We start from the raw sequence: 144,179 nt of genomic DNA on the forward strand, positions 1-144,179 counted from the left end.
GAATGTGAAGCAGACCACTATTGACAGTACATTTGTTACCTCATTAATCCTAACCGTAACCTATGAAGTAAGGATGATTAAACCTATTTTACATAGGAGGAAACAAGCTCAGAGATTGGTTGCTTTGCTTTAGGCCATGTGTGATTCAAATCCAAGTGTGTCTGTTTCAAGACCTAAAATCTGTTGCCTGTGTTTTCTGTGCTGAATCTTAATTAGGCCCAATTTCATTCCCACTATGAATACCCTACTGTCCAGAAGCTCACAATCAACTACTTGCTGATTATAATATCCATTTAGCAAATATTTACTGAGGGCCTGCTGTATGTCAGGCAACGTGCTTGATGCTGAGGATACAACACAAACATCTCTGGAGACTTTAATCATGTGAGAAAGGACATGTGCTTAAAAATAAATTCATTTCAAATTAAATCATATTATATTATATTAGAAGGTACTAAGTGCTGTGACGGAAATAAGCTAGGGATGAGGGACAGGGGATGCCAGAAGGATACAAAGTTGAATAAGGTAGTCAGAGAAGGTCTCTGGAGAAGTTACCATTTGCAGATATGCAGGAGGTGAGAAAATGAACACTGAGCATATCTAGAAGAGAGATCCAAGCAGTGGGAATAGCAAGGGCAAAGGCCCTGAGGTAGGAGTATAATTAACATGCTTGATCTAGAACAATGAAGGCAGAGTGGTTAGAGATGATGAGCAGAGAAAAGAGATGAGGCTACAGAGAGGAGCAAGACAATGGGCTTCCTTTTATGCGGCAGGGCATCTCTCCTCCACTCCATTCTCTTAGTCCTTCTCTCTTCCATACAGGTGAGTACACTTCCATGCTTCTAAGCTATCCCTGTCTAACTTTTGGCAATACAGTTAATATTTCACCTTTCCACATGTATTTTTTCTTTTATTTTTTTCTGCTCTGGTTCCACTAGCCAGGGGGCATCCTAACCAGTGTGACATTATGGCAGCCTACATACCTTATGACAGCCTACAGTACAAAAATTTCCAAGAGTGTCATCATTGATTTGTCCTCCCCTCAACCACCACCCCCACCCACATACTTACTCTTAGGACTCAACCATCTGATTTGTATTTGTGAAGCGATTGGGTATATAAATTCCTTGGGAAGTCCATGTCTTTGTGAAAAAGATACTTTCCATAATTTTTGTTTGATAAAGCCTGTTCCCTTCCTATCACTGCTTGCTTGCTTGCTTTCTTCCTTTCTTTTTTTTCTCTCCCTCCAAAGAGCAGTGATACGGATGGGGAGGAGCACTACCAAACCAAAACCATGGAAAATTATTCTTGTCTTGAAAAAGCCATGGGATTTCCTCTGGAATTTAAGTACCCGACACCTCTCCCTATCTTCACCCACTTCAGAAACTCAACTTCTTTTTTATTTAACCTAAATTTCAGTAGATTACTATTTTCACAGTCATGATCTGCTAGTCAAACATGGATGTCTGAAATTAGCACATGAAAAAAAGGAAATTTCCTTTGATAGCAAAAGTTGTCCTTGCCCTGCCCATAACCTTCAGAACTCCCAGCTAACTTCCAAATGCCAGTATTTGCATGTCTGTACCTAAGGGCACTGTTTCCCAGAAATCCAAAAGGCACTCAGCTCACCTACCAGGCCCACACAGGGCAGTCGAAGGTTACCAGGGAATTCATTCCCCCAGGAGTAGTCCTTACCTATGACTTTCGGGAGTTGCTATGTAAATATCCCAGCTCCACCGCCCCTCAGTAGAGATAGACTGAAGTGTAGGTTTTGTAGCATTTCCCTGCAGAATTAAGCACCATTGACTCACTGTAATAGAGGGCTTTATACCTTATCTTTCACAGGTCTCTTTCTTTCCTGGTATCTTTCACAGGTCTCTTTCTTTCCTGGTATCAATTCCTCACTATATTTCCTATAGCTTCCAGATTAATTACTTGCATCAGAATCCTCATCTCAGGTTTTGGTCTGAAAGAATCCAAACTAAGCCAACCCACCATTAATATTCAGATTATATGTCATATGTTATTTAAATGAAGATACTTTTCATTTGTTGGGGGAGTTAATTACTAATACTTTTCATCATCAAAGCTATTTGTGCCCCAAACAAATACTGAAGCCTAGCCATAAAAATAAAAATGAGAAAGAATAAACTGCTGATGTTTGAATCTAAGTATGTACATCTATGTAGGACATGCTGGTCAGAATATATATAATTTAGAGTGCGTGCTTTTAAAAAAACACCGGAAAGTAGAATAATTTTTAGTAAAAACTGGTATTTACACCAGAGGTACAGATATAGTGAAAAGAAGGGGCACATGTACCCCAATGTTCATAGCAGCCATGTCCACAGTAGCCAAACTGTGGAAGGAGCCAAGATGCCCTTCAACAGACGAATAATGATGAGCACTGGGTGTTATATGCAACTAATGAATTGCTGAACACTACATCAAACACTAATGGTGTACTCTATGCTGGCTAACTGAACATAATAATAATAAAAAAGAATGACCAAATAAGTAAATAATAAATACGTTGATTAAGTTGGGGGAAAAAAAAGAAAAGCTGAATGATCAGAGTAGAAAGACAAAGCTATGTAGAGCAAAATATTGAAGAGAGAATGATTTGGAATAGATAAACCTGGGTGCCTTGCCTGAACCCACAACTTTCCAGATGGGTCATTCCATGCTACTCAGAGAAATAACACAGCTTCATCCAATGATTAAATCAGACAATGTGTGACAAGTGCTTGTTACAAGTCTTGGTGTGTAGTAAGTGCTTCATAAATTTAGATTTCCTGAAAAGGCAGGCAGGTGCTGCCCAGGCAGACACACATTCCTGAATCATTTCCCCAGCCATATCACAACCACAACTTTCCCGATATCACCGAAATAGCTAACAATGCTTCCTGGGTCTAATCTGTGATTGCTCTGGCACCGGGTGTGTGTCTATAAAGAGACGACTCATATTACTTCTGGTATACTGAAGTGCCTGAGCTAGGATGAAACATTTTATTATTCCAGAAGTAATTTACAGCCATATTCCTCTGGTTCCTTCACTCCTTCCCTACTCTGAATTCCATATTTGATCTTTGGAACTGGCCAACATGGGTAGGCATTGGTGCTGGGGCTGAAGGACAGGTCTTCCATCTGGGCTTAAAAGGGAAACTAGCAACTAGTCTTTAGGGCCTACATTCTCCAGCAGTTGACTCTAATCCTACTGTGTAGTACTGCTTCATGGGTGAACCCATGTATGGCTTCTACTTTAATCGTTCTACCCGCTGTCTCATTTCTAAGTAATTTGTTCCCCTTAGTTTAATTCTATAAACAACTAAGTTTCTAGCATTTGGAAGAGAAAAAAAATTCAAAAGGGACTGATGCATTTAAAATCTACCAGGATTATGTGATGATTGAGGTCATTTAATACAATGAAAGTTTTCATCTGGCTTTAGCTTTGAACTTGAGAATGTCAGATACCAAAACTATAAGCTGCTGAGGAACAGGCTGGATGAGAAAACATTCTACTTATTTCTGAGATACTTTCTGTAAGTATTAAACTTCAGACACTGAAATTATGTAGAGCCTTCGTGTTGGAAATTATAATTAGAAAGTATCATGATAAGAGCCTTTGCTGAGTTATTTATACATTTGTGTTTTTTGGAACTTACCATTATTGGCTCTGGCATTCTCTGTGGAGATGGCTGGGCTCAGCTTTCTTTTTGCATGGCTGTCAGGGGCGTGAGGGTGCACGCTCACTACACAAATTCTGCAAGCTGAGGTGCCCCTGTTCTCATCCCTTCATCCCTCGCTCCATATAATGAATTCTTCCTTCCTCAAGAGGGCCCAGGATAACAAGTCCGGCTTGCTTGTTTATTACCTGCACTGTCCCAAAAATCCTCTTCTTCTTTTTTTTTTTTCCTCCCACCGCTAACCCCTAGCCCCGGAAAATCCTTTCTAAAATGCATTTTGTTCTTAGGCATTTACAAGTAAATACATCCTCCCCTATGACCCCCAAGCAGAATTCTTCCTGAGTACCTTAGACTCTGTGAGTGTATGAGTTTGTTAGGACAGCCATAATAAAATATCACAGACTGGGTGGCTTAAACAAAACAAAACAAAACAAAACAAACAAACAAACAAAATATATAAACAAACAAACTATATATATATAAACTATATATATAAATATATATGTATTTATATATATAAATACATATATATAAATATATATTTATAAATGTATTTATATATATAAATATATATTTATATAGAAATATATATAAATTATATATATTTATATATAGTTTATATATATATTTATATATATAATATAATATATAATATTATAGTTTATATATATATTTTTATATATATATATATATATATTTTTTTTTTTTTTTTTTCACTGTCCTGGAGGCTAAAAGACCAAAATCAAGTGGCCAGCAGCATTGGTTTTATTCTGGAGCCTCTCTCCTTGCCTCACAAATGGTCACCTTCTCATTGTGCCCTCACACCGTCTGTGTATGAGTGTGCACTATATGTGCACACACACACACAAGTGCCCCTGGTATCTCTTTGTATGTCCTAATCTGTTCTTCTTATAAGGACACTTATAAAATAGAATTAGGGCCCACCCTGAGGATCTCATTTTAAATTAATTACCTCTTCACAGGCCCTATAGTAGTCTTATTCTGAGGTACTAGGGGTAAGGGCTTCAACATATGTTATTTGTCTTTCATTATTTCACTTAGCATAATACCCTCAAGGTCCATCCACATTGCCACAAATGGCAAAATCATCCTTTTTTTATGGCTGAACAATATTTCATTGTGTATATTATATCATATTTTCTTGGTCCGTTCATCTGTTGATTTGTTGATGTTGTTTCTAAATCGTGGCTATTGTAATTCATGCTGCAATGAACATGGGGGTGCATATATCTTTTCAAGTTAGTGTTTTCACTTTCTTTGGATAATTACCCAGAAGTGGAATTGCTGGATCATATGGTGGCTCTATTTTTAGTTTTTTGAGGACCCTCCATACTGTTTTCCATAATGGCTGCTCCAATTTACATCCCTATTGACAGAACACAAGAGTTCCCTTTTTCCATATCTTCACCAATACTTGCTATTTCTTGTGTTCTTAATAATAGCCATTCTAAGTAAAAGGTGTAGGCCATATCTCATTGTGGTTCTAATTTTCATTTCCCTGCTGACTAGTGATGTTGAGTATCTTTTCATGTACCCGTTGGCCATCTGTATGTTTTCTTTGGAAAAATATCTATTCAGATCCTCTGCCCATATTCTAAATTGGATTTTTAAGCTTTTTGTTATTGAGTTGTATGAGTTCTTTATATATTTTGCATATTAACCCCTTATCATATATATGATTTGCAAATGTCTTTTCTGATTTGGTATGTTGCCTTTTCATTTTGGTGATGGTTTCCTTTGCTATGCAGAAGATTTTTAGTTTGATGCAGTCCTACCTGTTTATTGCTTTTGTTTCCTTTTTTTTTTTTTTTTTTTTTTTTTGGTGTCAAATCCAAAAAATCTTCACCAAGATCAATGTCAAGGAGCTCACTGCCTGTATTTTGTTCTAGAAATTTTATGCTTCAGATTTTACATTCATGTCTTTAATCCATTTTCATTTATTTTTGCTTAGGCTTTTCCATATAGCTGCCCAGTTTTCTTAACACTATTTATTGAAGAGACTGTCCTTTCATTATCATACAATCTTGGCTCCTTTGTCTTAAGTAATTGAACATATGTGCATGAGTTTACTTCTGGGCTCTCTATTCTGTTCCATTGACATATGTGTCTATTTTCATGCCAGTACCATACTATTTTGATTCCTATACCTTTGTGATATCATTTGAAATCAGGGAGTGTGATGTCTCCAGCTTTGTTCTTCTTTTTCAAGATTGCTTTGGCTATTCAGGATCTTTTGTGCTTCCATACAAGTTTCAGGATTTTTTTGTTCTATTTCTGTGAAAAATATCATTAGAACTTTGATAGGGATTGCACTGGGTCTAAAGTTTGCTTTAATATTAACTCTTCCAGTCTGTGAGTAGAGAATATTGTTTCCATTTATTTGTGTCTTCCTCAACATCTTTCATCAATGTCTTATTATTTTCAGTGTACAGGTTTTTACTTCCTTGGTTAAATTTATTCCTTCAGTATTTTTTTTTTCCTTCAGTATTTCATTTTATGTTTTGATAAACTTGTAAATGGGATTGTTTACTTAATTTCTCTTTTTGATAGTTCATTAACAGTGACATCATCAGTCTTATTAGTTGCTGCTGCAACTAAAAAAGCTATATTTCTTTGAATATCGGTAGCAAAAAGAGAAGAAAAATTAGTATTATTATTTACTTATATGACTATATTTACTTATTTTTAAGATGGTGGTACTCCTTTCATTTACAAAGCCCCACTTTTTACGGGTACTGCAGCACATAAAGTATGCTGTATCAAAATAAGTATGTAGGTTCTAGCAGGAATAATTTGAATACACTATCTGTGTCAACTACTTCTAGAACTCAGCAAGGGCTACTAGTGGCGAATGGAAGTCTTTTCAGATGTTTACTTTATTTTAGTATTTACTAATAACAAAAAAGAAACTCATTAATTCCCTCTGAACCTGAATTCTCATCTTTGGCTGGTTTCTCTTGTAATTGGCCTGGATGGAAGAATCACACAGGAAACCAGAGCTCATCTAAAAAGTGGAAATCAGTGAATCCTTGTACATTTAACTTTCATTAAAAATACATGAACATATCAGTTTGCCAAATGGGTGACTGGCTAATATGGTCTAAAGTTTGCTTAATGGATTGCATTTTTTTTTTTTAATGTTTAATGTAAAGAGATGTCCCAAATCTTTTTTACTACAGAGTACTTTATACTGAATTTTTTGCATAGATATTAGGTCAGGCTTATCTTTCACTTGATTACTAAGCTATTCATCCAACAACCTTTAAATACTTTCTAAACTCTAAAAATGTTGAGTTTGATTTGGGGATTGCCACAGATATTGGAAGGAGCTTCTGGAAAAAAAAAGTGGGAGAGTCTCAGAAGCTAGAACAAAGCTATAAGTTTTTGTTTGTTTTTAATGTAGGGTTTACCTTATTTATTTCAGAGAGAGAGAGAGAACACTAGCAGGGAAAGGGGGAGAGGGAGAGGGAGATGGAGGAGGTAAGGGAGAAGCAGATTCCTTGCTGAGCAGGGAGGAGACATGAGGCGAATCCCAGGACCCTGGAATCATGACCTGAGCCGAAGGCAGACACGTAACTGAGCCACCCAGGCACCCCTAGAACAATGCTAGAAGTTTTAAGGATATTGTCCATATATTATTTTAACATGATTTTTTAAAAAAATCACAATTAGAGGAGTGCCTGGGTGGCTCAGTGGTTTAAAGCCCCTGCCTTCTGCTCAGGTCATGATCTCAGGGTCCTGGGATTGAGCCCTGCATCAGGCTCTCTGCTTAGCAGGGAGCCTGCCTCCCCCTCTTTCTCTTGCCTGCCTCTCTGCCTACTTGTGATCTCTCTGTCAAATAAATAAATAAAATCTTTAAAAAAACCACAATTAGAATTTTGAGCACAATTCAACTTAATTTTGTTAAAATGTGAAAATAGGATAATTTGGGCTGAAATAATCTCTCTTTATTTCTCAGATCATAGGAAGAAGTTTCTTTCTACAAGTTATAGCCAATGTCAATTTCTCACTCCAAAAGAAATCAGTGGTAATGATTTCTTGTATGTCCTTACAGATATGTCCTATGTATTAACATATCTATCTTTTTTATGCAAATAGAACCCTAGTCTGCAGAGTACTACAACTTGCTCTATAAGCACTTTATAAAACATCTTTATATTTGTTTGCAAGCTTAGCATTTAGATAAATCCTTTATATGCCAAATGGTTTTCACATTTTGAATTTTGGGAATCAGTACCCAATCATCTTCTATATACCATTATACACCTATTGGAATGGGTAAAAAAAAAAACAAGAAACAAAAACAAACAAACAAACAAAAGAACCAATTGCTGGTGAGGATGCAGAGCTGCAGGAACTCTAAATCATTGCTTAAAAGAATGCAAAATAATATAGCCACTTTGGAAGAAAATTTGGCAGTTTTTTACAAAGCTAAACAAGTCTTACCATATGATACAACAATTGTGTTCCTAGGCATTTACCTAACTAATTTGAAAACTTATAAATTTATATCCACACAAAACACTGCAGGTGAATGTTTATAGAATTTTTATTTGACTTTTAATTGGCCCAATCTCAAATCAATTATGATATCTTTTACTATGTGACTGGATGAATAAACTGGTACATAAGACAAAACTATATGAGCTATCAAGTCATAAGAAGACATGGTTGAATCTTAAATGCATTTTTCTAAAAGAAAGAAGCCAATCTGAAAAGGCTTTATAATCAATGATTCCAACTACTTGACATTTCCAAAAAGGCAAAACTTTTGGTATGACTGGTTTTTGGATACCTTATCTGTATCAGGGGGTTACACTATGCATTTTATATAAATTTTAACTATTTTCCTAGTGTGATATTTACCTTTTGACATACTATTATGATTTATGAAGACCTGACTTATATCACCTTTCCTTCTCTCTCCCACACAGTCAGCCTTCTCAATTTAATTATATCATTAATTTTAGTTTAAAATTGGTTAATCTTATAACTTAGGATAATAACTAGTTCCTTTATTTTTTTGTCCTACAATATGGAGAGAAGCTTGACTTTATTTTATAAGATAAACATTTTATCATGTGTACTATTCCTTTCAGTTCACCTACTGTTTCAATTCCAAAATTATATATATTTATACATTTATATTCTTTTATAATCATGACTAAATTTTAGTTTATAAATGTGTTTAATTTTGTAACTGCATAAATATTATTTCTGAAGAGCTATGAATCACTATGACTTCACTGTGCTTCTTGTATCTTTTCTGACTTTTTGTCTTGATTTTGCATTTTTCTTTTTTCCTTTTTTTTTTTGAGTTTGCTTTTCCTTTGCATGATTTATAAAATGAATCTTTATTTTTTAATTTTTTAAATATATCTTTAAATTTACCCAAGTTTCTGAGAGGGAGTCAACAGCCATGCTATAATCACTTCCTTTTCGGTAGGACACTTAGTCTAAAGGAAAGAAAGCCAATGATCTGGCCTGAGGCCTGTCAACTGGACCTAAATGTAAAAAGGCTAATGACTTTTGTCAGGAGGAAAAGTCTTAATCTGTAGAATGCTCTTTGTAAGATATCCCTGGCCAAAGGATCACCTGTAAATAAATGCAGGTTCCACAGATTTTGAAGCACAGCTCCCTAGAGAATGCTGTGAAAACATATCAACTCTATGGAATATAGAATGGAGATGTTTCATAACCTAAACATTGTCTGTTTTGTGAACAAGCCCACAAGCTTCACCTAGAGACTTAATCTATTATTCTAGGCCAGCTGTGCATCACCAATGTCAAGAGGAGGACCTAGGGACTCATGTAAGTTGTTTTATTCTTTTCTCTACTTGTATGATCAACTGTATCCTCAACATTTTTAGTAAACCTTGACACTGGCTAAGAAATCTGATTTGTGTGAGTCTGATTGACAATCCAGTCCTGTGGTTTAGCTCAATATTCTTGCAGTTAAATCTCCCAAATACTCTTGTTCTATAACTCCCCTCTTTGGTACTGATTTCCTTTCCAGATCTTTCTGTCCTGCTATAAAATGTAATGAATTCATTCAAGTCCTGCCATAAAGAAGCAGGCTAATTCACCAAAATATTAATATCCAAAGTATCAATTCAGTAAATAACCAATTAGCCAAATTTATTAAATTGACTCAACTCACCTTATTTTCAGAAATATTTATAAATATTATGGTTTTAACTGTTTTGAATAAATATTATGTCTACCTATTGAATATTCAAGAATAGTTTATATAATTTCAAGTATACTTAAGTATATTTGATATACAATATTATATTCATTGTAGCTGCTCAACTTAGTCATTTGACAATTCATTACCATTTGACAATACACTTGACAATACTTTACCCCAGGCTTACCACAGTAAGTGTAGTTATGATCACTTATCAAAGTTATTATTTGTTATATTCCAATGCAGTGCTTTTCATCTCTATGATTTCTTTATTTTATAACTGAAAATTTGTAACTCTTGATTCCCTTCACCTATTTTGCCCATCCTACCCTCCTCAGCCCTCTGGAAACCACCAGTCTGTACTTTGTATTTTTGAGTTTTTTCAGGCTTTTTTTTTGCTTCTTTGTTTTGTTATTTTGAGTCCACATATAACTGAAATCATATGGTACTTGTCCTTCTCTAACTTCTTTCACATAGCATAATATCCTCTAGGTCTACCTATGTTGTCACAAATGGCAAGATCTCATTTTTCTATGGTTGAGTATATTTCATTATGTATAATTAACAATATGTAACATAATATATATATGATACATTTTCATTTATGACATAATATATATGTATCATATATATGTATATCTTACTATATATATATTACATATATATACACACACATCCTTATCTATTCATCTATCAATGGATACATAGTTTGCCTTGGTACCTCAACTATTATAAATAAATAATGCTGCAATGAACATAGGGTTGCATATATCTTTTTAAATTAGTGTTTTCATTTTCTTTGGGTAAACACCCAGTAATGAAATTACCGGATCATATGGTATTTCTACTTTTAATTTTTTTTTTATAAACATATATTTTTATCCCCAGGGGTACAGGTCTGTGAATCACCAGGTTTACACACTTCACAGCACTCACCAAAGCACATACCCTCCCTAATGTCCATAATCCCACCCCCTTCTCCCAAACCCCCTCCCCCCAGCAACCCTCAGTTTGTTTTGTGAGATTAAGAGTCACTTATGGTTTGTCTCCCCCCCAATCCCATCTTGTTTCATTTACTCTTCTCCTACCCACTTAAGCCTCCATGTTGCATCACCACTTCCTCATATCAGGGAGATCATATGATAGTTGTCTTTCTCTGCTTGACTTATTTCGCTAAGCATGATAACGCTCTAGTTCCATCCATGTTGTCGCAAATGGCAAGATTTCATTTCTTTTGATGGCTGGGCATAGAATTCCATTGTGTATATATACCACATCTTCTTGATCCATTCATCTGTTGATGGACATCTAGGTTCTTTCCATAGTTTGGCTATTGTGGACATTGCTGCTATAAACATTCGGGTGCATGTGCCCCTTTGGATCACTACATTTGTATCTTTAGGGTAAATACCCAATAGTGCAATTGCTGGGTCATAGGGCAGTTCTATTTTCAACATTTTGAGGAACCTCCATGCTGTTTTCCAGAGAGGTTGCACCAGCTTGCATTCCCACCAACAGTGTAGGAGGGTTCCCCTTTCTCCGCATCCTCGCCAGCATCTGTCATTTCCTGACTTGTTGATTTTAGCCATTCTGACTGGTGTGAGGTGATACCTCATTGTGGTTTTGATTTGTATTTCCCTGATGCCGAGTGATATGGAGCACTTTTTCATGTGTCTGTTGGCCATCTGGATGTCTTCTTTGCAGAAATGTCTGTTCATGTCCTCTGCCCATTTCTTGATTGGATTATTTGTTCTTTGGGTGTTGAGTTTGCTAAGTTCTTTATAGATTCTGGACACTAGTCCTTTATCTGATATGTCGTTTGCAAATATCTTCTCCCATTCTGTCAGTTGTCTTTTGATTTTGTTAACTGTTTCCTTTGCTGTGCAAAAGCTTTTGATCTTGATGAAATCCCAATAGTTCATTTTTGCCCTTGCTTCCCTTGCCTTTTGCATTGTTCCTAGGAAGATGTTGCTGCGGCTGAGGTCGAAGAGGTTGCTGCCTGTGTTCTCCTCAAGGATTTGGATGGATTCCTTTCGCACATTGAGGTCCTTCAGCCATTTTGAGTCTATTTTTGTGTGTGGTGTAAGGAAATGGTCCAATTTCATTTTTCTGCATGTGGCTGTCCAATTTTCCCAGCACCATTTATTGAAGAGGCTGTCTTTTTTCCATTGGACATTCTTTCCTGCTTTGTCGAAGATTAGTTGACCATAGAGTTGAGGGTCTATTTCTGGGCTCTCTATTCTGTTCCATTGATCTATGTGTCTGTTTTTGTGCCAGTACCATGCTGTCTTGATGATGACAGCTTTGTAATAGAGCTTGAAGTCCGGAATTGTGATGCCACCAACGTTGGCTTTCTTTTTCAATATCCCTTTGGCTATTCGAGGTCTTTTCTGGTTCCATATAAATTTTAGAATTAATTGTTCCATTTCTTTGAAAAAGATGGATGGTACTTTGATAGGAATTGCATTAAATGTGTAGATTGCTTTAGGTAGCATAGACATTTTCACAATATTTATTCTTCCAATCCAGGAGCATGGAACATTTTTCCATTTCTTTGTGTCTTCCTCAATTTCTTTCATAAGTACTTTATAGTTTTCTGAGTATAGATTCTGTGTCTCTTTGGTTAGGTTTATTCCTAGGTATCTTATGGTTTTGGATGCAATTGTAAATGGGATTGACTCCTTAATATCTCTTTCTTCTGTCTTGCTGTTGGTGTAGAAAAATGCAACTGATTTCTGTGCATTGATTTTATATCCTGACACTTTACTGAATTCCTGTATAAGTTCTAGCAGTTTTGGAGTGGAGTCTTGGGTTTTCCACATATAGTATCATATCATCTGCGAAGAGTGATAATTTGACTTCTTCTTTGCCGATTTGGATGCCTTTAATTTCCTTTTGTTGTCTGATTGCTGAGGCTAGGACCTCTAGTACTATGTTGAATAGCAGTGGTGATAATGGACATCCCTGCCGTGTTCCTGACCTTAGCGGAAAAGCTTTCAGTTTTTCTCCATTGAGAATGATATTTGCGGTGGGTTTTTCATAGATGGCTTTGATGATATTGAGGTATGTGCCCTCTATCCCTACACTTTGAAGAGTTTTGATCAGGAAGGGATGCTGTACTTTGTCAAATGCTTTTTCAGCATCTATTGAGAGTATCATATGGTTCTTGTTCTTTCTTTTATTGATGTGTTGTATCACATTGACTGATTTGCAGATGTTGAACCAACCTTGCAGCCCTGGAATAAATCCCACTTGGTCGTGGTGAATAATCTTTTTAATGTACTGTTGAATCCTATTGGCTAGTATTTTGTTGAGTATTTTCGCATCTGTGTTCATCAAGGATATCGGTCTATAGCTCTCTTTTTTGGTGGGATCCTTGTCTGGTTTTGGGATCAAGGTGATGCTTCCCTCATAAAATGAGTTTGGAAGTTTTCCTTCCATTTCTATTTTTTGGAACAGTTTCAAGAGAATAGGAATTAGTTCTTCTTTAAATGTTTGGTAGAATTCCCCCGGGAAGCCGTCTGGCCCTGGGAATCTTCATACTGTTTTCCACAGTGGTTGTAGCAGTTTACATTCCCACCAACAGTGCACAGGAGTTCCCATTTCTCCACATCCTTGCCAGCACTTGTTATTCCTTGTTTTTTGATAATAGCCATTCTGACTGGTGTGAGGTGTTATCTCATTGTAGTTGAAAATAAATTTATTATGAAAATGAATATGCCAGAATTTGAAAGCATTAAAGCACTTAATTTTCAGTGATTTAAACATTCCTTAAAATAGTGCTATAATGGGAGTTTGGTTCAAGATGGTGTTAGAGAAGATCTTGAAATCACCTTCTCCATGAAACACATATTACACCTATTTATAGAACAATTCCTCCTGAAAAAGAACTGAGGGCTTACTAGGCAGCTACTGAAAAACTAAAGATAGAGGGGATGGCAAGAAAAGAGCAAGAGAGACAGAGACATAGTAGTAACAAAGGGAAACCTAACTTCCTACACTGTGAATGGCAGTGGGGAAGAATTGTGCTGAGGGAACTGTACTGATCCTGCTGTCCTTGGGGACAAAAAGAAACTCACAGTTAAAAAGAACAACTAGCATATCAAAGAGACAATGCTTGAACTCTGCCCAGTGGTGGAGGAGCTATAAGAAAGTTCTCCAGATCATGGAGAATGAAAAGCACATGATTAGATTCCCATCCCACCTTAAAAGCCTAGCTAGAGAAGGGTCTGGACACTGTAACAGGTGGGTCTGGTTATCTCAGTGAACTTGTAACTTCTGTAAGCCCAGGGTCCATAAGCCACACCAGCTCTGGTCATGCTGAGTCTCAGGAAAAAGGTCATGGTTTTTAAAGGGTGAGGAACTGTGGGGACATTCTTAATCCTATCCCTCCAACCCCCACCTTAAAAGCATAGACCAGAGCAGAATATGGCTCACAGCGAACTTGCAGCCTCAACAAACCCAGAATCCACAAGCCCACACCAGCTTCCCTGTGGTACAGGGCACAGAAAACAAGCTGCAGTTATGTGAATTTTGTTTGTCTGTTTTATTTTTACTTTTTACAATTTTTTTCTTTTAGTTATGTTCTTTTCTTTTTTCTCTTTCTTTTTTTTTCATCTTTTTTCTTCTGTTTTTCTTCTTTTATTATAACCTTTTTTCTCTTATTATTCCTAAGTTTTGTCTCTATTCTTTCTGTAAAAAAGCCAGGATTAAAAGAGTAACTAACAGGTACACCTCCAACCAGCCAGCAAAAGTTACCAAGCACACATAATCTGCATAGGGGACACCATACACAAAACCACTCTTTCAACTTTAGGTGAAGTAGCTGTTTTGCTTCATTCATAGAAAAAAAAAAAAAAAAAAAACATAGAAAGTCAGAAAAGTGGGTAGACAGAGGAATATGCTCCAAAAGAAAGAACAAGAAAAACACTCAGAAAAAGAACTAAAGGAAACAGAGATAAGAAATATGCCTGATAAATAGTTAAAGGTAATTATCATAGAGGTATTCACTGGTCTGGAGAAAAGAATAGAAAAACTCAGTGAGACATGTAAATGTCTCAGTGAGACATGTAAGCCTGAATCATCAGGCTTACACATTTCACAGCACTCACCATAGCACATACCTTCCCCCATGTCCATAACCTAACCACTCTCTCCCTACCCCTCTACCCCCCAGCAACCCTCAGTTTGTTTTGTGAGATTAAGAGTCTCTTATGGTTTGCCTCCCTCCCAATCCCATCTTGTTTCATTTTTTCCTGCCCTATCCCCCACCCCCCCCCCTCAAATTCCTCATATTGGAGAGATCATATGATAATTGTCTTAAAGAGAAATAAATTTTTAAAAATGAAGATAGATTAAGAGATCTCTTCAGCAACATCAAATGAGCAAACATTCATATTGTAGGGATTCCAGAAGAAGAGAGAGAGAGGCGTAAAAAACTTACTTGAAGAAGTAACAACTGAAATCTTCCCTAACCTAGAGAAAGATAAAGACATTCAAGGCCAAGAAGCACAGACTTCCAAATAATATGAACCCAAGGAGTTCCACCCACAGCACCTAATAATTAAAACATCAAAGATTAAAGATAAAGAATCCTAAAAACATCAAGAGAGAAACAAAAAATTACCTACAAGGGAAAACCTTTAAGGCTATCAGATGATGTTTCAGCAGAAACTTTGCAGGCCAGAAGGAAGTGTCATGATATATTCAAAGTGCTGAAAGGGGGGAGAAAAAAATCTGCAACCAAGAATACTCTACCTGGCAAGGTTATCATTCAGATTTAAAGGAGAGATAAAGAGTTACTGAGACAAACAAATATAAAGGAGTTTATCACCACTAAATCAGCCTTAAAAGAGAGTTTTAAAGGGATTTCTTTAAGTGGAAAAGAAATGGTCATAATGAGACATAAGAAAAATATAATGCCATAATTTGTATTTATCTCTTTTTATTGTAAATGTATATCACAGGTATTCAGTTTGGAATTTTTAAAAATTTCTTTTTTTGTTTGCTTGCTTGTTTTTCTACCACGAACTGCAAAGCTTCTTATTCTTGTGATGCAGTGCACACGTACAAGAATTTCTCTGTGATTTCAGGAGTAACATTTGAAGAAAATGCTCAGAGTTCTGCTAAAGACCATAGAAAATAACAACAGCATTTACAAATGTATTCAGTAAATCCTTATATTAGATATATATGAACAGGTAGACAAATGGAGCACAAGAAAGAAGATGCACTATAGTTTGAATAAGTATTTTGCTTGACTTCTCTGCACTCATCAGTGAAACCTGGTGTACAACTAAGAATAAATGTGACATTGATGGAGAGACAGTGTGTATATATTAATGTGCGTGTACATGTCCTTCTTTACTAGCACTTAGCTTCTTTATCTCTTCTTGAAGAAGATCCTATTGTGCTTTCTTCTTATTTCAGAGTCATGAATCATTTAGAATGAAACCTATATTCAAAATTTTAATTTCAGTTACAAGAATATGAACAAAAATCTTCTCTCTAACTAGTAAATTATATATTTAGTTAATTTAAGAAAATCTGTCAAGCTCATTAAAAATTGAAGTTTCTGACTATTTTTGTCATGGAAGACTAAAGACTAGTATAAAGTCATCCCACTTGAGAAATGAATAATTTTTTATTTCATTTTATTTACAATGTAATTTCTGATTCATCAGTACATACCTACATATTTCTTGGTCCATATAATTTCTATAGTTGAAAAATAAGATCCAGACATATAATTTATTTGCAGAATTTTTTACCATGGTGGGTTTTGGTCCTGTAATATTCTAGCACCAATAATGCTTTTCAACAGATTGATCTATGAAATAAATCATAAATATGTATAAAATGCCTCCAAACAAAATAATGCAGTAAATTCATGACAGCTGGCCCTCTGAGTGTTATCAAAACACCAGACTAATGCTATGAGATGTCCAAGGGCAATATAAATCCCATGAAGTAGAAAAATTATGAATTACTATGAATATATATTATCTGCAATACTTCTTTATTTTGAAAATACATTTGAATATTTATGCATTCTAATTTTTTTAGGACTACAAACATGACAAGAATAATTGTTTTTAACTCTGAATGCTTTAAAGGAGACTCTGGTGGAACAACATTTTATCTGCCTTTCTGTCCAGAAAAAGATAATTTATAACATAAATAATTCATGCCATTTTATGGGCATTTTTTAAGTGATTCTTACATATAAGAAATTGTGTATAAGATCTGATTCTTAACTTTAAGGAACTTAGAGGGAGGTAGGAAAATGAATCATGTACACATAAAACACATTAAAATATGACAAATAATGAAACTAATAGATCAAATATATCCCTCTGGAATGTTTGTTTTTTTTTTTAACTTGAAATACAGAAAATAAACTCAACTTGAGTTGAAATATTCAAAATACCATCATTGTAGATTTCCCAAACAATTTAACAAACAAACTTAAGTTTGTTTCAAAACCACTAGATGGGAAGATAGAAAGATTAACCAAAGTAAGCTCCCCAAACAGCAAATTACTTGTCATCACAGATAATCTTCCTTCCCTCTGTCAGGATTATTCCTGGTCAGGATTTGGAAAACTAGAGAAAGAAACCTTTAGGGAGGTAGAAGATCTCAGGCTTCACACACAGATATAGGAAGACCACCAAAATTTGCTGTAAGTCAATATTTGTCTAAACTAGGCTAATGACTTTTTGAAGTACATGAATAATATGCTCACTCTTCTTTGAACATCTCCAATCTAAAGTAATCAGGGTAGTATGGTGGATTGAGAACTGGATTAGGAGGCAAAAGACAAACTTTTTATTGCTTGAATTTGTACTCATGAGTGGTCTATGACACATATATCTTAGTGCTTTGTCAGTTAACCCAGGATTAAAATACCTACCTAGGATGGTAGTATTAATGTTAAGGAAAGATCTGTGACTACAAATGTCTCATACAATGCCCTAAAACAAAATGTATATTCTGTAACTATTAAAAAAATATATAGATCATGTATGGAGAGTCACTGATAGATACATATTCTTGGGGCACCTGGGTGGCTCAGTGGGTTGAGCCTCTGCCTTTGGCTCAGGTCATGATCTCGGGGTCCTGGGATCAAGCCCCGCATCAGGCTCTCTGCTCAGCGGGGAGCCTGCTTTCCCCCTTTCTCTCTACCTGCCTCTTTGCCTACTTGTGACCTCTCTCTCTCTGTCAAATAAATGAAATCTTAAAAAAAAAAAAAAAGAATATATATTCTCTTTACCCAGAAAGTCTACTTCTGGAAATATTTTCTAGGAATCTAATTCTAAAAGCAGAAATGAGTTTATTTATAAGGGTGCTTACTGAATCGCTATTTCTGTTAACCAAAAATTTGGAAACAACTAGAAGCTCCAAAAAGAGAGAAATTATATTGTAAACTCTGATGCATTCACTTGCTATTATTATACAATCTTTAAAAATGACGTTTACAAAATATGTATTATAACATTATAATATTAACTTATTATTATGATATAGCATATTTTTAAAAAGCAGAATCAAAAGCTGGATATATACAATATGGCCATAAATACATAAACCAAATAAAGAGTATGCATTGAAAAAGAAAAAAATAAAACACTGGGTATGAATATCTCAAAGTATTAGCAAGAATGGTTTCTGTGTGATGAGACAGGTCACGAATGATTTTTACTCTTATTCCATATGTCTATATTTTCCAAATGTTCTATTTCAATTATTAGTAACTTTGATAATGAAGAAAGAAGGCTTGTCATTTTAGACATGTGTTTTATCTCCCCAATAAACTGATAAGTTTCTTGAGAGCAAAAATTGTGTAATTTACTCCTTTGAATTATACCATTATGCCAAAACTAAGTGCCCATTAAAACTTTTCCGAGTGGCTAATGACTGATAACTTTTACTTTCTCAATTCAAATACTTTTTAGGACATCAAGAGGGGAAAAAATGTCACTCAATTTGTTTTGTTTCTAAATCACATTCAAAAGATTCCATACAAGCACCAAATTATGAGGCTAAAAACTAGGCTGTTGTAAACTGTTTTGAAAGGGAAATATTAAAAAAGAGTCAGTTTGTTAAAGCTGTGTGAATAATGTAGCATGTGTAAGATTTGGCACCAACTCATACTCTGATAGCACCAGACTCCCAGGAGAAAATCGGTTCTTGTCTTTTCCTCACTTAACGGAAGAAATAGCAAACCCCTTTTTGTGAGGAACTAAAAGATGAGGTGAAAAAAAAGTTGGTTGAGTATTTCTACTGAAAACCCTGTCCAGTACCATGGTGGTACAGTATACATGGTCTCAGAGCCTCCTATACTTGGTCCCATCTGTTAAAATGGCACCATGCCTAACTGCCAGATGGCATATTGGCTTCACAGGGACAGAAGCGCCAAAAAGATGGCTTTAGAAGACATTGTTAATACCACCCCCTTGGGCCTCCTGCCACAGTGACAACTCACCCATGTTGGCGTTCGTCACATCTCACACTGCTTTCATAATTTCTAGAAATAAGTGGTTCTAAACACTTACTAAGTCATTTCCTTGAGCTGCTTCCTGGTTTCTGATCTTACAAAAGTTGAAAAAGAATACCAAAATGGAGGACAGAAAGACTGAGAGTATCCAAACACTTGAAGTTGACAACATGTACAGCTTGTGCCTGAGGGCCATTAGGATCGTATGATGTGTCAAACTTGATTATGTAAGGGTGGAATGTGTAGGCACTGCTTGTGAAGTTTAACCAATCTCAGTGAGAAGATAGCAGCTCTGTTACATGGAAGAACAAGTTTATGCAGTCCACTCATCCTAAAATAAATAAAAAATAAAAAAAATAAAGGCTCTAGTGATTGAAAAAACAAAAATAAACTTTTTCTCAAGGAGTCAGTGAAAGAAAAGAGAATTCCAAAATGCATGTATTGACAGCTTAAATATATCTCAATTCAACTGTTGTGCTAAATGAACAGCAATGAGCTTAGATTCTGTCAAAGGACAATTTTCAAAAACGTAAAGACATGTCTTTTATACGAAAGATGTACAGTTGATTGTTAACTTGTTAATTACATGACTAGTAGGATAGCAAAGCGGGTTTGAAAAACTTTTGAAGAACCAGTTAAATAGATATTTAAAAACATGAACTTCATGTGTAAACCTGGCGATTCACAGACCTGTACCCCTGGGGATAAAAATATATATTTATAAAAAATAAAATATTAAAAAAAATTAAAACAAACAAACATGAACTTCAGTTGTTTAGGTAAGATTCAAAGCTGTTCAATTCCAAAAGGGCAGTAACACCATGACCTTTGGAGTGATCTTTCCTGTGGGGAGAGAAAATATCCAAGTAATATGTTGCTTCAGAGTTATACTCTCCAAAAGAATCAAATAATCCAAGGGAGGATCTGTTAACAAAATGTGTGAGCTTGTCATTGAAAAAATACGCTGTATTCTCTTTTGTCTTATTTATGGGTTCAGGGTAAATTTTCTTAACTCCTATGGCTTCATCAGGATAGAACCTTTCTTGGGAGAAAGGGAATTCTGAAGAACCACAGTAATTTTGACTACAGTAAAGATAGGGTGGATTCCCACTTCTCTGGTTTGTAATTAGTTTATCTTTATAGGCAGGTAATCTCTATGGAACTCTATCCCATGATATCCACAATCACCAAGGAGGTCACTTCTGTGTCATTCTGAATTCTTTTACCCTTGGAATTTTGGTGACTTATTCTTATCTCAAACGTTTAGCTATCTTCATCACACATATTATACCAACCTAGTACATGCATTTTCTTATGTAATTTGTATAGACACAAAATACTTCAACAAAATTAAATAGACATTGGCTAATTGCATTTGGAGCATACATTCTTCTTTTTCTGTTATCTATTCCACTAATGACTCCACTCTAAGATTAAATGGGGTTGAAAGAGATCTTCAGCCCTGTGGCTGTTATACAGGAGGCAGTTCTATATAGTTCGGCGCTCTACATTTTTAAATGTGTGTGTGTGTGCATGCACACACCTATATATACCTATATGTATGCATGTATATACATACATACACAAATATGTATTTAAGCACACATATAGTTATTTAAATATATGTGTGTATGTATGTAGTCTTATACTTATTTAGAGAGCAATTCTGAGATTTTGGCTTTTCATATTTACATGAATTCAATCACTCCATCATTCCCTCAGACACTATTTTCTTCGGTTAACTAATATTCTTTCTGTACTAGATATTGAGCTCGGTGCTAGGGTACATACCTTTGAAAATAAAAGTAGACACCAAGTCTCCCTCATGGAGCCTAAAGTCTTGTGGGAAAGATTTAAAAAACAAATTATCTATCTACCAAAATATGAAAAAGAAATACAGGGTGCTATGAGAATGAAATCAAGGAAAACAGAAAAGTTTTCCCCAAGGTAGTGACGAGAAAGATAAGAAAGGAAGAATAAGTAAGATACATTCAGGAGCTCATGGACCATGTTTAAAATGACACTGGAAATTACTAGACAAGGTTTTTATATTGGAAAGCCAAAGGCTCTCCTGTATTTCATCGTATTCAAGAGGACAGTGATACCCATGTATCTTTGCTCTCTGTTGTGAGCGAAGGAAAACCCAACTCAAACTTGTTTTTAAAAAGGAGAAATTTATTGCCTCATGTAATGAAATAGTGGTTTCAGGTATGACTTGTTCCAGTGTTCAAATAATTTCTCTCTCTTAATTTTTAGGCGTTACCTGTTTGGTATTGGCTCCATTATCTAACCCCCACATGGTTGCAAGACAAAGCAAGGGCAATATTCTTCCAGCTTTGGATCCAGGAGAAATGAGTTATCATCATCATAAGATCTGAGATTCAAATTAGACCAGGACACTTATCAACCCCTGAAATAGTATAATAAGACACCAGAAGAAAAATAATACTTATCCCTACTACACCTCTATAACCTTACTATAAATCTCAATTTTCAAGGCTGTGTATTCTTGGATTGTTTCTTCATATGATAATTCTGTAAAATTTTCTATAGACAAAATAGAAAGAATTCAATTTTTTATTCTAGCATAGCAGATACAATTTTTATTGGTAGATTAGAAATGTATCTTATTGTTATATAACTAATCCTTAATATTATGGTTTTTTAAGGAATTGTCGTCAAATATGTGAAAGACTCATAGGTTAAGCCTATCTCACTTACAGCCAGCAATTGGTCCTTACTGCCAGTTTCAAAATCCCATCCTGATAGCTTTCTGGGGCTGCTCTTTGCATCTCTATTATAACCTGGGATACCTCAAATACAGAGCCAGAGCCGAAGTTTTGAATGTAGTGATTTTAGTTAGAAAGTGATCTTGGAGGACAAGAATAAGGGAAAGGGAGAGTGAAAAAAAAAAAAAGGACAGTAAGCACTTGTACTGGACACCACTGCAAGGGGCCAAGCAGACACTTTGGAAAATGTTATTTGATGAGTCTCTGAACTGTCCTTTGAGAGAAGAAAGGGAAACACATTTACCATTTGGATTCTATTTTTCCTCTGATCAAGGGTGACTGTTCGGCATTAACATCCTGCTGTATGTGTCTGAATGCCAGGTGAATTCCTACATGCATCCCATATTGCTGTGTTGAAGAAGGCCTGGGGCAGGTGTTATGTCAGTACATTATGTAGGTCCAAGAGAGATTTTGCCAGGTCACACCTGTGCAAAGCTGGTCAAAGCAGGTGTAGAACTGGTTGGGGCAGCAATGACTGGAGCCAAAGTAGGTTTGAGAGGATTTGAAGGGAGACACACAAACCCTATTTCCTTTTATGGAAAAAAAACACAAAAACTTAGCCTAGAGTTTGTATAATTACCAATTTTTGGAATTTTAAAAGGTTGACAGTTTATATATATGTTTATATTTAAATACACGTCGTATTCTAAGTATTTTTCATCCATGAAAAGCAATCTTAGAAAAATAAAATGCTCTTTCCCATATCTCTTTGAAGCATATCTCATATTATTACTTCTTGTCACATGTGTAGAAAGTAAAGGCCCTCTTTGATGCTACATATTATCATCTTAAATACATCATTAAGTAATAAACATACAAATAAATACCTTCAGGGGAAAAAACCCTACAAATCCTAAATAGAATTCATCTGGTTATTTCCATGTATATATTTTTACAGGTCTTTCTACAGCAGTATTCCCCTGAAAACCCCAGTTGTCTGAACTGGAAACATTCAAACAATACTCTCAATGCTTCTTTGTTGTGTGTCTCATTTAAGTCTTCTAAAGGTAAAATAAAACAGAATCATCCCCATTGGGCTAGGATTTTTCTTAGACCTAAATGGACAATAAATTCCTAGTTGGAGAAGGTCATTTCCTGTCCTTGACTTATTTCTCAGCTGTTATAATCATTTGTAAAACGGATTAAGAAACACCTTTGACTTTCTCCCATGGCTTTGCGACTCCTTATGTAGCTATTCATCTTTCATACAGAAATCAAATGAACGAATTACTAGCATTTGACAAAAAAGAAATACTTCCATGAGAAAAAGCTGGAAAATAGTTGAAGAGAGCAGCAGACCGTAATCTAGTTAGTAAATAATAATGCAAACTACATAATAGAAGTGAAAAGGAGAACAAAGAGGTTTACCTGATAAGATTTCATAAAATTTTTGGTGCTGAACAGCTGTGAAAGTTCCTTTTCCTATTCATATCAGTTAAAACATTTCCGACTAAGAAAAACATAAAGAAAAAGGAAACTTTCTGTGGAGACTCCAACAGGTATTTGTTATTTGTTGCTGATTTTTTGTTTCACCCTGTGTAAAAGCATTAATGATCTACAACACCAGGGAACCAGGTGTTGTAGTGATGGCTGTACATTCTTGGATTGTTTCACCTAATTTACCTTTGCAAGTTTTTATGTACAAAGTAGGTAGGAAACTGAGCACTTCTTAAAAACTCTATTTTTTTCTACCTCTCCAGGAATATAAATTTATACTTTTTTTTCAAAAAGTATTTTAATTACACAAGTAATTCATGTTAATTTGAAAAATAGGGGAAAACACATGAGAAAAAATACTCTTTGTATATAACCTTAACACCCAGAGAGAGCCACTCAACATTTTGATAGTCTACCAAGTAGCTTTAATGCGTCTATATACACATAAGCGCGCGCGCACACACACACACACACACACACACAGGGAAATCCCCTAATAGATCATACTATAGCTGCTATTCTAGATTTTGCTTATATGCTCCAAAAATCAGTAAACAACCCTACATTTATTATATATCTGTATCTATTTTATGTATATCTATATCTACAGATAGAGGTCAGATATATCTCTATATAGATATATCGATATATCCCTACATATGTGTGTATACTCTTTTCAAATTTATAAGTTAAAAACTATAAGCCCACACTAACATTTCTGCAAAAATGGTGACTTCACATTTTGAAGTAAAAATGATATACTCTCATTTTAAAAATTAATTCCAAGAAACTGAAAAAGAAAAATAAATAAATTCCATGATTTAAAAACAACCACTGTTAACTTTGAAGACCAAACCTAACATTTTCCTTTGGAGTATGTTCAAATAGGAGAGTGGATAAGTGTATATACATAAGTGGTTTTTAATGAGATAAGATAGATATTTTCAATAAATGTATTATCCTTAATTTTCCTAGAATTTAATAGTAAAAAAGAAGCAAGTGGAACTGAAGGAGATGTTCACATTCTGATAATTTTTTTTCACTGTTATAAGTATTGGTTCCTAAAACACCTCTAAAACTTTAGAAAAAAAATGTATATTTATGACAACATTAAATAGCTGCAGTTCCTCACAGTTTTATTTGTTCCAACTTTAACCATTATTTTATCCTGATGAAAATATTAGCACATTTCCACATCCCCCCAATCCCATTCTCTTGTCTCTCCATTGTTGTTATTGCTACAAGATTTGTATTCTGTTCTCTTGCCATACTTTCTAGTTATTGATTCTTAGACATATTTTTAAATAAATTGTGTTCACCAACTGCAGAAGAGATTATAATGGCATCAAACATTTCATTTCTATGCTTCCACTTCTCAGCATCCTTGTAGGGGGTTATTGACTATTTCTGTCCAAGAACTATGACAAAGTGACACATGTCAATCCTGGGCTAAGGCAATGACAAGACTATGTTCAATTTCTGTCTCTTGTCGCATGCCTCAACAACTGAGGAGGCTGCATGTTCCAGATGGTGCAGCTATGAGCTGATGGAATTTCTGTCACCACTACTTCTCTACTGATAATGCTCAGGCTGACCTTAAAAGACATATGGCATGGGGAAAAAGTAACCCTTGTTTGGTTAAACCCCTAACATTTAGATACTATTTATTACTATAGCAAACCTAATTAATATATGAATATATATTAATTATTCAACAATAATGCAATACCAGTCTTTAAACCACATCTTTTTGAGTTTAAGGTACCTCTTGATAAATTGGATTTTTATCATATTTTGATTATTTTTCAAGAGATCTTCACAGTTATCTTATTCCCTGACTCTAGCCATGCTTGAGAATGTCTTCTAGCCTTTATAAAGTTAGTTGAGGTATGAATTTATTGGGTCATGCTTTCTCCCATAAGTTTTAGACATTTTCTATCTTCTGGTTGAGTGTGTGGCTATGTAAGAAGTCGGAGGATGACCTCCATTTCTTCCTTGTGCATTACTTTCTTTTTTGGCTTAGATGCCTACACAACTTTTAAAAAAATCATTAAGCTCAGTAATTTAAAATGAATTCTTTTAGGATGGCAGACTTAGCCTTTAATATTTATTTAAAGATTCCTCTCTGTCCTTATTTCCATAAAGTTTTCTTATACTAGAGCTTGGATTACTTTTTCCTCTCCTATTACTTTTGTTTTCATCTTCAGGACCTCATCTATTACCATGTCTATGGTGTTTTCAGTCATATTTATTCTATTTTTGTTCTTTAAGTATGACTTTAATATCTAGAGTGTTTTTAATTTGTATGCTTCCACTGTATTCCATTCTATCTCACTGTGTTCTTTCATTTCTTTGTTAAGTCCTACCAGTTCATTTTTCATATTTTTCTGTTGTTGTATAGCCTCTTCCCAAAACCTTCTAATCTGCTCTTAAAGTTCTGTTTTAAAAAGTAATCAGAAAATACGATAATTATCTTTCTCTGCTTGTCTTATTTCGCTCAGCATAATACCCTCTAGTCCATCCACATCATTGCAAATGGCAAGATTTCATTTCTTTTGATGGCTGGGCATAGATTTCCATTGTGTGTGTGTGTGTGTGTGTGTGTGTGTGTGTGTACCACATCTTTTTTATCCTTTCATCTGTTGATGGACATCTAGGGTCTTTCCATAGTTTGCTATTGTGGACATTGCTGCTATAAACATTCGGGTTGCACATGCCCCTTCGGATCACTACATTTGTATCTTTAGGGTAAATACCCAGTAGTGCGATTGCTGGGTTGTAGGGTAGCTCTGTTTTCAACTTTTTGAGGAACCTTCATGCTGTTTTCCAGAGTGGCTGCACCAGCTTGCATTCCTACCAACAGTGTAGGAGGGTTCCCCTTTCTCTGCATCCTCGCCAACATCTGTCATTTCCTGACTTGTTAACTGTAGCCATTCTGACTGGTTTGAGGTAGTATCTCATTGTGGTTTTGATTTGTATTTCCCTGATGCCAAGTGATGTGGAACACTTTTACATGTGTCTGTTGGCTATCTGGATGTCTTCTTTGCAGAAATGTCTGTTCATGTCCTCTGCCCAAAATGAGGGTTGCGGGAGGAGGGGCATAGGGAGAAGATGGTTGTGTTATGAACATTGGGGAAGGTATGTGATATGGTGAGTGCTGTGAAGTGTGTAAACCTGGAGATTCACAAACCTGAACCCCTGGGGCTAATAACACATTATATATTAATAAAAAATAAAAAATCATATATATATGTGTATATATATATATATATATATATATATATATATATATAAAGAAGTACACAGCAAGCTATTTAGAGTAAAAAGGAAAAAAATGCAAATGACAGAAATGAGTAAATAATATGATCCCATTTTTGTTAAACACATATAGTTTATGATATATACTTTACATACTATATTTGGAGTATGTATACATACATGTCTATATGGATCTGTCTGCATATGTGTATACATCTGTAAGGATAGATGTAAAACTAATAAATGTGGCCATCTCTGGGAATAAATAGAATTATGGAAAAAAAAGTGATATATCTGTACCTATACAGATATATGTAGATACACACATGGTGGAATACCACTGAGTCATCAAAAAGAAAGAAATCCCGTCATTTGCAGCAAAATGAATGGACTTGAGGGTATTATACTAAGTGAAATATATCAGAGAAAGACAAATACTATGTGATCTCTCTTATATGTGTGCAATCATAAAACAAAACAAAAACCCTCAAAGAAAAGATCAGACTTGTGGTTACTAGAGGTAACCAGAGGGGAGTTGAGGGAAGGTAAGTTGGATGAAGGTGGTGAAAACTGTATACAAAGTTCCAGTACGTTATAAGATAAATAAGCATTAGGGATGTCATGTACAACATGAAGATTATAGCTAATATTGCTGTATAGTACACTTTAAAGTTGCTAAGAGAGTAAATTCTGAGTTCTCATCATAAGGAAAAAAATTTTAAAAAAATCTGTATGAGATGATAGATTTGAGCTAGTTTTTTGTGGCAATCACTTCACAATACACACACACACAAATATATATACATCAAGTCATTATGCTGTACATCTTAAGGTTATACAGTGTTTTGTGTCAAATATATGTCAAATATATCTCAATAAAAGTAAAAGAGAAAAAGGAGTTAGTTTTGATAAAATGAATTGAGAATATTAATAAAGTGTCAGTTTTACTCACTTTTTAAATGTGGAGGCTTCAAAGAAAATGTATTATCCTGTTTAGATTAGTGTTTAATAAACATATTTTAAGGCAAATGTTCCACAGAAATTATTACTATGTTCTTAAAAACACAATCTTTAATCCCTGAAAATTTAGGAAACAAGCAATCATATTGCCTATAATTTATTTGAGGGAAGTGAGAGTTACTTCTTTGCACCCTTCTTTTTCTTTGGGGAATGCCTCTATTCTTGTACTATGTATTTGCATTGCCTTTTACTTATGAATTTCCTTACTTTCAAAAAATATTTACTTCATTTCCTGTGGGTTCCATAAAGATAAAAATGGTTTATCAATGAGGATCCTACTGCAGCTGCTGCTCTCTTACTTTCAGGAAGAAGGAACAGGTTTTTTACAGAGACATCTTTTTCAATGCCAATACTTGAATCCAAATTTTGTCACTTTATTCTATGCTTTTAATTACTGTGGCTACTTCTTTCAGGAAAGCATGAGGCTCTACCAAGACCTTGAAAATATATATCAGTTCTTACCATTCTTACCAGTTTGGGTTTCTGTGGTGTCACTGATCAGATATGGTACAAAATTTATAATTTAGGTTTTGATTACTTTCTTGTTTCATTAAGACTGAGCTACTATTTTTATTTCTATTTGTTGTTTTCTTCTGTTTATTCTGTTCTACTTGTTCTCAGATGAGGAAAATGTTATGGAGGGACAGTTGGTTATTCACCAATCCATTTCTTCTCCTTTCTGGGAGGACAGCTAGGTGAAAATTTACACATTTCCTTGCATTTAAGGATGGTCATGTAACCGAGTTCCAGAAAGTAAGATGTCAGAGAAAATAAGGGTCATCACTTTCCAGGACTGGCCTAGAAAATCTCAGTCATCATCATCATCTTCCATTCTCTTTCCTATTCTGCAGCAATGTGGGAAGCTATGTTTTGAAGACAGTGGAGTTTAAAGATGGAAGGAAATCAACCTATTTCATTCCTTATAGGGAAAACACCCACCCATCAGAAATTCCATTTTGTGTATGTGACTGAGGCACATTTCTACTTTGTTAAACCACCAAAGGATAGGGATTTATGCAGCAGTTAGCATTGCCCTAATAACACAGGACTAGAGTAAAAGTGAAGATGAAAAAGCTCTGCAAAATTATTCTTAAGAACTAGATATCTAGGCCACCTGATTAGTGAAGCTGGTTAAGCATCTGACTCTTGGTTTCAGCTCAGGTCATGATCTCAGGGTCATAAGATTGTGTCGGGTATGGCACTTAGCATGGAGTCTGCTTGAGGTTCTCTCTCTCCCTCTCCCTCTCCCCTCAACTTTCTCTCTCTAAAATAAATAAATAAATCTTTTTTTTTTTTTTTTTTAAAGTAGAACAGGATTTCTGAAGAAGTTGGAGTAGGTAAATCCAAAGCTCACTTCATCCCATGGATACAGATATATAACACCTCATCAGTGTCAAAAACTCAGAAAATGACCCCAAAATTGGCTTTCCACAGCTAAATGTAGAGGCCACATGGATGTGGGTAAGAAGGGCAGAGATGGGTCTGGAACTAAATAGACCTATGGGGCTACCTGCAAGAGGTAGGGATGCCATGGGCACAAAGGGTAGAGAAAGAGACCCTCATACCAAGCAGCCCAGACACAAGGGAATCCACATAAGGAACATGAATCCCCATAACATTTGGCTTTGAAAACCAGAGGGACCAAAGTTCACAATCAGCAGAGTTCATAAACTACAATTTTGAAAATCAGCCTGCTGGGCTCTGAGATAGCCAGGAAGATGATAGGGAACTGCATCCCTACTCATAAAGAGCACAAAAAATAGCCACACACCACCCCCAGAGATACAGCACAGAAGCAGCATTTTGAAAAATTCCTAGAGTATACTAGAGGGAGATTTGTTTACTCATCTCAGAGCATTTGCTGGGGGTGGGGGGCAGGATTTTGGCAGACTTCTCCAGAAACAAGGGAGCTGGTAGATGCCTTTGTCTTCCTGCATACCCCAGCCTAGGCACACAGAAATCTGTAAGAACCAGCACAGTACCAACACTCACTGCCTAGCTTGCTAAGAGGGCATCCTGCCCCTCCCCACCATTCTTCTGTGGTCCTGCCCCCTCCATTATGGCCTTGGCTAGAGCCCATCCAAAGTGATGCCACAAGGGTGACAGTGTTCAAGCAGCCTCAACAGGGGACAGTACCACTCCAAAGTGACTCCTACCTGGGGTAGAGATGAAGATAACCACACACCCCCATCCAATTGTGGTCACAGTAGTGGGCTGGGGTCAGTCATTGGGTCTGACTGCAGGCCCACCCACCAATGAAAGGTTCTAAGGGGACAAAACAGGGAAAGTTCCCTGTAGTTTGGTGCTATCACATCTCTGGCAAATGCTTGCTCTGACCCAACCCAAGCCTAAAGCAATTCCAGATTAGCTCACTAATAACAAAGGGACTAAATCTTGCTCACAACAGGCAAAGAGAGCCATTGCAGATGACTGGACTGAAAGGAAAAGTGCCTCGGCCACGACAGTAGAGGACATAAAACGCATATAACAGACAAACCTGAACTGCCAGTTTCAGGTGAACAGGGGACATTGCACTGCTGGGCACTACAGGACCTCTTCTTCATATGGTTACTACTTTCGAGAACAGGAGTCATAGCTGACTCTCCTATCACATAGAAATTGACACAGAGAGGTAGACAGAGGAATATGTCCCAAATGAAAGAACAGGACAAAATCACAGCAAGAGAACTAAAATGAAATACAGATAATATGCTTAATAGAGAATTTAAAGTAATGGTCATAAAGATACAACTTGAGAAAAGAGTGGAGGATCTCAATAAATGAGACCCTCATTAAGGACAGAAAATAAAAAAGAATGAAGCAGAGATGCAGAACTCAATAACTGAAATTAATAATATACTAGATGAAATAAAGAGTAGATTAGAGAAAGCAGAAGAATGAATCAGCATCCTGGAGGGCACAGTAATGGAAAGCAATAAAGAACAGGAGAAAGAGGAAAAATAATAAATTAAAATAGACTTAGGGAACCCAGCAAACTTCTTAAGAGCAATAATATTTGCATTACAGGGATCCCAGAAAGAGAAGAGAGAGAAAAGAGGCAGAAAATCTGCTTGAAGAAATAGTTGAAAAATTCCTGAATCTAGGTAAGGAAATCAAGAAATCCATATTCAGGATGCATAGGATTCCCAAGGCACAACATCAACCCATGGACATCCATACCAAGACATACAGTAATTTAAATAACAGGAAGTAGTGATAAAGAGGATTTTAAAAGCAGCAACAGAAAAGAAAATTTACATACAAAAGAAACTCCCTAAAGCTATCAGCTGATTTTTCAGGAGAAACAATGCAGGCCAGAAGGGTGTGAAATGATATATTCAAAGTGCTCAAAGAAAATAAAATCCTGCAAGGAAATATACTTGATTTATGGGACAGAGAAACAGAGAAATCACAAGTAGGCAGAGGAGCAGGCAGAAAGAGAAGGGGAAGCAGGCTCCCTACTGAGCAGAAAAAGCAATGTGGGGCTTAATCCCAGGACCCTGAGATCATGACCTGAGCCTAAGGCAGAGGATTAACCCACTGAGCCACCCAGATGCCCCATCTAGCAAAGCTATCATTCAAAAAAGAAGGAGAGATAAGTGTTTCCCAGACAAATATAAGTTAGTGGAATTCACGACCACTAAACCATCCCTACAAGAAATGTATAAGGGGAATCTTTTGAGTGGAAAGAAGACATCACAAACAGGAATATGAAAAGCAGGAAGCACAAAAGCAGTAAAATGAAGAATATCTATAAAAAGTAAAGGAATTCATAAAATAAAAGGATATAAACCTATATCCTATAGACTATACCCTTTAGACTATAACCTAAAATGCGGGTGATGGGGAGAGGAGTATAGAATGGGTTCAAACTTAAGTGACCATCAACGTAATAGACTGCTACAAGCATAAGATCTTGTATATAAACCAAATTGTAGGCACAAATCAAAAATCAGTAATAGACATGCAAAACACCAAGAAGTAAAGAGTCCAAGTTTATCACTAAAGTAAGTCAGCAAAATGTCAAAGAGAACAAGAGAAGAAATGAACGGAGAAGAAGTAGAAAAGTAACCAGAAAACAAGTAACAAAATGGCAGTTAAGTACATACCTTGCAATTATTTTGAATGTATATAGATGAAATGCTCCAATCAAAAGACACAGGGTGATGGAATGGATGAAAAAACAAAATTCATCTATACAATGCCTATCAGAGATTCATTTCAGACCTAAAGACACACAAAGTTTGAAAGAGAAGGGATGGAAAAACATTTGTCATGCAAATGGAAGTAAAAATAAAGCCAGGGTAGCAACACTTACAATGTACAAGACAGATTTTCAGACAAAGACTATAGTAAGAGACAAAGAAGGACACTATATAATCATAAAGGGAACAATCCAATAGTAAGATAAAAAAATTTTAAATATTTATGCATCCAACATGGGAGAACTCAAATATACAAAACAGCTAATAACAAACATAAAGAAAGTAATCAATAGTAATACAATAATAGGTAGGGTATTTTAATGCCCCACTTACATTCATGAATAGATCATCCAAATAGAAAATCAAGGACACAGTGGCCCTGAATGAGCCTTTGGACCAGAGAGATCTAAGAGATATATTCAGAACATTCCAACATCAAACAACAAAATATGCATTCTTTTCAAGTGAACATGATATATTCTCCAGAACAGATAACATATTGGGCCACGAAACAAGTCTCAACAAATTAAAAAAGATGTAAAATATCCTATGCATCTTTTCTAATCATAATGCCATGAAACTAAAAATGAACCACAATATCAGGAAAGAACACAAATACAGGAAGGTTAAATAACATGCTACTAAATAATGAATAAGTCAGCCAAGAAATCAAAGAAGAAATAAAAAAATACACAGAGACAAATGAAAATGAAAACCCAATGGTCCAAAATCTTTGGAATGCAGCAAAAGCTATTCTAAGAAGGAAGTTTATAGCAATACAGGCCTACTTCAAGAAGAAAGAAAATTCTGAAATAAACAACCTAACCGGGCATCTTAAAAAAAAAAAAAGAAAAATAAAGAAAACCCCAAACCAGCATAATGAAGGAAATAATAAAGATTAGAATTAAATGAAATAGAAACTAAAAAAAAAAAAATTAGTACAGATCAATGAAATCAGGAGCTTGTTCTTTGAAAAGATCAACAAAATTGATTAACCTTTAGCCAGACTCATCAGAAAAACAAAGACAGAATGAGAGAGGACTCAGATAGACAAAATTAGAAATGAAAAGAAGAAATAACAACTAACATCACAGAAACACAAAGGGTAAGAAAATATAGAGAAAATTATATGCCAACAAACTGGACAACCTAGAAGAAATGGATCAATTTCTAGAAACATATAACCTGCCAAAACCGAATCCAGAAGAAATAGAAAATTTGAAAAGACTGTTTACCAGCAATGAAATTGAATTACTAATCAAAAACTCTCAACAAACAAAAGTCCAGGACTAGATGGCTTCCCAGGTGAATTCTACCAAACATTTCAAAAAGGGTTAAGACCTATTCTCCCTAAACTATCCAAACAAACAAGCAAACAAACAAACAAAAAAAAAAAAAAAAAAAAAAGAAGAAGAAGAAGAAAAGAGAAGCTTCCAAATTCATTTTAAGGGGCTAGCATTATCCTGACACCAAAACCAGATAAAGATACCCCACACAAAAAAGAGAACAACAGGCCAATATCCCTGATACACAGACACAAAAATATTCAACCAAATACTAGCAAACTGAATCCAGCAACATGTTAAAAAAAAAAAATCATTCAGCACAGTCAAGTGGGATTTATTATTGGGATATAAAGGTGGCTCAATAATCACAAATGAATCAGCATGATACATTAGATTAATAAAAGAAAGAATAAAAACCATGATCATTTCAGTATGATGCAGAAAAAGCATTTGACAAATCACAGCAACCATTCATGATAAAAACTCTCAACGAAATAGGTTTAGAGGAAACATACCTCAACATAATAAGGCCATATATGACAAACCCACAGTGAATATCTTACTCAATGATGAAAACTTGAGGGACTTTCCCCTAAGACCAGGAACAAACAAGGAAATCACTCTCACCGCCTTTATTCAACATAGCACTGGAAGTCCTACCCACAAAAATCGGTCAAGAGAAAGGAGTAAAAGGTATCCAGGTTGGTAATGTGGAAGTAAAATTTCATTATTTGCAGCAGACATGATACTATATAGAGAAAACTCTAAAGACAATACCAAAAACTGCTAGAACTGATGAATTTAGTAAGCTCACGGGATACAAAATCAATACAGAGAAATCTATTGTATTTTTATACATGAATAAGGAAGCCGCAGAAAGAAAAATTAAGAAAAACGGTCCCATTTACAATTGTACCAAAAATAACAATAGCTAGGAATAAACTTCTCCAAGGAGATGAAAGACCTGTACTCTGGGAACTGTAAAACACTGATGAAAGAAACTGAAGACAACACAAACAGATGAAAAGATACTCCATGCTCATGGAGAACGTATACTGCTAAAACGTCCATACTACCAAAAGCAATGCACAGATTCAATCAATGCATTTCCTATTAAAATACCAACAACATTTTTCAAAGAACAAGAATAATTCTAAAATTTGCATAGAATCACAAAAGACCTCAAATACCCCAAGTGATTTTGAAAAAGAATAACAAAACTGAAGGCATCACATTGGGGCGCCTGGGTGGCTCAGTGGGTTAAGCCGCTGCCTTCGGCTCAGGATCGAGTCCCGCATAGGGCTCTCTGCTCAGCAGGGAGCCTGCTTCCTCCTCTCTCTCTCTCTGCCTGCCTCTCTGTCTACTTGTGATCTCTCTCTGTCAAATAAATAAATAAAATCTTAAAAAAAAAAAAAACTGAAGGCATCACAATCCAATTTCAAGATAGACTACAATGCCGTAGCAATCAAAACACCATGGTATGGCACAAAAAGAGACACACAGATCAATAGAACAGAATAGGGAGCCCAGAAATAAACCCATAATTATATTGCCAATTAATCTTTGACAAAGGAAGCAAGTATATGTAATAAGAAAAAGACAGTTTCTTCAACAAATGGTCTTGGGAAAACTGGACAGCTACACATGAAAGAATGAGATGGGACCACTTTCTTACACCTACACAAAAATAACTCAAAATGGATTAAGGACAAGTGTGAGACTGAAACCATAAAAATCCTAGAGGAGAGCACAGGCAGTAATTTCTCTGACATTGGTCATAACAACACTTTTCTATATATGTCCAACAGTAACTATTTGAGCTACATCAAAATAAAAAGCTTCTGAAGAGCAAAGAAAACAATCAACAAAATGAAAAGAAAACCTATAGACTGAGAGAAGATATTTATAAATGACATATATGCTAAAGGGTTAGTGTCCAAAATATATAATGAAGTAATACAATTCAATACCACATAAAGATATAAATACCTTAAATAAATAAATACCTTAACTTAAAAATGGGCAGAAGACATGAACAGACATTTCTCCAAAGACATCCAATAGACACATGAAAAGATGCTTTATGTCACTCATTATCAGGGAAATGCAAATCAAAACCAAAATGAGATATCACCTCACACCTGTTAAAATGTCTTAAATTAAGAATTAAAAAGAAAAAAAGAATACCAGAAACAACAAGTATTGACAAGGGTGGGGAGAAAAAAGGACCCTATTGCACTGTTGGCAGGAACACAAACTGGTACAGTTCCTGGCAAAACAGGATGGAGATCCCTCAAAAAATTAAAAAATAAAACTACTCTATAATCCAGCAATTTGCACTACTAGGTATTTATCCAAAGACTACAAAAACACTAATTTGAAAGATATATGCACCTCTATGTTTACTGCAGCATTATTTACAATAGCCAAATTATGGAAGCATTACAAGTGTCCATCGAGAGATGAATGGACAAAGATGATGGGAGATCTATATATATATAAGTATATATATATATATATATATATATAGAGAGAGAGAGAGAGAGAGAGATGATGGATGTGATAAATATGATGGAATATTACTCAGCCATAAAAAGAATGAAATTTTGTCATTTGTAACAACATGGATGAAGCTAGACGGCATAATGCTAAGCAGAATAAGTCAGAGAAAGACAACTGCCGTATGATTTCACTCTCACATGGAATATAAGAAACAAAAAAAATGAAGAAAAGATACTAAAAAACGGACTTTTAACTACCGAGAACAAACTGATGGCTAACAGAGGGGATGTGTGTGGGAGGGTTGGTGAAATGGCTGAAGGGGATTAAGAGTACAGTTATCACGATAAGCACTGAATAATTTATAGAATTGTTAAATCACTATATGGTACAACTGAAACTAACATAACACTGCATGTTAATCATACCAGAATTAAAGTTAAAGAATATTTTATTATTATTATTTTAAAAGTAATATATTTTAATTATTCTTAAGAACCAGAAAAGGTAAAAAAAAACACAAAAAACAAAAAACAAACAAAACAAAACAAAACAAAAAACAGAAAAGGTGCTTTGTATTGTTTTTGTTTTTTAAAGGAGACAGAGAGAGAAAATGGGGGTGGAGCAGAGGGAGAGGGAGAGAGAAAGAATCTTAAGGAGGTGCCATACCCAGAAGAAAGCCCAATGGCAGGGCTCAATCTCATGACCCCAAGATCATGACCTGAGCTGAAATCAAGAGTTGGATGCCTAACCAACTGACCAACTGAGCCACCCAGGCAACCCAGTAGAGATGTTTTAAAACAATCTAGCTAAAAAATAAATAAATAAAAATAAAATAAAATTAAAAAATTTTTTTAAAAATTAAAAAAATATATATCCCATCTATAAGGAAAAAGAAGATACATGTCAGGAACTACAAACTGAAAAGCACAGAGTTTACATGGGCAGATAATGTAACAGAATAAGAAAAGGCAAAATATATGAAAATATCAATTAGTAAACATGTAACAAAGATCGCTATATTTTAGTTAAACTCTCCTATGCAAGCATGCAAAATAATTCAACCATGCATTTTACTAGAGTATATTATAACTTTTAAAAATTTAAATACATCAAGTGAAAATAGACTTCAAATTATTATTATAACTTCTAGTTATTTTTCTTTCATCATTGTTATTACATTTATTTTTAACTGGAAACTTTACACATTCCTTCTGCACCAAGATATTCATTTAGATCCAATATTCAAGTTATGCAATAAATAATTCATCCTCAAAAATGTTAACTGAGAATGAGATTTACTTTTTTTCTGTTTCATAATGTAAAACATCTGTTTTCAAAGATATATACTTTAAACATGGAAAGAATCCATGAATGGTCCCTTTTATGTTCAGGATAATTACTCCCAAGATATTTCAGAAACCTGGTATTCCAACAGTCTCTGATTTAGTTTTCAGTACTGTCTTGCACTTCAGTTTAACAATTTTCAGTTGTATTTCTTCATTCATACTATGAATATTGATTAAGAAAGAAAGCTAATTAATTTTACCTCATTTTTGTAAGGCCTGCAATTATATAACCTTCTTTGAAATTCAATTTTCTTCTTCATAGTATCAGAAATGTAATTCAGCAAATTATTCTTATTTCTTAAAACTGATTTCAGCATAGAAAAATGGGCCAGAGTTTTCTTTGCCAAATGAATTTCCCAAAGACAAGTATAGTGGGCTAAATTGTGGCTCCAAAGGTAACATGACCTAACCCTTGGAAGCCGTCAAGATCACTTTATTTGGAAAAACTGTCTCTGCAGTTGTGATTAAGTTAAGGACCTTGAGATGGGAAGATTATTTTGGGTTGTCTGGATGGATCCTAAATGCCTTAACATGTACTCTTATAACAGAGAGACAGAAGATTAAAGACACAGAAGAGGAGACATGTGACAACACAGGCAGAGGTTGGTGGGATGTAGTCTCAAACTGAAGCTTGCTGGAGGCCACTAGAAACTGGAAGAGACAAGGAACAGATTCTCCTCTAGAGACTTCTGAGGGAATGTGGCCCTATTGATATCTTGGTTTCAGACTACTAGTACTGATTTTGGAATTCTGACCTCCAGAACTATGACAGAATAAATTTTCTATTGCTTAAGTCACCAAGTTTGTGGTAATTTATTATAGCAGCCACCAGAAACTAATACAACATGCTTTCAGTAGAAACGAATGAGAAAATCAAATCATAAACATCTGTAATTAATATGAATCCCCTTGTAGAGAAATATTCAAAGAACTCTTTGTCAGCTTATTGGGGAGGGTATGTGCTTTTTGAGTGCTGTGAAGTGTGTAAACCTGGTGATTCACAGACCTGTACCCCTGGGGATAAAAATATATGTTTATAAAAAATAAAAAATTTAAATTTAAAAAAAAAACAAAAAGAAAAGTTTGGTCTATTCTTCCATTGAGGAGCCTCCACAGGAATTATTTTTTAAAACATGAACAAATTAATTTTTTTCTAATGGCTTAAAAAATACGCCCCCCCCACACATTATGACCTATATTCAGTGTAGTACAGCAATCTCCATATTGTGCATCCTGTTCAAGGGCAGATTAAACTGTGGGAATGAATTCAGTTACAATGCTAATTACTATGTCCACTGTGTAGCCAATTTTCAAATATTTTAGCCCAAACCCATCCCAATATACAGTGCAATTTTTAACTTGAAGTTCCTTATTCCTACCAGCTATGTAACTTTGGGTGTAAATTTTCAAATGAGTCTAACATCAACTTTAGCCATTTTAGGAATATTCTTTGTAGATAAGCTTATTGATTATGCAAAGACCACATTAAAGTTTTCAACACAAAAAAATAAGTCATTTTTTTAAAAATTCTGCCGATCATAGCTTAATCTCCAAACTTTGTTGGTCAAATTTTTTGTTACGATGGCTTAGATAGCTAAGTGGCATTTTTTTTTTTTATGTTGTCACCGACTATAATAGGAAAAAGGCTAAAAATGTTTCGCATTTTCTTCTTTAATATTTCCTACGATTTCTAAGCCATAGCTTAAATAATCTAAGAAATAATGGTTTAGCTATATTTACAAATGCAAATGTTTGTTCCTGTTTAGAAAACATAATTCTCACTGTATTCAATGGGCTTAGAGAGGAGAAGGGAGTTGAGGGAAATTGGAAGGGGAGGTGAATCATGAGAGACTATGGACTCTGAAAAACAATCTGAGGGGTTTGAAGGGATGGGGGGTGGGAGGTCGGGGTACCAGGTGGTGGGTATTAGAGAGGGCACGGATTGCATGGAGCACTGGGTGTGGTGCAAAAACAATGAATACTGTTAGGCTGAAAATAAATTTAAGAAAAAAAACAAAAAAAAGAATGAACCTGCCATTGTGATAAGTTTTTAATTTGGGGGCAATTTTATCATTCAAAGTGTTCCAGAAATAAACCCTGTGACATGCTGAAATGTTAATACCATTTTAAAAAATATTTTGTACTTTGTTAAGGTTTTAGTTTGCTCATTTTTTAAAGTTTCTACTTAGTTCTCTTTATGGTTTGTTTTATAAATATAATTTGAGTTACTCTTTCAGCACATACAGTTTTTGTTTTCATATGATGCATGAAGGAGTATTCTTCACAACCACAGGAAAATCATAGACTATAATAGTTTCTTTAAACAAGCAACTCTCTCACTGTCTTTTATCCTCCTCTCCTTTCAATAAAAATATGTGTCTAGAATAGGCATAAATATATTTTATTATCTATTTAACACCAGGATGAGAAAAAAAAACAGAAGTATAGTGATAAACTACAACTGAAACTTAGGCTCGGTATTGGGAAGTGGTGGAGTTTATAGCAAACTGGAGAGAAAATGTTCCATCTCAAGGAGAAAATGACAGCTTGTTTTTGCAAGCAGGTTCTGATATGTACTGTTGCCAGACCTTTTAAATCTGGAAATTCAGGATTTCTAACAACTGTCTTAATTTTTACCTGTTGGCAACTTAATTAAAACTCAAGATCTGTGGCTAGGGGTAAAAAGGAAATTGACGAGAGCAGTGGGGGAGAAAGACATGGAATGAGATAAAAATGAGTTAGCCAGGAAAAAATTTCAAGGGCATATAAAATGTAATTCAAAAATTTGAATAACTATTTGGATACCCTAAAAAACAGTACTGTCATGAGAAAATCTAAACTGTGACCAGAAACAATTTTGAAAATATTTCTAGCATCCAAACAAGAAGAAAAGTGAGGGACATGCCTAGAAAAAAAGATGATTGATAATGAAGAACAGAGATTAAGAATTTAAACTAACAGTTATGTTCTCTGAATTTGGAACAACAAAAGGTAATTGAAACTAACTTATAATCAAAGAAAAAATTGAAGAAAACTTCCAACTAGGGTATCATGATAGATTAGTTGTAAAATGTCTCCAATTCTCCATCCTCCTCAAATTTATGTTCTTTGGAACTTCTGTCATCAATATAGGTGGATTCTCTTTTCTCACCCCTGAATATGAGGTGCCCCTATAACTTACTTTGACAAATAAAATGTAATGTAGGTGTCAGGAGGCTTTGTGACCTTCTATTCTCTTTCCTGAGAACCATGTGAACAAGCTTGAGCTAACCTCCTGAAGGATGTTCATTAGAAAAATCATCCTACCTGAGGTCAACTGTCAGTGAACATGCTAGCTGATCTCCATCACCTGAGCAATTCTAAAGAACAGCAGTCAAGCTTAGCTTCTATCATCAGAACCACCCAGCTGACCCACAGATGACTGTACAATCATTAAGTGCTTATTACTTTAAGTCTTTAAGTTTTGGGGTGGCTTGTTAATGCAGCAGTAGCCCTTGGATACAGGTAGTACCAGAATGGACCCATTATGTCGCAGTCACAATAAATAGAACTATATTTATACCTAGATGAAAGCACAGACTATGCAAAAGAAAAAAAAAAACTATAAGCAACCAGGTGGTGGGTGAGGATGAGAATTAAGAAGAAGGAAAAGGGGTGGGGGCAAGAGGTAGAGAGGAGAAAACCTACTGTAAAGGTCACAAATTTAGGCGGCTTTGTATTTTTCTTCTGAAAAACTAAATGCAGAAACAAATTCAAGATTAAAATGTGAAAATAAAAAAAATACATATATGCTACAAAACTACTATACAAAACCAAGTTGTACTTTGAGATGATAGAAAAAATATTTTATATACGCAAAAGTACGAGAATCATTCTCTCAATTTTGGGGGGAAAACTTACTAAAGATATATTTTTGATGTGATAAATTACACATAATTCCATGAATAGTTTTTAAGTGGCTACTATTTTACCGATTAAAAATGTCCCTTCATGTCCCCAAAATAAGAAAATAAATAAAATAATTATTTTTCTTAAATGATTACTCCTGTGCCAAGTACTGTTCGTACTTTATATGCAAAATTACTGTTTACAATATTGTTAAAGATTAAAATTAAATCCCATTTTAATAAGAACATCCAGAATAGAAAAATTGTGGCATAAAACAATTCGTGATCAGCATTGACAATGGCTAAAAAAAACTGATTTACTATCAAATAATTGTTGTAATTTTGGATCCAAACGCAATACCAATGCCAAAAATTGCAGTTAAAGAGAATATGTGGCAAGTAGCATATAATAATGATCTGAAAGTCTATATTATATTAAAAATACTGAGAAATTATGGTGTGGGAGGAATAATGATATGTTAAGTTCCTCATCTTGTAGATTTCTTTTTAATTTGATACAGAAATATTTATTTAAAAACTCATGATTAATTAGGAATATAACATATATTTTTAAATTACTGGATGACTAGCAAAGAAAAAATTTATATGGCAAAAGACAGAAAACAAAATGACAATAAAATACAAACCAAAAACCAAGAAAAGAGATGGCAAAAGTGAAACTAAGCATATCACCTTAGTAAATACAGATGATATTGACTTCTCCATAAAAGTAAAAGATTATAAATTGCTTTAAAAATATTTAATTCATGGGGCCATGGGGGGCTCAGTCTGTTATGTCTATAGCTCAGGTCGGGATCTCAGGGTCCTGGGATCAAGCCCTGAGTCAGGCTCCCTGAAAAGCACAAGCACAGGCTCTGCTTGTTCTGCTCTGCTCCTCTCTCTCTCTCTCTCTCTCTCTTTCTCTCTCTCTGGAATAAATACATAAACTCTTTTAAAGAAATTAATTCATACCTGGGATATATCTTAAAAAAGGAAGTAGAAACTTGAACATAAAAGCAAATAGGAGATTTATTAGGCAAATATTACTATAAATATAGTCTTAACATTAAGTTCAAGGTGAATACTTTTATATGTATAATATAAAAAGGTAATATAACAATTTTTTAAAAAGATTTGTTATTTATGTATTGGACAGAGAGAGAGAGAGACCACAAGTAGGCAGAGCAGCAGGCAGAGAGAGAGGGGGAAGCAGGCTCCCCGCTGAGCAGGGAGCCCGATGCAGAGTTGGATCACATGACCCTGAGATCACGACCCAATGCAAAGGCAGAGCCTTTAAACCACTGAGCCTGGACGCCTGGGTGGCTCAGTTGGTTGGACGACTGCCTTTGGCTCAGGTCATGATCCTAGAGTCCCGGGATCGAATCCCACATTGGGCTCCCAGCTCCATGAGGAGTCTGCTTCTCTCTCTGACCTTCTCCTCGTTCATGCTCTCTCTCACTCTCTCTCAAGTAAATAAATAAAATCTTTAAAAAAAAAAAAAAAAAAAAAAAAAAAACACTGAGCCACCCAGGTGCCCCAAAAAGGTAATATAAAGAAAAACATAAAGTCATAAATATTTATGCAAAACATGTCAGGGAATCTAAATATATGAAGGAAAAACTAAAACTACAAGAGGAATTGATAGCAGCATAATTTTATAAGGAATTTAATGCCTCTTATGCCTGGAAAAAGTACCATAGGGATTTACATTCTGCTAGAAGTAGAGCTATCTGGCAGATGGTATTTAGAAATAATCCAGAGAAAGAACGGAGTTTTCTGAGTATTAAAGACTAATTATTAGAGGAATTTATGGGCAAAGTACTCTTATAGAGTTTACAGAGGCCTTATTAAAAGACAAGGATAGATTCTAAATTATTAGGAATGTTTTAATAAAGAAATGAAAAATTCGGATGGCTTTTGTTTCAATTCATATAGCTACAGTGAAGATTCTAGAGCAGGAAGAAGAGGTTGGAGGGGTCCCAAACCCTACTCAGTATATAAGTAATCAAGAAAACAAAGAAAGCAAGAGGACTATTGAGAAGACTGAAGGAGTAGCTTCCTAGTGGTAGGAACAGTGTTGGTTGATTGGAAACCATGACCAGGTCCCAGCAAGAGTTGGGCAAAAGAAGAGCATTATAGTTGCAAGCGTGTCTCTATCCAGCTAGGCCTACACCAGTGCGTCAGAATCCAAAGTCCCACATTATTCCCATCTATTCAGCTCTGGACAAGAAAGGAATAGCAGCAGCCAAGAGCCATAGGTAACATCAAAATAGTGGCATTACTAGGAGCCATGAATGAGAAATCCTTACTACCTGACTGGCCTCTGAGCAACTCCTCTCCTTGACTATTAAATGCAGCTGCTCTGAGGAGAGTGGGCTGGAATACACAAAAGAGTTCTGGTGGAAGACTGGGCAGCGGGAGAGGACAGGGAATGGTGGCACTCACCGCAGTATTACAGATTTTGAGATGCCCTCCCCCCACATCCAGACCCTTTTTAAAAATACAAAGCAAGACCTAAACTTTTGCCCTTTTTTGTCTCCTTCACCAAAGCAATATTATCACCCAATGCACTTGTGAAGCCTGACAACAGAAGGGAAAAAATAGCCACACTATAAATGGAACGATACAGAAGGAAATTAACTAATGGAATGTACAGAACAGATACTCCAAATGGGATATTGCATACAGGATGTAACAACAAGCAGTTCTGGAGAGGATCCTATTGGATGGAGATATTAGGATGAAATGTATTGTTATTGAGATAGAGAACTCAGTGTATGGGCTGAATAGAAGAACACCGAAAACACTGAAAAATGAGTCATTAGCTGGACAGTCAAGTCGCAGCACTCTTCCAGAGTGCATCAACAAGGGGTAAAATGATAGCAAGCATGAGGAAAATGTCATAAATAATTACATATATATGTATATATGTATACACTTATATATTTATATATATTAATATAAAATAAATGCAAACATTTGAAAAAATAATGAACCAGAATCTCCTAGAATTAAAGAAAGATAGATTAGACCTCTGACTGAACAAATGTATAGTGTGCCAAAAAGGATGAATAAGGAGAAAGGAACATAAATTTTAAAAATTTAAAACCTCAACTAAGCACATTATAGTGAGATTTGAAACATACAAAACAAAAAGAATATTCTGAGGGTTTCTGGAGAGGAAAGGAGAATCACCTAAAACGAACACTAATTTGACTGTTAGACTTTTCAGTAGCAACACTGGATGCATAAAGACAATGGAGTAATATCTTCCTGATGAATCTAATAGGAATTACTTGAATTATTTTTTCATTCTACTTTATTTTTTCAGTACTCTAGCCTCTATTATAATAAAATAGATACTGTATAATAGCTATTGCTATTGCTATTGCAATAGCTTACCTACTGCATCCGCCATGTCATGTGACCCATCAATATAGTCACTACAGGAGGAGGAGTCAAGATGGCGGAGAAGTAGCAAGTGAGACTGCTTCAGCTAGCCAGAGATCAGCTAGATAGCTTATCTAAAGATTGCAAACACCTGCAAATCCATCAGCAGATCGAAGAGAAGAAGAACAGCAATTCTGGAAACAGAAAAACAACCACTTTCTGAAAGGTAGGAGCGGCGGAGAAGTGAATCCAAAGCGACGGGAAGATAGACCCTGGGGGGAGGGGCCGGCTCCCGGCAAGCGGCGGAGCAACCGCGCACAAAATCCGGACTTTTAAAAGTCTGTTCCGCTGAGGGACATCGCTCCAGAGGCTAAACCGGGGCGAAGCCCACGCGGGGTCAGCGTGGCCTCAGGTCCCGCAGGGTCACAGAAGGATCGGGGGTGTCTGAGTGTCGCAGAGCTTGCGGGTATTGGAACGGGAAAGCCGGCTGCAGAGACAGAGCCGACAGTAAGCTCGCAGCTCGGTGTTACCTTGAACCGATCGCAGGCTCGGTGAGCTCGGAGCGCGGCCGGAGGTCAGGCAGACGGGAGTAACTGGGCGCTGTTCTCTGAGGGCGCACTGAAGAGTGGGGCCCTGGGCTCTCGGCTCCTCCGGGCCGGAGACCAGGAGGCCGCCATTTGTGTTCCCGTCCTCCGGAACTCTACGGAAAGCGCTCAGGGAACAAAAGCTCCTGAAAGCAAACCCGAGCGGATTACTCACCCCGGCCCCGGGTAAGGGCGGTGTAATTCCGCCTGGGGCAAAGACACTTGAGAATCACTACAACAGGCCCCTCCCCCAGAAGATCAACAAGAAATCCAGCCGAGACCAAGTTCACCTACCAAGGAGTGCGGTTTCAATACCAAGGAGAGCAGCAGAATTCCAGAGGAGGAGAAAGCCAACCACGGAACTCATGGCTTTTTTCCTGTGATTTTTTTTAGTCTTGCAGTTAATTTAATTTTTTCTTTTTCATTTTTTTTTTTTTTTCTTCTCGCCTTCGGGTAAAAATTTTTTTTTTTTTTAACTGTTACCTTTTTCCTTATTAACGATTTTTTACTAGTTTATCTAATATATATATTTTTTCTTTTTTACATTTTTCTCAGGTGTTTTCTTTTAAAAAAAAAATTTTTTTTTCTTTTCTTTTTTTTTCTTTTCTTTTTTCTTTTTTTTTTCTTTCTTTCTTTTTGAACCTCTTTTTATCCCCTTTCTCCCCACTCACGATTTTGGATCTCTTCTAATTTGGTTAAAGCATATTTTCCTGGGGTTGTTGCCACCCTTTTAGTATTTTACTTGCCCCTTCATTTACTCTTATCTGGCCAAAATGACGAGACGTAAAAATTCAACGCAAAAAAAAGAACAAGAGGCAGTACCGAAGGCTAGGGACCTAATCAATACAGACATCGGTAATATGTCAGATCTAGAGTTCAGAATGACAATTCTCAAGGTTCTAGCCGGGCTCGAAAAAGGCATGGAAGATATTAGAGAAACCCTCTCGAGAGATATAAAAGCCCTTTCTGGAGAAATAAAAGAACTAAAATCTAACCAAGTTGAAATCAAAAAAGCTATTAATGAGGTTCAATCAAAAATGGAGGCTCTCACTGCTAGGATAAATGAGGCAGAAGAAAGAATTAGTGATATAGAAGACCAAATGACAGAGAATAAAGAAGCTGAGCAAAAGAGGGACAAACAGCTACTGGACCACGAGGGGAGAATTCGAGAATTAAGTGACACCATAAGACGAAACAACATTAGAATAATTGGGATTCCAGAAGAAGAAGAAAGAGAGAGGGGAGCGGAAGGTATACTGGAGAGAATTATTGGGGAGAATTTCCCCAATATGGCAAAGGGAACGAGCATCAAAATTCAGGAGGTTCAGAGAACGCCCATCAACATCAATAAGAATAGGCCCACACCCCGTCACCTAATAGTAAAATTTACAAGTCTCAGTGACAAAGAGAAAATCCTGAAAGCAGCTCGGGAAAAGAAGTCTGTAACATACAATGGTAAAAATATTAGATTGGCAGCTGACTTATCCACAGAGACCTGGCAGGCCAGAAAGAGCTGGCATGATATTTTTAGAGCACTAAACGAGAAAAACATGCAGCCCAGAATACTATATCCAGCTAGGCTATCATTGAAAATAGAAGGAGAGATTAAAAGCTTCCAGGACAAACAACAACTGAAAGAATTTGCAAATACCAAACCAGCTCTACAGGAAATCTTGAAAGGGGTCCTCTAAGCAAAGAGAGAGCCTACAAGTGGTAGATCAGAAAGGAACAGAGACCATATACAATAACAGTCACCTTACAGGCAATACAATGGCACTAAATTCATATCTCTCAATAGTTACCCTGAATGTGAATGGGCTAAATGCCCCTGTCAAAAGACACAGGGTATCAGAATGGATAAAAAAACAAAACCCATCTATATGTTGCCTCCAAGAAACTCATTTTAAGCCCGAAGACACCTCCAGATTTAAAGTGAGGGGGTGGAAAAGAATTTACCATGCTAATGGACATCAGAAGAAAGCAGGAGTGGCAATCCTTATATCAGATCAATTAGATTTTAAGCCAAAGACTATAATAAGAGATGAGGAAGGACACTATATCATACTCAAAGGGTCTGTCCAACAAGAAGATTTAACAATTTTAAATATCTATGCCCCCAACGTGGGAGCAGCCAACTATATAAACCAATTAATAACAAAATCAAAGAAACACATCAACAACAATACAATAATAGTAGGGGACTTTAACACTCCCCTCACTGAAATGGACAGGTCATCCAAGCAAAAGATCAGCAAGGAAATAAAGGCCTTAAACAACACACTGGACCAGATGGACATCACAGATATATTCAGAACATTTCATCCCAAAGCAACAGAATACACATTCTTCTCTAGTGCACATGGAACATTCTCCAGAATAGATCACATCCTCGGTCCTAAATCAGGACTCAACCGGTATCAAAAGATTGGGATCATTCCCTGCATATTTTCAGACCACAATGCTCTAAAGCTAGAACTCAACCACAAAAGGAAGTTTGGAAAGAACCCAAATACATGGAGACTAAACAGTATCCTTCTAAAGAATGAATGGGTCAACCGGGAAATTAAAGAAGAATTGAAAAAAATCATGGAAACAAATGATAATGAAAATACAACGGTTCAAAATCTGTGGGACACAATAAAGGCAGTCCTGAGAGGAAAATATATAGCGGTACAAGCCTTTCTCAAGAAACAAGAAAGGTCTCAGGTACACAGCCTAACCCTACACCTAAAGGAGCTGGAGAAAGAACAAGAAAGAAACCCTAAGCCCAGCAGGAGAAGAGAAATCATAAAGATCAGAGCAGAAATCAATGAAATAGAAACCAAAAAAACAATAGAACAAATCAACGAAACTAGGAGCTGGTTCTTTGAAAGAATTAATAAAATTGATAAACCCCTGGCCCAACTTATCAAAAAGAAAAGAGAAAGGACTCAAATAAATAAAATCATGAATGAAAGAGGAGAGATCACAACTAACACCAAAGAAATACAAACTATTATAAGAACATACTATGAGCAACTCTACGGCAATAAATTTGACAATCTGGAAGAAATGGATGCATTCCTAGAAACATATAAACTACCACAACTGAACCAGGAAGAAATAGAAAGCCTGAACAGACCCATAACCAGTAAGGAGATTGAAACAGTCATTAAAAATCTCCAAACAAACAAAAGCCCAGGGCCAGATGGCTTCCCGGGGGAATTCTACCAAACATTCAAAGAAGAACTAATTCCTATTCTCCTGAAACTGTTCCAAAAAATAGAAATGGAAGGAAAACTTCCAAACTCATTTTATGAGGCCAGCATCACCTTGATCCCAAAACCAGACAAGGATCCCAACAAAAAAGAGAGCTATAGACCGATATCCTTGATGAACACAGATGCGAAAATACTCAACAAAATACTAGCCAATAGGATTCAACAGTACATTAAAAAGATTATTCACCACGACCAAGTTGGATTTATTCCAGGGCTGCAAGGTTGGTTCAACATCCGCAAATCAGTCAATGTGATACAACACATCAATAAAAGAAAGAACAAGAACCATATGATACTCTCAATAGATGCTGAAAAAGCATTTGACAAAGTACAGCATCCCTTCCTGATCAAAACTCTTCAAAGTGTAGGGATAGAGGGCACATACCTCAATATCATCAAAGCCATCTATGAAAAACCCACCGCAAATATCATTCTCAATGGAGAAAAACTGAAAGCTTTTCCACTAAGGTCAGGAACACGGCAGGGATGTCCATTATCACCACTGCTATTCAACATAGTACTAGAGGTCCTAGCTTCAGCAATCAGACAACAAAAGGAAATTAAAGGCATCCAAATCGGCAAAGAAGAAGTCAAATTATCACTCTTCGCAGATGATATGATACTATATGTGGAAAACCCAAAAGACTCCACTCCAAAACTGCTAGAACTTATACAGGAATTCAGTAAAGTGTCAGGATATAAAATCAATGCACAGAAATCAGTTGCATTTCTCTACACCAACAGCAAGACAGAAGAAAGAGATATTAAGGAGTCAATCCCATTTACAATTGCATCCAAAACCATAAGATACCTAGGAATAAACCTAACCAAAGAGACACAGAATCTATACTCAGAAAACTATAAAGTACTCATGAAAGAAATTGAGGAAGACACAAAGAAATGGAAAAATGTTCCATGCTCCTGGATTGGAAGAATAAATATTGTGAAAATGTCTATGCTACCTAAAGCAATCTACACATTTAATGCAATTCCTATCAAAGTGCCATCCATCTTTTTCAAAGAAATGGAACAAATAATTCTAAAATTTATATGGAACCAGAAAAGACCTCGAATAGCCAAAGGGATATTGAAAAAGAAAGCCAACGTTGGTGGCATCACAATTCCGGACTTCAAGCTCTATTACAAAGCTGTCATCATCAAGACAGCATGGTACTGGCACAAAAACAGACACATAGATCAATGGAACAGAATAGAGAGCCCAGAAATAGACCCTCAAATCTATGGTCAACTCATCTTCGACAAAGCAGGAAAGAATGTCCAATGGAAAAAAGACAGCCTCTTCAATAAATGGTGCTGGGAAAATTGGACAGCCACATGCAGAAAAATGAAATTGGACCATTTCCTTACACCACACACAAAAATAGACTCAAAATGGATGAAGGACCTCAATGTACGAAAGGAATCCATCAAAATCCTTGAGAACACAGGCAGCAACCTCTTCGACCTCTGCCGCAGCAACATCTTCCTAGGAACAACGCAAAAGGCAAGGGAAGCAAGGGCAAAAATGAACTATTGGGATTTCATCAAGATCAAAAGCTTTTGCACAGCAAAGGAAACAGTTAACAAAATCAAAAGACAACTGACAGAATGGGAGAAGATATTTGCAAACGACATATCAGATAAAGGACTAGTGTCCAGAATCTATAAAGAACTTAGCAAACTCAACACCCAAAGAACAAATAATCCAATCAAGAAATGGGCAGAGGACATGAACAGACATTTCTGCAAAGGAGACATCCAGATGGCCAACAGACACATGAAAAAGTGCTCCATATCACTCGGCATCAGGGAAATACAAATCAAAACCACAATGAGATATCACCTCACACCAGTCAGAATGGCTAAAATCAACAAGTCAGGAAATGACAGATGCTGGCGAGGATGCGGAGAAAGGGGAACCCTCCTACACTGTTGGTGGGAATGCAAGCTGGTGCAGCCACTCTGGAAAACAGCATGGAGGTTCCTCAGAATGTTGAAAATAGAACTGCCCTATGACCCAGCAATTGCACTATTGGGTATTTACCCTAAAGATACAAATGTAGTGATCCAAAGGGGCACATGCACCCGAATGTTTATAGCAGCAATGTCCACAATAGCCAAACTATGGAAAGAACCTAGATGTCCATCCACAGATGAATGGATCAAGAAGATGTGGTATATATACACAATGGAATACTATGCAGCCATCAAAAGAAATGAAATCTTGCCATTTGCGACAACATGGATGGAACTAGAGCGTATCATGCTTAGCGAAATAAGTCAAGCAGAGAAAGACAACTATCATATGATCTCCCTGATATGAGGAAGTGGTGATGCAACATGGAGGCTTAAGTGGGTAGGAGAAGAATAAATGAAACAAGATGGGATTGGGAGGGAGACAAACCATAAGTGACTCTTAATCTCACAAAACAAACTGAGGGTTGCTGGGGGGAGGGGGTTTGGGAGAAGGGGGTGGGATTATGGACATTGGGGAGGGTATGTGCTTTGGTGAGTGCTGTGAAGTGTGTAAACCTGGTGATTCACAGACCTGTACCCCTGGGGAGAAAAATATATGTTTATAAAAAATAAAAAGTTAAAAGTTCAAAAAAAAAAAAAAATATAGTCACTACAAGTAGCTTAAATAGTACTCACTACCTCCAAACTAGACCTCATTACCTTCTCATTAAAACACACCACTTTGGAGAAAATATCAGAAATCCTAACACAGCTTAAGGCCATAACTTAAGCATCTCTGAATACTGGCTGGACATAAGAATCCCTGGGGAGTTTTGTACTGCTGCATGGGCCCTGCCCAGTGGTTCTCCTTGAAAGGTTGGGGGCTGCCCCCAGTTCCCCAAGTGACTCCCAAGCAGGGGGTTCAGAAGTCCTGATCTTGACCTCGTGGACTCTCTAGCCATCCCCCTTCTGGACACCCCTTCATTCTAGTGCTCCTCTTGCACAGATCTTCTGCACCTTGCACATTCCCTACTCTTTCCTGCTCAGGCTTTGCACATGTTGTACCTCCACCCTGGAATGCTCTCATACCCTCTCAGCAGGGTCATGCCTGCTCTGCCTTCAGTTCTAGCTCACACCACTTCTTCAGTGGACCCCTTTCCCAACTTCCCAAGTTTTGTATATGTCATAGAGACTTATAGCAAGAGATAGAGTCTCCTTAATTGCACTTACAGCATTCATTACAGTTTAATGATGTGTATGAGTCTCAAAAAACTCTATTCTATACTGTGAGTTCCATAGGATTAAGGTATATGTCATTATTATGATTTAATATTGTATAGTTTTCAATTGTATTGTATAGTTTTCAATTTATAGTTTTCAATGCAGTGTTGCCTAACATTTGTTGAACAAATGAATGAATAATGACACCTACAAACCTAAAACCAGCAGACATCTTAAATTTACATATGCCTTGGTTGCAGGTCATATATACATTTATTATATTATTTCATGCATATATGATTGTAAAGGTGTGGTAAATCTAGTGGGTAGATAAACTAATGAATGATATAAGGCTGTATTTTGAGTAGTACAAATATCATTTCAATGTTATTAAAAAATTTTACAATTATTTTCCCATGTTTGTTAAAAAAGAACATGTAAACTTTTTCCTTTCCAGAGAAAAGTCATGATTGCAAACCTAGTGATCTGTGAACTCAAAGCCAGAAACATATCTATTACAGAAAGTATTTCCATTTTATTGAGACCCTTAGTTTTTTCCCTACTATGAATCTTTTAAAATTGCTTTGATATAAAGTGTTATTTCAAGATCATTTATAAAGGAGAGAAAAAATGTTAATTCTTTTATAAAAGAAGAATTAAGTGAACAATCTATTCATGAAGTGTTTTCAAGGGTGATAATTAAGAAATAAAGAATACAGGTCATCAAAATGAATCATTAACTTACCTAAATCTGGGGAATTAAAGCAAAACCCCCACAATTTAATCACCATCACACTTTGAAAAACAGAAGCAACTGACAGCTTATTTGAATGGCATCTGTCTTGGATTACAAATGTCATTAATGACAGGGAAAGCACGAGGGTAATAAGCAGAGGACTATTTTGAGCAACTTCGTGAAAAATGGTATTTGATAGAGCACATCCTATCAAAGAAAATTGAGAATAGTGGATCCATAATGTGTATGACACTCAAACCACTGACTTCCAGATATGTAGCAAGTGCTTCCCAGAAAATCTTCATTATACATGAAACTTTTGCAGAGGCAGAACACTTGTGCTGTAAAGAGCGAAAAGTCATGGAGCCAAAGGGCTCATAGAAATCCATATATGCATTTACCCATATAAAAATTGTGCTGAACTTGCTCTTTAATTTGAATTTTTAAATGAAAATGAACCATTATATATATTCATTACTATGGCAGTCTGCTTTTCACTTAATAACGTATTTTTTCCCCAATGATTAATGCCTACTCATGTAATTTTAACACAAATGGGACAATATAAAAATATATATCTTTGTTTGAGCAGTCTTTTCTGTTTTGCCTATGTCCCTTTCCCTCTCTGCTTCTTCCTCTTCAACCAGGGCTACCAAGTATGATTGCACAAATTGCTAACTGCAAACATCAAATCAGATTGAGATCTATGCATTTAGTTATTCATTGCTACATAACAAAATTACCACAAACTTGGAAGCTTAAAATAATACACACTTCTCATCTTTCAGTTTCTGTGGGTCAGGAGTCTATGCATGGCTCAGTTGGACCTGTGCTTAGGATCTGAAAGCCTGAATCAAGGTGTCACTTGGGGCTGCAGTTCTATCTGGAGGCTTGCCTGGAGAATTCTCTGCCCACTGCCCCACCCCCGGACCCGTTGCATAGTTGTTGGCAGCTTTTAATTCCTCACAGCTGTAGGACTGAGACCTTCCATTTTCTATTGGCTGTTGGCCAGAGGCCAACCTCAGCAATTCACCAGCAGTTCCTTTTCTTCCTCATAGCCAATAAGGGTAAAAGAGATTCCAAGAAGATGGGCACTATAGTCTTAAGTGACATAAACACATACATGTAATTACCTTTGTTATATTATATTAGTTAGAAGCAAATCACAGATTCTTCCTACAAATAAGAGGGGCTCAAAAAGGCCGTGAACACTAAGGAAGCATAAATCATTAGGGATCACTTAAAAATCTGTCCACCACAATCTACCAGAATGATGCCCCTGGAATCATACAGTGCATAACCTGTGTAGCCTTTTGCAGCTGTCCAGTCCATCAGTATCTGTATCCTCTCAAGGCCACCAACTAACTCATGTTAAGAACCTGGTATGTACATTTTTTTCACATTTTTGTTAGACATTTGTATATCTTCTTTGGAGAAGTGTCTGTTCATGTCTTCTGCCCACTTTTTGATGTGATTATCTGTTTTGTCTCCTTAGCCACCAGGGAGATTCGAATCAAAACCACATTGAGATACCATCTTACACCAGTTAGAATGGCCAAAATTAACAAGATAGTAAATAACACGTGCTGGAGAGGAGGTGGAGAAAGTGTTCCACCAAACACTGTTGGTGGAAAAGCAAGTTGGTCAGCCACTTTGGAAAACAGAGTGGAGATTCCTTAAGAAATTAAAAATAGAGCTACCCTATGACTCTGCAATTGCATTACTGGGTGTTTACCCCAAAGATACAGACGTAGTGAACAGAAGGGCCATCTGGACCCCAATGTTCATAGTAGCAATGGCCACAGTCACCAAACTGTGCAAAGAGCCAAGATGCCCTTCAACAGCTGAATGGAAAAAGAAGATATGGTCCATATATACAATGAAGTATTATGCCTCCATCAGAAAGGATGAATACCCAACTTTTGTATGAACATGGATGGGACTGGAGGAGATTATGCTGAGTGAATTAAGTCAAGCAAAGAGAGTCAATTATCATATGGTTTCACTTACTTGTAGAGCGTAAGGAATAACACAGAGGTCATTAGGTGACGGGGAGGAGAAATGAGTTGGGGGAAATTGGAGGGGGAGACAAACCATGAGAGATGGTGGACTCTGAGATACTGAGGGTTTTGAAGGAGAGGAGGGTGAAGCGTTGGGAGGGCCTGGTGGTGGGTATTAAGGAGAACACGTACTGCATGGGGCACTGGGTGTGGTGCATAAACAAATATTGGAAGACTGAAAAAATAAAATTAAATTTAAAAAATAAACCTGCTATGTGTCTTTCACCACCTTTTCCATACTTATAAAATCATCTATATGCATGTAATAATAATTTTTGTTATAGTTTATTTTACAAATAGATTATTTTATTCCATCTTTTCTCTATTGCTTTTGTTATTTAGCAATAATTCATGAAAAACACTCTAAGTCAACTAGTATAGGTCTACTACATTTTTCTAATGGCTATACTATATTCCAAAATGTGGATATGTAATAATTTATTTAATCAGTCCACTATTGAACAATACTCCTATTGCTTCAATTTTTTCTTCTCCTCTCTGCATACCCTTTAAGCTTTGGCTTCCTTTGTTTTATATGATCAATTACTACTTCTCCATCAGCTTTCAGTCTTCCACAGATACACTGAAATCTCCATACCACTGATGTATTCTCTCCTGTTCTCTTTGCATTTGAAGGCTTAGGATATTTTTATTTCTCAATCATTTATCATTTTAGTGTATTTAATCCCTCATCTTTAACTGGAAATCCCAGTTGTTTGAAAATAACTTGTTTTCAGACTTCAGGTCTTCATACAGAGATATGAATATCTTCTCTGAGTTTGTGAGGCAATATTGGACCAATCCTTGACTCTAAATTTGTTTTAGTAAATATAAATAAAATCAATGAAGAAAGCCACATTAAATGATTTTTGTAAGTTTGTAGAGCATATGTAGTAATTAAACAAATGAGGAAAAATTAACTTTTCAATCTGGAAATGGTGAACATGAAGTTTTGTTCAAATAAGGGCTAGACACATTCATAATATCAATGAATTTTTAGTAAACATGACTATAAAAAACATTTTGGAACTTCTTTGGTGAAGAAAATTATTATCCATATTCTGCAATATGTTCTTTATCCTAATATTTTAAGGAGCTTTAGTTAGAGTTGGAGGTTGTCAGCCTATTTGAACCTAGGAATGTTTAAAAATCTAGAAGAGATAAATTATATTTCTGTGGTGGAAATGGGGTGAGGGCAGTATTTCTTTACATAAAGAGGTCATATTCTAAGTCATGGAGGTGAGTCAGTGTTAACAGGTGCCAGAATTTTAAAGAAAAAGGAAAGAAAAGGTATGTGTATTATGGGGGTTGGAGGAACACAGGAATGCCTCTTAAGGATCTTGAAAAAAAATTCTGTGAACTGTTTAAAATGACAATGGTTGTAAGAAGAAGAACATGCAGAATAATGAGAATGAAATGAAGGGATTTAGACAATAGACAAATGAGAAAAAAGCATCACTATCAAGATCAGAAGGGAATGAGGTAGAGCTGGTCTAGGGTGGTGAAGAGTTGCTATTCCAGATTTAGGAAGCCAAAGCCCTGCCTCAGCAGATACTAAATCATCCTGTGCCTTGATCTCAGACTTCGCAACCTCTAAAAATGTGAGAAATATATGTTGGTTGTTAAAGCCATCCAGTTTAAGGTAGTTTTTTGTCGTAGCCCAAATAGAGTAAGAAAGTAAGTTAGCTAATAAATACCAATAATCATTTCCCCAGCATCTACTATGGGCAATGATGTATAATCTGCTCAGAGAGAGAGGTCTTACAGAGCATCACTTGAGTCTTTATACTTCCTAGATGCTGCCTTTTGCAACATTACTATGTTTTTTTCTTTATCAAATAAGACAATTTGTTATCAAATAAGATGATTAGTTATATTTTCAAATAAGATAATTAGTTACATTTTAACAAATTCATTAATCTTTTTTAGAAACAAAAGCAATTATTTTTAAAGTCTTGGTAATTTCTTGCTTTGTCCCATAGTAAACAGTAATGTAGATAAGCCATTTTAAAGAAGGCTATGAAAAACTGCTGAATGCATGACTTGTCTTTGCACATTATAGTAACATTTAGAGCAGCTTTCTCTTCTAGGCACCTATAATGAAATTGTCAAGTTAAACATTATAGGACAATGAAATATTCCAAATAATTAAACAAATAAGGCTGGTGTCTTATGTGAGGCTTGAAAAGTGAATGCTAGGTGAAATAGAGTATGTTCTGGGAAGAAACATTCAAACTACACTGAGGACAAGAACATTTAAAAAGAAAAATAAACATTCACGAATGAATATGAATGAATCATTTGTTATACTCAGATCAAAAATTTACATTGAATAAGATATAATAAAATAAGCAAGTGCTATGTATTGGACCTCATTCCTCCTGGTCAAGATTAGTGCAGTCTTAAACTTGATTTCAAGCTTAGGGGTTTTGTTCTTAATCCCCAAAAGATATTGGATGGAGGAAATAGAGGCAATAATATTTCTATACCATGGCATTTCCCTTTTGTGTGTGGGGGGAATAAGTAGAAATCCCTTGAATGTTTCTAAATGAATGAAGAGAAAAAAAATTCACAAAATACTAATGTAAATATATTTACAGTACTTTTTCCTTTTTGTGAATTCAACAGGGGTGACTGACCTTCTTAAGCAAGAGTGGGAGGAAATATCACAATTTCATGAGTTCTTAAACATCTGTGTAAATACCTCTTGGACCTATTCACTTATGACATTTAACAAAGATAACACAATATTCTGATGGATCTTGAAAAAAAAAAGCCTTTATGAAAAGTATCTTAATTTGCAAGTAACTTGATTCCTTGGGCTGGCAGTATATTAATTCACTGAACATAACAAGTGACTACTTTGTATCATAAATGTTCAAGATGTTGAGGACCAAAATGAGGTAAATGCAGGTAAAACCATTATTTATTCACCTATAGAAATTAAAGTCTGAAGTAACCAACTGCTGTGAGAATGTACAGCACAGGAACTTACATGCATAGCTGGAAAAAAAGTACATTGGTAGCTGGTTTAGTACAGTCAGTCCTCATTACTCACAGACTCTGTATTTGTGAATTTGCCTATTTGAAACCCCCAACTAGATACTTGCCATGCTACGTAGTCATTTGTGAACATGCACAGAACAGTGACAAATTTGAACTACGCAATACACACACTCCCAGCTGAGAATTCTGCTTTGTTTCAGCTCTCTCGCTGCAAATAAGTGTCCTTTGTACTGTCTATTTAATGACATGTTTTTCATATTTTTGTGTCCTTTTTGGGTGATTTTGCTTTTTAACATGGCCCTTGAAGATGGTGCTGAAGTGTTGTCTAGTGTTCCTAAGTGCAAAAATGCTGTGACAGGCCTTCTGGAAAAAAAAAAAAAATGTCAAGCAAGCTTGCTTCAGACCTTACCTATGGTGCTGCTGACCAATATTAGTCAATTTTAGTGAATCCATAGTATATGAATCAATAGTATATGTTAAATAAGGTGTCTTTAAACAGAAACACATTAAAAACAGGATTATATTTGGATAGGTAGATGAAAATGTGACCAGAAGTTCACAGGAACCTAACCTTGGATTTGTCCTGGGAGTAATATTTCAGTATTTGCTAATCCAGTGTTTGTAATAACTTCACATAACTAACACAGACAACTAGAATCACAGTAACACGGAATTTACGGCACTTCCTCATTCCTATATACATTGTCACCTCATTGGCAAGGGCAAGGAGTAATTCTGCAACAGAAATAAAGCTTGTCATCTACTGTCATGTTCCTTTATTTATATCAAAACATCATTCTCCAAAAAGTGTGTGCTTCTTGCCATTACTTTCCTCAAAACCAGCACCTTATATTCTTTTTTTAATAAAGATTTTATTTATTTATTTGACAGAGAGAGAGCATAAGTAGGCAGCGGCAGGCAGAGGAATGGTAGAAGCAGGCTCTCCGCTGAGCAGGGAGCCTGATGTGGGGCTCAATCCCAGGACCCTGAGATCTGAGCCGTGATCTGAGCCGAAGGCAGTCGCTTAGCAACTGAGCCACTCAGGTGCTTCAGCACCTTATATTCTTAAAATTCACAGACATTCTGATACTTGGTCTTTGTTTTTTAAAGAAAGGAAGACACCTTTGACTTGAGGTTAGAGAAGAAAAAGGAATCAAAGGAACAAGGGTCTTCACAGACAACAGGACAATCCCCACTCCCAGGACTGCCTTGGGCCCTGTGGCTTAATTCTGATCCACAGAGAAATGCTCCTATTTCTATCTCTTTGGCTTCCTTTCTTCTGTACCTGATGGATGCTCAAACTTTAAGACCCCATAGCACCATTCTCCCTGAGACCATTCCATAACTCTGATTTTCCATATTCAAAAGCAAGGAAAGTTAAATGGGAGAGAGACAGGAAGATTTGTGAATCACCAGTTGGAACCTGCACATTGAAGTGAAAAACCCATTGCCAAATTGAAAACAGTTACATTAGCAGCTAAGGCATACTGACTTTTTCCTATGTGCCTATGTTAAACTATGTTAAACATCTTACGTGGACTATAAACATCTTACGTGGACTATTTTATTTAATTCTCATATTAGCTCTAAAAGGCAGGTGCTCAGATTATGCACAGTGTAGAGGTGAGGAAATTGAGGTTAAGTGAGTGTTCAAGGTCAGAGAAGTAGGAAGTAGTAGGGTTTGGATTTGAATCTGGCCAAATCTAATTTCAGAGTGTTCTCTTAAACCACTCCAGTTCGCTTCCTCCCATGAGATGATAAATTTCTTCCTCAAAACTAAGATTTGAAATTCCCTTAGCAGACACAGTCATCTGAGACTCCATGCCACAGAGCTGAGTGAAGCACAAAGTAGAATTCAACTACTTTCCTGCTTCCTCACATCAGATGGGTATAGACTTTCTTTTTGCGGGGAGGGTGGGTAGGAGGGTGGTTATCTAATTGAAAGAAACTTTTAAAACTATATAAACAGAGACTGGAATTATTTCTCTCATTTTTAGAAATCCATTAAGTAGGTGAAACCAAACCATCTGTCTCCCATGAAAGAAAGGAACTTGGAGATGACTTGATATGCAGGCAATGTGGGTTGGGTAGGGAAAGCCAGAGCCTTTCAAAGAGTGTGTTTGTGGATCATGAGCATGGGACCAGAGAAAGGAGTAAGCCTCCCACTGGTCACTTGTGAAAATCAAAGTTTGCATTTCTATTTTCCTTAGTCCTGACTCCTTTGAGTATCCAGGTGTCCATGCTGGTTACGCTTTAATGGGGATTTACCCTTTCTCCTTATTGAAGCTTTTGTGACAGATTTATACATGGGCATAGCAAGAATTTTCTAACTTATATGAACAGGATGGTCACAGATGGCCACTTACTTGTCATCCTGGATGCTGGCACCAAGAGAGCAGGAGCCTGTCAAAGTGGGTTGCTATACATACATGAGAATAAATAGGTGTGTTGGCTTTATGCAAAGGGATGGTCTATGAAGATTTAAGTAACATGAAATACACTATCAAATATAATAAAAATTACTGTATTGTTTTCAGTTGTTCAGGATATTGCTCTGTAGCATGTATTCCTGTATCCAAGCTCATGTTTTCTCCTAAGGCAGAGTCCTACACATCAATACACATACACATATAAAGGTCCATAGCAGCACATTTACTAAAACCTCTGTATTTGTAGGAACAAATACTTTATTACTAGATTCTTTGTTTAACTATATATTGGCAACAGATGGAACTGCCTCTTCTAGGTAAGATATTATCAAAGTATTTATGAACCATTTTTTTAAAGGGACTCTCACAGATGAGATTAATTGTAGCATGTTTGAAGTTTTGAGAGTAAGGTGAGGAAAAAAAAATAGTGAAACACAAATAGAAACTATAGTTTATTCAGAAGAAAATAGTCAGTAAAAGTGCTTTTTACCTGAGTTCCCCTTTTTGGGGTACCAGAACTTTGGCTCTACTAATCAGGGAGACTGGCCAAATTAGAAAGGATCTAATACAGCATCTCTAGGGAATCTTTAACAAAAGGATTTTCATGGAGATGACCACCTATTTGTTGAGAGTGACTCAAGCCATGTGTTGAACTAAGGGCTATTTGCATTTTACATGGGTCCACAGACATGTGGGCACTGCAGGCAGACTAATACTTTGGTTCAATTTCAGATATTTTTAAAAGCATTTGTTGGATATTTTATTTAGAGTAAAAGCATGAAAGGAGAGTCAAAAAGGAAAAGCACTGATAGTATCTTCTCTGTTTCCTCTGCAATTTAACTCTGCTCTAAATTTCTGTACCACATTTTACAAAACCAGAGAGAAGAACATTTTTTTTTTTTTAGAGCATATGTTATCACATAGCCATGCTCATGGGGTGTCTCACCTATACAAAAATGGTCCAAGGGCCTTATTCAAGAATTCCTGCCACTAATTACAGATGTTTCTCTGGAATACATTTTTAGAAATCTCACTCATGTACAAGCATCCGTTACCTGATCTCCTTCCTTTGTCAGATCTCTGACCACTCTGTCTTACTACTTTCTAACTGCACCACAATCACCATGATGGAAAATACCATTCAATGCATTGTACTGACCTCCACTTGCTTCAGAACATCCACACCCCACGTTACTCTGTTTCCCTTGTTGCAGATTCTCCTTTGTGAAACCTACAGTTCAGCAGTTTTTCATTTTGTGATGGGCTGTTTTCACATTTCAGGTCTCTGGTAATATTTACACAGTACTTAATCTTTGCATTTGTAAGTGCTCAAAACTCACTCTAAGTGTTCTCTTTGGAGGGCTTCATTTCTTTCTGTCATGCTTATACAAAATATGGACTTCCTGAGGTTTTCTTATTGATGTTTGGGAAACTTCTGGTTATTTTACTTGGTCCAACAGACATTTTTCTTACCTAAATTTTCCACCTCTCTACCAGCTATATTCTTTGTCGTTTCATGCAGCTGAGGGAAGGGGTATTTGGAATACCTTTCCTTTCTTTCTTTAGGTAAAGCTTGTTCTGTGCTCCTATGTATCATTAACAACCATCATTATGGCCTACTGATAATTAATAGCACGATGATGTTACTGTGTGATCATGTTATATCCAACACTGTTTTGCTACACAGAACCACATACCTATAAAAGGCTTTCCTCAACCAGCTTCCTGTAAACACAGTGACAAAAAGTTTCAGTTGAAAGAAAGGTCAAACTTTTTTTCTTTTGGATTTCGAGACTGTAATTGCAACAGACACTGTTGAATCAGAGAAACCATGGGTTTTAAAGTTTCTTCATACCAAGTTTTCTTTGCTATGTTCCATGCTCTCAGTAAATTCCCTTGGCTATTAGAGAACTGCATAGGTATCTAATGTTTATGAAAAGCAGCTAAAGGCAACTGACTGACAGCCTAAGCAATAGAAGTGTAACTCTGAATTTGAGGTTTTGGCAGATCATTTGTTGCAAAGTGTAGAGGAGCTTGATTTACCATACTTTAGCTCACAGCCCCCACTACAGAGTTCTGATGGTTCCAGATGCCTGCTAAATCCTGGGAAGGGTATTTGGTAACATTAGCTCATTCCTGAGACTTCTCTTCCTTTTACAGAAGTGCTCAGCAAAGCAACAGGTCATGTAAATTAATGTGTTCTGCAGAAGCCAATGCCACCAGGCTAGGAGCTATTATGGAATGAGAAAGAAAAGAAGAGGGAATCACAGGGACTCACATCATTGTGTTCTGAGTCTTTCCTTTCTTTCTTTAGGTAAAGATCTGTCTTAGATCTGAATGAAGTCTTTAATAATTACAGAAAACTCTTCATTTTGTTTGAATTTCATTAAGAAGGAAATAGTTTAAGCGAAACTGATTCATGTACTTTCAACCAATAAAGAAACCTTCTGCAACAAAACTATTATCCCAAACTTTGTGAACAACCATGGGTTTGCTATATTAAATTAATAGTTTTCTATATAATTTATGTGCTAATTTCAATTTTAATTTCACTGTCAATCCCATCTGTTATTGCTTCAATCCTGAATTAATGAGGCAGGTTAGAGCTAGAAAATGTCAAATCATCTGAGGGTGTCATTCTTTCCTAAGGTCATATAAAATGAAAGAGTACTTTTGTCATAATTCAACAATCCATCCCATTTTATAGAGTCATAACATGTTAGAGCTGGAAGTTTTGTAAAATATCATCAGATCCAGATTTATAGGTAAGAAAACTGAGATCCAAAGAAGCAAAGTGATTCATCCAAGTTTTTGTAGCCATCGTTCCTTGCTCACTGTTTCTAGCTTTACAGAGAAGGTCTAGATGTAACCTGTAAGTAATCAGAATGCTACATCCTCCTACTCTTCAAAGCAGATTTAGGAACTCCCTGTCTTTCAAATACTTCTGCAAGAGTAAAGAAGGACTTGAGTTGCTTCACTACTTCTTCTTCCTTTTTTTAGAGTTTTTATTTAAATTCTGGCTAGTTAATTAACATAGAGTGCCATATTAGTTTCAGGTGTAGAATTTAGTGATTCATCACTTACATACAATACCCGGTGCTCATCACAAAAAGTGCCCTCCTTAATCTCCACACCCATTTAATCCCCCTGTCCGCCTCCCCTCCAGTAACCATCAATTTGTTCTCTATAGTTAAGAATCGATTTCTTGGTTTGCCTCTTCAATTTGTTTTGCTTCTTAAATTCCACATATAGGTGAAATCATATGGTATTCGTCTTCTCTGACTGACTTATTTTGCTTAGCATTATACTCTCTAGATCCATTCATGTTGTTACAAATGGCAAGATTTCATTCTTTTTTTATGCCTGAGTAATATTCCAGTGTGTGTATGTGTATACATATGTCTATGTGTATATATACATATATACACATGTATATACCACATCTACTTTATCCTTTCATCAGTTGATGCACATTTGGGCTCTTTCCATAATTTGGCTATTGTTGATTCTCTGCCTCTTCTTAACACTTACAGGTTCCATTTACTCCGGAATTGTTATGTGTCAGTCATTGTATTAATACTCTTACATGCATTAGCATATTTAAACTCCAAAGAGATAAGAAAAATGAGACTTTGGGGGTTCAGATTTTGGGCAAGTAGCACAGCTATTAAGGTGGAAAGGCAGGGTTCAGAGGCTTGGGGCTGTGCTCATAGCCCCTATGCTTTGTTGCCTCCTCTGGGTTTTGAACATCTCTACTATGCTGACCTACAAGCTTCAGCACTCACCTCTGAGCTCATAGTTCCACCCTTCTCCAGTACCTTTGTTTTATTAAAGGGGTTCCTACCAACAAGCCTCTGAGGCAGAATTTCCTCTAGAGGTCTAATTGGTAAAATTCATTATCTCCCGATTGATTATGAATTCTTGCCTACAAATTTGTCTTGCTCTCCAGCAAAAGTTCTGACTTGGCATTCTTGTTTTTACCTCTCTGCCTTCACAAACTCCACAGCCTGAAGGCTGGCACCTTTCTGCTCTGACCAGGGCCTGGTTGGGAATATTCAGTTATCAATAATTCAACAGGCAAAGGAGGTCTTATAAGAAAGTAGGAATCAAGATGGGCAGGAGTCAGGCCATTAGCACTGAGCAGTTTGGACAGGATTCTCCAGGTGATGGGAAACAACAGCTGAAGATCTGAAAACAGGTGAGTGACGGGCCCAAGTTTTGGGGACTGTTAGAGGCAGAAATACCTCTCTAGAAGTATTAAGAATATTTGGAAGACGAGGAGGAAGAATGGCCTTTCTCTTGCTTTGTCTCTCTGAGTCATTCACACTCTTCAGAGTAGAATTCAAGTTCATTTTCTGGGCTAAAATCCCCTCTACTAGAGAGTCTAAGTGGTCTTTCCCTACTCTCAACTCCCGATTGATTATGAATTCTTGCCTACAAATTTGTCTTGCTCTCCAGCAAAAGTTCTGACTTGGCATTTTTTTTTTTTTCCTCTCCAAGTCCCCAACCCCTAAGAGCATATGTAACTAATTTATAATATGCTGCAATGTGACAATCCTTGCACATTTTACAACCTGTCTTGTAGAAGAGATATTTAAATGTAAAAAAATATTTGTATAATAAAAATTTGTGTAATATAAAGTAGTTTGATGAGTATGTATATATATATATATGTATATATATGTATATTTGATATATACATTCATGTAACCACCACCATAATCAAGATATAGAATATTTCCTTGACCTCAGAAAGTTCTGTCATGCCCCCTTGCAATCAATCTCTCTTCACCCTGGCCAAAAGCAACACTAATTTTATTTCTGAATTTTGTCTCTTTCACAAAGTCAATAGATGGAATCATATAGTATGAGGTCTTTTGCATCTGGATTCTTGATTCATCCTAATTTTTCCGAGATTCATCATGCTATTCTTTCTATAATTCCTTTGTATTACTGAGTAATATTTCATTGTGTAAATAAACCATAGTTTAAAAATCCATTCACCAATTGAGGGACACCTGGCTTCTCTACTGTTATATTTTATTATTATTTGTGACAAATAAAGCTGCCATAAACATTCATATACAGGGCTGTGGGTGGATATGTGTTTTCATTTATTTTAGATAAATATTTAGGAGTGGGATTCCTACACTGTGTGGCATGCAGTGTTTAAGTATTAGAAACCGCCAGGTGTTTTCCAAGCAGTCGCATGCTCCCATAATCTCACCAGCACTTTATAAGCATTCCAGTTACTCCACATCCTTGTCAGCACTTGGTAATATCAACCTGCATAATTTTAACCAATCTAGTAAAATGTGAAGTAATAACCCCCTTTAGTTTTAATTTATATTTATTTAATTCCTAATGATATTAAGAACTTTTCATATGTCTACTGATATTATGTTTTCTGGAAAGCCAAATCTTTTGCACATTTTAATTGCATCATCTTTTTTTTTTTAAGATTTTATTTATTTATTTGAGAGAGAGAATGAAAGAGAGAATGAGAGGGGAGAAGGTCAGAGGCAGAAGCAGACTCCGTACTGAGCTGGGAGCCCAATGCAGGATTCAATCCCAGGACTCTGGAATCATGACCTGAGCCAAAGGCAGTCCCTTTACCAACTGAGCCACCCAGGAGCCCTAATTGTATCATCTTCTTAATATTATTGAGTTGGCCCATACAATATACACATAATATTAAGTGTATATTTGCAAACTTATCTCTCCCAATCTAGTCATTTGCCTTTTCAACTTCCCTAACAATAACTTTCAAAGAGCCTAAGTTTTAATTTTGATAAAGTCCAATTTATCTTTTTTCTTTAGTAGTTCATGTTATTGGTTCTAAAATATGTTTGTCGAATCTAAGGTCACAGAGACTTTCTCCTGGGTTTTCCTCAGGAAATTTTATAGTTTTAGTTCTTACACTGAGGTCTATGATACATTTTTTTTAAAGTAAATTTATTTATTTTCAGCATAACAGTATTCATTATTTTTTTACCACACCCAGTGCTCCATGCAATCCGTGCCCTCTATAATACCCACCACCTGGTACCCCGACCTCCCACCACCCCCAGCCACTTCAAACCTCTCAGATTGTTTTTCAGAGTCCATAGTCTCTCATGGTTCACCTCCCCTTCCAATTTCTCCCAACTCCCTTCTCCTCTCTAACTCCCCATGTCCTACGTGCCATTTGTTATGGTCCACAAATAAGTGAAACCATATGATAACTGACTCTCTCTGCTTGACTTATTTCACTCAGCATAATCTCTTCCAGTCCCGTCCACGTTGCTATAAAAGTTGGGTATTCGTCCTTTCTGATGGAGGCATAATACTCCATAGTGTATATGGACCACATTTTCCTTATCCATTCGTCTGTTGAAGGGCATCTTGGTTCTTTCCATAGTTTGGCGACCATGGCCAGTGCTGCTATAAACATTGGGGTACAGATGGCCCTTCTTTTCACTTCATCTGTATCTTTGGGGTAAATACCCAGGAGTGAAATTGCAGGGTCATAGGGAAGTTCTATTTTTAATTTCTTGAGGAATCTCCGCACTGTTCTCCAAAGAGGCTGCACCAACCTTCATTCCTACCAACAATGTAAGAGGGTTCCCCTTTCTCCACATCCCCTCCAACACATGTTGTTTCCTGTCTTGTTAATTTTGGCCATTCTAACTGGTGTAAGATGATATCTCAATGTGGTTTTAATTTGAATCTCCCTGAGGGCTAGTGATGATGAACATTTTTTCATGTGTCTGATAGCCATTTGTATGTCTTCATTGGAAAAGGGTCTGTTCATATCTTCTGCCCATTTTTTGATAGGATTGCTTGTTTTGTGTGTATTGAGTTTGATACATTTTTAATTGATTTTCATGTATGGTGTCAGGCAAGAGGAGGGATTCATAATTTTAATGTATAAATGTCCTATTAATCCATTACCATGTACTAGAGAGACCATTCTTTTCCTAATTGAATTACCTTGGAATCTCTGTCCCAAATCAGTTGACCACATATTTCTACTCTATTATTAGACCATATGTTTCTTCTCTATTTCTCTACTTGTTATTTGGTTACATTGATCTATATGTCTCTCCTATGCCAATATTCCCTTATGTGTTTTTTATTTAGAGCTTGGATTTTTTGTTTTTGTTTGTTTTTTACTATGTTTCTGTGTAGAAAATAGCTAATATGCCAGGCTTGGCACTGCCCTCCTTATAAAAAACATGTTGCTGGGATGCATGGGTGGCTCAGTCAGTTAAGCATCTGCTTTCTGCTCAGGTCATGATCTCAGGATTCTAGGATCAAGCCCCACATGGTGCTCCATCCACAGGGAGCCTGCTTCTCCTTCTCTTTCTGCCCCTCCCCCTACTTGTATACTCTCTTTCTGTCAAATAAATAGAATCTTAAAAGGAAAAAAAGGCAAAGAAAAGGGAAGAAAAGAAAGAAAAACATGCTGCAAGGCTGGCCCTTGGCTGGCACCTGGGAACTTGGAATTCAGGAGTTTTTCCACTATTCCTTACACAAAGAATGATTCTCCATAACTAAACTTTGTAAACACTAAAGTTATGCTGAACACCTGATTTCCTTCTGAAGTCTGGAATTTTGGTAGGTGCTAGGCAGATGGTCCCTACTTCACTAATCTCCAGGGAAAATCTTGTGCCCTGAGTTTCTAATGAGCTTTTCTGGTAGAGATGTTGTCACAATTCATTACTAGAGGAATTTAGCATGTCCTGGGTGATTTCACAACAGGGAACTCTTAGAAGCTTAATCCTGGTTTCCTCTTGACTTTGTCCTCTATGTCTTTTCCTTTTGCTATTTTTCTGTAGCATTTTCTTCCTGTAATAAACCACTGCTATTATGATTATATACGGTGTTCTGTGAATCTTCCTAACAAAACATTAAATCTGGGAGTGGTTTAGGGACCCTGCCACATTGTCTCTTATCTCCCTGTCTAGATTATGGTTTCTTTCTAGGACAGAGACCAAGTTTAATTCTCTTTAAATCTTCCTATGCTGTCTTATATACAGTAGATATCTAATAGATGCTTATTGTCTGAAATAAAGGACCTAAAGAGATACTAACTAGACAGTTTCATCAGATCCTTACTTACTCAGTAAGGGTGAGTAAGTAAGTAAGCCACCATTGGGTGGCTCAATGGGTTCAAGCCTTTGCCTTCAGCTAAGATCATGATCCCAGAGCTGGAAACGAGCCCCACATTGGGCTCTCTGCTCCACGGGGAGCCTGCTTCCTCCTCTCTCTCTCTGCCTGCCTCTCTGCCTACTTGTGATCTCTGTCTGTCAAATAAATAAATAAAAATCTTAAAAAAAAAAAAGAAAAAAACCTTAAACCTAGAGAAGTATATTTATGAACTTATAGAGGGAACCATTACATATTACTGCTTTGTAATTATCTAGGGAAAAACTTTGCACTTGCTTTGTATGCAGAGTAAATTTTCCCAAGAGTTGAGGAGGGCAAACAGCAGTAAGCTAAGCTTCTACCTTACCTCATGATGGACCCAGTCATAGAGGTGCTGTCCAACAATTTCTGCCTCATGGTTTGGAAATGTGCCCATCTTCCAGGCTGTAAATACATTTTGAAAATAAATGGCACTGATCTTCCCTACGCCCACTCCAAGCTTTTCCCATTTTGCCCAATCAGTTAGCACATGGGCTCACCCAGAGTAATTGCATTTTAAGAAATGGGCTTTCTAAAAGTTAGTGCAAAGATCAGGATAGACATTTTGCCCAGTTTGCAAAACCATAATCCTGATATATACAATTCAAAAATGGAGATGTCCTGTTGAGACAAAGTCAGTTGACTTAGAGAAGACACTTTATTGTTAACCTCACCTTCAGGCTATCTTAATAAAATTTCTGACAGTAACACACAAATAGGGAAAAGGCAAAAGAAAAACATCCTGTGGATTGTATAGTTAATGGAAATGTGTACCAAATCAAGGAATAAACAAGTCATGCTATATTTGGAACTTATCAGATATTATTAATCATTTGTTAAGAATTATGTGTCAGGAAAGTCCAAAATATTCTCTCCTGCACAGTCTCTCCTTCCTTTCTCCTTCTCTACTGGTCTTTACAAAAATTTAAGTTATCTATATCCACTGACATATCCCTGCGGCATGATCTAGAAACCTACATTTATTCTTCACATATCACTATGAACTTCTATCTTCTAAGCAAGGAAGTTTCATTTGTCATAAATAAGCAAACAAATCCCAGAAGATTAGAAGTCAGTGTAGAAATCAAAAAAGCTGTACAAGTTTGCCATACATTTTAAACATAGGGGAAAAATTTCTTTCAAATTTATATATCTCACGAACTAGTAAAATTTTAGAAAACAAATTTGTTTTAATGTAAAGCTTTGTAGCCATAATTAATCCATGATGAGGGAAAAAATAAAGTTTTAAGAATGTATAGAATATACAAAAGAAATTTCTATCTTTTGACCTATCTCAGTTCAACAAATATGGAAAAAACTTCTTAAGAGCAAATATTGATATTAAGATGGAAATAATAAATTTGGCTCACACACTATTTTTAAGTTAAATGCAAGCAAACTGTGTTCCAAATCTGTTGCACCAACTGGTACAGAGTTTAGTTAAAGAATAGTTTTGTGTCTGAGTAGTAGTACTACTCAAGGTTTTCTTGGAAGCAGTGTTTAGCATTTCCTTTATATTCCAAATAACTACAGATGCTATTATTCACATTTAAACTGGCAAATGTTTTCTATCCTGTAGGATTGCATGAAATGCTTGGATTTCTTTCTTTCTTTTTTCTCTTTCTTTACTTTAAAGAAATTTGTGCATCAGAGGAGCATGGCTACACAAAAAGTAATTGGAATTCAGCTAATTCTTTTACTATTTCTAACTAAAAATTGATGAAAGTTTACACAGATATATACAATTGACCCTAGCTACAGAACATTTTTACATAAATGCTGGCAAAGATGGGTTGTATATAAAAGTCATATTTTCATGAAGATAAAATTCCTTTTAGCACATAGCTAATAATCAATAGCCTATAAACATGAATAAAATTGAAACTACATTTTTTAAAGCCATGCTATTTTAAGGCTTCCCTTTATTAAATTCTTTCATGGCACAGATAAGGCATCACCTTGAAAAATTAAATCATCAATAATACTGTCTGCACTAAATAGTTCTCCTAAAACCTACTGAATTTATTCCTTTAGTGTCAGCTTTTCCTTCTCTACAAACTACTCAGCTATAAATCCAGTATATTGAGGACTTCTGAGTTGTAAAATGCTAAGAGTCTTTCTTACTTTTCAAATAAATAAAATGATAATCACCTTAGCTAAGTATTTAAAAATTCAGTATACAGTTCCCAAATCTATGTTTAGAGCCCCCTGCTCTCTCATCTGTAGACCCCATAAATAAGATACACAAGGCCTGGGCAGCATTTCTCAGTATCTTGGATCCCTGAGCTCAGGACTCCCACCAAATTAGGTCAAATGCCACTAGACTCCAGCAAGTCTGTGTACTGCGGCTCTGCTGAGAGGATTAAAATTCCAGCAAGAGGAAGACTGTACTCATTTTAGTTTTAAATATTCTCTTTCCTCCACCCTGTTTTATTTGAATGAGCTGAGTCACACACAACCTTATCATGGACATGAAATTGTTGTTTTTTGGTGGATTATTCTCCACTTTAGGAAGCGCAGAGAAAAAATATGGCAGAAGGGAAGGATAATAGTCTGTTTTTGTTTTTTTTTAATAAATTAATTTATTTATTTTCAGAAAAATAGTATTCATTATTTTTTCACCACACCCAGTGCTCCATGCAATCCATGCCCTCCATAATACCCACCACCTGGTACCCCAACCTCCTACCCCCCGCCACTTGAAACCCCTCAGAGTGTTTTTCATAGTCCATAGCCTCTTATGGTTCACCTCCCCTTCCAATTTCTCCCAACTCCCTTCTCCTCTCTAACACCCCTTGTCCTCCATGCTATTTGCTATGCTCCACAAATAACTGAGACCATATGATAATTGACTCTCTCTGCTTGACTTATTTCACTCAGCATAATCTCTTCCAGTCCCGTCCATGTTGCTGCAAAAGTTGGGTATTCGTCCTTTCTGATGGAGGCATAATACTCCATAGTGTATATGGACCACATCTTCCTTATCCATTTGTCCGTTGAAGGGCATCTTGGTTTTTTCCATAGTTTGGTGACCGTGGCCATTGCTGCTATAAACATTGGGGTACAGATGGTCCTTCTTTTCACTACATCTGTATCTTTGGGGTAAATACCCAGGAGTGCAATTCCAGGGTCATAGGGAAGTTCTATTTTTAATTTCTTGAGGAATCTCCGCACTGTTCTCCAAAGAGGCTGCACCAACTTGCATTCCCACCAACAGTGGAAGAGGGTTCCCTTTTCTCCACATCCTCTCCAACACATGTTGTTTACTGTTTTCTTAATTTTTGCCATTCTAACTGGTGTAAGGTGATATCTCAATGTGGTTTTAATTTGAATCTCCCTGAGGGCTAGTGATGATGAACATTTTTTCATGTGTCTGATAGCCATTTGTATGTCTTGATTGGAGAAGTGCCTGTTCATATCTTCTGCCCATTTTTTGATATATTTGCCTGTTTCGTGTGTCTTGAGAAGTCAAACTCTCTCTCTTCGCAGATACATGATTCTTTATATGGAAAACCCAAAAGATTCCACCCCCAAACTACTAGAACTCATACAGCAATTCAGCAACATGGCAGGATACTAAGTCAATGTGCAGAAATCAGTGGCTTTCTTATACACTAACAATGAAAATACAGAAAGGGAAATTAGAGAATCGATTCCATTTACTATAGCACCAAGAACCATAAGATACCTGGGAATAAACCTAACAAAAGAGGTAAAGGATCTGTACTTGAGGAACTACAGAACACTCATGAAAGAAACTGAAGAAGACACAAAAAGATGGAAGACCATTCCATGCTCTTGGATTAGAAGAATAAACATTGTTAAAATGTCTATACAGCCTAGAGCAATCTATACTTTTAATGCCATTCCGATCAAAATTCCACCGGTATTCTTCAAAGAGCTGGAGCAAATAATCCTAAAATTTGTATGGAATCAGAAGAGACCCCGAATCGCTAAGGAAATGTTGGAAAACAAAAATAAAGCTGGGGGCATCACATTACCTGATTTCAAGCTTTATTACAAACCTGTGATCACCAAGACAGCATGGTACTGGCATAAAAACAGACACATAGACCAGTGGAACAGAGTAGAGAGCCCAGATATGGACCCTCAACTCTATGATCAATTAATCTTCGACAAAACAAGAAAAAATATACAGTGGAAAAAAGTCTCCTCAATAAATGGTGCTGGGTAAACTGGACAGCTATAAGTAGAAGCATGAAACTCGACCATTCTTTTACACCGTACACAAAGATAAACTCAAAATGGATAAAAGACCTCAACGTGAGACAGGAATCCATCAGAATCCTAGAGGAGAACATAGGCAGTAATCTCTTTGATATCAGCCACAGCAACTTCTTTCAAGATATGTCTCCAAAGACAAAGGAAACAAAAGCGAAAAAAAACTTTTGGGACTTCATCAAAATCAAAAGCTTCTGCACAGCAAAGGAAACAGTCAAGAAAACAAAGAGGCAACCCACGGAATGGGAGAAGATATTTGCAAATGGCAGTACAGACAAAAGGTTGATATCCAGGAAGGATAATAGTCTGTTAATGAAGACAGATCGAGAAAGTGTTTCTGTATAATTGAGAAGCAGTTTCTTTGTTGCAGAGTTCAGAGTGGCTCAAAGGAAAGGTGACTGTCTTCCTTCTAGACTAGAGCATCCTGACCAGACTGAGGTATTCAAAAACGAGACTCAGATTATGGTTAATCGTCGATGTTGTGGACTTTAAAAGTCAGTAATGTGAAGTTGTATTTATTAAAATGTTGGGTTATTAGTTGCCTTTTTTTTTGCTTTATTTATCAAAATAAAGATAGTTTTACCTTTTCTGATTATTAAAGTAATTCCATGCTTCTTACAAAAATTTCATTTAAGAAAAAAAACAAAACAAAACAAAAAAATTACCCATAATATTATTACTAAAAAAATAAGCATTAGTAACAGAAGCACTATATTTGTTTCATTTTTTAATGCATGGGCACATGTAGAAAAATTTGGACAGAAGCGTACATATAGCTTTTAAACTAATAATTTTTCATTAAACATAGTAACACAGTATGGCCTTCTTGCTACATCAAATATATATACCATGATTTTCAAATTTGCATGAACATACCATAATTTATTCACTCAATCTCCCAGTGATGTGCATTTATTATTTACAATATTTAAGTAAACAATGCTGCAATAAACATGCTGGTGTAATTTACTTTGCATATTAGTCCTGTTATTTCTTTCGAATTAATTTTTAGGAGTGGGATTCCTGGGTCAAATGTTATGCACATTTTCAAGCTTTTGATAAATATTGCCAAATATTTCAGAAAAGTTTCAACAAATTTTATTCCCATCCATAATATAACTGGGAATGACATTAGTTTTTCTTACTTTTGAAATTCAGGGCTAATTTACTAAGGAAAATTCAAATTTAATTTTTCTTTAATTTGCATTTCTTCGGTTATTATTGAGATTAGCTATCATTTCATGTTATTTCTTCTTTAATTGATTATTTATGTCCTTTACCTATTTTCCCCTTTTGGTTATTCACTCTGCAATTAATTTGATAGAATGCTATTTGTCAGTATTAGTTCTTTGTGTGTCATATATTCAGAACTATCTTTCCCAGTTTGTCCTTTGTCTTTAACCTTAACTTCTTCTTTTCAATACTATTTTTAAGTTGCTTGTAAATCACTTCTGAATGAGGGGATAACTGGCTGGATATGCACAAAGACACTGAATTAGTAAACAGAATAATTTGAATGCAGATCTATTTGCAATGTCCATGCCTTATACTCTATGTTCCCTCAAATTTTGATTGTCCTGAATTTGGCCTACTGGTACATGTTTCCCACAAATACAAAAATAGTAATTAAAAATGTGGCCCTCTTACTATCTAAGGATATTATTCTCCTTCATACTTCTTTGGAGTCCTAGATCTTGATTAAATAATGTAATTTTTCTGCACATTCCACAAGATCAAACCAAATTGGCTGGAGTTGAGCTACTTTCATCATTGTGCAGTGGTAGTCTGTGCACAGCAGTACAGGTCCTCTAAGAACAGCTGGGGGAAGGTACAATTCCCAGCTTCAGGGATCTCTCAATTCAGTTAACGTATCTGTGGATCTACCTATATGCACATAGGTACCTATATGCATATAGTTTTCATTGACACAGAAATTAATTCTCAGAATTTGTCAATTGCTCTCATTCAGCAATTATTTCCATAAAACTTCTATTTTGTGATGATAGTATAAGCTGATATTTACTATATATCAGATGTTCTTTTAAATGTTTTCGTTTGTTACTCATCTAACCTTCACAACTCTAAACTGCAGGGCTATTATGATCCTGCTTTTATAGACAAGGACACTTTGAAGTACAGACATGTTAGGCAACTTGCCCAGGATTGCCGTTTGTAAGTGGACTCAGGTTATAAGGGACTTGGGTTGTCCGTTTACCACTAGTTTGGGCTGTCTCCCAGCACAACGTACCTGCACAGCATGAAGTGCTGATTGTAGAACTGAATACATAGACACATCGGACCTTACTGGGTCCTCCCACTATATGGTGGGAGGGACACACAAATGCCAAGCAAACCCCTATCCCCAAGCTCACTGCAGAGAAATAACCCATACAGCTTGGATTTTAGAAGCTACAGAAGTCAGAAAAATCTCTTCTAGAGAGGAGGTACCAAAGGAAATTATTGGGGAAACATGGGCTATATACTCAAAGTGCAACTTTTTAATGCTGACAACTCAATATACGAAAATAAAATTTACAAGTATAATTTATTTCCAAGTCTTCCAGCCTCCCAGGACTACAATTTCTTTTAATTCCCCAAACAAAATGGTTCAAGTACCTATAACACTTGCTATCAGAAGGCCAGTACTTCAACAATTTTAAAAGAACTTCTGAGGACCTTCTATTTTCCTGACTCATCTCCCACAATTGTTGTCCTTCCACTGGCCTTTCCCAAAAAAACCCTACACAAGTCTACTGGACATCTTTTATTGAGGGCTGAATATAACTTAGGGAAAAGATAGGAAAATAAAAATTAAAGTTTAGACATCATGGCCCTAATATTCCATAGCCACCATAGCCTGGAATTTCCCATGGGCCATCTGTCTTCTTAGGTTCCAACTTCTGCCAAAGTGCAGGTCTTTTTCTTCCCTTACTCAAGATCCCATTCTTTCAATGCTATTGGCCTCAACCAAGTGTCAAGAATAATTATCCAGGGACACCTGGGTGGCTCAGTGGGTTCAAGCCTCTGTCTTTGGCCCAGGGTCCTGGGATCGAGCCCCACATCAAGCTCTCTGCTCAGCAGGGACCCTGCTTCCTCCTCACTCTCTGCCTGGCTTTCTGCCTACTTGTGATCTCTGTCTGTCAAATAAATAAATAAAATCTAAAAGGAAAAAAAAAAGAATAACTACCCATATCTTTAATTTGTAGTAAGAAAGGACTGCTAAAATTGTCATCCTTCCAGTGAGTATTTTCCGTTTATACTGGGTATTTACCCTAAAGATACAAACGTAGTGATCCGAAGGGGCACGTGCACCCAAATGTTTATAGCAGCAATGTCCACAGTAGCAAACTATGGAAAGAACCTAGATGTCCATCAACAGATGAATGGATAAAGAAGATGTACTTTGTGTATATACACAATGGAATGCTATGCAGCCATCAAAAGAAATGAAATCTTGCCATTTGCCACGACATGGATGGAACTAGAGCGTATCATACTTAAGCGAAATAAGTCAAGCAGAGAAAGACAACTATCATATGATCTCCCTGATATGAGGAAGTGGAGATGCAATATGGGGGGTTAAGGGGTAGGAGAAGAATCAATGAAACAAGATGGGATTGGGAGGGAGACAAACCATAAGTGATTCTTAATCTCACAAAACAAACTGAGCGTTGCTGGGGAAGGGGGGTTGGGAGAAGTGGGGTGGGGTTATGGACATTGAGGAGGGTATGTGCTATGGTGAGTGCTGTGAAGTGTGTAAACCTGGCAATTCACAGACTTGTACCCCGGGGGATAAAAATACATTATATGTTTATAAAAAAAAAAATAAAAAAAATTTAAATGGAAAAAAAAGAATACTTTTGAAATACTTCAAACACATTTCAATGTAGTAGAATTTAAAACTGGAACACAAATTGAAAAAAAAAAATTAAGAATGTAGAAGGAGATATTTTCCAGAAAGGAGGAGGAAGAGAAGAGGAGAATAGAATAAAGAAAATGAATGAGTCCTGAATGCCTGGGATTCTTTCCCTGGAATAAAATTGATACATACTAAAAACATTCAGTATTTGTTTGTTTGTTTTACTTTGATTCCCTTAGGAGAGACAGCAATTCTTTGGACAGAAGAGATGGCTGTTTCAGGATGTGATCCTTGGTTAAACGTTTTAGAAACATGTCCATTGCTTAAGTTAGAAGCACATCCATTGTTTGGCAATGGCAAAAACTAAAATATCTTTACATATTTGTTTCAATGGAACATTGGACAATGATTGTAATTTCCCCCCTTAATTCCCTGTATTCATGGTATACAACATTCCTGCATATAACATAAGCATGAGAGGTAAAAGTAAAAAAGAGTCCTGGATTATAAATCAAGAATCCTACATTTGCTCTGGATGTGTCCATAATTAAGAAGGTACAAAATAAAAGAAATAATACTAGATGGTTTCTAAGGTTCTTTTGGCTTGAAAGTCACTTACTACTTGACCAATCTATTTAACAGCTCAAACTATGACCAAGATGTACTGGCAGATCCCCACTTTTAAAACTGGCTTACTCCTTCCTCCAGTTGAGGAATGTTGTCAAGTGAAACCCACCCCAAAATGGCCTGCTGCCAAAGGAAAGTGCCTCTCTCTGGGGTGTCATAATTCTAAAGACTGGCCAATGTGAAGGTATAAACTCTGACCTTACATCAATTGAAGACAATCCTAAAGGTCAAGCTTAGCTCCAAAGCTTGCAGTGGGAAAAGCTGAAGCCTTTCTTTCAATTGTGTCTTAGTTCAACTTCTGCCAAATCCTTTTGTCTCCTCACTTCCTCACAATATCTTCACTGTATCACAGTGTACCAGCATCTTGAGAAGTTCACTGTTGTAGGAGATGCTGTTATACAATTAGGTTCCATGATAGCAACATGGATTATAGCAGGAATTTCTATTATTGCTCCGGAGAATCTTTAACAATTATTGATGCCTGGGTCCCATCCCAGACATTGTGATTTAATCAGTATAGTTTAAAATGAGGCATCAGCAATTTTAAAAGCTTACTAGGTGATTCTAACACGCAGCAGAGTTTGGGAACCATTGGATTATAGGATATTAAATAATAGAGGCCAAGGGCCAGTGCATAACCATCAGAACCAAGATGATTCATAGCAAGCAGCAAGGATAGAGTAGTAGCCAAGAAGGACTGAACCAGAGTTAGGGATATGGTTAGTAGAACAAGGCATTCCTAGGGGCAAGATGCATGCACAGTCAACAAGGGTACTACTTGAAAACTCAAAAGAAATTAACTATTCATAAGTAAGAAACTGAGGGCAGTTAGCCTGATAAAAAGCCATGATTCCTCATCCAGTTTTTGAATATGAACCAGTTTTCAGACCTAGAATACACTGACTGAAGGAGGGGTTAAGGCCTGAAGTAGAAGATACCTGAATCACCATGGCATCCCCAGTCCTTCCTCAAAGGACATATGGCTATTTATTTGGATAAGCATTCACTCAGACATTCCAAAAAAAATTATATTGGAGGCCTGCTGCAAACTCATTTAAGTAGAATTATCCATTACAGCAGCTGTGCTATAAGTGGTATCTAAATGAAAGCAGATTAACACAATCTCAAAAGCATTGGTATTGATCTGAAGAATGTACTATTCCCATCTCTATCAAGAAGGAAGACCAGAAACAGTATGTATTCACAAGATCTGCAATCTTGTCCCAGGCCTATATTAGTTTTTCCATTCTCCATCATAACATAATCTGAAGTGATCTAAATCATCTGGACATTCCACAGACTATCACACTGGTCTATTATATTAATGAAAACATGTTAATTGTATGTAAGAAGTGACCAATATATTAAAGTCTTTGTTAAAACGTTAAGTGCTACAGAAAGCAGAACATAAATCCTACAAAGATTCATGCGCCCAGAATATCAGAAAAGTATTTGAGGTCCAGTGGTCTGATCATGCTAGTATACCCAATCCAACATAAAATGCAAAATATTTCATCTCATTCCTTCCATCATTAAGAAGGAAGCACTGTATCTGGTAGCTCACTTTGATTTCTGAAGGCAGAATATTCCATACTTAAGGATCCTTTCCCTGTTTACTCAGTGACATGGAAGACAGAAACCTTTCAGTGGGATACAGAGCAGGTAAGAGCCCTGTAATTAGTCCAGGCTACAGTGCAAACAAACTGGGACATACAATTCCACAGAACCCAAGACATTAGAGTTATTTATGGTGTAAAAAACACCGTATTTATGACAAGCCCCAGAAGGAGAATCATAAGTTTTCTCCTAGAGCTCCAGACTAAAGTCATGCCATCTACAATACAGAACAGAATTGTACACCATACAAAGAACAGCTCTGGAACATTACCAGACCTAAAATGGAAAAGTGACCGTTTGGCCAGAACTGTTAAGCATGATCTGGGTTCCATCAGACCCAGTAAATTATAGAATCAGATGAGCCCAGCAATAATGCATCATTAAAATGGAAATTATTTATCTGGGATTGACACAGTCATGACTAGAAGATAAAAGTAAATTACAGGAGCAAGATACTTAGACTCCCATGTAATCTGCCTCTGATTCTTTTCCTTCAGCTCACACCTGTGACTGCATAGGGGATTCCTTATGACTAAATGATGGAATAAGCAAAAAAAAAGCTAAGCTTGATTAATAAATGGGTTGTCTCAGTATCTAAGTACACGGCGAGAAAAGACTGCTCAGGGGTAGTTCTGAATGACAGCAGGGAGAGAAAGCCATTTCACTGACATTGTGTAGTGGGAGGATCTGACCATCCACTTAGTCTGGAAAAAGAACTGGCCTCAGAAATGTATGGGCATTTCATGTTTTTTTCACCATCCTGCTTTGAAAGTAGGTAAACAAGTATAGCAGCTACAGCCCAAGAAGAGCTGATGATCAGGGCAGACCACTCAGAAACGACAACTTGGAACAGTCCTACCAGGTAAGACACCTGGGCAGCAGGGGTATTGCCTAAGAATCAACTAAAAAATCTAAAAATAAGCAATAATGTTGAGTGTCAGTTACAGTCCCAAGACCAGCTACTGTGACAAGCACCGTATTTTGTCTCACTAAACTTCTAATATGTCTCACTGAACTTCTAATATGGAGGGACTGTTCTTAAATAGGGAGAAATGATCATGTAATGCAAGTGGATCCCAGCAGCACAGGGATGGACTAAGCAGACACCAAGTTGCCTTGTCCCAATCTCCTCTATAAAGCCCAAGGAACACTGCCCTGGGTGTTAGGGGTGCTGCCGGATGAGGGCTCACAGTTGAATCTCTTCCCCATTTATGCCCCTCACTAAGAGCCTCTTGCAACATTTCAGAACAACTCTGAAGGGATGCCTCAGTCTAGCACTCCCTGAGGGATTAGGCTGAAGCCTCTGTTCAACTACATCACAGTTCAACTCCCTCTGCCTAATCCTATGGCCTTCACTTCCCCATAGGTGCTATTGCTTTGAGTTCTCTCCAATAACATTTCTGCATGCCTAGCTCCATCACAAAGTTGTTTTCTGAAGAATCTAAGAAGGCTATACATTCACTTTAGGGGAGCACAGTACCAAACTGGAAAACAAAATACAGAACAAATTGTTTAACAGAGAAGGGAAGGGAGCCTTTAAACCTTGTTTCAGTCATGGCTCTTATCTAAAGCACTACCCAGATTATGAAACTTCTTCCCTACCATCTCATTTTTCTATAAGGCTTTTCTTCATGTCCTAGGGCTAGAATTACCCCAGGAGTCAACTTTAGACTCAGGTTTCTACAGGCATAAGTGTGCTTCCTTCCTTCTTCTAAGAAACGATTTTTTAAAAAATTACACTGTTGGAGGGAATGCAAGTTGGTGCAGCCACTTTGAAGAACAGTGAAGATTCCTTAAGAAATTAAAAATAGAGCTTCCCTATGACCCTGCAATTGCACTACTGGGTATTTATCCCAAAGTTACGGATGTAGTGAGCAGAGGGCCATCTGTACACCAATGTTCTCGGCAGCAATAGCCATGGTCACCAAACTGTGGAAAGAACAAAGATGCCCTTCAGTGGACAAATGGATAAGGAAGATGTAGTCCATATACACTATGGGGTATTATGCCTCCATCAGAAAGGATGAATACCCAACTTTTATATCAGCATGGATGGGACTAGAAAAGATTATGCTGAGTGAAATAAGCCAAGCTGAGAGAGTCAATTATCTTATAGTTTCGCTTATTTGTGGAGTATAAGGAATAACACGGAGGGCATGGGGAGATGGAAAGGAGAAGGGAGTTGGGGGAAATCGGGAGGGTGAGATGAGCCATGAGAGACTGTGGACTCTGAAAAACAATCTGAGGGTTTGGGAGGGGAGAAGAGTGGGAGGTTGGGTGAGCCTGGTGGTGGGTATTAAGGAGGGCACATACTGCATGGAGCACTGGTTGTGGTGCATAAACAATGAATTCTGGAGCGCTGAAAAGAAATATTAAATAAATTTTTTTTAAAAATCACACCTAGGACAATAAGCCCACCAGCGGTATTCAGTAACAAAAAACTCAGTTTCTTGGAGTTCTAAGTGAGCTGAATTCTATATGTAAAGGACTGTTACACGGAGAGATTCACAGTCAGACTTAAACCACACAGGTTAAAATATCTCCAATGTGGAAAATAAAATATCTCCAGTATGTATTTCAATGGATTTCTCTACTGGATCGCATTAAAGCTTTCTCATTAATATCCTATAATAGCTGAGCTATAGAGTGTCTAAACTTGTATTTGCTCAAGAGTAATTCTGAAAGATTGAGTGTGGAGTAAATATTCCCTTTTGAGGTAGTGAGAGGCACAGTTCAAAGAGGAAGGCGATTGAAAGGAGGATTACTAGAGTGTGAGTATAGTAAGGTGAGGGGATAAAAGGGAATAGTTTAAAAGGCTCTGCTAGTGAGCATGATTTCATGCAACCAAGAGAAAAAGGAGGTTAAATGGATTAAGGTGCAATTCACAGGTTCGATCACACCCTACTGTGAAGCCAGGTATTTCTAACATATAATTACTCTTGAATTCTCTTTTCTGAGAACCAGAGCTTGAGAATGCATGCAAGTGGAAAAGCCATCAATGGGTGGCAACCAGATCACTGGGAACTTAAGTAACGACTGGCTGTTTAAATAACTGCTACTCAGCCCCAGCAATCCAACTGTTTCCAGGAGACTCTATGCTGTCTGGCCCTATGAAATGGGCTCTTTTTTCCAGCCCAAAGACTAAAAGTCAACCAGCCCTCTGAGTTTGACCATCACCCCACTATTTTACCTCTCTCCCCCCACCCTGCCTTTAATCCACGTACATGAGGAAGGAAAGCTCCTTGATCCTTTCCACCTGGAGACCTCCATGCCATGGTGCTAAATGGGAAATGGGGCAGTATTGGATTGGTGCTTGTAAGCCATTTACCAATATTGGTCAATGGAAGATTGCATAAACCAAGTGTTTCCTCGATTAAGGCAGCCTCAACAAACATAGGCTATGACTGATATCCTATACCCATACTGACCTATACTGATAACCAAGTAGTTTCTCACAGAGAGCTTCCACAGAGATTCCATTTAATCAGCCATACAATGTTTCAGCCACTGAGTGAGGTGTGAGGTGCATCAAGAAAGAGAAAGCATAAAACCTGCATTCAAAGGGTTCAGTGTGGTAGAGGAACAGAACAGAAGAGGGAGCAGCATAGGATGGGGCTGGGGTTCTGGATGACGCAGACCAGGTTCAATTTCCTGCTCCACCATTTGCTTGCTATAGAACCTTCATCAAGCTTCTTAACTGTTTGGATCCTCAATTTCCAAAAATCTGTTAAATGGAGATAACAGTCCCCCCAATTTTTAAAGAACTAAATGAAGAGCTTAGGACTGTGCTTGGCACATCAAAAACATCTGACAAATGTCAGATACTTTTTAAAATAATTATTCAGGATGGGGTAGATAGGTACTAACTGAGACTAACAAAGACATTTTAGTCAAATGTGCTAAAATGCCCAATGCCAATGTCATTTGTGTTAGAGTCATGAGATATTGTCATTACTCAGACTCATTCTCCACATTCTAATATCACTTGTGTGTGTGTTGTGTTCCCACTCTTGTCAATGGTTGACATTCCATAAGTCCAAAACAGCAGAGATTAAGGAAAGCATCCACATACCCTGCACCCATCCTGGATAGCAGCAACTCCTGCCTCCCTCTAGGTAAATGGTATGAGTTCAGCAGGCATGGTAGAGTACAAGGTAGATGTCCAATGCATGAGTGGAACAAGTATCCTCACCTTGGCTCAATTTAAATGTTATTCTAATCTGTAAACTAGATTTATATTAAAAGGAAAACAAATAAATATATTAATTATCTAAGAAATAAAAATTTAATTTTAACAGTTACCTTCTTTGTGTACATTCTGTTTTAACTTAAAGTAGTAACAACCTGTTTGGGGTTTATATGGTAGGAGAACTTCTCTCCACACTCTTAAAATAACATTACAAGGCCATTGCTTCATTTACCTACAACCTACCCATATTTGCAAGCCCCAGTTATTTCCAAAGTACCACATGTGAAGAAATTATCAAGTGTATTCATTTTTTTTAAAACTTTGAAGACTGCCAGAGATAACAGAACAATGCAGGAAATACAGTTCTAATATGTTAGCTGTCAATAAGTCGGTGCATATTTTATTAGTTGTTCACAGGATACATGATGCTTATATTAGATAAAAATTTGACAAAGATGCATTGCAACAGAAGAAGCTTAGTTCAATTCAGATAACAAACTCCACCAGGAATCAATTACCATAAAGGATAATTTTCCCCTGGAAACTTCAGATGTGTAGGAGTGTTTTTTTTTTAATTCAGGTCTTGATTTATAATTAAAATTATAACTGTCTTAACAATAATGGGAATGCTTTTCTCTAAGTCTTCAAAGCATTTGCTATGAAATGATATGATTTATCAATTGCTTCAGACATTCAACTAAGATGAATTCCTTGAAAAAGAGCCCCATGTCCAGACCATAACCTTTAAGAGATGAAAGGAATAATCTGAACTTGTAACAGCACCGACCGCTGTGCTCAAAAGTATAAATATTCCTGTCTTTGACTGGCATTTAGCATTATAAAAGAAGAATGATGTCCTCTATTACAGCAAGGAAAGAATCATCAATTCAGTTTACATGAAGATTTTCTAGGTCCTTATGTCAATCATTTCATAAAATTATTGATTAAAGGAAATAGGAAAGTAGGGAAATGGCATAAATAATAGAAAAACACTGAAAACCTGCACACACTCAGTGTTTTGAGCTTATGATGCAGACTCTTAATCTCATAAGATCTCAATTCAAATTTAACCTTCAAATATAAATGTCAGGGAATGTGCCATCATTTACTGAGCATCGGTCAAGGTGAATCAATTACTTCTGCCTACTTAATACACAATTAGACATTCATTATAGAAAATACAAAAACCTAGGACTCAGATTCTAGTTTCTCTTTATTTGAATGTTAAATTTATCTGAATATTAAGAGGAGAACATCTTATAAGTGTGCAACTTGAAGAGGTGTCGTATCATAAAGTGAATAAAGTGGATATACCAGATATAGATCATCAGCACCTAGAAGACTTCTATCTGCCTCCTCTGAGTCAGCAATTTCTCCTCCTTCTCCAAAGGTCATAGGGATAACCCATAGAATAATTTTGCCACTCTGTGAACTTTATGCAAGCTGAATCATAGAGTATAGATGACTCTGTGCCTGGCTTCTATTGTTCAACAATATAGCTTATAAAAAGCATACATACATATCTATAATTCATTTATTTTCATGTTGAAAACTAATCAACTTTATAAATGAAAAAACTTAATTATATTACTATTGCTGGGCATTTGGATTGTTTATAGTTCAGGGATATTACACAAGTAATTTTGCTATGGATATTCTTGTACATGTTTTGACACAAACATGCAAGGATTTCTACAGAAGACATTCCAAAAGTGCTGGTTCGCAGACTATGAACATATTTAACATTCATAAATGATGGTATTTGATGTCAAATGATGAAAAAAAAAAACTTCCCAAGTCGATTTACCAAATTACATTCCCATGAGCAATAATCTAGAATTCTTTACTGCTCCACCTGCTCACCAACACTTGGTAAGATAAACCTGTTTAATGTTTAGACATTCTGGCAGGAATGTAGTTATAAAATTATGGAGGTTTAAATTTGTGTGTCCCAGATGACTAACAAAGTTGGGAGGTTTTACATCTGGTTATTGGGCATTTGGATATCCTGTTTAGGATATTCAAGCTTCTTGCCCTTTTTTATATTGGGTGGTCTATCTTCTTGTTTTGAAGAAATTCTTTATATATATTCTGGAAAACAGCCCTTTTATAGATTATACATATTACAAATATCCTCTCCCTCTCCTTGACTTACCCTCTCACTTTTTTAATCAAATTTTTTTCATAAGTGGAGTTTCCTAATTTTTATAAGCTGACAAAGTATCAATCTTCCCTTGATAGTTATTACCTTGGGTTCCCTTTTTTTTTTTTTTTTAATTCCAACAATGTGAAGATATCATCCTAAATTATCTTTTTTTTTTTTTTGTAAAGATTTTATTTATTTGACAGAGAGAAATCACAAGTAGATGGAGAGGCAGGCAGAGAGAGAGGGAAGCAGGCTCCCTGCCGAGCAGAGAGCCCGATGCGGGACTCGATCCCAGGACCCTGAGATCATGACCTGAGCTAAACCCAAGCGCCCCCTAAATTATCTTTTATAAGATTTTATTGTTTTTACCTTTGTTCATTAGATCTACAATCTAATTAGAACTAACTTTTATCGTGGTTTGACATACGGATGAAATTTAATTTTTTCATATGAATATCCAAATTATATTTATTGAGAATACTTTCCTGTCTTCATTGCTACACAGAGCCGCTTTAATCATGAACCAAGTGTTCATATATGCATGGGTGAATTTTCATTGTCTCAATTCTGTTCTTTTAGGTCTTTATTCTTGCATTAACAGTCCTTTTGCTTAAATATTATAACTTTATAATAAGTCTGAGTAGTTATTTTTAAGCTCTTGTTTCTGGTCCTCTTTTTTTAAGGTTGTCTTTGCTCTTCTTGGTTCTCTGTTTTCCAGATCAATTTTAGAATTAGTTTATCAATGTTCATGAAATGATTACACTTGAATTTTCATTTGCATTTTGCTAAATTTATAGATAGATTTGAGACAGAATTATCTATATAGAATGTCATTATATGGCTTTGTTTATTTAGGTCATCTTTAGTTTTTTTCCAATAATGTTTAAATTTATCTCTACAGAGGTCTTAAAACCATTGGGTTTAATGCAATTATATCCAAGTTATTTTAAATAGATTTAAACCTAGGAGTTTAGTTTATTCAATTCAGATTTTTTATTTTTATTTTTTCAACTTTATTGAGATACAATTTACATGTAACCTTTTAGGTTTATGTTGTGTAATATAAAAATTTGAGAGAAGAATATATTGTGAAATGATTACCACAATAAGATTAATAGTTCTATATAATCTCATATAACTATTATTTTTGCGTGTGTAGTAAGAACGTTTAAGACCTACTTCCTTGGCAAATTTCGAGTATATCATATAGTATTGTTAACTATAGTGACTATGTTATATATTAGATCCCCAGAACTCACTCATCTTATAACTAAACGTTTGTATGCTTTGGCCAACATCCTTTCCATTCATCATATATATTTATTTATCTCCATTCATCAATTAATGAATACTTAGTTGTTTCCATGTCTTGTTTACTATAAACAATGCTGCAATGAACAAGAGTGTGCAAATATCTCTTAGAGATAGTGATTTCACTTCCTTCAGACATATTCCCAGAAGTGAGGTTGCTGGATCGTATGGTAACTCTATTTTTAACTTTTTTGAGGGACCTCCATACTGCTTTCCCTAGTAGCTGTACCAATTTACATTCCTATGAACAATGTAAAAGAGTGCTAATTTCTGCACATCCTCACCAACACTTGTTACTTCTTGTCTTTCTGATTATAGCCATCCTACTAGGTGAGATGATATCTCATTGTCGTTCTGATTTGCATTTCCCTGACAATTAATAATACTTAATAATGGGACGCCTGGGTGGCTCAGTTGGTTAAGCAGCTGCCTTCAGCTCTGGTCATGATCCCAGCATCCTGGGATGGAGTCCCACATGGGGCTCCTTGCTCGGCAGGGAGCCTGCTTCTCCCTCTGCCTCTGCCTGCCATTCTGTCTGCCTGTGCTTGCTCTCTCCCCCTCTCTCTCTCTGAAAAATAAATAAAATCTTTTATAAAAAAATAATGATAATACTTAATAATTTCATATATTTGTTGGCCATTTGTGTGTCTTCTTGGAGAAATGTCTATTCAAGTGTTTAGCTCTTTTTTTAAATTGGGCTATTAGAAGTGGTGTTTTGTTTTATATTGGTGTCTGTGCTTTTGAAGGAGCAAACACCTCTTCCAACCTTTAAAGAATGGTTTCAGCAGGTAAGAACTCTTTCTTGTTGGTTTCCCAAGTTAATGTGACTACCAGAATGCAGTCATACCAGCTGGAGCCAGTTAGGCTGTTTTGGGGTTTGCAGTGGGATATGCAGTTGGTGGGCTTGTTATCAGGCATTCAGACAGGCATGGATCCTGCCTCATACTTGGTGGATGAGACTTCTTTTAATACCTTGTTCAATAGGGTGGTGCTGGGACAAGGGTCCAAAGTTGGGTCCTTAGGGAGCCTATTACCATGTGTGTAGAGGGGTAGCTCTAGCCAGGTCCTGGGGAAAGCCCCTGTTTGATCACTGGATGTGTTCCTAGTAGGCAGAACTGGCCCTGGACTGCGGCTGAGAGGACTTGGAAATTAGCCTCAGTACTGTATCAGGTCTGCAACCAGGACTGCGGTCTGAAGGCTTGTCTTTGGAGGCACAGATGGGCATGTCTCCCTTTAGGTCCCTGGGCAGGCTGGGCTGCTCCCTGACTACAACTAGAGAGGCTGAAGTTGAGTACAGGATCCCTTCAGAATTTCTGGGGGTTCAGATAGGAGTGTCTTCTTCTACCCGGTCCTTGTGCTACCAGGTTTCACTGTGGTCTGTGGGTGGGCTGCAGTCAAGTGTAGGGTCCCATTTTAGGATTTCTGAGTGAAGATAGGAGTGTCTCCTACTAGGTTCTGGATCCTTGGGACTGCTGGTAGACTGTGGCTATGAAGACTGGAGGCAAGTGCAGTGAATTTTTAGGATCTCTGGGGGTACAGACAGGAGATTTCCTGCCAGGTTCCTGGAGAAATTGCTGGTGGACTGTGGCTATAATGGGCTGGAGCCAAGTTATAGGGCACTTTCAGAATCTACAGTCTGAGTTGGTCAGGCTTACCTCTGGGTACACCTGGATTGCAGCTAAGAAGGTCTAGAACAGGTTCACAGGCCATTTAAGGGTCCACAGCTGGAGCTGAGGTCTATATGCCTGTTACATGATGCATGGGTGTGCAGGACTCTTTCCAGGTTCCTAGACATATACCGTTAGTGACAGGACCAAGCAGGATGGTCGCCAAATCCGTAGGATACAGAGCTATTTCCAGGTCTGTAGATGGGACCATTGTTGGTGAGTCAACTGTGTAAAGGCAAGCCTGCCTTCTTAAAACAGCTCTCTTCAGTGTTAAAATGCACTGTGGTTTCAGTCTCCCACCTGGATCCCATTGCTCCCACAAAGGCACTTTTGTCTGTGGATGGTTATTAAATTATTGCTGTTAAGGATAAGCATGAGGAAAATCTTACTTACATCACTCTGGATTTAGTCCCAGCTATTAATGCAATTATTGTGTAGTTTAAAATTTTTACTTTGTTTTTAGTATATAGAAATTAAATAGATTTTTGTATATTGACTTGCACCTGATAGTATGTTAAACTTATGTATGAATTCTAACATTTTATCTATAGATTATTTTGGATTTTCTCCACATATAATCATGCTATCTGTAAAATAATAGTATCTCCCACTTCACTTAATGGAAACTATAGTTGCTTAAGCCTAGAACTTTGGAGTCTTTCCTGACTCTTCTTTTCCTTATATTCCACATTCAATTTATTTAAAAGTCCTGCTCGTTTTCCCTTGACAATAACTCCAAAACATATCCCTTTTTCATCACTTTATGAGTCACAATCATTTCTCATTGGAATTATTTCAATAGCCCCCAACTGGTCTTTCTGCTTCCACATGTGAGTCCCTTTCAAACAATGTGAAACAGAGCTACCAGAGAGATCCTGTAAAAACATGTGAAGTCATGTCACTCACAATTCAACACTTGCCACACTGTCCATCCCACTCAGAGTAAAAGCCAAAGTTGTTAGAGTGGCCCACATGGTCTGCCTTGATCTGAGTCCTTACTACTTTTCTTCATCTCACTATTTTCTGTTGTGCTCTCCGCCCGTGCTTACTGACCTCTATTTCTTGAGCAAGCGAGAAATCCTCCTTCCACAGATCATTTGTATTACTATTTTCTCTGCTGGGAACATTCCCTCATTTGCTCTTAACGTTTTCTCAGTGGGAATTACCCTGACCTATTTATGATGTAAACTGTTCTTACGGAGAAGTACTCCCTACTTTCCTGACTTTAATTTTTTTCATAATATTTACCACTCATTGACATACTTAATATCTTATTTATTTTGTTCATTACTGTCTCCACTAAAAACAAATCTCTTAAAGATCATATTTTTTTTTCTCTACTGTATCTTCAATGTCTAGTACTGTTCTGGGAACATATCTGGCACCCTCTAAATATTTACTTAAACAATTAATAAAGCATGCATTTTTTAAAATGCTGTAAGATTTCAACTATTCTAAAGAGATTCACAACAGTTTTGGAAAGTTCTGTGACTCTCCTCACCTACCACTGGAAGCTTCATAACATCACCATCAACTTTCTTTTATATATTTCCTTTATCCTTTTTCACCCTTCAAATTATATTGTCAAAGAACATGTCTTTTCTTTAAATTTATTGCTGCATTTTAAAAAGAAAAATACTATGTGTTAAGTCAAATGTGAACAAGTAAATTACAAAACAGTAGTAAACATCAGATCTCAATTGATTAGTGTAGGACTGGTCTTCTAAATATGAAGAAGAAGGTAAATAGTACAACCTAACATTTGATATGCTGTACATACACTCATATATTGGGCAAACAGGTTAGAGGTTATATAGCAACTTAATTCTTCTTAGTTCTCTTTTATTTCAACTGATTTGTAGAATAATAAAACTTGTGAATCAAGACCATAATAATGTTCAGTGGTAGCTCAAACAGTGTGGATATTAAGGTTTGATTAGTTTAGAGTCAACCCATGATGTTGGAAGGTTTTACCCATGTTAGGAAAGCTTGAATTATCTTTCTTATGTTATCAACCAAGCTTCCTTAGATTAGTATTTTGACTTTTTCAAGCCTGATAAGCTCTCAGGAAAAAAAAAGGGAGGGGGGACGCTAGCATTTCTACGTCATTTGAGGTAACAATTTGTCGTACTTTATAATTTCCAAAGAATCTTTTTGTGCATTAGCTTCTTTAATCCATAAATCACCCTCTGAGATTGGCATGTGTGTCCCAATTCTACTGATAGAAGAAATGAGTCTTGAAGAAGTTAATTGTACTTTTGAAGGACAGCAGGAGATATAAAAGTCAAGAGTTGAAAATAGGACTTCTGACAACAAACATGGTCACAGCTCTTTTTGCTCTGCCCCATTTTATAGTCATAATGCTAGGGGGGCATAAACCAAAATAATGTGATATAAGAAATTCTCTCAAGTTCCTAAGACTAAGAATTCCCCACTTGTAACTGTGACATTTCAGTGCTTAAAAAAACAGCTGTTGAATGAGAGAATAAATGGAGCATTACTATTTCCCATCATATGTTGATAATTCCTTTCTACCCTTGTAATCTTGGCAACTTTGGAAGTTGCTATCATTATATTTTTTAAAAAGCAATGTCAGGGGTGCCTGGGTGGCTCAAAGGGTGGAGCCTCTGCCTTCAGCTCAGGTCATGATCTCAGGGTCCTAGGATCGAGTCCCACATCAGGCTGTCTGCTCGGCGGGGAGCCTGCTTCCCCCTCTCTCTGCCTACTTGTGATCTCTCTCTCTCTCAAATAAATAAATAAATAATAATCTTTTAAAAAATAAAAAATAAAAAAGCAATGTCAGTTTTGAATTTTACAAATCCATTATTTTATTAGCACATTCACTTTAAGGTCAAAAAATCTAAAAAGGACATGCGAAGGAGGGGCAAGATGGCAGAGAAACAGGAGACCCAATCTCAACTGGTCCCCCAAAGTGAGGTAATTATTTACCAGAACACTCTGAACACCCATGAAACCAGCCTGAGATGTAGGATTATACACTTTTGGATCTCTATGAGGGCAGAAGATGCCAGTGGACAAGTAAAGCCTACTGAGAACAATCAGACTGATATCAGAGGATAAACAGAAGGGGGGAGGGAGCCACCAGAAGCAACCCATTGGAAAGTAATACCCCAATACGAAAGTGCCCTGTGATTGGGGACCAGCATTGACTTGGAGTCTAGTTAAAAGTGCTCAAAAAGAGCAAAAGATCTTAAAGGGCAACTGGTGGAACCAGGTGGTCATGGGAATGATCTAAGCCCATGGACCCAGGCCAAACACCACTGGTGACCATTCATGCCAGATAGAGTGCAGTGGAGCCTCCAGTTCCTGGTCCTGGAGCCCCCAGGATTGCGCAGCTTGCACCACCACTTGGCCAGGGCACACTCCCTCCCCCACATGAGGGAGTCTGGTGGGTGCTCTCTAGAACCACAGTCTTTTGCACTCTGTGCTCACTGTGAGATTGGGGTCTGAACTATGTTCCTCACCTGCGCCTGAGAGTCCTTCATGCAGGCACTAGCCAGAGGTCTCTAGGACCTGCAGAGAGTCTAGACATTCCCAGCCTGGACTTGAAGGAACTACCCCAGACAGCAGTGCCACCAAAGGCAGCCACAGGAAGCAGGCTCCCTAGACCAATATCACTCGAGGTTTTGGCATGGCGATGCAGTGACAGGCTGGCGCTTCGGGCGACCCCTGAGACGGTGGCTGGGGATGTGCACTGCTTGTGGGAGGTTGCACACACCAGCAGAGTTTGCAGAGGGGGAGTCTGTGTGTTCTAGACCACCCAGAGGGGAGCAGACTCAGGCTTCTCTCTGAGACGGAGGTCTGGTTGCAGTTTGCTTTCCACTAAACCTCCGAAAAGAAAAGCTGCAAAAAGCCACCAAAGAACAAAAACCTCCAGAAAACAAAAGCCTCCACAGAGCCCAGCCCCTTGTTAGGGGGCAGGAGGACTCAACCCAAGCAAGACTGACTGAAAAACAACAGGGCAGGCCCCTCTCCCAGAAAGCCAGCCTAAAGAATGAAAGAACAACCACCACACAGTCCCCATAAAACTATAAAACCCCAATATCAGGGCAAAACAATATATTAAGCTCCTGGTATTGCCCTAAAACCTGTATATTTCATAGACAAAACTTTTATTTTTAATTCATTCTCATTATTCTTATTTTTTTTTAATTTTTAAAATTTACTTATCATTACAACTAGAGGTTTAATACAACATACTCCATAAGAACCTTTTAAATTGAGATTTTTTCATACATATACTTGTATTTTTCTTTTTATTTTCTATTTTATTATTTTTAATATACATACAGATATAAGCCTCAAAGTAATCCTCCTTCCCTAATCAATACTACCCCTATATATAAACTAGTTTTTAATCTCCCTGTATCTCTGGAAAGTCGAGTCCTTTAACAAAGATATCAAGATACACTGAGGAAGAATCAAAATAAACGATACATACATCGAGGTTTTATAACCACAATACCATCTTTTTCTTCTGTCAGTGTTTCTGTGTATTTGTTTTTGTTCTGATAAATCTCATCCTTGGGGTTCATTTTGCCTCGTTTTTTTTTTTTTTTTTCTTGTTATTTACTTTAGTGGGTCTTTTTGTTTCTCTGTTTTTGCTTGTATATTTTATAAATCTTACCTTTGGGGCCCATTCTAGCTGGGTCTTTTGTTTTTTTCTGTCTCTCTCTTTCTCTCTCTCTCTTTTGTTCTTTTTTCTTTCTTTTTGGTGGAGACTTCTGATTGCTCAGAAGCATTCCAGGGTGCACCTTGCCTGGATTGCGGCTGATATATTCAGGTACACTTCCCCTCAACCACCTCTCACCAAAATGACTAGGAGGAGGAATGCCCAAAAGAGGAAAAATTCAGAGACTCTGTCCTCTCCATTAGAGCTATTGGATATAGACATAAACAGTATGTCAGAAAGGGAATTCAGGGTAACAATTATCCAGGCAATGGCTAGGTTGGAGAAAACCATTAGTGACAACATGGAATGGATTAGGGCAGAAGTGAAAGCCACCCAGGCAGAACTTAAAAATGCTATCAATGAGATCCAATCTAATCTAAATACTCTAACAGCTGGGATAATGGAGGCAGAAGATAGAATTAGTGATCTAGAGGACAAACTGATAGAGATAAAGGATCAGGAGGAGGCCTGGAACAAACAGCTTAGAAGCCATGAAAACAGAATTAGGGAAATAAATGACGCCATGAAACGTTCCAACGTCAGAATTATTGGAATCCCTGAGGGGGTGGAGAAAGAGAGAAGACTAGAAGATATAGTTGAACAAATTCATCATGAAAATTTTCCCAGTCTGGGGAATGGAACCCGAGTTCGTGTCCTAGAGGTAGAAAGATCATCCCCCAAGATGAATGAATCTAGAAAGACCTTGAGAGAATTGATTGCAAGACTGATGAATCATAATTTCAGACAAGAGCTTTTGAGAGCAGCTAAGGGGAAGAGATACCTTATGTACAGAGGAAGACCCATTAGAATAACATCAGACGTGTCCACAGAAACCTGGCAAGACAGGAAGGGCTGGCAAGACATATTCAGGGCACTAAATGAGAAGAACATGCAGCCAAGAATACTTTATCCAGCAAGGCTTTCAAGACCAGCAAGGTTTAAAAGATTATGTGACCACCCTCTATACTTTTCAAAGCCATTCTGATCAAAATTCCACTGCCATTTTTCAAAGAGCTGGAACAAAAAATCCTAAAATTTGTATGGAACCAGAAGAGAACCTGAATTTCTAAGGAAATATTGAAAAAGAAAGACAAAACTGGGGGCATTATGTTGTTGCCTGATTTCAAGCTTTACTACAAAGCTGTGATCACCAAGACAACACAGTACTGGCACAAGTACAGACACATAGACCAATGGAACAGGGGAGAGAGCCCAGATATGAACCCTCAACTCTATGGTCAATTTTTGACAAAGTAGGAAAAAACATACAGAGGAAAAAAGACAGTCTCTTCAATAAATGGTCCTGGGAAAATTGGACAGTTATGTGTAGAAGAATGAAACTCAACCATTCTCTTACACCATACACAAAGATAAACTTGAAATGGATAAAAGACCTCAATATGAGGCAGGAATTTATCAAAATCCTAGAGAAGAACATAGGCAGTAACCTCTTCAGCATTGGCCATAGCAACTTCTTTCAAGATATCTCTCCAACAAACTGTAAGAGACTCTTAATCTCACAAAACAAACTGAGGGTTGCTGGGGGGAGGGGGCAGGGAGAGGGTGGTGAGGTTATTGATATTGGGGAGGGTATGTGCTATGGTGAGTGCTGTGAAGTATGTAAACCTGGCGATTCCCAGACCTGTACCCCTGGGGCTAATAATACATTATATGTTAATTAAAAAAAAAGATATGTCTTCAAAGGCAAAGAAAACAAAAGCGAAAATGAACTTTTAGGACTTCACCAAGATCAAAAGCTTCTGCAAAGCAAAGGAACAGTCAACAAAACAAAGAGGCAACCAACAGAATGGGAGACAATATTCACAAATGACAGTACAAAGGGCTGATATCCAAGTTCTATAAAGAACTCCTCAAAATCAACACACACAAAACATAATCATGTCAAAAAATGGGCAGAAGACATGAACAGACACATCTCCAAAGAAGACATACAAATGGCTAACAGACACATGAAAAAATGTTCATCATCATTAGCCATCAGGGAGATTCAAATCAAAGTTACATTGAGATACCACCTTACACAAGTTAGAATGGCCAAAATCAACAAGAGAGTAAACAGCAAGTGTTGGAGAGGATGTGGAGAAAGGGGAACCCTCTTACACTGTTTGTAGGAATGCAAGTTGGTGTAGCTACTTTGGAAAACAGTGTGGAGATTCCTTAAGAAATTAAAAATAGAGCTACCCTATGACCCTGTGATTGCACTACTGGGCATTTACCCCAAAGATACAAATATAGTGAAAAGAAGGGTGACATAGTGAAAAGAAGAGCCACCTGTACCCCAGTGTTCATAGTAGCAATGGCCACAGTCGCCAAATGGTGGAAAGAACCAAGATGCCCTTCAACAGACAAATGGATAAAGACATGGTCCATATATACAATGGAGTATTATGCCTCCATCAGAAAGGATGAATACCCAACTTCTGTATCAACGTGGGCGGGACTGGAAGAGATTATGCTGAGTGAAATAAGTCAAGCAGAGAGAGTCAAGTATTATATGGTTTCACTTACTTGTGGAGCATAAGGAATAAGATGGAAGACATTGGGAGATGGAGAAGAGAAGTGAGTTGGGGAAATTGGAGGGGGAGACAAACCATGAGAGACTGTGGACTCTAAGAAACAAACTGAGGGTTTTGAAGAGGGAAGAGGGGGTGGGGTGTCCCTGGTGGTGGGTATTATGGAGGGCACATATTGCATGGAGCACTGGGTGTGGTGCATAAACAATGAATTTTGTAACACTGAAAAAGAATACAATTAAATTTAAAAAATCTAATAAAGAAGTGTATTTATGTCTTGTTTTTTAATTGAATACATTATTATCTATCATGACAATAAATGAATAATATTAACTGATACACAGGGACTCCCTCCTGATGAAGGTTAGCCTGTAACCCTCTGTATAAGTGACTTAGAATAGCTCACTTCCCTCCTCATTGTTTCTCCAGGAACTTCACAGAACCTCTTTGTGGAGGTGGTAGTGATGGGAAAACATCATTATTTCAAAGTCACATTAGAGATATCTGTGACTTCATGTATTAAAAGTAAAATGTCCAGGAAACTATGTTGGCTGAAATCTCTATACTTTCATAAAAGCCTATAGAGAACATAAAGAGCTGCTAGAATTTAGAGGCAGCTAGAACCCCATATTAAGGAATTGGGAAAGCTTGAGCAACATGTTTGCTGACTGAATAAAGGAATTAAGCTATGTAAAAAAGAAATTATAAGAACATAAACCTATATTTGACTCAATTTTCTACATATTTTACAAGAAAGTTGATTTTTTCCCCCAGCCAATTTATCTGAGAAATTTCCAGATTTGCCAAATTTTGGAAGTCATGGCCATTGGCCACACTTGTTTCAAGAACTCATTAACTAGTATTTCATAAGACTAAATATATGTATCTTATTGATTGGAATTATTGAATTTCTTCTTTACATCTCTAGGTTACTGCCCCAAACAACAATTACTACATTTAATAAGAAACATACCAGACTTGCAGTAATTGGTAGAACAAGTTAAGACTACAAAATGTGCCTTGTCATACAACAAATTATAGTGTCTTATGTTCTCGTCTCCATTTAAAAAATCAAAACTATAAACAGGAAATCAATAGTGCAATAGCATGTATAAAGGAGTAAGGGCTCCTAGGTGGGAGCCAGTTTGGAGAGTAAGTTCAAGGAACTAAACAATGTAAGTGTGACTGAAAAACAAGAGCATAGGAGAGAGTGATGTTATATGATGTTGCAGAGGTGAACTGGGGCCAGAGCATGCATAGTATTGAGGGAAAGTCATGATAATGACTTTGGCATTCTCCTAAGAGCAGTGTGAAACCAAAAAAGGAATTTAAATCATGTTGTGGCATGATGAGAACTGCATTTTTAAAAGGTCACTTTGGTTGCTGTGTGGTGAATAGTCTGAATTGAAAAGACACAAGGAAAGGATTTTGGAAAAGGTGGTAACTAACACTAGAGTAGTGCTGTGGAGATGGAGAGGAGATAATGGGCTCACAAGAAATAAAATGAAGCATTACCCTCCTTCCAGACCCCATCCCAGGCACACATAACATGGTCTATCTGAAAACAGCCACTGGCTGGTGTATGATACCCACGGAAGTCCAAGATCATTCCTCATGATTAGTAGGTATAAGAAGAACTTGCTGGTTTATGTTCATATCCCATGTCCATGCTGTGTTCAGTTGTTTTGTAAAATGCAGAAGAACATCTTGTGATATGTCATAGCATGTGCACTTTGCCACCTTGAGCTGGCACATGGTAGGTAGTGGGAGGAATGTTGACTGCCAGCAGGTCACAGGTGCAAAGGGAAAAGCTCAGCCACTCCCCATGGGCCCTTGGTTTAAAAGCTTAAACATCTGCCAAATCTGTAGCTTTGACTACCCTTTCTGAGCAGCCCTTTCTCCCACCAGACAGAAGGACAATAAATAAACAGATTCAGTCAAAACTTGCCTATAAACAGTTTCATGAAATGCACCATGTCCTTAGAAAGAATACATTAACCTTTTGAAATGTAGTACCAACAGCTCAACCTAAAGCCCAGTGCAATTATCCTCTGAAAAAAAAGAAAATAAGGAGGAATGGCAAGGACTGTCTCATATTAAGATAGTGGAGACTTTACAGGCAAGAGGAAAAAGAGTATAAGAACAAATGTTTTGTACATTATGCTTAGAACTTGACACAATTTACTTATTGGTCTAAACTGGATTGGCAAATCACAACCTGCAAGCTAAGTCTAGTCTACCACTCATTTTTTGAGTCAACTTTAACTGGAACATACCCTCAATCATTTGTTTATGTGTTGTTTATGGCTGTTGTCAAGCTACAACATCAGAGTTAAATAAAAGTAACAGACTGAGTGGCCAAAAAAAATCTAAAATACTTATTATCTGGCCCTTCAGACAGAAATGTGTCAACTCTTGTCTGTCACTAAACAGAACTTTAGAGAGTAGCAGACTTCTTTTAGGCAACTTTTACACAAAGTTCTTCATGTCTGCATATAGTTACTCCTCACATGGATACCTTTCAATCCAAATTCTTTTAGTGCTAATAAGAGATATACATGGGCTTATTAATTCTTCTTGAAGTACAAAAATTAGGCCAAATATTGCTTTCAAAGTAGATATTTTTTGATTGTCTGAATAGCACAGTCTTCCATTGGGGGAAAAAAAAAAAAACAACAGATTATTAAATCAAGCCCTCTTTGAAATAGTAACAGTCTGAGGAAAAAATAGATTTTTTAAAATACAGAAAAAGCTTCTTTAAACCAACTTGATAAAGCAAAGCTCTTAATTTTTTAAGCTCCATCCAACTGCCCTCGGATCCACTAAATTCATAGTCCTCTAATAGAAAATATGGTAAATAGTAATATGCCATAGTGGATGTGCTATTTCAAGTGACTTTGTAACATCTGTTTAACTTGAAAAACTCAGTTGCAATCATCCTATTGCTCTAGCCAAAGTGTAATTCCTCTCCTACTCAACTTTCCTGTGTAAAAACAGTTATACAGGTTAGGTTCCTTACTCAGAAACTGACACTCAACTGCTTGATTCATTCAGGGTCATCAACCCAGTGAACATCCTCCCCCCTAACATTTTAAGTTTTTATTTAAATTCTAATTAATTAACATGTAGTGTAATATTGAATTTGGTGATTATCATTTACATATAACACCCAGAGCTCATCACAAGTGCCCTCCTTACTACCCATCACCATTTAGCCCATCTATTGCCCAACTCCCTCCAGCAACCAGTTTGTTCTCTATAGTTGAGTTTCTTATGATTTGCCTCCCTCTCTTTTCTTTCCTTCCCCGATGTTAATCTGTTTTGTTTCTTAAGTTCCACATGAGTGAGATCATATGGTACTGTCTTTCTCTGACTTATTTCACTTAGCATAATATACTCTAGCTCCATCCATATCATTGCAAATGGCCAAGAGTTCATTTTTTTTTATGGCTGAATAATATTTCATTATATGTATATACCACATCTTCTTCATGTATCCATCAGTCAATGGACATTTAGACTCTTTCCATAATTTGGCTGTTGTTTATAATGCTGCTATAAACACTGGGGTGCACATGTACCTCTGAATCAGTATTTTTTTTAAAGTTTTTTTTTTTAAGATTTTATTTATTTATTTGACAGAGAGAGATCACAAGTAGGCAGAGAGGCAGGCAGAGAGAGAGAGGAGGAAGCAGGCTCCCTGCTGAGCAGAGAGCCCGATGCGGGACTCGATCCCAGGACCCTGAGATCATGACCTGAGCCGAAGGCAGCGGCTTAACCCACTGAGCCACCCAGGCGCCCTGAATCAGTATTTTTATATCCTTTGGGTAAATAGCTTGTAATATAACTGTTGGGTCATAGGGTAGTTCTATTTTTAAATTTTTAAAATTTTGAGGAATCTCCATACAGTTTTCGAGTGGATGCACCAGTTTGCATCAACAGTGTAAGGGGGTTACTCTTCACATCCTTATGAGTGTCTATTGTTTCCTGTGTTGTTCATTTTAGCCATTCTGACTTGTATGAGATGGTATCTCATCATAGTTTTGACTTGTATTTCCCTGATGATGAGTGATGTTGAGCATCTTTTCATATATCTGTCAGCATCTGTATATCTTCTTTAGAAAAATGTCTACTCACGTCTACTGCCCATTTCTTAACTGGATTATTTGTTTTGGGTGTTGAGTTTCATCAAGACAGCATGGTAATGGCACAAAAACAGACACACAGATCAATGGAACAGAACAGAAAACCCAGAAATGGACCCACAATTATACAGTCAACTAATTTTTGACAAAGCAGGAAAGAATATCCAATGGGATAAAGACAGTCTCTTCAACAAATGGCATTGGTCAAACTAAACAGCAACATGAGAAGAATGAAAACTATGCCACTTTCTTACACCTTACCCAGATGTAGATTCAAAATGGATAAAAGACCTAAATGTGAGACAGGAAATTATCAAAATCCTAACAGAGAACATAGGCAGCAACCTCTTTGACATCAGCCATAGCAACTTCTTACTAGACATGTCTCCAGAGGCAAGGGAAACAAAAGCCAAAAATGAATGACTGGGATTTCATTAAGATAAATAGCTTCTGCACAATGAAGTAAACAGTCAACAAAAGTAAAAGGCAAAATATGTAATGGGAGAAGATATTTGAAAATGACATATCTGATAAAGGGTTAGTATCCAGAATCTATAAAGAACTTATCAAACTCAAAACCCAGTAAACATCCTGAACCAAATTAAATTAAATGTCTTCAGTACTGGTGCATAGTAAACTGGTGTAAATTTGATTTGTTTTCTAACATTGTTTATATCAGTAGAGTTTGACAGCAGTAGAATTTAAGACTGGCTGGGGCCTTACAGTTTTGTGACAATGGCCCCACGCCTTGTATTTAAGAGACCTCATAAGAGAATCCAGGGTTCCTGTTTTGGACTAAAACACAGGCAAACATTAAAAAGCCTGGCAAGACCAAGATAGAACACAAGAGCACAACCCTCATCTACTCTTGGTAGGAGTATAGAACTGGCATACCATTTTGAACAAGCTGGTATTATCATGCAAACTGAATGTGTGCATATTCTATGACTCACTAAGTTTAGCTTTAGGTATAAAATAGGAAGAAAACCTTAAACTTGAACATTAAGAGTCATGATCTAAAATGTTCAAGGCAATATTGTTTATAACGAGAAAAAAAGGGAATAGCTCAAATGTTCTTCAACAGGAACAAATGGCTAAATAAGTTGTGATATATACATGCAATGGAATACTCCTCAGCAGAAAAATTGAATAAACTAGAACTACAGTGTGGAAAAATCTCAAAACCAGTATTTTAAACGAAAAAAGCAATCTCTGAGGAATATAAAATTTGATAGTTAATCTTATATATCAACTTGGCTAGGCTCTAGTACCCAGTTTTTGGTTAAACACCAGTCTAGATACTGCTGTGAATTAATATTTGATGTGACTAATATTTAAGTTGGTAGACTTTGAATGAAGTCCATGATGTGGAATGGCTTCATCCAATCAATTGAATGGCTTAAAAGAAAAATCTGGGGTCCCTCAAGACAAGTGTGTGTGTGCATGTGTGTGTGTGTGTGTGTGTCATTTCTATTAGATGTAATGTGATCTTATTTGGTAAGGTGAAATTTAACAAAATGATAGCCTGAGAAACCCAAAGGCCTATTCCAACTTAAAGCCACAGAACACATTTCTTACTATATCCTTCAAGAATGAGATACTATTTTTCACTCATTAAATGAACAAAAAGATAGAAACATGCTTTGCTGATGGGAGTATGGATTGTTACAAGTTTCTTGGAATATAGAAATGTTGTATCCATATCCAAAAACAAAATTGCATGTAAAAGTATGTATAAAAGTCTGTATAAAATGAAAATAACTTGAATGTATATTAGTAATAGAATGTAGTAGTTGATTGTGCATATACAAATTATGTAATATTATGCAACTATTAATGAGTATAATTATACTATACTACTTACTGGATGATGATATTGTTTAATGATAAAGGCAAACTGCAGACTACTACAATCTGTTTAGCTAGATCCTGTGATTGGTTTCAAATACAGACACACACACAGACACAGACAGAGACACAGACACAGACAGACACACACACACACAGAAAAAACAAATCTGTTTGCCTATGATCAAATAAATACAGAAATGTCTGAAAATAAAGACACAAACAATATTAGGTAGCTCAAGTAACAAGGAGAGTTGAGAATATTAACTTCTCTTTTATATGTTTTTATTTTTTCACTTAAAAACATAATATATTATTGCTATGAACAAATCTGGATAATGAAATTCCCTAGGTCCTTTAACTGTAGTTATTAACTGTATAGTCACTAATTATATACACAAACTTTGATCATAATCTTTCTTTTTAAAATTGACCCCAAATCTTTAGTTGGTATCAAGACTCTTTCAAAGGTGTCTTTTGCTTCCCATCTGAGCCTGGAGGTAAATCTTTCATTTTTAAATCTCTCCAAAGCCTCCTTTTGCCCATATGTCTATTTTTTAACTTGCACAAGAAAAAGTGAAGAAGAATATGTTTGTATATTTGCCTATCATTCTTCTGACTACTTTTTAAATTCTGTTTCTCTTGATACTCTCCAAGAAAACGTGCATATGCTTTTAAAAATAAAACAAAATACAGACATAATAACAAAGTTTCAACATTAGAATGCTACTTAAAATTTTTTGTTTGCTCTTATTTATTTTTAATGGAGCATAAACTTTCATCCCTTTTATTGACATTTAATAGTTTGAGCTGGGTTTCACTTTATTTTGACAAAGTAACTATTAATTACCCTCAAAGGAACTATATATCCTTTGCAATATAAAAGATCAACTTAAATGTTATTAAAAACAACATTACATGATTACACACATAAAAATAATACTACCAATTCTATGACAACTTGTTTGAATTACTTTCAAAGAATAGAAACAGATTCATATTGATTCATTCATACATTCTCACTAATTTTACTTTTGGATTTGAAATCAACATTTGGCAAAATAAGATCCATTTCTAGTCATTTCTAATAATCACTTACTTTAATGGTTCTTTTTGAATCCTATGACTTAGACAAATAATTCAGGTATGAGGATGTTTGCTCAATTTTACACATCATTGTGTCTGAAGAATACTTCATTGTCATAGTACCTGTCATTACTGGCAAATGTTCCTCTTTTTAGCCTTCTTGCCCATACTAGGTACAGATCTCACTTGTGATTTCATCTTTATGACCTACTCCTAGAACAAGCTAGGGTTACTTATTTAAAGCTACAATGATTTCATGCTTAATCTATGTGCCCCTTGAGATCTGGAATTTAGCCACAGTGAGCCTGTTACAGAGGCCAACTACAAACTGCTATGGTTTGAGTCCAGAATAAAGGTTTTACTCACAAGGACACAAACTATATAGTCAATTCACCAAGCCACTTCAGGCCCCAAACACTGACAAGCATTCTTACAGTGAATTCCAGATCAATCTGACCTTTCCTTCTCTGTAATTAATATTTCAAATTTCTCTACATTTCTCAAATTGTAAATCTGCTCATCTCTATCAAGAAACTACTTCATTTCTAATTTTTCTAGAGAGAATAGATGCCATCAATTGGAAAATCCCTCTACTTCCACCCACAAACCCACATGTGCTCATATACTCTCCTCTTTCCTCTGATTAATATAAGGTCAACACTTTTAGCTAGACTCTAAATTCCTCTCTTCTCAGAAATTTCACACTATTAATTATTCTTTCAAACCAACTGTCTTCCATTTATTTCTATGAGTCACTTTCATAAAAAAGTAATATTTCTCAAGTATCTTCCATTTCAAAGTAAAACACACACACACACACACACACACACACACTAAAACAAAACCATACATTTATCATAATCATCAGAAGAGTGCCCAAAACATCCATACACAGTTTAGTAACTCATCATAAAATGAACACCCATGAACCTACTATCTAGGTGAAAAACTAAGTAGACATTGGCAGCTCTCATGAGACCCTCCCCCAACTCATGTCCTCTCCCAGTCACTACTCCCTTACCAAAGGTGACCACTATTCTAACTTCAGGACATGTGATTTAGATTTACCTGTGTTTATAAGGTGATCATATTAATTATTTTATTATTATTATTATTTCTCAACATTATATTTTAAAATTCATCCATGGTGGTACAATGATTCATTAATTTTCATTACTTATAAAAGATCAATGAGTTTTAATAAAAATAAAGTCATGTATCCACCACTGACACCAGCCATAGAAAACTTCTAACATCCCCCAAAGTTTCTCATATCTCTTTGAAGTCAACCCCCTCCATCCTACCACCACCACACACAGTCCTGGACAACTATTGATCTGCTGTCTCTACAATTTTGCCTTTGTAGAATTTTACGTAAATAGAACCATAGAGTATGCAATTCTGTCTGTCATATTTCACATAGCATATGCTTTTGAAATTCATCTATGTTATTGCATGTATTGGTAGTTTATTCCTTTTTATTGCTAGGTTGTAGCTCCTTGTGGGAAGGTACTCTAATCTGTTTCTCCATTGACCAGTTGTACATTATTCACTGTAATATTTGTATTTCCCTTACTACTGATGGTATTATTTATCAGCCATTTATTTGTCTTCTAAGATTCTTGCCCATAGTTCTATTCATTTGAAGGTGTTTTTCTATAGCCCAAATATCAATACTTTATTATTATTTGGATTGCAAGTACTTCCTCTTACTATGTATCTTGCTATTTATTAATTATACCTTTTGGTGAACAGAAATGGTCATTTTTCGTATAGTCAAATGTATTGATAATTTCCCTTTCAGTTGGTGCATTTTGTGTCCTCTTCAAAAGTCTTTCCCTATCCCAAGAACATTAAATGATTTCCTTTACTCTCCTATATAAGCTGTATTAGTTTGAGTTTCATATTGAGATCTATAATGTACCTGGAATTAACTTTTGTATAAGGTGTGAAATAGGATTTAACTTTCTTTTTTCCTTGTTATCTGCTTAGTGTTTTGGTAAAAATATCTACTTAAAACAATACCATTTTTTGAAAAGTCCATTCTTCACCATCAGCCTGTGGATCACTGTGGATCAAGTCTCTGTATATGCATTGTTCCCTTTTGGACTCTCTATTGAGCCTTTTAATCCATAAACATAATGTGTCTTCCCATCGTTTAATTCTCCTTAAATTTATCTCTACACACACCTAAGTGTGTGTAGGTGATCTTTCACATTTTTAGTTAGACTTATTATCTCAATGGGAAGGCTGTGAGCTTTTTCCCATTGAGGATGATATTTGCTGTGGGTCTTTCATAGATAGATTTTATGAAGTTCAGGAATGTTCCCTCTATCCCTATACTTTGAAGTGTTTTAATCAGGAACGGATGCTGGATTTTGTCAAATGCTGTTCCTGTATCAATTGAGAGGACCATGTGGTCCTTCTCTCTTCTCTTATTGATTTGTTCTATCCCATTTATTGATTTGCGAATGTTGAACCATCTTTGTAACCCAGGGATGAATCCCATCTGGCCATGGTGTATAATCTTTTTAATGTGCTGTTGGATCCTGTTTGCTAAGTTCTTGTTGAGAATCTTAGCATCCATATTCATCAGTGATATTGGTCTGGAAATTCTCCTTTTTGGTGTGGTCTTTGCCTGGTTTGGGGATCAGGGTAATGCTGGCTTCATAGAAAGAGTCTGGAAGTTTTCCTTCTGTTTCAATTTTTTGAAACAGCTTCAGAAGAATAGGTGTTATTTCTTCTTTGAAAGTTTGGTAGAATTCCCCAGGGAATCTGTCAGGTCCTGGGCTCTTGTTTTTTGGGAGGTTTTTGATCACTGTTTCAATCTCATTACTAGATACTGGTCTATTCAGGTTGTCAATTTCTTCCTGCTTCAATTTTGGGAGTTTATAGTTTTCTAGGAATGCATCAATTTCATCTAGGTTGCTTAACTTATTGGCATATAACTGTTGATAATAACTTCTGGTGATTGTTTCTACTTCCTTGGTGTTAGTTGTCATCTCTTCCTTTTCATTCATAATTTTATTAATTTGAGCTTTCTCTCTTTTCTTTTGGATTACTAAATAGTTAATATTTTGGTTATTATAAAGGTATTTTTAAAGTTTATTTCTGCTTAATCTCTACACCCAACATGGGTCTTGAAATCGTGACCCTGAGATCGAGAGTTGCATTCTCTTTGATTTTTATTTTCTTAGAGATCCTTGCTGGTATGTAGAAACAATTGATTTTTGTATATTTACTTTCACACATCAACCTTGGCAAAGTCACTTATTATTTTAAGGATTCACATATACATTTTTTTTAACTTTTCTAATTATGAGGTCAGATCAAATGCAAATAATGACATATTTAGTCTTTTTAAATACTATATCTTTATTTATTTTTATTAGCTAACTGAAGTAGCTAGGAGTGCCAATATTTTGTTAAATAGAAGTCATATGCCTAATCTGAGAGAAAGTTTTCAACATTTCACCATTAGATGTGGTATTTGCTTTAAATATTTTGTAAATATTATATATCAGGTTAATGAACTTCCTTTTTATTCTTGGTGTTCTTGCTATGGTAAGAATTATTAATTTTAAATCATAAAAGGATGCAAAATTTTATCAACTGTTATTTTAGGGTATCTATTGAAATGAATATATTATTTCTATCTTTTATTGTATTAATTTGGTGAATTACATTGATTCTCTTTTTTTTAAAGATTTTATTTATATATTTGAGAGAGAGAGAGAGAGTCAGAGAGAGCATGAGAGACGAGAAGGTCAGAGCGAGAAGCAGAACTCCTGACAGAGCCAGGAGCCCAATTTGGGACTCAATCCTGGGACTCTGGGATCACCATCTAAGCCAAAGGCAGTGGCTTAACAATTGAGTCACCCAGATGCCCCACATTGATTGATTCTTGAATGTTAAACCACCCTTGCATTAACAGAATAAATCTAAAGTTATTGTGATATACTGGAATTTTTGTATGCTGCAAGACTTAATTCATGAGTTTGATTGCCCTAATACTTTTCTCTAATATCCTTGTTAGGTTTTAAAATCAAGGTTATGCTAGCTTTGTAACAGAAGTTGGGGAGTATTCATACCTTTTTTCTGGAAGAGTTTGTGTAAGATTAGTATTATTTCATTCTTAAATATTTAGTAGAACTCACTAGCGAAGCTATCTGATCCTCGAATTTCATTGGGGGGATAATTTTAATTACATAAGCAACATATTTATGAGTTAAGAACAATTCAATCAGTTATTTCTTATAGTTTAATTTTGGTTAAGTATTTTTGTTTCCCTAGAAATTTTTACATTTCATCTAAATTTGTTTCACAATATTCTCTCATGGTGGATTTAATGTCTGTAAGATTTGTAGTGATGTCCCCTGCTCTCACCTCTGATATTATTCATTTTTACCTTCTCTCATATTGTCTTCATTAATCTCATCAGAAGTTTGCCAATTTTTTATAACTTTTCAAAGAACAAATTTGTTGATTCTGTCAATTATGGCCTTTTTTTTTTTTTTTTTGCTAATTTCTGCTTTTATCTGCTTTCTTGTTCATTTTGCTTTCTTTGGATTAAATTTGCTGTTCTCTTTCGACAGTCTTGCTCCAAACATTTCAGACTGGTATATAAATATTCGAAAGCTTATAATGCTCAATTGCTATTGATTAAAATATACTATCTATATAAAATATCCTTAAGATGCTAATATTTTAGAATATTTGTAGAGCCATGGCCATTATATAGCTAAAATTTAGCAAAATATGAAGGTGCCTAAATTTAAATATCATTGTACATGTTTGCGCATTCTGTTTTGGAATAACAGTGTTTGGATAGTTATAAAATAAAATCATGCCTATACAATAATTATATTTTTTCAGAAAAAAATTTTATTCTTTTCAGCAAAACTATTAATTATATTAGTATAACTTAAAAAAAATTATATAATTAATTTTATATTGACAAATTTAACCTTTTTTCTTGAAATATAACAGTCTTCAGATGGTTTTAAGTTAACCTCAATTTGGAGAAATTTTATTGCACTGAGACTACAGCAACTGGAACTGTCAATTGTCAAATTTAATCAAGAATTATACATACCATGTTTAAGTGTTACAGTAGAGCTGTGTTTTATAGATTACTTCAAAAAATTACAAAATATTTAATTTCATAAGGTAAATTATTATCACAAATGTTGCAATTTGCCCTATCTCTAAATATTCTCTAGATTGAAATAGTAATATAAAGAATCAGTATTCCTCATATCATCTGCAAACATAAATTCAAAATGAATCATATTCCTTAAGAGCTAAAAACATAAAACACTTAAAAAATACATAGCAGCAAATCTTTGTAATCTTGGGTTAGGCAAAGACTTCTTAGTTATGGCACCAAAAGCACAAGTATTAATGAAATATAGATAACTTGAGCCTCATCAAACTTAAAAACATTTGTGCTTCAAAGGACACCATTGAGAAAGTGAAACAACCACATAATGGGAGAAAATATTTTCAAATCATCTGTGTAGTATGGGACTAATGTCTAGAATATGAAAATAACTATTTGACTCAATAATAAAAAGATAATCTAATTTTAAAAATAGATTAAGGATCTGAATAGACATTTCTGCAAAGAAGATATGCCATGGGCATAAGCACACAAAAAGATCTCAACATCATTAGCCATTAAAGAATGCAAATAAAACCTATAATGAGATACCACATTATACCTACCAGGATGGCTATAGTAAAAAAGGCAATAATAACAATTGCTTGCAAGGATAAGGAGAAGCTGGACCTTTCATACACTGTTGTTGGTAATGCAAAATAGCAAGCCTCTTTCAAAAATTTTAGCAGTTCTTCAAAAGGTTAAACATAGCCTTACCACATCACCCAGCAATTCTATTCTTAGGCATAAGAATATGAAATGAAATGCATATGTCCATGAAAAAACTTGTCCATTAATGTTAAAAGCAGCATTATTCATAATAGCTAAAAAATGGAAACAACCCAAAATGCCCATCAACTTATAAATGGATAAAAAAACATGTGGTATATCCATGCAATAGAATACAATTTAGCAATAAAAATAAAGCACTAACACATGCTACAACATGGATAAACCTTAAAAAACATTTTGCTAGGGGTGCCTGGGTGGCTCAGTGGATTAAAGCCTCTGCCTTCAGCTTGGGTCATGATCCCAGGGTCCTGGGATTGAGCCCTGCATCGGTCTCTCTGCTCAGCAGGGAGCCCGTTTCCCTTCCTCTCTGTCTGCCTATCTCTTTGCCTACCTGTGATCTCTGTCAAATAAATAAATAAAATCTTTAAAAAAAATTTTTGCTAAGTATAATAATCAGTATCCAGCTTTATGTACGTTTCATCTACAATATGGGGAAGAAGTGTCTTCCTTAGGCTGTATGCTTTGAGGATTCTTGTGGTCCTCCTTGTCTCATAAATCTATTGAAGGTTTGGCTCAATGTCTCAACCACTCAGCTATTTTTCTTAACCCAGAATCAGCAGAGGTCTCTATTTTTCCCTCTTTTCCAAAACATTGGCTTTTTGATTTATCACAGTCTTGTTATAATCCCAATGGTTGTAATCAGATTTTTTTTTTTACTTTTACCAGATTTTCAGAACAGTTGTTGAACTGTTGAACATTTACTGAAATCCTCTCTTCTGATAATACCTTAAAAGAAGATTAATTTCATCATGTGTTGTCATGTCATTTCCATGCTTTAATGACATTTTTGTTATCCCTAGGATTACAATATGATTTTTCAAGTAGTTTACAGTCCCAAGACTGTCCCCTGCTCCTGACCAAGACCATTACAGATGCTCTACCAGAAAGGACAGTAATCTTGTTTGCACAGTGTTTCCCAGAGTTTGGGGGTTAGGGGTGACAGCAAATCACTGGTGGTACCCATTTAGGGTGATAAACACATGCAGCAATTATTTATTCATTTATTGCTTTTTGATTATGCAACATTAAATTTCTTTCTTTCTTATGGTACCAGAGCTCCAATTTCCTTTGGAAGAATAAAACTTCTCTCCTTCTAATATTCAGGGTTCTCCAGAGATACAGAACCACTTATACATATAAAAAGATTTGTGATAAGATATTGGCTTGTGTAATTATGGAGGCTAAAGTCCCACAATCTGCCCTCTGGAAGCTGGAGACCCAGGAAACCCAGTGATGTAGTTCAAAGACCAGAGAGCTGCAGAGCCAGAAGTGGAGATTCTAGTCTGACTCTGAATATCTAAGAACCAGGAGCACTGAGAGCAGGAGAAGATAAATGTCCTGGCCTAAACTATGGGGCAAAGGGAAATTCAACTTTCCTCAGTCTTTTGTTCTATTCAGACCCTCAGCAGATTGGATAATGCCCACCCACATTGAAGAAGGCCATCTGCTTTATGCAATCCACCAATTCAAATGCTAATCTCTTTCAGAAACATCCTCATAGACTCCACAGAAATAATCTTTAACTATATTATCTGAACAACCCATGGAATAGTCAACTTGACACACAAAATTAACTGTCACTTTCCCATTGCATACATTCTTGGGGAATTGTTGCTCAACTTCATTGCCCTCACTGTTCAAAGAATAGAAATGTTCTCTAAGCCGGTTGGGTTTCCTGCTCTGAAGCATTCAATCTTGACCACGGAGATACAAATTATGTATGTGGAGTGGTAGACAGTGGGACTGATTCAGAAATAACTTTCCAGTAATCAGTTCACATTATCTACTTCATGTTCTCCCAATATTGGTTTTTGTAGCTTGCAATAAAAAACAAAACAAAGCAAAAAAAAAAAAAAATAGTAACAATGGTATTTATTCAAAAAATAAGAATATGATTCAATTTATAATTTTCCTCTAAAATGACCATATCAAAAAGAAATAAGCAGTTTGGGTGCCTGGATGGTTCAGTCAGTTGAGAGTCAACTCTGTTCCAGCTCAGGTGGTGATCTCATGGGTCAAGAGACTGAGCCCTGCATTGGGCTCCCCACTCAGCAAGGAGTCTGCTTGAAGATTCTCTCCCTCTGCCCCTCCCCCGACTGTCTCTCTTTCAAATAAATAAATAAATCTTTTAAAAAACAGAATCAGTTTAATAATGACTTAACTTTAAAACTCCTGTAACACATATTGATCTCCATTTCTAGAACTAACAAAAAGGTGCAGCTTCAAGATTAGAATTTAGGGCAAACAATAGCACATGGGTAGAATTTAATAAAATTGTTTAAATTTTACATTTCTTTCTATGTATATAAGGTGTCACAGGTTTTGAGTATATGATATTTGACATACAATTATTTTTAAAAACACAATTTAAATAATAATAATTTAAAAAATTGAACAGTTGAAGGTTGATGTGAAAAAAATCAGAACATGTTTTTGAAAATGACTGAAGTTTGGGAAACACAGACCAACTGAAGGAATCTGGTCAGTGGCCAGTTCAGTGGTTAGTCTAATCCACTCTTCATCATTACTCCCACAGTCAAATCTTTTTTTCTTAAAGTCCCCTTCAAAAAAGTTCCAACTTATTTTATTAAAGCTTGTTCCCTACTTTCTTAAATTTCTTTCCTCAGTGTCTTCTTTGGGGTTCTCAGATTGACTTAGTCTAAGTTCTAAATAATTAAGGCTCACTTAATACATGACAGAATAGATTCTGGTGTGGTTGGTTAAAACAGCAGACACTCCAAGTCATCATAAAAGGAAAGCCTTTTAAGGCAGTTTATTTTTAATGTATACATTAGAGAAAAAATGATTTCAAATGACTTTATGTGCACGAGGCCACCCTTCCAAGCCCAATGAATCCAATCATCCACAAATAACATAGCTACATCCCAGCCATTGCACAATTCTCAAACTCATTTCAAGACAAACTCATCTCAAGACAGGCACTTTGAATGCACAGAAACTTTTAAGATGCAAATGACTGCAGGCTCTATCTTCCCTAGTTACATAAAGCTCTTCTGAACGTGGCTGTTCTTTATATCCCTGTATACAATTTCTCTATATTCCTTCCACTCCCTCCCTACTTTTTTGCTATGTTTTTCTTGGCTCTTAACTTCTTTATAGCCCTTCTGTTTTTCATTTGTGGTGATGAAATCAATAATTAGACTACTATGTGAGTCCAAATAAAGTCTTTTTTTTTTTTAATTGAGGATTAAACCAAGGCTTTGTTTTCATTTCTTTTCTTCATCAGTCTTTAACAGCATTTCATCAGTGAAATTTTATCAAAATACTCAATACTTATAACACTGACAATCTCATTTCCAAAGTTGGGGCTTTTCATGTGGGCTGTGCTTGGCACTGCACTCTGCCTGATTGGATTTTATTTAATCATTTTGGCTTCAACGGACATTGGGAGGCAGGAAACCAGCAATCAGCCTGCCATGAATTTGCCATGGGACCACATGCTGTTGCAGAAACAACCATATAAATTTGCTGAGGAAAGACAAATTCACAGCAGGCAGATTACAGCAGCCTAGTCCCCATGCACTAGCCAGACTCCAGGGAAAATGGAGTCTGAGGTAGAGCATAGAATGAAGAATATACCCATTTCACAAGCAGGATTTACAGCACTTCAATCAAAGGAAGGAAGGCAGTGTGACAAGATAAAAATAGCTCTGGGCTAGGAGTTATGAAGAGTGGGTTTGAGACCATGCTCTGCCATTGAATAGTTGTGTGGTTTGGGTTAATCATGCAACTCCCAAGCCTTAGTTTCCTTTTCTGAAAATGGGAATAATAACCACTGTCATGAATGATTTAGGACCGTTGTGAAGGTCAAATATAAAAGTGTTTATGATAATTGCCTTGTGTAATATAAAACTTTATATGAACATAAAATGGCCAAATTAATCATTATTTCAAAATTTATTATATTAATAATAGCAATAATAACAAATACTTTGCCCCTAAGTTGGGCAAATAGCTATTAGTATTTAAGCAGGATTAGCATAAAAATAAATGTAAATGGCATCTAAATCATAGAGGAACACATTGTTCTTTCATTTTCAAATAGGATTTCTTCATGATGGATCATTATTAAAGAGTTTCTGAGAGAAAAAAAAAAATAGAAGAGAAATAGAAGTGGAATAAGCTGATTTTAACATGAAAAATGGCTATTTTTATGTATGGTTACAAAGACTCTCCTTTTCTAGATTCTCACTGTATATTCCTCTTCCCAGAGAGATCTACTCACTTTCTGCATTTTAACAACACTGCTGTTTTCTGAACAGTTTTAGGATACTGAGAAGTTGAAGTAAAAAATCATTAGATATATTTATGAAATTCAGACATGGCCACTAATAAAATGAGAGAATAAACAAGCAAACTTTAAACAATAGGATATATACTATTCTCCAAAGGTCCAGAACAGTGAGCCCATTTGGCAGGCAGAAACAGAACCAGACAATAAAAAAAAAAAAACAATTAAAAAATGAAAAAATAAAAAAAAACAAAAACCTAAAACCATGTGTATAGACTAACTTGGTTAGAAAGTTTTGAAATAGTCATCATATGAACCACCACAATACTACCAATTTTTTAAAGCTATTTAAAAATTAAGTTGAATGTAAAGTAAGTTATCACAACATGGTATGTGAGTGTGTGTGTGTGTGTGTGTGTGTGTGAGAGAGAGAGAGAGAGAGAGAGAGACAGTCTGGTTAATCTAGAACACAGGACAAATAATAAAAGAACAGGTCTTCAAAAACATGTGATTATTCAATAAGTAGTATTTGCTTCAAACTATTTTGATAAAAATATGGTTATATCATCTTTCTTTGGTTATTGACTGATTGAAACCCATACAGTATAACTTCCTGTATCCTTATCTTTCAAAACTATCCCTTATAAACAGGATTTGGTTTTAAGAAAACAAAAATCTAGCCTGGTAATCTTTTTCTTATAACTGGAACATTTAATCCATTTATATTTAATGTAAATTAATTTGCAGCTTTTTAAACTTTAAATTTTGAAATAATTACAGATTCACAGGAAGTTGTGAGGATAATACAGAAAAGACCCCTGTACCCTTTATTCAGTTTATGTCTTATGTAATTATACTATAATATTCAAACCAAGAATTTGACATGATTACAATGTGTGTGCATTGTATGTAACTTTATTACATGTGTGGTTTGTGCAACCACAACTGCAAACAAAACATAACTATTCCATCACCACAAAGATTTCTCTCATGCTACCCCTTTATAGTCACAGCCATCCTTCACCCCACTAAACTAGACCTAACCCATGGTAATCACTAATCTGTTTTCTAACTTTATAACTCTGTCATCATGAGAATGTTATATAAGTGGAATCATACAGTATGTAACCTGAGACTTTTTTCCCCCAGTAAACACAATGCTCTTGATCTATCTAATTTATTGAATGTTTTAATAGTTTCTTGATTTTTACAGCTGAGCAGTATTCCATGGTATGGATGTACCACAGTTTAACCATTCACGCACTGAAAAATATTTTGGTAGTTTCCAGTTTGGGTTTATTATAAACAAAATGCTATGAAAAATCAAGTATAGTTTTTTTGTGTGGAAATACTTTCATTTTTCTGGAATAAATGCCTGGCAATGCAATTGATACTAGGAATGGCAAGTATATGTTTAATTTGCCAAATGATTTTCCAGAGTGACTACACCATATTACTTTACCATTAATGAGATATTTCATTTCTCTACATACTTGCCAGCATTTGGCATTGTCACTTTTTATCTTAGCAATTCTAATAGGTATGTAGTAATGCCCCACTCTGGTCCTAATTTGTTTCCCTAAAGGCCAGTCGTGCTGAACATCTTTTCATGTGCTTATTTATCACTCATATATCCTCTTTGATGAAATGTCTCCCCATATCTTTTGCTTGTTTTCTAACTGGAGTGTTTTATTCTTGATTCTTCTATATTCTAGATATGAATTCTTTGTAAGATATATAGTTTGTAAGTATTTTCTCCTGGCCCATAGCTTGTCTTTCAATCCTCTTCACATGGTTTTCTGCACAGCAGAAGTTTTTAATTGTGATAAAATGTTATTTATCAATCTTTTTTCTTTATGGATCTTGCTTTTGATGCCATGTCTAAGAATATTTCACTGAGCCTTAACTCCTCAAGATCTTATTCTATGTTATCTTCTATCAGCTTTATATTTATATGCTTTACACTTAAATCTCTGATCCATCTTTAGTAAATTTTTGTATGAGGTTTAGGTTCTTTTTTATGGAGTGGGATATGGATATTCAATTAGCCAGCACCATTTGTTAAGAAGATTAATTTTCACCCATTGAATTGCTTTTGAGCTTTGTTCAAAATCAGCTGGCAGTACTGGTGTGGAGCTATTTCTGGGTTCACTATTCTATTCCATTGATCTAAATATCCATTCCTCTATCAATACCACAGTCTTTATTATAGCTATATAATAAGTTTCTAAATCAGATAGAATGATTCCCTCACATTGTTCTTTATCAAAATTGTTTTAGCTACTCAACTTTACATTTCTATGTAAAATTTAAATCTACTATATTACTCTTTTTTTTTAACTATTTATCCCACCTGTTCTATGTCCTTGTATTGCTGTGTTTATTTAGTTATTTATTTCTTTACTTTTTTCTTCTGGGATTATCTTCTATTACTTTAACACATGCTTCCTTACATGGAAGTTATATGTTTTTTTGTTGTTGTTTTTTTGTTTTTTACTATTTTTCAATGCTTCCTTAGAGACTTATAAAAATTGATTGCTATTTTATTCTCTTCATAGACAATGTAATAATTATTTAAATACTTTATTTCATTTTCCCAACTACTGCGCTATTGTTATAATTTAATTTTCTCTATATGACAAAGAATTTATTTTATTTTATTTATTTGACAGAGAGAGACAGTGAGAGAGAGAGAACAGAAACAGGGTAGCAACAGATGGAGAGGGAAAAGCAGGCTCTCCACTGAGCAGGGAGCCCAATGTGGAGCTTAAGACCTAAGCCAAAGGCAGACGCTTAAAGACTGAGCCCCCCAGGAGCCCCATATGACATAAAATTTTATTATTTTATAGAGACAATATTAATTTATTAACTACATAATAATTAATTATTTAGCCTTCTTCTTTCTCCTGGAATCATCTCTGAGCTTCTACATGGAGTCATTTTTCTTCTGCCTATAGATTGCTATTGTTTTCATTGTGGATCTGCTGGTGAAGAAACATCGATTTTGTTTGATTGAAAATGTTTTAACTTCACCTTCATTTTCTAAGCATTTTTCCACAAAGTATTGATTTATTTATTATTATTTTTTTCAATCAGCTATCATGGTTTGGAATGTATCATTCCTCCTGGATATCATTTCTGTTAAGTCAGCTCTCAGCCTTATTGTTGACTTTTTACATTTACTTTGTCTTTTCACTACCAATAACAGTCCCTATCCACAGATGATTTAAAAAATTTTTCTTAACCTTTTTTATTTGGTAATTTTACTTTTCCATATGTAGATATGCTTTCTAAAAAATTTATGCTGCATAAGATTTTCAAGCTATTTTATGTACTTTCATCAGTTTTCAAAAGTTCTCAGCTATTCTCTTTTCTAATATTGCTTTTGCCCTGTATTCTCTCTCCTTTTCTTTCTTTCTTTTTTTTTTTTTAAGATTTTATTTATTTATTTGACAAAGAAATCAATAGTAGGCAGAGAGGCAGGCAGAGGGGGGGGGGGGAGCAGGTTCCCTACTGAGCAGAGAGCCTGATGCAGGGCTCCATCCCAGGGCCCTGACACCACTACGGGAGCTGAAGACAGAGGCCCAACCCACTGAGCCATTCAGGATCCCCTCTCTCCTTTTCTTCTGGGATCTCAATATGTTCCACCTTCTCACTGTGTCTTCTCTCTCTCTCTCTCTCTCTCTCTTTTTTTTTTTTTTTCCTTAGAGAGTGAGTGAGAGAGAGCACAAACCATGGGGAGAGGCAGAGAAAGAGAAGCAGGCTTCCCGCTGAGCAGGAAGCCTGACATGAGGCTTGATCCTGGGGACTGATCCCAGATGCCTGGGGATCACGACTTGAGCTAAAGACAGACGGTTAACCAGTTGAGTCACCCAGGCACCCCTCATTGTGTATTTTCTTGTGTTCTTTCCTGTATATGCCGTTTCTTTAGTCTCGCCATACTACATTCTATATATCATCTTCTGATCTATATTTCATTTTGCCAATTCCTCCTTTAGTTCTAATATGCAACTAAATGCATCCACTTAAAGTTTCTTTTTTTTTTTATTTTTTTTTGTGCCAGAGTTCTCACTTTTGTCTTTTTTCTCTTTGAACAATAGAAAGAATAGTTAAAGGCTCATGTCTGAAAACACCAGTATCTGAAACCCTGATGACCTATTTCTATCATCTGATGTTTTCATTCATTTATATTCATACTATCTTGTCTTTTTGTGTATATGAATTTTTTAAAATTATGTGCCAGACACTCTTTTTGTAGTTTTGTTTGTAGAAATAAATTGAGGACCAGGACAGGATACTCTACCAGGAAGTATTTTTGTTAATTTCTATTAGATGCCTACGAGTACCTGCAATCTGGGATAACCTCAATTCAATTATAGGGATTAAGAGGATCCTAAAAGGAGCTACAGTTTCTGTGAGAACTTGCTTACTTTCAATCTACCTATCTCCTAGGGGGCAGCCCTTTGGGGGTCCTCAGGAAATCAAGGTCCAGCTGGATCTCCCCTTTGGCTGAACTTGAGAGTCTTAGTTCTTTTAGCCCTTTAAATCTGTCAGATGTGCTGTTCAGTCTCTCTCCTGTCCATCCAAACCAACAAAAGTGACCATAAACACTGGTCTCTATTCTCCATTTGCTCTTGTTCTCTCCTATTTTTAACCCCTAAATCCAGTAGGCCCATTGTCTTATCTACTTCACTCCTATTCAAGAGGCAGTTTTTATTTCAGTCTTTGTTTGACCTTTGTCATTTTTCAATAGGTTCAAGCTCAGTAAAGAAAAAAAAAATTGTTATTTTTTGATTCATCAAAAGCCTCCAAAAGGCCAAAAACTTCTTTTTTTTTATTTACAATTCACACACTTTATTTTTTTTTTAATTTTTTATTTTTTATAAACATATATTTTTATCCCCAGGGGTACAGGTCTGTGAATCACCAGGTTTACACACTTCACAACACTCACCAAAGCACATACCCTCCCCAACGTCCATAATCCCACCCCCTCAAAAACTTCTCTTATTATAATTCATTCTGTGATAGAAGCTCTTCATCCTAATCTTCACCAGTGCTATCACCCCAGTGTTATGCCTATAGCTTGAAGCAATAATACTGATATATCCAACCACATGCTTTTTTCCCTCTACATAGCCATATTCCATTTACAGCTTAGGATTAATGACATGTTTTGAGTCACAGTAAACTAAAAACAATGAATGTGAAGGAATTTTTCCAATGACACAGAGAAACAGGATCATGGAATGGTACAAATCAACTGAATAAGCTGTACATTCTGTCCACAGCTATAATATCAAAGTTTATCTTCTCTAAGTGAAGTAATCAAACTGTTAACTATATTTTACTTTTTCATAGTATGTAGGTTTTTAAAATAAAATATTACAAAGCCACCAATTGACACCTGATTTCATTTAAGCCAAGGGAAATATTTCCCTAACTCTGCTTGGACAAAAGGGTCTGAATACTATGAACAAGGTAGTTCAGACCTAGTCCCTAAACCCACAAACTACCTTTATATACACATAACCAGAAATAAAGGTCTTTTTTTATCTTAAAATGTCTCCCTGAGCCATGAGATTTAATTTTTTTTTTCTGAGAACTTCTGGTTATTTGCAACTATTTCTGGGCCACAATATCACTCCAATACAGTGTTTTGGCAACAACCTCTGTTGTGGTCAGCAACTCCTTCTGCAGCTGGGATTTCTTGAAAGAAGTGAGTAGCATTTGTCTTATAGTGCTTCAGCAACAAAACAAGCAAAACGTTCATGGGAATCAGATAGTCCCAAAGCTTAACCCCTCTCTCTTCTTCCTTCCCCTCCTTCATGTGATCAAGGAGGTCAAAGCCACTGGTGCACATTTTAGCAAGTATGTCATTCACAGTGGGGCTAATACATGGATACAGTCCTAACCACTAAGCCCTGAAACAGATCGTGGGAAACTTCCTGAGTACAGTGACTGTGGGACTAATAACCTGGGTGTCACAAGTTGGAGGACTTGTCATAGCTTAAGACTATATCCCCCTGTATTCCTCAGGGTGGATATGCTCATGTACATGCGTTTGTTGGGGAATGGTTCAGCTATATAATTTGACCAAAGACAACAAGGACATGGATTAAATAAACATAAATATCTAGCTTGGCCTTAACTATAGACAACAAAACAGAGCAAAACCAAACAACAACAACAACAAAAAACCACACAATTTTTCCTGGATAAGTAGTAATTCAGAGTAAGCCAGAGGTGGTTAAGACTTACAAGGTAAAAGTCACAGCAAGCATTTAAAATGTGGAAGTCATATCTGGCTAATCCAACTTGAACAAAGTCACTATAAGAAATCAATATTGGGGCGCCTGGGTGGCTCAGTGGGTTAAGCCGCTGCCTTCGGCTCAGGTCATGATCTCAGTCAGGGTCCTGGGATCGAGTCCCACATCAGGCTCTCTGCTCAGCAGGGGGCCTGCTTCCCTTCCTCTCTCTGTGATCTCTTCCCTTCCTCTCTCCTATTGTGATCTCTCTCTGTCAAATAAATAAATAAAATCTTTAAAAAAAAAAAAAAGAAATCAATATTATTGGATGATATGGGATGCCTGGGTGGCTCTGTTGGTTGTGTCTGCTTTTGACTCAGGTCATAATCCCAGGGCCCTGGGATCAAGTCCCACAAAGGGCTACCTGTGCAGTGGAGACTACTTCTCCCTCCCCCTCTCTCTTTGCCCCTTATCTGCTTGTGCTCTCTCTCTGGAATAAATAAATAAAATCTTAAAAAAAAAAAAAAAGAAACCAATGTAAATATCTGGAAAATGCTTCAATATTTGCAAAAAAAATGCGATTATGGAAATGTAGACTGATTAAAATTTAACCTAATACCCCCAAATATTCTTTCTTCTACTGATGCTCAAACAACAAAATAACCAAAGAAACGTCTTTGAGTCACTGTAACTTTAAATAAATATCTTGTTGAAATCATAGATTTGGAAACATCCTGTGAAAAATATCCTGTGGAGTCCTATAGATAATATTCATTGAAGCCTGAAAAACAAGCTGTAAGTTTTTTGTTTCTTTTAAAAAATACTAATCTTTTATTAATGATATTTTTATGTGAGCCTAAAAAACTTCCTCTCGGTATCAAGCCCCTCTTGCAAACATCTGCCTTCACTTTGAGGGAGCAGTGATATTACCACCCCCAGTGGTCCCCAGTGAGGGTCAAACACTTCCATTTTGATGACCAACAGTTTTGAAAACCCACATTAGGCAAAAGGGCATTTCTCAGAAGGAAAACATGCTGTTAGCTCTGACAAAGACCTGTCTGTGAGGTCGCCTCCTATTTGAATTGCCCCATAGCAAGACAGATGGTAGGAGAGGAAGTTAGAGAATCTTTCTCATCCAGATCCACTTTTGGTTACTTCCTCTGCGTGCTTCCAACACAGCTGCACAGAATAAAAAAAAAAAGAGGAAATGGGGACACCCCGACTGAATATTATTGCCTTCAGCAAAAACTTTCAGAAAACCCTCTCAGGAACCCCTGACATCACAGACATGTGTTATCTTCCTTACAGAACTTTACTTCACAAGCAGGATTTATGCAATTTCTTTCTTTCTTTCTTTCTTTCTTTTTTTTTTTTTTAAGATTTTATTTATTTATTTGACAGAGATCACAAGTAGGCAGAAAGGCAGGCAAAGAGAGAGAGAGGAGGAAGCAGAGAGCCCGAGGTGGGGCTTGATCCCAGGACTCTGGGATCATGACCTGAGCCGAAGGCAGAGGCCTTAACCCACTGAGCCACCCAGGCGCCCCGGATTTATGCAATTTCTACTGTAGACAGTTAATGCCAAAACAAAGCTAGGGTTCAAGGCAGTAACTTAGGAAAAGGCAATACTCAGGCAAAGTCTTTTGAGAAATTAAAAGGTTAGTTAACTCAACCAACTTTCCTTTTTCTTTTTCTTTTTCTTTTTTTTAAAATTTCTTTTCAGCGTAAGGGTATTCATTGTTTTCGCACCACACCCAGTGTTCCATGCAATCCGTGCCCTCTCTAATACCCACCACCTGGTTTCCCCCAACCTCGCACCTCCTGCCCCTTCAAACCCTCAGATTGTTTTTCAGAGTCCATAGTCTCTCATGGTTCACCTCCCCTTTCAATTTCTCTCAACTCCCTTCTCCTCTCCATCTCCCCTTGTCCTCTATGCTATTTGTTATGCTCCACAAATAAGTGAAACCATATGATAATTGACTCTCTCTGCTTGACTTATTTCACTCAGCATAATCTCTTCCAGTCCTGTCCATGTTGCTACAAAAGTTGGGTATGGAGGCATAATACTCCATAGTGTATATGGACCACATCTTCCTTATCCATTCGTCCGTTGAAGGGCATCTTGGTTCTTTCCACAGTTTGGTGACCATGGCCATTGCTGCTATAAACATTGGGTTACAGATGGCCCTTCTTTTCACTACATCTGTATCTTTGGGGTAAAAACCCAGTAGTGCAATTGCAGGGTCATAAGGACGTTCTATTTTTAATTTCTTGAGGAATCTCCACACTGTTTTCCAAAGTGGCTACACCAACTTGCATTCCCACCAACAATGTAAAAGGGTTCCCCTTTCTCTACACCCTCTCCAACACATGTTGTTTCCTGTCTTGCTAATTTTGGCCATTCTAACAACCAACTTTCCTTTTAACCAACCAAATAATGGAGAATTATTATATCTCCAAATAATGGAGAATTCTTCAAACATGGAGAATTTGGTTCAGAGAAAGAGACACAGCAAAACTTGACCAAATCTCAGGGGCTTGGTGTTTTAATTCCACCTCTGTAATACTTGAGGTTATCTTCCAAATTTACATCCAAATAAAGAAAAGGGAGTTGGAGTTGATGATACTCACTGTTTCTGGACATCTGAGTCTGATGTTCCATGAAAACATAAAAGTAATATATCTAGCTGTAACTTATTATTCTACTGACACCCAATCAATACTCCTCTTTCTCCAGTAATAACCTCAGAGTAGGATGCCACCAACTGTCTTGTTTCTGTAGCTAGAAATCTGTTAGCCATCCTCTCCTTTTCCATTTTTTATAATATAGTCCTCCTTTAAGTGGTTCACCATCTTTTCATTATATAGTTTTAGTTTTTGAAAACCTAGTCCTACCAGCTTAATACCTGAATCCTTTCCTGAACCATCAATTTTTATCAGTCTTCTCGGGCAGGTCCTTATCTCAGATTTTCCCTCTCTTATCGGAGCTTTTGCCAGTGTCTCCTAGCTGCTCTTCAGGCATTATGTTGCACTGTGTTGCATTCTTCTACAATCTAGCTTTTTCAAAGCCACCTGAGTTTCTTCTTTAGAAGGTGCACACTGTACATCTCTCTCTTCTTACAATCCTTCAATCATTCCCCCACTGGACACAGAATGAAGTCAAGCTCTTTAGCACATTAGGCAGAGTTCTTCAGTGCCATTTCCCACAAATACTCTACCCACCCTGCAAAAACTCCTGATTTTCCATATTCTGCTGAATACTTTGTTCTGTATATACAGCATCCTAAAACCCTTGTTGATATAAATCTATCCCTCAAGACTTAGCATAAGCATTGCCCCTCATGCTCCTACAGCTAGCTACTCTGCTTCAGCTCTGTAGAGTCCATTGCTGGGATTTGCTTCAAAGAGGAGAAAGTTTAGCAGTGCAAACAGACTTAAATTTTAGACATCCCTTCTTCTTTCTCTACATGAACAAAATTAAATTATATTCAAGAAGAAGATGAAGTAGAAAAAGAATACACCATCCAGAAACAATAATGAGCTGACAATCACAATCCTTTAACTTGGTATTGTTCAAAGACTTCATCTCCACGAGTATATCCAAAGGTATATTTATTTTATCGCCTCTTCAAGAAATAAATATTATAACTTCATAATTGAACACCACTCTGAATATGACAGCATTCAGACAACTGTGCATGGAGTCCTAGAAAAATTAGTATAACTTATAAGTTCCCAGTGCTGAGGATAAGAAAGCACACTGTTGAAACTCTGTCCCTGCTGTGTTATAGTTATGTTTGTTAATTAGTCTCAGGGAGCTAATTAGGAACATTCCTGGCAATCTAGCAATGATAGGAAGGTTGCCTCTAAGAGATAAGAGAGAATGGTGCATAGATTGCTACAAGACCATGAGAAAGTTACTTAACTTTCTTGGGACTCAGCTTTCTATTTGACAATGTAGGGACAAAATGAGTAATGTCACAGTGGCTCCTTCTCCAGTCTGTCAGAAGATCTGTGGCAGTGGTTCCAGAACCAACTGTGTATTTCTATAAGATGGAGATATAGGAAGATTGGCCAGTACTACTAGTTGTCTAGTTTGCAGAGGATGCTCCTGGGTTAAGCATGTTGTCTTAACATAATTGTTTTTTAAAATGGCTCCTTAGAGGGGTGCCTGGGTGTCTCAGTTGATTAAGCATCTGACTCTTGTTTTCGGCTCAGGTCATGATTTCCAGGTTGTGAGACTGAGTCCCAAATAAGACTCCGTGCTCAACAGGGAGTCTACCTGAGAATCTCTTTCTCCCTCTCTTTCTTCCCCTCTCCCCACTGCTCTCTCACTCCCTAAATAAAACAAACAAAATCTTAAAAAAAAAAATGCTTCGAGTTTTGAAAATGTCCCATTCTGGATAACTTTTATCAAAACTGCAGTATGATTTTTATTTTTTTTTTCCCTGAAAATCTTTAGGAATTAGGTACTTGTCTGGCTTTTGCTACTGATGGTGGTGAAGACTAGGACTTCAGAGTCAGACTCAGAGCTTTTTCTCCTTCTAAATCTCCTTAAAAACATGTTCTTTTTTATGATGCTCAATATTTTAGTGTAAAGCCAAATATTCATATACTCCTACAAAATAGTTTTCAGGTGTTATTTACTTTGGCTCAAGTTACAGATTCCAGTGGGACCTTCTCTCTTTTCAAAGAATATCATTCTTATTGCACTCCCCCACTGACGGCTTCCTTGCTGAGGGAATTCAGCAAAATACATACATCATTTTACCATCTGCAGGGCTGATGGCACTTAATTAGGAAAGCCAGGAGTATCAGACGACATTTTCAAAGCAGCACTTCAGGTAAGAGACTCCCTTCCCTCCTCGGCTGTGACTAATAGCTCTGCAACACATTGTATGTTCAATTGCACCACAGAATTTCCCCTAGAGAATATGGAATTTAAATCGGATGAACAGATGCTCACAAATTAAGGTACTCTATATACATACAGCAATCCTGAAGTGGTAGGTGGAGACAAGATAAAGGAAAAATCAAATTTTGAAACCACCTTTATTTCTTATCTCTCTGTTCCCTTCTCTTTTCTCATCTCCATGGAACTCCTCCCCTCCCCTCTGTTACCCATCACTGCATTATTTTCCCCATAATCTCTTAGCATCCATAGATGGTTAGTGAGGATCATGTGTTTTCAAATGCCAAGCCGATTGCCTTTTCTCTTCCTCTCTTTATAGTCCTGGAACTTGCTCTCAGTAGCTTGAGAAGCAGAGCTTGTAAATAGTAAGCTTTATTTATTTATTTAGGTTATGGTTCAGCAAGCAGAGAAATTTGCTTTGTCCTGAACAGAAGTGTTTTTGTAACAACGCTGATCCCCAGTTCCTTCCCCCTTGGATAGTTTCCCTCTAGATCATAGGCTTTGACCCAGGCTTGTTAGATGAGCATCACTGAGGCTCATCTTCACCCAGAGTCTAGGTCTCCACCATCGTTTCCCAATCTCTACCTCAAAGTGTGCCCCTTCTATTCCCACAGCCCACCAAGCATCCAATTTTCCCTAGGAAATAGGAAACAGGAAAGCTATCCATAATAATGTGCTTGATAAGAACATCCTTTATATCTTGTTTAAAAAAAAATAGGGGCACCTGGTGGCTTAGTGGGTTAAAGCCTCTGCCTTTGGCTCAGGTCATGGTCTCAGGGTCCTGGGATCGAGTCCCGCATCGGGCTCTCTGCTCAGCAGGGAATCTGCTCCCTTCCTCTCTCTCTACTTGCCTCTCTGCCTACTTGTGATCTATGTCTATCAAATGAATAAATAAAATCATAATCTATCTATATATATATATATGTATGTATATATATACACACATAGGTATATATGTATGTATGTATATATATATATATATATATACATATATATATATATATAGAGAGAGAGAGAGAGAGAGAAACCCTTTGCTTCATGGCAGATAACCCTTCTTAACTGAGAAATATTGCAAAGATCTCAAAGAACATTACCTCTGAGGATTGTCTTTGTCTTTCTGTACAATAGAGTAGGTATCGGTGGCTCATGAAAAACAGCCACAGTTCACCAATAAACTCTTTAATGAATGCTTTCTTTGGCACATTTTATTTCCTTCCATCCTCCTTTCCCAGTTGAATTTTAAAATGTATATTTGCTTTTACAAAACAATAATGATTTGTAATCTTTATTGTGAAGCCTATAGAGTACAGATCCACAGTTCCCTGTCCTCTTTCATTCTTCACATCACCTTATTTTACTTGTTAAACAATGCTTTAAATAAATGCCCTAGATTTATTTTTCCTACTCCAGTTACAAAAGCTCCACGTTTGTCTCATGGGAGCCATTCCTCATCTGCCTTATCTGTTTTTGAGAACCTCGATAGTAGACTTGGCTGTGTGGCCACATGAAGTAAGGTCATTCATGCTCATCTTGTCAAACTTGTCATAACCCTGAGATTTCACATAACAGAATATCCCCTTGTGCATTCTTAGCAATGCCACACAACAGGGGACTTTAGAATTCAATATGCAATATCATATTCTCTAAATTGAGTGGTTGTTTCAACAAAATTTCCAGCATTGTAAAATTGTGGAATATAAAAATAAACAGAGGAAGAAAAGTGACTCACAGTACTTATTCTACCCAAAGGTAGAAAATTTATAGCAAAAGGAAAGAAAATCTTTTCTACCCATGGTAGGGAGTTGGGGTCAGAAGGGTGTGAGACAGTATAAAAGACACATTTCCTCTAGCCATCCAGAAAACATCTTTGTTTACCACTGTAGTGTTGCCAAGGCAACACCAGCTACTTATGACATCATGTTGAGATGGCTATCACAAGCACCACAGCACTGTTTTTTAAATGTGAAAGTGAGTCTTAACCCTCCTCTGTCTTTCCTAGTCCCTAAGGGAAAAGCAAAATCATCACTGGTAGCCAAAGACTGTAATGAAAGAGGGAAACTAGATTATAGCCTACATTCAGCTTCACTTGGATCATTCCCATTTTATTTTCAGACCAAGAGTGGCAAATAAATTGTGCTTTTGGATTAACAACTGCAGTATACATATCTAGTTCTAGCCTCATCATCTGCCATCTCTTTCCCAAAAATTTCAAAAGGGAACAGTAGATTTTGTTGTCAGTGGAAGAAGAAAAGAAAACATCCCAAACCTTTTCCTGGATCACCTCAGGTCTTTCTGGAATACCCTTGTATACAGCTGTGTGAACATGGATTTGTTTATTTCTTTACATTTCTATCTGGTCTTGATGCCTTTGACCACAAAAACACCAGTGTAATAGAATGTCACCTTCCTTATATAACTGTGCTCTCCCAGTTTCCATACGGTGCTCCTGAGAAAACCATTCTACCCATGGCCCTGAAAATGTAGGATGGATTTAAGCCAGCGGTCAGAAAGAAGTACATGGATTTGGTATTGCCCAAGAGTGTGTGCACAGGGATGTGGGCAGCGGGGAGAAGTGGTGAAAAAGTGCCCCTGAGATGAGGTATAAGCTTCTGCAAAAGGACGAAATTACAAGCTTGCTGCATATACCTTTTAACACTTTTAGGTTGTTTTGAAAGTTCTGACAGGTTTTCAAGGAGGAAAATGCTTATGTCCCTTCTTGGCTCTCTGAGGAAAAATTAATCTATGTGCTAGAGGGACTATAGCAGGCTTGAGAACAGGCTGGCACACTGATAAGATGCAGTCTACTCAGGGTACTCAGAAAGGAAGGGGGAGCAGTGTGGTGGGTTCCTGCACATGTATGACAAACCTCAATAGGAAGATCTTGGAGATTCACATGGAGCCTCAGCACAGGTCCAGGGAAGCAGACTCTGAAAAAAAAAAAAAAAAAAAGTAAAGCCGAATGATTTTTGGTGTGAGGAAGATTTGGGAGAGGAACAAAGTTGCCATGACAGGCATTTGAAAGAGAAAGTATTACTTCTGTGAGACACATGGTGTTTTGGTAAAGAATAAGGCAAAATGGGCAAGAAATTACCACCTCAGTGGTAGCGTCTGACCCTATGATTCTTTACAGCACAAAGGAAGCTGGATGAGGGGTTTCTCTTTGTTCTATAAAACATTGTTCTATAAACCCTTCCACAAGTTGTATACACAACACTCTCTCTTCATTGGGTTCCCCCTTGACAGCCTAGACATGCTGGAGGCACCTACTGCCCTCCTGTTGTCCACATAATTCACACCATTGTCAGATCTACCCCTCATGCCATCCTGGAGAGACTCCTGCTTCTTATCTTCACTGCCTCTCCTCCAAGGTCTCCAAGGTTTCAACACCATGGAATACAGTTCTCTATTCATTAAGGTGATAGGGAAAGCAGAGTAATTAGAGGCCCATATCTGGACTAGCAGCGATCGTTTTTGCCACTCAATTCACAAAGTAGCTCACTATTTATCAAGCCTGCTCAAATTGCTAACCTTGCATTGAGTACACAGCATTCAAAGCCTCAGAAAAATATATGGGAGAACACTACTTGGAAATTATTGACTGAAGGCAAAAAATCTAGAAGCCTAGCTCCTACCTCTCCTAGGTAGGAATAAGACTTTTCAAGCAGTCTGCCATATGTAGGTATAAAAGTGGTATCTGTAACTCATATAAATATTTTTTGTTTTATATATTGCAAAATTTTAAGATGTGACACATTTCTCTTAAATGGAGAATGAAAATGGATACATTCTTGTTATTTCAAGTTCATGGATTTTGGAAAGGCAGAGAAAATAAATTCTATATGATGAAAAAGGAAGTTATGATTTTTAAAAAGATCAATGTCAGTTCCTATTTTTGTAAATTATTGCTTTCTGCAGAAAGAGAAAAGATGTTAGTATCTTTGAATAAAAGTGCCTCATTAAAAATTATGTTTTCAATGAGAAATAGATTATAAGTTAATAACCATATGAAGTCAAATCTAAACAATTGTCATAAGGAGAAATTGGCTACTTACTGACAACTTCAAGAGAGAAGCTAAAAATTGTACTGCTTTCTTAGTTGTATTTTAAGTTTATATTGTACTTGTTCATTATTATGTTAGAAATTGTTAAACTTTCTTTAATTTTGTTCCAAACAATTAATTTTAAAAAAATACTTTATATATTTGACACACACACATGATAGGGGGAGAACAAGTAAAGGAAGCAGCAGGTAAAGGGAGAGGCAGACTCCCCACCGAGCAGGGAGCAGGACACAGGACACGGCTAGACTCCGAACCCTGACAACATGACCTGAGCTGAAGGCTGCTTCTTAACCAACTGAGCCACCCAGGCGCCCCCGAACAATTAATTTTTTAAATTCAAATGTGGGACTTCGTATTTTCTCTATTAAATTGCACTTTTTGGAAATGTCACATTATTGATGTTAACCTGATGTTATGAATGCTGAGAAATTTTTGCCAACTTTACCTGATGATTCTCAGATTTTTCTTTCTTCTCTGAAAGTTAGAGGACTAATCAACTCTTAAGGATAGAATAAATTAATAGATGAAGCTTGCTAATTCTGGATGAAGAGGAATAGGTTGATTGGCAAGGGATAAATAGGGTCTCCCTTGTAACTCCAAGGATTCTTTTGCATAAAATTTTAATACCTGTTATCCAGATTCTACAATTGTTTCTGTTTTGCCCCCAAACAATTTTGTTTTTATTTATTCTGTAGGTCTCTCTATTTGTATATGTATATATACATTTTTTTTTTTTCTGAAACCATTTGACAATAATTTGGAGATCATGTGTTCTTTTACCCCTAACCATTTTAGGCTATGCTGCCCAAGAACATGAACATTCTTCACATAACCCCTGCATAATTCCCACAGTCTCACAGTCAGGAAATTTAGCACTGATACCAGAATGTTATGGACTGAATGTTTGTGTCTCCCTGTCCCAAATATATATGTTGAAGCCCTAACTCCCCAATGTGAAGACAGTTGGGGATGGGACCCTTGGGAGGTAATTATCTTTAGATAAGATCAGGTGAATGAGGTCCTAATCTGATGGGATTAGTGTCTTTTAAGAGGGGACACCAGAAATACTTTTCTCTACCTTCCTCCCTTACCTTGTGCACAAATGAGATTATGTGAGCACATAGTGAGAATGTACCTGTCTAAAACAGAAATGGAGAGTTCTTGCTGGAAACTGACCATGATGGCACCCTAATCTTGGATTTCCAGGCTCTAGAACTGTGGAAAAATAAAATCCTGTTGTTTAAGCTACCAGTCTATGGTATTTTTTGTTTTGACAGCCTAAGCAAACTAAGATACTATTTCCTAGTCTGTATTCAAAATTTGTCAATTATTCTAATAATGTCTTACATGGCTGTTTCATTTTTCTCAGTTTAGGATCCAACCTAGGATCATACATTATATTTAGTTGTCACATTGCTTTAATCTTTATCTGGAATCTTTTCTCTGACTCTCTGACTTTCATGATCTTGACATTTTTGAAGAGTATAGATCAATTACTCCATAGAATGTCTGATGTTCTCTCATGATTAAATTCAAGTTATTTGTTCTACCATGCAAATGATGGCTTGTCTTTCTCTGCACAATATCTGGAGGTATTTGACACTGGTGGTTCCAAAGTTGATGATGTTTACCTCGGTATCCACCAGCTTTCTCCAGTGAAAAGTAGCTATTTGTCTCTCTGTAGTTAATATAGAATTTGTTTAGAGATACTTGTCTATGTAAATATTCAGGTTCTTCAAAATTTTACTCACCAGGTTTAGCATACATTGATGATTTTCTAGCTCTATCATTCCATTTACATTTTTTAGTTACAATTTGGCTGTAAAGAAGAGCGGCTTTCTCTTCTCTCTCCATTTGTCTTTTTTTTTTTTTTTTTTTTTTTTCAATTTAAGTATGAATAGATTCATGAGGGGTGCCTGGGTGGCTCAGTGGGTTAAAGCCTCTGCCTTCAGCTCAGGTCATGATCTCAGGGTCCTGAGATCGAGTCCCATATCTGGCTCTCTGCTCAGCGAGGAGCCTGCTTCCTACTCTCTCTCTGCCTGCCTCTCTGCCGGCTATGACCGCTGTCTAATAAATAAATAAAATCTTTAAAAAAAAATAGACTCATGAATTCTTACCTTTTATAATGGGTTGCAATTATTACTAATATAATTGCTTTTATTACATTTTGATGCTCAAATTGATCCCAAATTTGCCCAGCAGAAGCCCATTCAGACAGTCCCAATATCACTTTGACATACCTTTGTCACTCTTTCGGCACCTTCTTAAATTCTGCTACAATTAAGATGCTCCAGGTCTATTTTGTTCTTTCCCGTTCCAGTTCTAGATTCAGCCAACTCTCCAAGAAGCTCTGATCCTGGCTCCTAGTGTGCTCTTTCCTTAGGTGCAGCTTTGCTTCAAGGCTTCCCAGCACACGGAGGTATGTACATGTGCATGTGTGCGTGTGCGTGCGCGCACGTACACACACACACACACACACAATTAGTTTCTTTCTGCAACATCATTCAAAAATTAAGCAGCAATGAATTCTTTCCTATATCTTTTCCTTTTTCCCTTTTCTGGTTACCTTTCTCTATCTTTCTCCCTTTCTTTTCCTTCTCTCTTTATATTTTTCCATGTCTTCTTGCTTATAATGAAGAGAAAAGATTCTCTGAATTTTCCAGACCCGGAAATCCTGTACATCTCTCACCTATTCAAGAAAAAAGTGGGTATAGATAGGAGAGGTGCTATAGTTGGGAAGTGGCCCACAAAGAGAACTGACCCACCAGCCTTCAGCAGCATGTGTAGCCCACCAAGCCCCTTGTTCTCTATCAAAAGAATGAGGATGTTGCTGCTGGCAATTGCTCTTTGTAGCATCTCTTGGTCTGGACACAATCACTACAGAGAAGTCAGAGAGATTGACCCTAATGTTAAAAATGTTCTGGGGGCACCTGGGTGGCTCAGTGAGTTAAGCCTCTGCCTTCGGCTCAGGTCATGATCTCAGGGTTCTGGGATTGAGCCCCGCATTGGGCTCTCTGCTCAGCATAGAGTCTGCTTCCTCCTCTCTCTCTGCCTGCCTCTCTGCCTACTTGTGATCTCTATCAAGTAAATAGAGAAAATCTTTAAAAAAAATTTTTTTTAAGTATCCTGGACCTTAGTCTCCCAACAGTTAAACATAACCTTAAAAACAACTTTGCAGTTTGAAGAAATTATACCAGACACTTTAATTTATTTTAAGATCCTTAAGCAAAATTTCATAAATGAACAGTACTGCCAAAGAAGCAAGAGATTCATAATTTGACACAAAGCATTTTTCTACTTTCACTTCCTAAAGGTCTAACTAAACAGGGTAATTTATTTTCTTTTTTATACAACAGTAGGTCCTGACTAATGGGGTATGAATATAAAATATACATATCTGGTACAAATGTAGGACTCACAAGTCAACCTTTCTGGTACAAATCCAGCGCTCACAAAAACTAAACTTTCTAAATCTGGTACACTGTTCTAGAATATTACAAAGAGTTCATCTAGGTTGATTTGCCTGCCTTATTCTTGGTCTTATGGCTTTTCCCAAGTTATAGATCCACAAAATTTTAGTATGATGGATACTTCAGAATTATGTAGTCTTACCTTATCATCCTATACTCACTTCTAAAGGAATTATTTATGATGATCATTTTAAAAAGAAGACACTATTTAGAATTTTGCATTACTTTGGACTAAATCCTTTCAGTGCCTATCATAAGGCTATGAGCCAAGTAGCTTTAAAATATTTTAATCAAACATTCGTTTAGTTCATTTACTGAATACTGACCATGTGCCAGGAACTGTGTAGATGCTGTGGATGCAGCATGGTGCAGATGGTGCTTGGAGAACAGACAGTAGGGGATCATGAACAGAACAGAGACTAGTTAGGAGGCAACTGCAGGCACAGCCTAAGCAAAAGGTAATTGTGTCATGGACCAGGATAAAAGGTAAGGTGGTGGGTTAGTTGGCTTTAAATACATTTGTCATATTCTGTGAATTCTGACAAAATGTATTTAATGCAGAATGTAAGAAAAAAAAAGAAGTCAAAGATAAGTTCAGGATTGTATTTGTTTTTTAGCCTGAAAAACTGGAAGAATAAAGTTCTTTCAATTTGTGGAAAATAGATTTGGGGTGGGAAAGAAGTCAAGTGTGCATTGTGAGCATGATAATTTTGAGATGAATATTCTATTTCAAAGCAGAGATGAATTAGTATTTCAAGTGAAAAACGTCTGTGGAGTTCAACGCAGGGATAGGGACTAGAGCAGTCATCAGCTTATAGCATCAGACCAGGACCCAGGGGTGTATTTTTAGCTGGCATTTACTGAAGTCTTAATTCCAGCAATTGTTCTGAGAGCCTTACAACCCTTGATTCATTTAGCTTGTGCAGCAATCCAGCCCAACCAGGTAAATACTATTATTATCATTATTATTTACAAATGAATAAACCAAGAGCAAAGAGAGACTATATAATGTATCCCAAGTTTTATACTGAGTAAATGTCAAAGCGGAATTTGAGCCTCAGCTCTCTGAATCCACAGTCTTGTTCTTAACCAACTAAAGGTTAGGTACTAATATATCTTGGCATTGACTATGAGGCAAAGGAGTTTAGAATATGTGTGAACTTCCAAGATAATAGATCGCACCAGTAATTAGCTGCTTCATTATGATTAAATTACACACTAGAGATCTGGAGGAATTTAACAGGTTCCATAGATATCCAATTTATAGCCACAGATTAGCTTAGTCGTGGGTATTATCAAGCTCATAATAGCTAATCATTTAGATATTGTACACACCTTGCCCTACTGCCTGGCACTTTTGTAAAATCTCACTGTCATTTAAGTCCTTCATCAAATAGCAGTAAAGAGTGCTACTAAAAGGTTCATTTCATTAACCCCTTGTCTTCTAAACAGACAATTATAGTCTCTGTTCATTACATTCTAGAGAGTAAGAAAGAACTTAGGAACTTTGTGTGGGAATTTCAATTAACTCGAAGGATATTTATTGAGCACCAAATTTAGAGTGATGAAATACTTAGCCCTGTGAGACTGCCTTTGTCCCAAGATTTTGTAAGCTATATACCAAATGGTGCTAATTAATTTTCCCTTCTTTGACGAGATGTATCTACTTTTCCTATGCAGAGATGACTACCTAACTTCTAGAACCCTGATGTTAGACATTGCCTTTGCTGACAGTGCTGGAGTTTGCACTCTGAGAACAGACTCTCTAGAAATGCTTTTCCAACTAGAAGAACCACTTATATAGAGTAGATCTACAGTAGAAGTGAATGTTTGTCCTGTGCTTTAGGTCAGTTTTCAATCCACATGGCCCATGGTCCAGATCACTTGTTTTTGTATGGCCTGCGTGCTAATAATGTTTTTTCCCATTTTTGAATGGTTGGGAAAAAATCAAAAGAATAATATTTCATAACATGAGAAAGTTATATGAAACTCAACTTTATTGGAATGGAACGTGTTCATCCACTTAAATACTGTTGATGGCTATTTTTGTGCTCTACAACAGTAAAGTTGGGTATTTGTGACAGAAGCCATATGTTCTACAAATGCTGGTCCTTTACAGAAAAAGTTTTCCAACCCCTGCACTATATACTTGAAAAAAAGAATCAAATATAACATATTCTGTAATATAAAATAGTTATTTATTTTTGTACTGCTGTCCTTGAAAATCATGGCTCCATGTGGCAATGCTTAGTCAAAAGTAAGTTATCTTATCAGTGAGCTAGAAAATAAACAGTACAACACTGAAGCAAATCAACAAGTTTTATATATATATATATATATATATATTTTTTTTTTTTAATTTGATAACTCTCCTTACACAGGGCCAAATCTGAATTACTATTTGGTGCTTTTAAATGACTTTCCACTCTTCCTTTAAGACAGCTCATTTCTAAATGTTTTCAATGGAAAATTCCAGGGGTCTATACACACTTATCAGTGCTGTACATTTTTTATAGAAGAATGTGGAGAAGAAGGCTTTATGGTCTAAGGAAGAGCCCTTGGACTTAACATAAGCAAGATAATAATTTTTCAGCTGCGTAAGGCTTTGTCTAATCACATTTAAAATTGAACCTTCTTGGGGCACCGGGGTGGCTTAGTGGGTTAAGCCTCTGCCTTCAGCTCGGGTCATGATCTTGGGGTCCTGGGATCGAGTCCCACATCAGGCTCTCTGCTCCGCAGGGAGTCTGTTTCCTCCTCTCTCTCTCTCTGCTTGTCTCTCTGTCCACTTGTGATCTCTCTCTGTCAAATGAATAAAATCTTTAAAAAAATAAATAAAATAAAATTCAACCTTCTTTTGCCCTCCTCACAACTTAACAAATGAAGTATATTTATCTTTGGCTTGAAATGAGGAAACTGAGATCCAAGGCATCCTTGTAGTATAATGGAGAAAACAAAACAAACCAAAACAAAACCAAAAAACCACCGGGCTTAGGGACAAAATCTCTGACCTCTTTCCCCTTCAACTCTCTAAGTGTGTGTCCCTCACATAGAAATGAAAGAGAGAACTCTTAACCATCTAACTTCACTGAGCTGTTGTAAGATTAAGTAAGATATATATAAACATGCTCTGGAAACTGAATAAAACACTTCATTTTAAAAAAGAAAAAAAGAGAAAAAAGGCAAGTGATTTGCTTATATTAAGTAACTCTTGGATAACAAGTGTGGTTCACCTGCCTTCCAGCTTGTCTTCATCCCATTAGCCAAAGCAAGTGGTGGTGAAAATGAAAATAATTTGCTATGGGAGTTTGTGCCTTCAGCCATCAAACGTTTTCGGCTTAGCTAGGATGAATTTTGTACCAGAGGGCCTGTGATCCACAACTGCATTGCTCTCATCTATGACAAAAAGCTTTACACTGACTGTATCAAAAAGCTTTACACTGACTGTATCAAATACCATCAGTTAGAGATTTTGTTTTATAGTATGGCTGCAAAAACCCAGAGTGTCAACAGTGCTCCAGATGTCACTCAATCTATGTATTTTTTAATAAATTGCAGATTTATTCTACTGAATAATACAATTGATAAAATCACCATATCTTTTGACTTCAATGAATTGTTTGTGTGATGGTGGTGTTCTTCATTACATGCCTGAATGCACTCATTAAGCTCACAGTGAACAATAAGCATAAAAAAGCACAAAGACAATGTGCCTGAACCAGCAGGAAGCCCACATATCAACCAGCACAGGATCTGGCAGGTCTGCTCTTTGAGGAGAATGTTCCAAGCACTGTATTTAAATTTCATATTCAAGAGGTGATTTAGCCTTTGGCTTTCCAGTGAGGAATGAGAACTGCATATCCCTGATTATAAACATACCTGAGAGAAGTTTGTTAAACTGAGAATTTATCTATTTTTCAAGGTATTGACACTTTTTGCCCGTATTGTTTAAAAACCTAAGCTCATTTTCAAACTCATTTTCCCTCAGGTTGTATATACCCTTGCCTTCAAACAGCACTATGTTCTAGGGAACTTCTGATGCTTTTTCTTTCTTTCTTTCTCCTTAGCAAAGGAGATGCCCAACTAGCCTGATGAGGACTCTGTACAAGGCTATGTAGGTTCATTCCTATTGGAAAAATAGTGTCTGTGCCAGAATCGGCTGATGTTAACGGTTCAAACAAGGATTCCCAAGGTTAAAACAAAATACATTCATTAATTCATTTACCAAATATGTACTGAACACTGGACATTCTGGGTTTTGGGGATAAAAGTGACTAGAATAGATAAATTTCCTGTTCCCATGATCCTCACATTGGTGGAGGCAGGAGAGGAGAGACAAATAATAAACACAATATTAACCATAATATCTTTATAATATCTTATATTATGATATCTTATGTATACTATACTAAAACATTAAAAGGTGCTAGAAAGATGACAAAGATGTGGTAAGAGAGCAAAGTGGTAAATAGAGTTGGAAATATTATCTTATATGAAATGCTCTGGTCATCATTAATAATGTTCCCCAGTACTCCTAATGCTTATCTTCTAGGAACACTGGAGGGTTATAGTTTCTCACATTTTAAAACTTGGGGGTGACATGTGATTTACTTTGGCCAATGAAATATGAATAGAAATGACATGTCATTGTCAGCCTAGAGAATTTAGGAGCTATCATACAATTCTCTAAAGTGTTTCCTCCTGCTGTGGCAAAGCTTCAAGATTCATGCTAAAATAGTACCAACTTCTAGTTTCTAGTCTGGCATGTAAAAATCTTGGAAGTCATCATTTCTGTGCACACAACAAGAAAAGAGCTAAACAAACTCAAAATCGACACTCTTCTTAGATTTGACTGAGCATTGAAGTCACAAGGCAAAGAATGAGAGAGACAGAGAGGTGTATATTGAGAATTGCAACTTACTGGAGCAGAAACCCACAAGTAGAAACTCCATCAGAACCAGTATCAAGGCAGGAAAACTTAAATGGTAATTGGTGGACTTGCTGAAATATTAGTATGGACAAATTTGAGAGTTAGAAAAACACCAGCTCAGTCTTGGGAGAACTCCTGCACTTTAGTGAGCTACTTATATTGAAAAATCAGAGAAAAATTCCCTAGTGCTCTCCAAAGTGAGGAAGAAAAAGGAACCATTATGAAATATGTCCAGAGTAACCTGTTTTTATTAACAAAGCATGCCTCAAAGGGATCTATTTTACCAGAGCCTAATCAACTTAAGCTTTACCAGAATCCAACTGATCTGGAAGAAGGAAAATACCCAACTTCATCTCCCTCTGGTTTTCCCATGTCAATTAAATAACGGGGTGAAAGACTGAGAAGCAGTTGTGAAGATCACAGCCGAGGGGCACAGCACAGGCTCATTAAATGATTGAAACCAAAGTATAGAACTATAGAATGCTTTCCTTCCTCCCACATCTTACCACAACATCAAGAGGGCTCCTGTATAATGTAAGTGGGTAACATAAAAAGAACTGCATGCCTCAGAACTCATTTAGGAAGTTTCTAGGGAAACCCAAAGATAAAAGGGGGAACATAAACAAGGACACCAAGGAGGAAATTTTAGCCTCTGTTACCAATAGCTACAGCAAACAATAATCACCACCTAACAACTAACCAGATAAACATAAAACCTCACAATAAATAGAAGTCTATTACAGGCATACTAAAAGACAAAAACACAGTTTGAAGAGATAGAGCAAGCATCGGAACAGATATAGACATACAGAGATGTGGGAATCTTAGACTAGAATTTAAAGCAACTATAATCAATATCCTAAGAGTTATACTGGGGAAAATGTACAACATGCAAGAAAGGATGGGTTATATAAGGAGAGATAAAAAGTCTAAGAAAGAATCAAAAGCAAATGCTAGAATTCCAAACTAACAGAGTAAAAAATGACTTTGATATGCTCATCAACGGACTGGATATAGCCAAGGAAAGAATCAGTAAACATGAGTAAAAGTCAATAGAATCTTCCAAAACTAAAACATAAAGAGTATAAGTTATAGAAAAGACAGAATCTCCAAAAACTGTGGAACAATTAAAAAGTAAGGCATGTTCATAATAGGAATACCAGAAGGAGAAGGAAGAAACAGAATAAATATTTCAAGCAATAATGACTGAGAATTTTCCAAAATTAATAATAAACACCAAACCAAAGATCAAGAAATCTCAGAGAATACCAAGCAGAATGAATATATCGATAAAAAATTAGCACATATGCCTATTCTATTCAAACTGTAGAAAATCCAAGACAAAGAAAACAATCTTGAAAGAAGCCAAAGAATAAAGCAGTTTACCTATAGAGGAGTAGGAATAAGAATTATGTCAGACTTCTTTAGAAACCATGCAAAAACACAGTGAAATGAAATATTTAGAATGCTCAAAAAAAAAAAAAAAAAAAACAAGCATCAACCTAGATCCAACTTGTATCTGCCAAAATATTCCTTCATAAGTGAAGGAGAAATAAGACTTTCTTAGATAAACAAAAACTGCAAACATTTGTTACCTGCTCTCCAACAAATGTAAAATAGAAATTCTTCAGAAAGAAGAAAAATGATAGATCAGAAACTCAAATTTACATAAAGAAAGAAAAAGATTAGAGAAGGAATAAATAAAGGTAAAATAATATCTTTTATTTTTCTTACTTTTTTTAAAAGATTTTATTTATTCATTTTGAGAGAGAGAAGCAGAAAAAGCACAAGTAGGGGAAGAGGCAGAGGGAGAAGGAGAAGCAGACTCCCCCTGAACAGGGAGCCTGACATGGTGCTTGATCCTAGAACCTGGAGATCATGACCCAAGCTGAAGGCAGATGTCCAACCATCTGAAGCACCCAGGTGCCCTTATTTTTCTTATTCTTAATTTATCTGATTACAGTTTTTTCAAAATAATAATAGTAACAATGTATTTGGTAATATAGCTTATGTATAAGTGAAATGAATGACAGTAATTTTTCTGAAGATTTTATTTATTTATTTGAGAGAGAGAGAGAGACAGAAAGAGTGTGAGAGAGAACATGAGCAAGGTGAGGAGCAGAGGGAGAAGCAGACTCCCTACTGAGCAGGGAGCCCAATGCAGGGCTCTGTCCCAGGACCCTGGGATCATGACCGGAGATAAAGGCAGATGCCTAACCGACTAAGCCACCCAGGAGCCCCAAATGACAGCAATTTTATAAGATATGGGAGGGAGGACTTGAAAATACTCTATTATAAGGTACCTGTACTTGAAGTGATATACTGTTATTTGAAAGTGGATTTGTTTTAGTTGTAAATGTATACTGAAAACTCAAGCACTAAAAAAAGTTAAAAATGATCCAATTAATATGCTAAAAGAGGATCACACATTAAAACCAAGAAGGAAGAAAAAGAAACAACAACAAAAACAAAACACAAAAACAAACAAAAACAAAGAAGCAAAAAACAAAAAACAAAAACAAAACAAAACAAAAAAACCACAAAAAACAAGGATAGTGAATGGAAAACAGTAACAAATATGGGAGATATTGATCCAACTATATCAACAATCACCAGCCATCAATGCCCTAAATATACCAATTAAAAAAGAAACTGGCATATCAGATAAAAAACAAAAACCCATAAGATCCAACTACATATTATCTACAAGAAACCCACTTTAAATACAATAACACAAACGTATTAAAAGTAACATGAAGGGGGGGAAGTAAAGGGATAGTATAATATATAAACTATGCTAATACTATTCAAAAGAAAGCTGAAATAGTGGCATCAGGAAATGTTGGAATTTCCATCTGCCTGGGTCCCTCATGCCTCCAATGAGCAGAACTCTCTTCCTTATCCAAACTAGACATAGAGGGAAATGAAACCACACTTCTAAGTCAGTGAGATTTGGGGACTGTTTGCTGGCACAGCAAAACCTAGCCTGCTCTGACTAATCTAGGTAACCAGGGAGGAGCTGATAGGAACCTGAATGATGCATGATAGGTGGTCTTTGGATATGCTGGGGAAAGAAGATCCAGGAAGGAGAACCAATAAGAACAGAGGCCAAACAGGCTGGAGAGTTCTGGGAACTCTAAAGAGAACAATGTGGTGGCCGTAAAGTAAAGAAGGGATAGCATGGAAGATGATAATACAGAAACTCAGGGCCAAATACCAGAATAAAATCCAAAATCCTTACTCAAGTCATTTTATATTTTCTTCAGTGAGAGATGGAAAGTTTATTAGCTTCCTACATAACACTAAAAACTTAAAACAACACAAATTCAGTATCTTACAGTTTTTTGGGGTTAGTAGTCTGGACATCCCGTAGCTGGCTTCTCAGTTCAGTCTTCTCATGCTGAAAGTAAGGTACTGCCAGGGGCTATGAACTCATCTAAGGTTTAGGATCCTCTTCCCATCTCATTCAGGGTGTTGACAAAATTCACCTCCCTGTGGTTGTAACATTGAGGTGTATAATTTCTTGCTGCATCACAGCAACTAGATCTTAGCCATAGATCTTGGCCAAATGCACACTCCTCCCACCACCCCCCAACTCACAACATGGCTGTTTTCTTTAAGCACAGTAGGAAGGCATGTTGCTGACATCAAATCTGTCTGACCTCTGAGAAGACTTAGACCCCTCAAAAGGGCTCATACAATTTGGTCAAGCCTAGGTAGGGTTAATTAACTCTATTATTATTCTTTCAAATAATCACACAGAGTATGTACATGAAGGGGTGGGAATCTCAGGGGCCATGTAAGATTTCTGTCTACCACAGGGAACTATCCCATGATTTAGAGCAGCAGAGGGATACAATCTGGTTTATGTTTAAAATGAATCACACTGCATACTGGGTAAGGAATATTCTGTGATAGGACATGGGCAGAAGCAGGGAGACCAGCAGAAAGGCAATTAAAATTTTAAAGCGAAGAGATGATGGTAGCTGGAGTCAGGAAATAGCAAATGAGATGATAATATGAGTTAAAACTAAATATTATTTGGATTATCATTTCTAGTATATACCCACCAAATAACCAGCTAGTCCAATAATAAATGCTCTAATTTTAGTACTGTGTTAAATAAGCAACAATATTTTCAAGTATAATTATTTTAATGTTAAAATTTTATCAGCCATTCTTTGCTTATTGGGCTATGACGTGTCTATCTAAAAAGTAAAAACTGAGGGGCCACAACGTAGACATTGTGCGTCCCCATGTACCTGGCTCATTTTGACAAGTAACTCAATACATACCGGCAGTTACACAAAATCAGTTCTCCTTTTTCCTTTACAGCAGGAATCATAGAAACATTTTTGAACTTTTTAATAGCAGACATTGACAGAGGATATTGTCAAGTCCTGGTTTCAAAGAAAATCAAATAAAAGTGTGATATTACTAATTATTCAAATGAAAAATCTCTCCCCCACAAAGGCTTCCTCCTTCCATGAAAATACAATGGAAGTAGAAAGACTTGGAAGTGTGATGCCTCTCAGTAGAGTAAATAATCTGATAATCCTTAAAGAATCTGTTCACTTAGCTCATAATTGCCCAAATATTTGACAATTCATTTTTTTAACCTTATATCTATTAAAATTCCACATATTATGGGAAATACTTTCAAATTATTTGGTTCCATTATGTTTCTTCCAGGCATTTTTTATTATATGTGTCATGTTTTAGTTACTTACTTAGGTAATGTAGATAGTTTGGCTAGAACTAAAAACAGCTAGAAAGTTTTCTGGAATTGAAGAATTTGTTTAATTTTGAAGTTCTGCAAGCAAACTTAGCTCTCCAAGAAGGAGAGAATTGAGTCCAGTAAAGCTAGAAACACACACAAATATGTCAGCCCAGAATGTAAGAAAGATTTCCAATGGGAAAATGCTCTCATAACTGGGAACTAGCCTTCTTTTTTTGACAGCTAACTACTGTACTTAAAACATTCTCTTTAGGATAACTGGAATAATTAGGGCTATTGCATCCTTCTAATGGAGAAATGGGTCATGGAGAGATAAAGATGGAGAGTAAGCAGGCTGAATGGTCCTAACTAATTAAAACCTGTCATCCAATTAAATACTTTCCCAGCAATACACGGGTCTCAGGCTAGTTTTCTGATAGGGAAATGGTGGTCCAAAGCATTAGTCACATGACGAAATGTCTTGCTATATTCAGTCATAATTTTTTTTATGCAAAAAGGACCCTAATTTTTTCTATATGCAAATTAAATAGAATACTTATTCTAATATACAGGTTACCTCTTAAAAATATGTTATTCCTTTTTCTTGTTGAATATCTTGATGACCTTTGTAAACGTAAGTACTGAATTATAAATCTAGCATCAATTATCCATTTTTCCAGGCTTTTTCCTTTCTGTTATTATAGGAATTACTTTGTCCTCATTCTTCTATCCTAAGACAATACCATACAGTTTGAATTTTTAAACTTCTAAGTCCTGAAAATAACTGTGCTTCAATTTTAGCTTGTCTCACTGTGACAGCCAAATCAAGTTAAAAATGCATGTACATATAAGTAGTTCTGACATCAAGGTATCATTTGGCTATTAAACATTCATAGCAGTGTGCTTTTCTAAGCATTGCCTGTTTATCCATATACAAGACACCAAGATTCAAACTCTGCTGAAAATAAACATTTTGAAATAATTAATTATCTGCTACTGGCTTCATTCCCACTATAACCTTCATTTCCCCCAAGGTTAATATGGGCTGGTCCCAAGTGCAGGGCCAGGTAATGTTCCTCGCACTCTTGTAGAACCATCCTGCCAACTTCACTTAATTATATGGTGTTCTAAGTCCAGTTTAGCTTGCCCAAGTGCTGGCTAAGTTTTCTTTGCTGCAAAGGGCACTAGCTACAAAGCTCTATCAAAATGTATGCACAGGAACTAAAGCTTTTTTCCAAATTTCCAAAGCAACTACTCCTTTTTTATGGCTAAAAGAGAGGCTACAGTGTCAGTTCCACAGAATTTCCCATTTAAGAAACTAAAATTGAGGCTTTAAACCTCCACTTTCTTGAGGGACTCGCTCTGCAACCAGCCTGCTCCCATGGGTGCTGTGCTGCCTAAAGTTGAATTGGGCGTACCTGTTTGTATGTGTGCAAGAGGAAGAAGGTCCTCAGTGCTGTGGAATGCTATCATTCTTGACTTTCCAGGAAAATGGACCTGTTCTCTGGCTCCATCACAATCACACTCACGTAAAATTCTAAAATGTCGCCACTTAACAGAGAAAGAGCTTATTATATGCCTCTCTGTTTTTCTCTTCTCTAGCAACTAGAAAGGTGCAGAAGAAACGTTTTGTTTATATCAAAATCCAAATGTGCCTCATTTATTTCTGTAGCTGTGACTTAAAATTTCCATTAGTATCGGTGATAAAATTCTACTAGGTACATTGCATAAGCCCACATCTTAGTATGTGTCTCCGTCTATGCTGTCTTTTATTTTCTTTATTCTACAAGTTAACATCCTTCCTTCCAAGAAAGGAAAACCAAGCAAAACTTAGCATAACACCTTTAGTGTAAGTCTACTCATATGGGGTGTTGCTATACAGTCTTCTCCTATGTGAACAAAGATATTTATCTGTTTCAGAATCTATTTCAGATTCTTTATCTGTTATTTGGCTACATAGGCAAGGACCCTTGTTATTCATTTACCCAAATTGTCTGCTTTTGTAGATAAGAATACTGATTAGTTAAGTGATTGACCTAAAATCCCACGATAGAGTAAGGACAAATCAAGAATGAAAAGCAATTTCCCTTACTACAGTTTATATAATATTTGTATTGCCAACCAATCCTGCTTTCAAGAGTTATTGAAGTACCTACTTTGGGAGCCAGTAAAGAATCAAAAATGGAAAATTAGCACATTAATTTAGAAAAGTGGTCATAGTAATTTAGTTATTATTTTGGTGATGAATAACATAAAAAGTTATATTAAAATGCATATACTATACATATAATTTATGTCATTGCTTTGCAATGTTTTAACTTTCTGGCCCTTTAGGAGAGGAAGTCCCTTACACAAGGAGATGATGTGGCCTTTCTGAAAGCTGAGGCACTTAGCACAAACTCTCTTTCAGACCTAAGATGATTCTCCGGCAATACGAAATTGAACTTCCATGACTGACTGCATGGTGGTTTTGTAACAGTTCACTAAGCAGCACCACAGGTAATAAAGATGGAACCAGTGGTCAAATCACAAGTGACAAAAAGATGCTGAATCATTTTAAAACAAATTTGTGGTGTTTTTAAGACTTTTCCAGTCACAGCGCTTGGTTTAATTTCCTGAATTCAAACACATCATGCTGACAATTTCTCAAACCTTGCTCAAGTAGTAAATAATCTTATTGAACAATAAATATTTTGTTTTCTGTATTTGATGTTCTTGTTTAATGAAGCGTGACATATTATCCAGGTGGTGTCAAGTCTGTGAAATACAAGGTGATATTTCTCTATTTAGTGGCAAGAGATGGGGCATTAGTGTGATTGTTTATTTGCAACTTTTTTTTTTAATCTAAATAAGATTACTTGCTTGCTTACTCAGGGGTGGTAAGATTGTTTTAAAAACATTCTGATTGTGACTATGTACAACAAAAATTGACCTTCAATAAGGCAATTAAACTAGCTCTGTTCAGAAAAGACATTAACAGGAGCCCCGTTGTGGTAGCTCAGGAAAAATGCCATCAGTTATTCCCACTTCATTCTAGCTACAGTTTTTGCAAGGTAAGTGTGCTGTACCCTCCTCCCATAAATGGACTATTACCATGTGACTTGCTTTGGCCAATGTATTGCAAATAGAGGCTTGAAATGGACTTACAGATTTGGGCTTGTCCTCTTGTCCTCTTTTCAATGATAAATTTGCATCAACTAGACTAATGGTCCCAGAAGGAGTATTAAAGTTATGTGAAACAGAGCCAATTCACAGATGCATATAAGTAAACTACTGATCTGCAGACCATAAAGCAGGAACACACAAGCACATGAGTAAGCCCAGATAAGTTCAGCAGAAAGCTTAGCCTATTCCTGCTGATTCCAGAAAGATAAACATTAAACGTTCATTGTATGTCACTGAAGTTTTGTGGATACTCACTACACAGCATAATTGTGGTAATAGTTGAATGATCCATCTGTGGATCTGTTTGTCCCTCCACATCCTTTGACAATGCATATCCTAGGTCCCACAATCAGACATCTTGCAGTCAAACAAGAAAGAAGTGTTATTGAGTAGTGGTCATGTTTCCAGCACTGGGAAGACACACAAGAAAAACAAAGCATGGTCCATGTCCTTAAGAAATGTATAGTCTCAGGGAGCCTGGGTGGCTCAGTCAGTTACACATCCACCTGCAGCTCAGGTCATGATCCCGGGGTCCTGGGATTGAGCCCCACATCAGGCTCTAAGCAGAGAGCCTGCTTT

Source organism: Mustela nivalis (assembly GCF_964662115.1).
Source record: "Mustela nivalis genome assembly, chromosome: 11".
NCBI lineage: Eukaryota > Metazoa > Chordata > Mammalia > Carnivora > Mustelidae > Mustela > Mustela nivalis.